The following is a 125,245-nucleotide window of genomic DNA, read 5'->3' on the forward strand; positions in this document are numbered from 1 at the left end:
CACCACCATGCCTGGCTAATTTTCTTGTGTTTTTAGTAGAGACGGGGTTTCACCATGCTGACCAGGCTGGTCTCGATCTCCTGACCCTGTGATCCACCCACCTCGGCCTCCCACAGTGTTGGGATTACAGGCGTGAGCCACTGCACATGGCCTGTATGTGTTTTATATCTCAATAAAGCTGTTAAAATATCTGTGGGAGGTTGGGCACAGTAGCTCATGCCGGTAATCCCAGCACTTTTTTTTGTTTTTGTTGTTGTTTTTTTTTTGAGATGGAGTCTCATTTTGTCACACAGGCTGGAGTTCAGTGGCGAAATCTTGGCTTACTGCAACCTCCGCCTCCTGGGTTCAAGCGATTCTCCTGCCTCAGCCTCCCAAGTAGCTGGGACTACAGGAGCATGCCACCACGCCCGGCTAATTTTTTGTATTTTTAGTAGAGATGGGGTTTCACCGTGTTAGCCAGGATGGTCTTGATCTCTTGACCTCATGATTCGCCTGCCTTGGCCTCCCAAAGTGCTGGGATTACAGGTGTGAGCCACCATGCCCAACCTAATCCCAGCACTTTGGGAGGCCGAGGGAGGAGGATCACTTAAGGCCAGGAGTTCAAAACCAGCCTGGGTAACATAGTGAGAACCCAGTCTCTACACTTTTGTAAAAAAAAAAAAAAGTAAAAAGTTAGCTGGATGTGGTGGCACATACCTGTAGCCTCAGCTACTTGAGAGGCTGAGGCAGAGAATCTCTTGAGCTCAGGAGTTTGAAGCCACATGAGCTGTCACTGCACCACTGCACTTCAGCCTGAACAACAGAACAAGACCCAGTCTCCCCCACCCTCCTCCCAACCAGAATTCTGTGGAGTAAGTGAATGAAAACAGAAGTTAAAGCAGAAATAAGAATGATATAATATTCTGACTACAAAAAAAGATATTGTATATTTACAAAACACTATCAATTCATTGCAACCATTTAAATTTGGGATTATAGCTACTTGGGAGGCTGAGGCAGTTGGATTGCTTGAGTTCAGGAGTTCAAGACTACAGTGAGCCATAATCTCCCCACTGTACTCTAGCTTGGATGAAGAGTGAGCCCCTGTCAAGTAAATAAATAATAAAATAAATAAAATAAAATAAAATATTTGAATGTCAAATCAGAAATTGCATAGAAGGGCTCAGTGAGGTGGCTCACGCCTGTAATCCTAGCACTTTGGGAGGCCCAGGCGGGCAGATCATCAGGTCAGAAGATCGAGACCAGCCTTGCCGACATGGTGAAACCCCGTCTCTACTAAAATACAAAAAATTAGTTGGGCGTGGTGGTGCACGCCTGTAGTCCCAGCTACTCAGAAGGCTGAGGCAGGGGAATTGCTTGAACCGGGGAAGTGGAGGTTGCATGAGCCGAGGTCGTGCCACTGCACTCCAGCCTGGTGACAGAGCGAGACTCTGTCTCAAAACAAACAAACAAACAAACAAAAAGAAATTGCATAGGAGTATGTAGTTTTGTTTTTGTGGGTTTTTTTGTTTTGTTTTTTGTTTTTTGAGACAGGATCTCGCTCTGGCACAGGCTGGAGAGCAGTGGCGTGATCCTGGCTCACTGTAGCCTCTGCCTCCTGGGTTCAAGTGATTCTCCCACCTCAGCCTCCTGGGTGGCTGGGACCACAGGCCTACGGCCACAAAACCACTTGCCTCGGCCTCCCAAGGTGCTGGGATTACAAGCATGAGCCACCATGCCCAGCCTGGTAGTTTTTATTTTAGGAGATTCTTAAGCAAAAAAGCCTGAAGCCCAGTGAACTGAATCTCCTAAAGAGAATGGCTAGATTAAATGAGAAAAGAGGACTAAAGAAGGAAAATTTCAGCCTAGCCAATGTGGCAAAACCCTGTCTCTACAAAAAGTGCAAAAATTAGCTGGGCATGGTGGTGTGTACCTGTAGTCTCAGGTACTCAGGAGGCTGAGGCAGGAGGATCACTTTGACCCAGTCTCATTTAAAAACAACAACAAAAACAAAAAGGAAAGACAGAAAATTAGGAATACTAGCATTGAAAGAAAATGCAGGAGAAATGGAGAAGTAGGACTGGAAACACAGAAGAACTGTTTCCAGCTAGAGGGTAGTGTCAAGCATCCCTCAGGATTGTGGAAGCTCAGGACTCAAACTCATCTGTGATTGGCAATTATGAAGTCTTTGACTCTGACACCACCCATTTCAGTGAATTAATTGCAGGCCAGTGCAGGGACTGATGGCTGGGAACAGGAGTTCAGAGAGGTTAGAGGTAAGAATCAGAGGGAGGAAGTGAAGACATCAACTGTGAACTACTTTCTTGAGAAGTTAGAACACAGAAATAATAGGGCAGTAGTTTGGTAACTTTTGGGAGAAGTGGTGTAAAGGTAGTTGTTACTACTTTGAAAATGGGATTGATTTGAACATAAACCAAAGGTAAAAAGCTGGTGAGTAAGAGAGTGAGTGAGAGAGAGGAGGGATGCTCATTTCTGTCGTATGCAAAATGTTCTGCAAATCAGCTAGCCTTGGCTGTGACCCCCGGGAAGCCAGATGGGATGCCATCCCCCTTACTTCAGAATTGTGGCCTTTCTCTTCTGGTGAGTTAGGAATTTTACTCAGTACTTCTCAGGAATTTTACAAACTCTCATCTAGGCAATGAGCCACTATCTTGATACTTAGTTTCCAAAACTGCTTGTTTCTACAGAGCTCATTTTCAATGTTGCTAATGTTTAGTGCTACAATAGGGATAGGGGTGTGGATGGACCAACAGGCTAGCTCAACGTTCTTTTGAATTTGGGTAAGTGACTGATTTAGGGTAAGAGTGGCTCCCAAATTTCTTGGGTAGGAGCAAAAAAGAGATTTTAAGGTTTTTTTTTTTTTTTTTTTTCTCACCTTAGTTCTTTAGAACTATACTGGAAGAAACCAATTCACCTCAAATACCAAGGAAATGGGTGTGATGTAGGAGGCAGAAGAGTAGCCTTTTCCGTGCTGCCGGCAGAATGGAGACAGACCTGGGCTTGCACCCACCACCCAGACCCAGGAGTGGATGGTTCAACGTGTACTGTAAGGCTAAAGAAGGTTGGCCAGGCATGGTGGCTCATGCAGGTAATCCCAACACTTTGGGAAGCCAACGCGGGCGGACCGCTCGAGCGCAGGAGTTTGAGACCAGCCTGGGCGACATGGCGAAACTCCATCTCTACAAAAATTACAGAAAAGCTGGGTGTGTTGGCATGCACCTGTAGTCCCAGCTGCTCTGGAGGTTGAGATGGGAGAATCACCTGAGCCCAGGAGGTGGAGGTCGTGTGAGCCCTGGTTGCACCACTGCCCTCCAGCCTGGGTGACAGAGACCCTGTTTCAATTAAAATAAAAGACTAAAGAAGGTCATGTGAAAGCTCACTGTGAACAGGATTTTTTTTTTCTCTGTAGGTGCTTCATTGTTACTTCAGTTTACTTGAACTCATTTCATTGTTTTCACACTCTTATGAAATGCTCTCAACAATAACTGCAACAATAAATAGAGAAGAAAGGAAGTATTTAGTAATATCAAGAGAGGGCCGTGGTTAGCATGAAACATCTTGCGTTATTCACCACTGCAATGAGAAGAAAGACTGAGTAAAGGGAATTTCATCCATTTCTCAAGGCTTTAGAGAGCTACATGCTCCATTTGAAGGTCATATTGCACATGGTGAGGTCACATTAAGGGAACTGACTTCCTCCTCTAAATCCCCCTGATCTTTATCTATTTCTTTCCTTGGTTTTATGCTAATACTTTGAAGAATTGAAGAATGTTATGAGGTGGCCAGGGAATGCTATGGTTCCAGGTAAATGTATTTTCAAGGTCTTTGGCAGTCGGTAAACCATTTTCCAGGACATACTTTGGTGTAAGCCTGCTAGTCCTAACAGCAACAAGTATTAGCAGGATAAACTATCTTAGTTTTTTGAATTTATACTTAATATTGTTATTGTTATTGCATTGTTTTGTAGCTGAGATATTAAGTTCCCTGCTGTGTGCCGAGAGCATTGAGAACCCAAAGATAAAGAGGACACAGCCCCTCTAATCAGCTGTTCTTTCTAGGGCCCTGTGGCTCCTTGTCCTTGGGTGGAATTCAGGGGCCCATGAACTTTTATAGGAAAAGATTACAGTTTCACCACCCTCTAACTGCAATACAGTATTTCCTTCAGTTATCAATGGTAATGACAAGCCACAGGAATGGTAGCTATTCCCGTTTATACAGATCACTACTTTGAAATAATGGTAGTTATTTGACCTACCACTAGATCAATAACAAGGCGCATACGGTGTGACAGCCAATAAATGTTTGAATAGTTTGATAACTGTATTTCATAATTAGTTTTCTGCATATGCCTGTATCTATTTTACCTTATTTTGAGAAGACTTTAGGAGGCACAAAAAAAAGGCTAAGAACTCCTTTCTGTTTATTGTCTCATGAGGAAGACTAGAAGCTTCAACAGATAAAATCAGTACAAAGTGGTGAGTGGCAGCTAGAAACATGCTCAGGAGCTGCGGAGCACAGGCTTGAGCTGAGATTCAGGGAAGGCTGGTGGAGAAGATTCCTGATCTGCATCTGGAATGAAGAAGAAACGGAAGCAGGAGGAGGTCATTTCCAGGGAGAGAACAGAACAGATCTTAGGACAGGAAATGGCCTGTGTGGAAGGCGGCTACTGAGAGTCAGGGCTTGCTTACTGTGCTAAGTCTTGGGGGCTCAAGAATGAATGAGGCACCTTCTAGGTGGTCAGTGTGCTCACTGTTCAGAACAATGTTTATGGGGACAGGGTGGAGAGGGGTACTGTTTGAAAAAGGAATTTTTTTTTTTTTTGGACACGGGGTCTCACTCTGTCTCCCAGGCTGGAATGCAGTGGCACGATCTCGGCTCACTGCAATGTCTGCCTCCCAGGTTCAAGTGATTCTCCTGCCTCAGCCTCTCGAGTAGCTGAGATTACAGGCATCCACCACCATGCCTGACTAATTTTTGTATTTTTAGTAAAGATGGGGTTTCACCATGTTGGCCAGGCTGGTCTTGAACCCCCAACCTTAGGTGATCCGCTTGCCTTGGCCTCCCAAAGTGCTGGGATTACAGGCATGAGCCAGCCACTGCGCCTGGCTGCCTTTCTAGAATTTTATATGAGTGGAATCATACACCATGTGCTCTTCTTTTTGGTCTGGCTTCTTTCACATGGCATAATGCATTTGAGATCTGTTCATGCTGTTGCAAATCAGTTCATTCCCATTTTTTTGCCAAGCAGTATTTATTATAGAATTATATACTTTGAAAACGGGAAAAAATCAACCTTTGTTTTCATAAAACAAAATTTTAAAAAGGAGTGAGATTTTTAATGCTTATCAAATGGGAATACGAGTTAAAAATTGTTGAGAAATGCTGCTCCAGCGTGTGGTCAGAGTGCATTCCAGCCCAAGATTTTCTTACCGTCAATGCTAAATTTGAGCACATTTGGAAGTATTTTAGACCTGAAAGAAGGCAGGACATCAAAACAACCACTAGAGCCGAGTGGGCCTTTGTAACCACAGACTCTCTGACGAAAAGATTTGTAAAGACTCTGCCTAATGAAGAGTTCAAAAAGCATTTTGTGTGTCATCTGTTTTCCTTACAGTCTCCTCACTTGGTAGATAAGGGGCAAGAATTATTTTCCATGTTGCATAAATAGGAAATGAGGTATAGCGAGTTTGAGATACTTATTACCCAAGATCCCAGGGAGTCAGAGGCAGACTGAGGACTGCAAAACGATCCCTCCCAGTCCCGAATCCTAGCCTTGCCAGGAGGCTGGGCTGAAAGCTTTAAAAAGAATACAGTAATTTCACTTTCACTTTCAGTTTTGTTCTTGTTTGAGTTGTGATAGAATCTTTAATTTGAAGGAATGAAGGGTTTTCCTTTCCTTCTTTGTTTTTAAACTTCCCCCTCTTCTTGGTAAACACCAACATGTGTGTTGACTCTATCCAGTTGAACTCAACTGTTTTGTACCAGGCTCTTTTCCAGGCACTAAGGAGGCACTGATCTGGATAAATCCTGGCGGTTACTGTGAAGCAGGTAGGACAAAATGATCAAATGAGAATTAAATTACTTTTTTGGGGTCATGGAAGATTTGAAAATCTGGAGAAGCATATGTGTCCTCTTTCCTCCCAAAACTGCACATAGTGTGTGTACACACACACACACACACACACGTGTGCGTGTGTGGGCCCACATGATTTTGCAATGATTTTAGGGTGTTTAGAGATCCCCCTGGAGCTTGTGTGTAGGATTGGCCTTTGGATGAGTATTTTTGGCATAGAATGAAATAGTAATGCCTTGAAGGCAGCACAAAGCCATAGTCACTGAATAGAGAGAAAGATTCAGAGGATCCTGTGAGATGGGTGGGGCTGTTAGAGTTAGTGTTAGTGTTTTGATAGACACATGTACTGAGTTAGGAGGGTACTAATCTCTGGAAGGCAATATTCCAGGCAGAGGGCACGTCTGAGAAAGGTAGGAGGGGAGGGAAGCAGAAAAATGCAAAGCAACCTGAGAAACCCAGTTTGGCTGGAGGACAGATTATATGAAGAGGAATCTTCAGAAACACCCATAGAAAGGTAGGCAGGGGTCATATTGTGAGCGATGCTGTAAGCAAGGTGAGTAGTCTTGTATTGTTTTTATCTAGATTCACCAGTTAACATTTTGCTGTATTAACACTGGTTCTCCCTCCCAAACCCCCTTCCTAAACCATTTGAAAGTAAGATGCAGTCACAGTGGCCTTTACAGTTAAGTAACTGAAGAATAAGAATATTTTCCTACATAATCATAATATAATTATTACATAAAGAAATTTAACCTTGGTTTTATACCATTACCTAACATACAGTCTATATTTGCTCTTCATAGCTCTTTTTTTTTTGATTCCCCGATCCAGTTCAAAATCAGGCATTGCATCCAGATGTCATGGCTTTAATCTTAACGCCTTCCCTGCACTGTTTTGGGAATATCTTGATACTGATATTTTTGAAGAGTCCACATCAGTTATTCTGCAGAATGTCTGTTGATTTGGCTTTGACTCTTTCCTCATGAGTAGATCAGATTATACATTTTTGTTGATGTTGGGTTCTTCTCAGTGAATCACGTCAGATGCTGTCAGCACAAGGCCTGCTCATTTGGTTTAGGCAGCTTTCACCAGACTTTTTCATTGTAAAGGTACCTATCCCTTTTCTAATTAATAAGTAATATGTTGGGTGATAGTTTGTGTGTGACTATCCTTTTCTCCAGTGACCTTTCACCCAATAGTTTCAGCATCTTAGATGATCCTTGCCTGAGACAGTAGTTTCAGTGGTGGCTGCAAACTTGTGGTTTTCCAATTCTATCATCACTTTTACATTTATTAATTGGCAATCTATGACTTCTTATAGCCACATAAAGATAATCCAGGAATTATCTGAACCTATGAATGTTACTTTATTTGGAAAAAGAGTTTTTGCAGATACAATTCAATTAAGAATCTTGAGATGAGGAAATTATCCTGGATTATCCAATGGGCCCTAAATCCAATGACAAATGTCCTCGGTGGAGGGAGATTTGAGACAGACAGGAGAAGAGAAGACACAAAGGAGGGAAGGAAGCAATGTGACCACAGAGGCAGAGGCTGGAGTGATGTAGTCACAAGCCGAGGAACGCCAACAGCCACTGGGAGCTGGAAGAGCCCAAGAATATATACTAATAGCTGGATTTAGGACTTCTGGTCTCTATAAATAGGAAAGAATAAATGTCTGGGTTTTTTTTTTTTCTTTTCTTTTTTTTTTTTTTTTGAGTCAAGGTCTTGCTCTGTTACCCAGGCTGAAGTGCAGGGGCGTGATCACGGCTAACTGCAACCTTGACCTCCTGGTCCCAAGCAATCCAACTTATCTCAGTCTTGAGTAGCTGGGAGACCAGCCACCACACCCGGCTAATTTTTGTATTTTTTATAGAGATGAGGTTTCACAACATGTTGCCCAGGCTGGTCTCGAACTCCTGAGCTCAAGCGATCTGCCTGCCTTGGCCTCCCAAACTGCGGTGATTACAGGCATCTGTTATTTTAAGCCACTCAGTTTTTACTATAGCCACAGGAAACCAATACAAAGGTCAAGGGAATTTTTTGTTTTTAAAATATACAGGCCAGGCTCGGTGGTTCACGCCTGTAACCCCAGCACTTTGGGAGGTCGAGGCGGGCGGACCACTTGAGGTCAGGAGTTCCAGACGAGCCCGACCAACATAGTGAAAGCCCCCTCTCTACTAAAAATACAAAAATAAACTGGGCATGGTGGTGGGAGTCTGTAATCCCAGCTACTTGTTCAAGAGAATCACTTGAACCCGGGAGGTAGAGGTTGCAATGAGCCTAGATAGCGCCACTGAACTCCAGCCTTGGTGACAGAGCAAGACTCCATCTCTCTCTCTCTCTCTATATATATATATGTGTGTGTGTGTGTGTGTGTGTGTACGTTTGTGTATGTATATATATACACACGCACACATATATATGCATATGTATATACACACACATACACACACACAAACAAAAGGTTTCCAGCACACCAGAAAGGCATTCTTTGTTTTTTCTATCTCTCTCTCTCTCTCTCTACACACACACACACACACACACATATAGAGAGAGATACACACACACATATATACATATATATGTACACACACACACACACACATATATAGAGAGATACACACACACACACACACACACACAAACAGAAGATTTCCAGCACACCAGAAAGGCATTCTTTCTGGTTTTTTTTTCCCATTTATGTATCTCAGACAGGTCCAATAATTGAACCTGGAAAGACTGGAAATCTTCCTTTTGTCCCTCCCTTTCCCCTCTCCACACTTCTCCACCCTGACCTCTCCTGGGAGAGTCTGGCCCTTATGAACCACACCAAAGGATCCTCTGGCTTCCGCTTGGGTTTGACCAGCTGGGAGCCCTAGCAGATGGAGGGAAGGTAGACAGCTTGGCTGTGTCCTCAAGTAGAAGGTCACTGGTTCTCTCAGCACATCCTCTCTACATGCATGTCAGGGTCCCCATGACCACTCCCTTGCTGCACCCTTGAGGCCTTGGAATAGATAGCACTGCTTGCCAGCCCCAGGAACCTGCACTTTTCCTTGGGGTTTTCTGTACCCTGTCTATATTTACAAATAGCCTCTTTATTAAATCCTCTTGGAATTATGCAGAGTTGAATATGCCATCTACTTCTCTGTGGGGACTCTGACTGGTGGTGATACACTTTGAAAGGACAGAAAACCTTGAGTCTCTGGACATTTCTATGGTGTTTCACATTCAGCATTGCTGGTATTATAGATAAATACCTGTCGGATAGTTGTATCATTTTCACACTCAATCATTTTTCAGTAAAAGTGCTTCGGACTACCATTAATATTCAAGGTCCTTGTGTTTTTTCTTAGACCTCCCTAAGTCTCATATCTTATGCTATTTGCTAAATGATTGTATTTTTAAAAAATATTTTAATATTTTAAATTTTTTCTTATTTTTTCATCACTCTCAGGATGTGATTACATTCTTTATTAATATATTCTTTCTTCCACTTCTTGCCCACAAGTACCATCTTGATCATGAGTAAATAATAGCATTAATTTAAAAATTTCAGCTCATAGTCATATGTTTCTTTCCTCCTAAGAACTTCAGGAAACAACATATGTTTTAACTTATTTGTATACGCATCACGGTCACTTGTTTGGTAATTAAATACTGTGTCCTTTGAATGCCTGTGGAAAGCTGTCTTCCCTGATACCTCTCTCTCAAGATAGCCATGAGCCACAATTCTGATTATCAGTGCAGAGTGGAGCTCCAACTTTTTATTTTTTATTTTTATTTTAGAGGTGGAGTTTTGTTCTGTTGCCCAGGCTGGAGTGCAGTAGCACAATCATGGCTTACTGCAGCCTTGAACTCCTGGGTTCAAGCAATCCTGCTGCAGCCTCCGAGTAGCTGGGACTAAAGGTACATGCTACCATACCAGCTAATTTTTTTTTTTTTTTGAGACAGAGTCTTGCTCTGTAGCCCAGGCTGGAACATAGTGGCATGATCTCAGCTCACTGCAACCTCCGCCTCCCAAGTTCAAGCAATTCTCCTGCGTAGCTGGGATTACAGGCATGCACCAGCATGCCTGGCTAATTTTTGTATTTTTAATAGAGATAGGGTTTCACCATGTTGGCCAGGCTGGTCTTGAACTCCTGCCCTCGTGATTCACCCATCTCAGCCTCCCAAAGTGCCAGGATTACAAGTGTGAGGCACCGCGCCTGGCTAATTTTTGTATTTTTAGTAGACATGGGATTTCACCACATTGGCCAGGCTGATCTTGAACTCCTGACCTCATGATCCGCCTGCCTCGGCCTCCCAAAGTGCTAGGATTGCAGTTATTTTTTAAAAAAGTTTTTGTAGAGACAAGATCTTGCTGTGTTGGCTAGGTGAGTCTCAAACTCCTGGCCTCAAGTGATCCTCCTGACTCAGTTTCCCAAAGTGCCGAATTACAGGTGTGAGCCCACTGTACCTGACCCAACTTTTAAAATTTAGACCAAAAAATATTGTATATAGTCTTTACTACTGCATAGCTTCCTAGTCATATCACCTTTTAGGTTTTGTTAAATATAAGATAAATATAGACAATGGTGAAACAAGAATATTATTGACATTGGGATCTTCCAGCTTTGGCCTCCTGAAGTATTGCGATTACAGGCATGAGCCACTATGCCACTATGCCCAGCCTGTTTATCATTTTCAAATGAAAATCCTGACACAAGACCATTTCCAAGCTCTAACTCTGGTGAGGCGTGGCAATCTCCAAACTTGGCTGCCTCGTTTTGTGGGTGAGGTTGACTCCTGCAGTATGAAACCTCCCCCCACAGCCTTCCATGCTTAGTTTGCAAAGCACATGCTATGAGCAACTCAGATTGATTGTAATCAAAATTAAACGTAGACAGTGCCAACTGGGGAGCCAGAATACACGATAGTTTGGGGTTGCCTTAGTCAAGGATGGCACACTGCAGGTGAAGAGGACAACTAGGATTACTTGGGAAAAAATAGAATAGATTCTAAACATTCACGGGACATCTGCTGTGTGCCAGGCACTGTTGTCTAATTTTTTCATAGGTTCTTTTATTTTTTGAGACAGAGTCTCACTCTTGTTGCCCAGGCTGGAGTGCAATGGCATGATCTTGGCTCACTGCAACCTCTGCCTCCTGGCTTCAAGCTCCTGCCTCAGCTTCCTGAATAGCTGGGACTACAGGCACCTGCCACCATGCTCAGCTAAGTTTTGTATTTTTAGTAGAGACGGGGTTTCACCATGTTGACCAGGCTGGTGTGAAACTTCTGACCTCAGGCGATCCGCCTGCGTCAGCCTCCCAAAATGCTGGGATTACAGGCGTGAGCCACTGCGCCAGCCTTTTTTATTTTTATTATTATTATTTTTTGAGACAGAGTCTTACTCTGTCACCCAGGCTGGAGTGCAGTGGTGCAATCTCAGCTTACTGCAACCTCCACCTCCCGGGTTCAAGTGATTCTCGTGCTTCAGCCTCCAGAGTAGCTGGGATTACAGGTGTATGCCACCACCACTGGCTAATTTTTTGTTGTTGTTGTATTTTTAGTAAAGACAGGATTTCGTCATGTTGGCCAGGCTGGTCTCAAACTCCTGAGCTCAGGCAATCCGCCCACTTTGGCTTCCCAAAGTGCTAGGATTATAGGCGTGAGCCACCGCTCCCAGCCCATAGGTTCTTACATAATGTTCACAACCATCCCGATTATCTTCTTTTTCCATCTTTGAAACTGAAGCTTTAAGGAGTGAAGCATGGAGTGAGGATTTGGACCTGTGACTCCTGACCCCTTACCTAGCTAATCTCTCCAGCCACCCACAGAGCACAGCACTTGCAGACAGGCCCTGGGTTTGCCGCCTGGCTTCTTTAGTGACCAGCTGCGAGGTTTCAGACATCACTTTCCCGTCTCTAAAATAGGGATGATGCTCCACAGGGTGTTTAGTAGGTTGAATGTGGTCATGTATGAGAAAGCACTGAGCCTCTTGCCTCTCTAAAATGACCTCCCCTGGTCAATTTCATTATCCTGTTTGTTTCCTCCATACCAAGCACCCAGTCTGTAATTATCTTGTTTGTAATCAGGTTGTCCTGTTTAAAACATGTGCTTCCTAAGGGAAGGGACTCAGCCTGTTTGTCTTCCCTGCTACATTCTCAGCAGCACTTAACACAGTCCTTGGCACACAGTAAATGCTCAATAAATATTTTGTTGTCTCCCTACCTCCTCATCTACTTATCATTTTCTTTCTTTTTTCTTTTCTTTTTTTTTTTTTTTGAGACAGAGTTTCACTCTTGTTGCCCAGGCTGGGGTGCAATGGCACGATCTCGGCTCACTGCAACATCTGCCTCCTGAGTTTAAGCGATTCTCCTACCTCAGCCTCCTGAGTAGCTGGGATTACAGGCATGCACCACCACACTGAGCTAATTTTGTATTTTCAGTAGAGACGGGGTATCTCCATGTTGGTCAGGCTGGTCTCGAACTCCTGACCTCAGGTGATCCACTTCCCTCGGCCTCCCAAAGTGCTGGGATTACAGGCGTGAGCCACTGCGTCCAGTCTTGCTTATTTTCTAAAGCAGGGGCCCGCAAACTGTAACTCAAGGGTCACCTCTGCCTGTCACCTGTTTTTACGTGACTTGTAAACCAAATGATTTTTACATTTTTTTTTTTTTTTTGAGACAGAGTCTCGCTCTGTCGCCCAGGCTGGAGTGCAGTGGCGCGATCTCGACTCACTGCAAGCTCCGCCTCCTGGATTCTCGCCATTCTCCCACCTCAGCCTCCCAGGCAGCTGGGACTACAGGCGCCTGCCACCACGCCCGGCTAGTTTTTTTTTGTATTTTTAGTAGAGACAGGGTTTCACCGTGTTAGCCAAGATAGTCTCAATCTCCTGACCTCGTGATCCACCCGCCTCGGCCTCCCAAAGTGGTGGGATTACAGGTGTGAGCCACCGCGCCCGGCCGATTTTTACATTCTTAAACGGGTGGGGAAAAAAAGAATTTGTGACATGAAAATTGTGCAAACTTCAGATTTCTGTGTACGTACGTAAACTTTTAATGGAACACAACCGTGTCTATTCATTGACATATTGTCTATGGCTGCTTTCAAACTATAGTGCAGAGGTGAGTAGTTGCAACAGAGATCATATGAACCACAAAGCTTAAAATATTCACTATTTGGGTGTTTACAGAAAAAGTTTGCCTATCCTTGTCCTAAAAGATAAATAGAAATTGTTTGAAAACTAATAGTCACTCTGTTTCTTTACCCTCAGTTATTCATGTGCTTACCTTATTGTCTTTCATTGAGACATTTATTTCAACAAATATTTATTGAGCATTCACTTCTTCTACCAAATAGATCAAGGGACTCAGTTCTGTTTGCCCTCCCATAGTTGGGAGGTGTGTCAGAGAATTGGGGGAATGTAGCCCTAGTGATGGTGACTGAATTTGTGTTAACCCATCAGCTCCGTACCCCTTTGTTATAGTGGCATATGGTGGCTGTTGAATAGAAAGAAGCCACATACATCCCACGGGGCTTGAACCCAAGCTTTTGGCATGATGAATATTGAAGCGCTAGGCAGGGTCTCATAAATGGAGGCCTGTTCTTTTAGATCAGGATTTTCTTTTTCAGTCTGGGACTCACCTGTTACTCTAGGCTCTGAAGCTCTGATCTCTGCTTTTGTCTCTCTGTCTTCTGCATCTCGCAGTGTAAATATAACTAAAACATCTGCAGGCGTCCTTCTTCCTCTTCCCCTATGGTTTCCATTTCCTCTGTCCTCTGTCCTGGCTGTTAAAACTACATTAGCTACGAAGGGGATCAGAGGAATGAGAAATAGTAGTTATCAATATTTGTTAAGTGCCCAGCACAAGCATTTTCATTTTTAATCTTTTCTTTAAAAGGTGGGTACTTTTATTGTTCTCCTATGTTACAGATGAAAAAACTGTGGCTCAGAGGGGCAAAGCAATTTGCCCAGTGTAACATACCTGTGAAGCAGTGAAGCCTGGAATTTGAACCCAGGCATTGTGACTCCAGAGATGGAGCTCTTAAGTATGGTGACAGATCAGGCATATCTGCATATTCTATGACAGGAAAGCAGTGTGGGTGGAAAATAGGGGTGCCTTCCTTTTTTTTTTTGTAATGGCATTTTGGCAACTCCCTCAGGTAGATATCAAAGAGAAAATTGGTAGTCAGACCAGTCGCCCTGCATCTCAGAAAAAACATTTTCTACCAAAGGCACTTGGAAGTGCTAACAGGCCAGAAAAAAACCGGATGAGGGACAAAAAAGACTGACACATGTGCTTTCTGCCGGTGTGGGGTTATCATGACTTTGCAAAATCAAACATCTTGAAAAAACATCAAAACATCTTGACATCTGACAAACCAGGCTGTTTCTCAGGATTGACTCAGACAATGATTGTCCAGAATACCAGGCCATAAATTTAACAGAACTGACCCAACCAGCAATGCCTGAAGTGCCTGTGGAATGTTAATCATGTTACTAGAAAAAAAGGAGTGGTCAAATAAGTATGGGGACGTAGAGTTAAACAAGGGTAAGCAGGATCTTGATTGTGTGAACTTCTGTGACCCTCCAAGAGGGTCAGATATGGATGGCAAGATATGGATGGCAATTATCAGACCTCGGCCATGTGTCAATGGCTATCTCAGGGGACTGGTGTTCTGAGTGTTCCAGGGAACTCCTTTTGGGCAATGCTGCTTTAAGCCTTTCCCTTTTCCTTTCAGCTTAAGAAATCCCAAACATGTTTGTGATTTCAGAGCAGTGTCTTGTGTCAATTCATTGCTGCTTCTAGGCTAGAAAGGGAAAAGGGTTGCCATGTTTCCAGTGATGAAAAAACTTTGTTAGGAAAGATGTTGAGATTAATAATACAAAATTAGATTGGAGTTTTTTGAGAGCCTTTCAGTGATTCAGCAGTGATGTCTCAGTAAAAGTGGAAGTCAACTGGGAACATGTAAACCTTTCTGAAGTGTTAATGTTTCACATAGTTTAGTTTGCTTAGTCTTTTACATATTGTTCAAACCATTAAGTTAGACCTCAGAATATAAAGCATGTTTATTTTCTAATGATAAAAGAAACACACATTTATGTGACTAAGATGTGGGAATTGTAGCCCTGGGCTCTGGTTATGTAAACATGGGAATGTGTGGAATTTACTCATAGTTTACAGGAAGTAAGGTGTCATTGTTTGGATAGTTTCCCGTCATAAAAAATTATCGAATTCGATTTTAAAATAGTAACCTTAGATGTTGTTTTTCTACTCAGAAATTCATAGGAAACCCAAAATTGTATGGTTTTTTCTTTTCCTTTTCTCTGTTTTTGTGAAAGAATTTTCTGCATTTTCTCCCGAAAAGAAATTAGAAGTTTCTGTTCCTGGCAGTGCACAATGTAATGATGTATAATATTTACCACATGCACATGTGTAGGTGACCTGACATTAAACGTAGGGAAACTCTGTGTTGATTTCAGTGATGAGCTCCACGTACACAAAACCATCCTCCTTACTTGGTCATTTCCACAACTTCCAGTCCTGAGAACTGGTCACTCCAGCAGGTTTCAAGTAATAATCTGTGGCTGTCAAACGATTTTACTTGAAGCATTTTGGCTTGTACTTCATTATAAGCTTGCATTTAAAACCAGAGGCAGGCCGGAAGCAGTGGCTTATGCCTGTAATCCCTAAATTGATTTTTGGGGATTTTGGGGAGGCCGAGGCAGGTGGATCACCTGAGGTCAGAAGTTCGAGACCAGCCGGATCAACTTGGTGAAACCTCATCTCTACTGAAAATAAAAAAAGTTAGCCGGGCACGATGGTGGGTGCCTGTAGTCCCAGCTACTCAGGAGGCTGAGACAGGAGAATCACTTGAACCCGGAGGTGGAGGCTGCAGTGAGCCAAGATCGCACCACTGCATTCCAGCCTGGGCGACAGAGTGAGACCTTGTCTCGAAACAAAATAAAACAAAAATAAATGAAAATTAAATTTTTTTTCTTTCCTCCCTCCCTCTCTCCCTCCCTCCCTCCCTTCCTTCCTTCCTTTTTTTTGCAACAGAGTCTCGCTCTGTCACCCAGACTGGAGTGTAGTGATGCGATCTTGGCTCGCTGCAACCTCTACCCCCCAGGTTCAAGTGATTCTCCTGCCTCAGCCTCCTGAGTAGCTGAAACTACAGGCACATGCCACCACGCCCAGCTAATTTTTGTATTTTTAGTAGAGAGGGGGTTTCACCATGTTGTTCAGGCTAGTCTCGAACTCCTGACTTCGTGATCTGCCCGTCTCGGCCTCCCAAAATGTTGGGATTACAGGCATGAGCCACCGCGCCTGGCCAAATTTTTTTTTTTTTTACTGTGGTACAACGTAAAACATAAAATGTACCCATTTTACCATGTTAAAGTGTACAATTGAGTGGCATTTACTACATTCACAATGCTGTACAATCATCACCACAATTTATTCCAGGGTAGTTTTATCACCCCAAAGGGAAACCTCACACCTATTGAGCAGTCTTCCCTGTTTTTCTCCTCCCTCCAGCTTTGCTCTCTCCATGGATTTGCCTATTCTGGAAGTTTCAAACGGAATTGAACAATATGTGGTCTTTTGTGGCTGGCTTCTTTCACTTAGTATACTGTTCTCACAGTTCATCCACACTGTAGCACGTATCAGCATTTCATCCTTTATATGGCTGAATAATATTCCATTTTTGGGGGGTATTACCTTTGGTTTATCCCATCATCAGTTGATGGATATTTGGGTTGTTTCCACCTTTTGGCAATTGTGAATAGTGTTACCATGAATGTTTCATGTACACGTTTTTATTTGAAAACCTGTTTCTAATTCTTTTGAGTATAGATCTAGAAGTGGAAATGGTGAGTCACATGGCTATACTGCTTACCTTAGTGAGTCAACACTGACCTGTTTTTCTCTTATCTTTTTTTTTTTTTTTTTTTTGAGATGTGGTCTTACTCCATTGCCCAGGCTGGAGTGCAGTAGCACAGTCACAGCTCACTGCATCCTCAACCTCTGAGCTCAAGCAGTCATCTCATCTCAGCCTCCTGAGTAGCTGGGAGTATAGATACACACCACCATGCCTGACTAATTTTTATTTTTAATTTTTTTTGTACAGACAATGTCTCACTTTGTTGCCCAGGCTGATCTTGAACCTCTGGACTCAAGCGCTTCTCGCATCTCGACCTCCCAAAATGTTGGTACTATAGGCCTGAGCCACCATGCCTGGCCTCTCTTATCTTTTAAATGCCTTTCTAAAAATAAAAATGCACCACAAAATATCAATCATGAGACTAGGGTTAAAGAATGTTTATATTTCTGGACTGAATATTAAAAGCCTAAGATGTTTCCTTGAGGTCAAAATTCATTCAGAATACTTTGCTAAATGAACAGACAAAGAAGGCAGAAGCCACTTATATTCATTTGCTTCTTGCCATCCTTGGCTTTTTCCTAAAACATTTGGCCTTTCACAAAATTCAGTATCTCGAAAGATGATGGTTATAAATAGATGATACCGTCACTCTCCACTTTGGTTTTGTGCTTTTTCTGGGTCAGACGGAAGCTCTCTAATCTCTTTTGTGATTTGGTTAAATGTAGAGTAATCCAGCGGCAAATCCGAGTTAGCTGCTCATCTTCCTTTTTATGTTTACTTTTGCTTAAATATCATGGTTCCCTAGGGCAGGGTAAAAGGATGACAGATAATGCTGATAATTTCCCAGCATGAAATTTGCTGGTGAGGATCCTAGTCCCAGCCAAAAATGTACAATAATGCAAAGTCTGACTGCCACAGACAGTGAGCTCCACAGAAGGGTATAAGAGCTAGTGAAAACCAAAGTGTTTTCCTATTCACACTCCCCACAGCACAGAGCTCCCCAGTCACCGAAATGTGTGGGGTTTCTTCCCCCACCAACCAGGCAATTCCCCAGCAGACACCAACGGGCTGTCCTATGATTCAATTTAATTCTGGAGTTAGAATCAGATCCTGCGGGTTAAGGGCTCCGTCCCACAGACTGCTCCTATTTCAGATGCCAATTGCAAGTCCATAGCATGTTGTCACCTGTACTTCTGGGTTTGTTTGTTTGCTTTTGTTTTTTTTTTTTGAGACAGGATCTTACTCTGTTGCCCAGGATGAGTGCAGTGTTGGCTCACTGCAGCCTCAATCTCCTGGGCTCAAGTGATCCTTCCACCTCAGCCTCCTGAGTAACTAGGACCACAGGTACGTGCCATCATGCCTGGCTAATTTTTTATTTTTTATAGAGATGGGGGTCTTACTACGTTGCCCAGGGTGGTCACAAACTCCCGGAACTCAGCACCCACCTTGGCCTCCCAAAGTGCTGGGATTACAGGTGTGAACCATTGTGCCCGGCCCACCTATGCTTCCAACCTACCGGCTATAAATCAAGTTACCAGGACCCCTTTCTCAGGTTCCATTAATTAGCTAGGATGTCTCACAACTCAGGGAAACAGTTACTCACATTTACTAGCTTGTTATATTAATAAAGGATGCAGACGAGCAGCCTGATGAGGAGATGCACAGGGCAAGGCAGGTGGAGAGGAGCACAGAGCTTCCTTCCATGTGCTCCCAGGTGCACCACCCTCCAGACACCTTCACACGTCCAGGAGCCTGGAAGCTCTGCAAGCCCTGTCCTTTGAGTTTTTACAGAGGCTTCATTACAAAGACACAATTGATTACATCATTGGCCATTAGTGAATAACTCAGCCATCAGTACTCTCTCTCCCCCTCCCTGGAGGTGAAGGTGGGGTGGAGATAAAAGTTCCAACCATCCAATCACAAGGTTGGTTCCCTTGGCAACCAGCCCCCTTTGGGAGGCTACCAGAGTCCCCAAACATCAACCATCTCATTAGCATACAAAAATACTTATCCCTGCAGAGATTCCAAGAATTTTAGGAGCTGTGTGTGCCAAGAAACTGGGACAAGGACCAAATACATAGTTCTTACATAAATCACAACATCACAAGGGTATGTAGCCCATTCATGAATATGCAGCTCCTCATCGGTTAACTGCTCTTTGGTGGCCCAACCTTCCCAACACTTTCCAGGTTTAGGGAAATAGTTTAGGAATTTTTCTCCATGAGAGGTCTGCTCTCACCTAGGACTTAGATCCCAAATATTGAACAATCAGTATGGTGCAGGCATCAACCAGTCTGCGCACAGGACCTGGGCTATGGTATAATGCAGCAGGTTCTGAATTCCGTCCCCCATCCCACCACCCCACCACCAGGCTCAATGCTGTAGTTGCTGGAACATGAAGTTTCTGGGTCCTGGGATTGGGGTTAAAGAGGCAATGACCATGGGAGGGCATGTTAGGGTATCAGCTATTTACCAACCGATACAGAAGTAGAAGTATTTTATTTTCTATTTATTTATTTAATTTTGTTTTTAAGATGAAGTTTTGCTTTTGTTGCCCAGGCTAGGGTGCAATGGTGCAATCTCAGCTCTCTGCAACCTCTGCCTCCTGGGTTCAAATGATTCTTCTGCCTCAGCCTCCCAAGTAGCTGGGATTACAGTTGCCCACCATGCCTGGCTAACTTTTTGTATTTTTAGTAGAGACGAGGTATCACCATGTTGGCCAGGCTGGTCTTGAACTCCTGGCCTCAGGTGAACCGCCTGCCTTGGCCTCCCAAAGTGCTGGGATTACAGGCGTGAGCCACCGCGCCCGGCCCAGAAGTATTTTAATGTTTACACAGCCAGTATGACTGCACTGATGTGCTATGAGGATTCTATTACTAGAACTATCTTTCCCCACCATCCTTGACCATAAATCGTCAGGATCAAGATTCTGCTATCTTACTCTACTGTCTTTCCACAAGTGGTTACCCCTTTTCCTATTCGAGAAGGCATCATTGTGCCTCCGTAAGAGATGACCCTTCTACCTACAGCAGTCTAGGAACGTTACTGTCATGACCTGTGGTTCCTCGTTCTTTCAGGAATATCTTCCTCTATCCATTTTACTTGATATCGCCATCAACTTTTTTTTCTAAAGCCTCAGTTACACTTGGTCATTGTCCTGCTTAATAGCCATCAGTGTGTGTCTGACGCCTAAAAATAAACAATCCCCCCACTTCCGGCAAGGGAAAGAAAATCACACATATAACTTTAGAATGACATTCTAGGCCTCGGTTTCATTCCCAACATCTTTTTCAGTGACAACTTCTCTTCGAATCCTTCTCCCTATGCATGGGAATGCATATTCTCCAAATACACCCTGGCAATCACCATCTCTGTCTCTCAATTCCCTCCAAGTATTCTCTTGCTAAAATCTTATCATACTTGCTGGTTATTCCTTCCGTGTCACACCCTCTCCTTTTTTTGGAAGCTGTGGAGGAAGCATGTGAGCTAAGCTGAGCAGCCAGCCTTTTTCCGGGGTTGATGTGAGCATTTGGGGAAAGACCGTGACCGTCTGTGTGAGCCTGGAGGCTGTGAGGCTGTGTGAGCCTGGAGCTGCCACGACCATTTATTCTACGGTGTGGCAAAACCTGTCGGAGAACAAACTCAACGCGGGAGCAGGGCCAAGGAGTCAAGGGATTTCAGGAATGTGCCCTGATAGGCATCAGTGAAACCCTGAGATCCCTCCTTGGATTTCTCTTCTGCTGGGGACAATACATTCCCTTTTTTTTTTTTTTTTTTTGCCTAAATTAATTTGAGTTAGCCTTTTGTAGCCTGTGAGAACGAGGTGGCCCTTCTTCCAAGACGCGTGTCATACGCCAACTCCTTCTTGTGTTCCTGCCTCATTTTTCTCTGGCCTTTATTTGCACTGTTTCGCCACTGCCTTGGGGTGCGTTGTTTTGCACATGCTTCATCCTGCTAGGATGTAAGGGACTTCGGGAGGACAGATTCCTGGAGTGTCAAGGCCAGATTACATGGTTAATTAGGGAGGAAGTGGATGGTGGGTACTATGAGTGAGTTGCTCTTTTGTGAGATTAGACAGGAAGAAAGAAAGGCTGGTAGGAAAAGGCATAAGGGACCAGGCTCAAGACTGGCTTAAGACTGACTCTAGAAGGCTCAAGAAGAAAAAAATTCAGCTCAGAGTAGATATGAGCATTCATGCTTTTAAACAAAAGGAAGTCAGGGAAGAGGGAGGAAGAAGGTATCAAAGAAAGAAAGTTCACTGCAGAAATTCCATCTCAGGATCAGCAGGAGGGCTGGGAGAAGAGCTCAGAGAGGTTGGGGTTTGGGAAAGAGAAAAGGGTATTTATTCAGACATATGAATGGAGAAAATAATGTGTTAAGATATGGTGACAATGTAACATAAAGAGGAGTTGAAGGAATACATACTTTATGATATTAATCTTGGCAAAGCAGCAAATCCTCAGTTTATTGGACATGTTAATAAAAGGGTTTATTTATTTATTTTTATTTATTTATTTTTTTTTTGAGGCCAGTCTGGCTCTGTCGCCCAGGCTGGAGTGCAAGTGTGGCAGGATCTCAGCTCACTGCAGCTCACTCGGGTTCCGCCGACCACCTGCCTCAGCCTCCCGAGGAAGTAGCTGGGACTACAGGCATGCCCGCCTAGCCAGGCTGGATTTTTGTATTTTTTTAGTAGAGGCGGGGTTTCACCCGTGTTAGCCAGGATGAATCGATTTCCTGACCTCGTGATCCAGCCCGTCTCGGCCTCCCAAAGAACTGCTGGGATTACAGGCGAGCCGCGGCGCCCGGCCTAAAGGGTTTTGGGCTAGGCTAACAGCAGAACTGCCTTAAGGATTTAACAGCTGTGTCTTTATTTTTCCTCATCACTTGTGAAGGTCACTTCTCATCAACATCCTAAAGGGTCTCCTTGTCTGTATTCTCTTTCCATATTAATCTCTTCTCTACTCAGTGTCAGGCATTCTGAAGTGTAAATCTTATCTTGTCACCTTCTCTCTTGAAACACTGCAAATCTTCTCAGAAATTCTAGAATGAAATTTTCAGTCCTTAGCTTAGCACATAGGCCCTATATTCTGGGGATACAGATGTCATAGCCTAGCATGGGGATATATGTGGCAAGCAGGCCCTGCCCACCTGTCCAGAACACCTTCAGCCACCTCTTTCCTGTCCCCTTGCTTCCCTAATCCCCACCTCACATTTCACACCTCCACAATACTGAAGTTACTTGGTATTTTCTGCCAAACCGTGTGCTTTTCCATCCCTTGAAATCTTTCTGTATGTTGCTTCAACTTAATTCAATAACATTCATTGAGCACAAAAAAGGTGTCTGTGCTGTAGTGGGAGCTATAATAATCTTACTCAAACTGATTTACTAGGTTAACTCCTAACTTAGGTTAACTGCGGTGAAGGGATTGCCCTCCCTCTGTTGGAAGCCCCCCAGCCCGTCCCAGCTGGCAGGAAGGGGGCAGCCTGCAATCCCCAAGGGCAGGTCTGGGGCTGCCAGATGCTCCAGGCAGGAGGCCTGAGGGGGCTCACCAAAGCTTGCCCTGCAGGAGATGACAGTGCTGCCCCTAGCTTGTCTGCCTGGTACAGTGGTCCTTGACCTCCTATAGACATTTGCTGGTAATTCATGCAGGATCCCTGTCAGCTTCTTCTTGATGGCATCCTTGGAGCTGCCGTAGATCATTCTACTCTTAGGGGTGCAGACTGAGGTGCTCAGAAGATAAAACACCAGGTCCTCCTCTTGGCTCTCTTTGGTCTCATAGGTTGCGTCACAGAGGACATAGTGGCAGTCCTTGTCTGGCAGCATCTTGACAATTGTGGTGTAGGAGGCGTCAACAGCCTACCCCACTTCACCTGCCAGGGTCCCCCTGCCCTCCTCAAGGATAATGATCTCGTCCCCACTCAGGCAGAGAGCACCGCCTTCTTACGTGTCTTCACCTCCTCTGCTGTTGAAGACTTGTGCTCCTTCTTGTTATCATATCATTGAACACCTTTTTTTTTTTTCTTTTTTCTTTTTCTCTTTTTTTTTTTTTTTTTTGTTTTTGAGACAGAGTCTTGCTCTGCCATCCAGGCTGGAGTGCAGTGGTGTGATCTCGGCTCACTGCAACCTCCACCTCCCAGGTTCAAGCAATTTTTATGCCTCAGCCTCCCGAGTAGCTGGGATTATAGGCACGCGCCATCACACCTGGCTAAGTTTTGTATTGTTAGTAGAGACGGGGTTTCACAATATTGGTCAGGCTTGTCTGGGACTCCTGACCTCAGGTGATCCACCTACCTCAGCCTCCCAAAATGCCAGGATTACAGGCATGAGCCACCACACCTGGCCTCATTGAGCAACTTGATGATGCCATAAGAAACAGCCACACCCGATGCCATGATCCTGGAAGTAAGAAGGAGATGGCAGGGAGAGCCCCAGAAGAGGAGAATTGCTGCAGCTGCTGCCGGGATCAGAAGGAACCAAAAATTCTTATGAAGGCGCTGGGTTGAAGCATGAAATTCAAATGCAAGAATGGTACCTTTTACCTTTTGCTCCAGCGTTGGAACAGACTGTGGCTTTTTTTTTTTTCAGTTGAGCATGAGGTGAAGTAGTTGGCTTATGTTTTGGGGCCAGGAGTCTCTTGAAATTCTCCACTTACTAATGCTCACTGTCCCAGAGGCATTTAGGAAATGCAAGGCATTTAGGAAATCACAGCCACATTCACTACAGTCCTCATTTTGTGGAATGGCCTGGGCTATTTGTTTTGTTTTATTTATGTTGTTTAAAAGAAAATTACTGAATGAGTATATTTGAATTCAATTAAGTCGGATACTGATATGATGTGACCCCACTGTACTGGTCTGAGTTCTCCAGAGAGTTCTAGTCTGGGAATGCATTTGGAAAGTAATCAGCATGTAGTTAGTAGTTAAAGCTGTGAGTGTGGATGTGTTCACTAACGGGAGTGTGTGTGAAGAGTAAGAGGTGGCAGCCTAGGGGAGAGCCTTGGTGAACATGGATGTTTATGGGGCTGGAGAAGGAGGAACCCAAAAAGGAATCTAAAAAAGGTATGAGCCTGGAAAGTAACATGGAGGCCAAGGACAAGAGTTTCAAAGAAAAGAGAGTGGTGAAAAGTGTGTAGTACTACAGAAAGAGGTATTCCCCTATCTTCTTTAATTCAGATAAGCCTGGAGGGTATCCTTTAGATTTAACAGCTTCCCCAAAGCGGCCACCATTGAGAGGCATAGTTGGGGGAGAGAGCAGATTGCAGAGGAAGGAGCTGGGAATGGGAGACTGATTATTTCAAGAGTTAGAAGTGAGCATGGAAGGTTACTAGAGAGGGGGTTGTGGAGTAAGAAAACACTTTAAACATAAATAGAGGGGGAAATTCTTGAGCCTGTTTTTATGATGAAGAGGAGAACTAGTTAAAAAGGAGAGCTTACAAATAAAAGTGCATGGTGGTGGAGATGATTAATGGAACAAGGTCCTGGAGGATTTGGGAGGGGGTGATCTGAAGGCCAGGTCCAACATTTCACCTTGGACTGGAGGAAGGAATAGGAAAAGCAAATGTTTTGCAAACCAGGAGCATGTCTTATTTGTGTCTTTGCCCCTGTGCAGCATGGTGCCTGTTTGCTGGAAGGTGAGGGAGGTACAGATGACTGTGCTGTAGGTGAGGGATGAAGGGTCAAGTGAACACTTGCCTGTTTTCAAAGAGGAGCAGTCAAGACCCTCTATTGAAGACACCTGAGAAAGTGGGGGGGATTTGGAGAGAGAGTGCAGGTTGGGAGGACCCCAGAAGGAGGTGGAGAGGAGGAGGGAGAAGTAATTGTGCTGCTGGGAAGGCTCGCTAAGATTGGGGACCATGAAGTTAGAAGCCAAATCCGTGGGACTGGGGGATCTTCTCCAGGAGTGTGCAGATGCCCATGGGTAGGAATCGAGAAGGCAGCACCTGGCTGGGCGCGGTGGCTCACGCCTCTAATCCCAGCACTTTGGGAGGCTGAGGCAGGAGGATCACCTGAGGTCAGGAGTTTGAGACCAGCCTGGCCAACATGGCGAAACCCCGTCTCTACTAAGAAAAATACAAAAATTAGTTGGGCTTGGTGGCGGGCGCCTGTAATCCCAGCTGCTCGGTAGGCTGAGGCAGGAGAATCATTTGAACCTGGGAGATGGAGGCTGCAGTGAGCTGAGATCATGCTGTTGCACTCCAGCCTGAGCGACAGAGTGAGACTCCATCTCAAATAAAGAAAGAAGTAAGAAAAGGAAGGAAGGAAGGAAGGAAGGAAGGACATGAAAGTAAGCAAGCAGGCAGCACCTATCAGAATAAGTCATCCACGTGGGAAGGGGATGAGGGGCTACTCTCTACTTTCTGGCATTAACTTTCAATTTCTCCCCCTGAAAGCTCAGCACCTGCTCTGTCCTCAGACACTGAGGTGGAGAGAGTTAAGCTCCTCCAGGCTTTCCCTTGGGGACTTGCATCCGTTTAGTGACCTGTGCTGACCATCACCAGCCCTTGAACAGCCTGGGTTGGGGGTTATGATTACTGCACTTCTGTGCTGCCCAGTTCCACCACACCCCTACTGTGTCTGTTCCTTTTTGTCACGTTCCTGTGCTCCCTACATATATCCTAGAATGGTTAAAAATGTTAAACAGTCAATACCAAGTGTTATTGAGGATGTAAAACAACTGGAACACTCAGACACAGCTTGTGGGAATGTAAATGGAAAAAAACACTTCGAAAATTCTTTGGCAGTTCTGACTGTAAATATACCCAATGACAGTAATTCTACTCTGAAATATATGCCCAAGAGTAAATGCACTAAAAAATAGATACAAGAATGTGTATAGCAGCATTATTCCTAAAAATAACCCAAGATTAGAAACAACCTAGATGTCCATCAGTGGTAGAATTGATAAATAAATTTGCTATGGTCCTGCAGTTGAATACAATTTGGTAGCGAAAATGAGCTATTGCTACACGTGAAAACATGGATGCATCTCACAAACATAATGCTGAGTGAGAGCAGGTGGATGCAACACACATGCTGCGTGTTGTAATTACAGATAAATTTCAAAAGCAGACGAAACTAATGGTTGAAGCAAGGACTGGGAGGGGACGTGAAGGAAGTTGATGGGTCACTGAGAATGTTCTCTATCTTAATCTGGGTGGTGGTTACATGAGCATTTTTACATTTAAAAGTTGTCTAATTCTTTCATAGGTTCTTTTTTTTTTTTTTTTTTTTGAGACAGAGTCTCACTCTGTCGCCCAGGCTGGAGTACAGTGGTGCAATCTTGGCTCACTGCAACCTTTGCCTCCTGGGTTCAAGCGATTCTCCTGCTTCAGCCTCCCAAGTAGCTGGGACTGCAGGCGCATGCCACCACGCCCAGCTAATTTTTGTATTTTTAGTAGAGACAGGGTTTCACCATATTGGCCAGCTGGTCTCAAACTCCTGACCTTGAGATCCGCCTGCCTCGGCCTCCTAAAGTGTTGGGATTACAGGCGTGAGCCACCACGCCTGGCCATGTAGACGTTGCTTTTGCCGTGCAGCATCTATTCCCCATTTCTGTGACAACAGCACTCTGTCTTTGCTTTTGTGGGTGCATTAGTTACCTGTTGCTGTGTAGTAATATTATCACAGACTCAACAATATATTTGTCATCTCACAGTCTATAGGTCAGGAGTCTGGGTGCAGCTTCACTGGGTTCTCTCCAAGGCTACAACATGGTGGCTGTGGCTGTGTTCTCATCTGAGGCTTCACTGGGGAAATATCTTCTTCCAAACTAACATGGTCATTGGCTGAACTCAGTTCCTTGCAGGCCACTGGAATGAGGGCCTCATTTTCTTATTGGCTATTATTATCTGGAGGCCAGCCTCAGGTCCTAGACCTCAGTCCCTTACCACACAGGCCCTCAACACAGCTGCTTGCTTAATGAAGTCAGCAAGGGAAAGAAAAAGACTTCAGCAAGACAGGTTCTACAATCTTTTGAAACAATTATATATATCCCGTCACCTTTGCTGTGTTCTGTTGGTTAGAAGCCAGACACAGGTTATGTTCATTCTTAAGTGGAAGGATTGCACAAGAGCATGAATGCCAGGAGGTGGACTCATGGCAGCCACTCGTGTGAGTATTATGAGTCTATCCACCACAGTAAGGAACAGTCTGTTTCTCATGCCATGTTTCAGGTCCAGCAGACTCCATCCCTCTCACCTTGGCTAAGCCAATCACCACATTCCATTCTCTGGCCACAGTGATTGGATCAAGGTTGGGCATACCACCAAGGTCAGGCCAACTGGGGTCCATGTGACTCAAGTGCTCAGAAAATATAATGTTGAAATGTTAGTAAAGCCGGCTCACTCTTCCACAGGAGAGGAAGGGAACCCAGGATTCAAAAACAGTGGTGCTGGAAGGTAGATTCTGGAGTTACTATCTGTGTCCCAAATCAAGCCCACTTGAGGTAGTCCCTATTTCTGGTTTTTGAGTAATGGACATGTCACACTTTGGAAATCATTGCTCCAACCAATTGAATACATACTTTGTGTGTTTGCCATACTCAAGTAGAGATTAACATGGTGTCAAGCACATAAACTTGCCTTATATTAAAAGAAAAAAAGTCAAGTGCCAAAATGAGTGGGCATAGCATGTAATATGACCAAGGTTGATATTATGAATTGCATCACAATCTAAAGAAAAAGTAGATTCTACCTGTTTGTCTGTAACTGTGTCAGGCTGAATGTCTGAGTGGATTTTCACTACATTTGGAGATCGTATTTGGCATGGCTTGACTTAAAGCATAGGTTTTGAGTAAGGTAACTATGAATTCTGATTTGCCCAGAAAAGCTCCAGTTTAGACCTGTTGTCCCAGTATAATTATCACTAGTGTTTCCTTTCCCTCTCTAAAGTGTTGAGTTTGGGCAATAAATTACATGATTGCCCCAGCTCAGCAGTGTGTTCCAGATTCACTTGGATAGCCTTAGAGAGGACCATTTCCATTTCCAAGAGACGGCCTGTTATTCCCTACAACTGCAGTCAGAGGAAGAACCCCTGGGACTGCTGATTGAGAGAGACATGCGCGGTATGTAGTTATTAAGATACTGTGTACAGAACAAGCAGGGATTCTAACTGAATATGCACCCAAATTCTTAATAAAAGAGTTATAGGTGTTGACTTGCAATTTAGATGCTTCTAACATGAGCACGATATCTTGAACTTCATGGTTAGAAGCAGCAGGGATTCATTGAATTATTAATGAAATGACTGGTTCATTCAAGGAACTCTAGTTCTGCAAGTTAAGAAATTTAAGTAAGAAATGAGTCAGAGGAATTAGAATTTGGAGACCTGCTTGGAAGCAACAGATGAAAGGAAGGATACAAATAGCAAGTGGAGATCAAGGAATCCCGTGGTAGGTCCGCAGAGGCCTCAGCACCCTTCAGACTCCTCTCTTTTTCCTTCCTTCTTCTCCTTTAGAACAAGGACTAAAAATTGCCTTCAAAGAAAAGGAAAGGAAGGTGGAGAGTTGGGGTGGGATTGAGACCATGGGAGAAGATGAGGGAGGTGGTATAATTTAGAATCTTTACAATCATAAGCTCTAGAGAGAACTACTAGGATTTGAAGATTGACTCTTACCTTGATAATTTTATGTGCTTGGACAGAGTTACTATGATCATTTCATCATCCATAAATTATTATGCTAAATTATGAGGATTAAATGAGATAATATGTGTGATACGACTAGCACAGTCCTCAGAACATAGTAAAAATCTCAGTCAAAATTAGCTTCCATGAAGAACAGTTGTTGAGCTCCATACAGAGTAATGTATCATCACTACTCATGTTACCATGAATAACATTTGTTGAACTCCATACAGAGTAATGTATCGTGTACGTTAAACACATTACCTAGGTTGGGTGCAGTGGCTTATACTTGTAATTCCAGCACTCTGGGAGGCTGAGGTGGGAGGATGGCTCGAGTCCAGGAGTTTGAGACCAGCCTGGGCAACATGGCAAGACCCCGGATCTCTACAAAAAATACAAAAGTTAGCAGGTATTCTGGCACATGCCTGTAGTCCCAGCTACTCGGGAGGCTGAGGTGGGAGGATTCATTGAGCTTGGGAGGTCAAGGCTGCAGTGAACCATAATCGTGCCACTGCACTCCAGCCTGGGCGACAGTGGGACCCTGTTTCAAATACATAAAATTAATGTGTTAGCTAATTTCATACAATGGACTAGACATTTCCCTCACAAATGGAGGAAACTGAGGCTCAGGGATTCCATAATTTACCTTGTTGGCTAGTGAGAGGTACACTAGAATTTATGTTTCCGTAAGCCTGGCTGCATTTGACGGCTCTTCCACCACCCCAGGGTGCTTTGTCTGAACCACCCCTGTATCCCCAGAGCCTAGAACGCTGCCTACCACTCAGGCGCCCACCAAGTATGTGTTGACTGACTGCATGAATACTTCCTGTCTCCTCTCACCATGACGGTTCTTTTGTTCAGTGTGTTGGGCATTTGAGTATCTGGCCCGCAGTGTAGGACACTGCACTCATTAGTATGCTGCTTCTTGTCTTTAAGCCTTTGTTTGTGTGTTGCCAATCCCCTGGCTAGACGGGGAATTCTCGGGCCAGGATTGCCTTGTATTCACTGATGCAGGGCACTAAGCTCCGGCATGTTGGAGCCCAGAAAGCATTTTCCAGAAAAATATTCTTTAGAACATCCAAGGATGGAGTATCCTGACTTTTTTTTTTCTTTTAAACACTTAGATATCAAATGCACACTTGGCTAGCTAATCTGTCTTAACTAGGATCAAATGTATGAAACTGTCTTCACATTGGCGGCTCAGCCAAAAATGAATATTTGGCATGCCTAAAACAACCGTTGCTTGCTTTTGTTTTTGAAGGCTGTGTATTTCAGCAGAAAGACTGCTGGACTTGGGGCGTGAGTCATTTAACTTCTTGGGCTCTCCTTATTTATTTATTTATTTATGTATTTATTTTTTGAGATGGAGTTTTGCTGTCGTTGCCCAGGCTGGAGTGCAATGGCGTGATCTCGGCTCGCTGCTACCTCCACCTCCCGGGTTCAAGCGATTCTCCTGCCTCAGCCTTCCAAGTCGCTGGGATTACCGGCGTGCACCGCCATGCCTGGCTAATTTTGTATTTTTAGTAGAGATGGGATTTCTCCATGTTGGTCAGGCTGGTCTCGAACTCCTGACCTCAGGTGATCCTCCCGCCTTGGCCTCCCAAAGTGCTGGGATTACAGGCATGAGCCACCATGCCTGGCCTTCCTTCCTCATTTATGAAGCCAGGATGATAATGCCTGTTCTTGTAACCCAAAGCTTGGTGAGGTCAGAAGATACAGACTATTTTAAAGGCATTTTTGGGCCGGGCGCGGTGGCTCACGCCTGTAATCCCAGCACTTTGGGAGGCCGAGGCGGACGGATCACAAGGTCAGGAGATCGAGACCACGGTGAAACCCCGTCTCTACTAAAAATACAAAAAATTAGCCGGGCGCGGTTGTGGGCGCCTGTAGTCCCAGCTACTCGGGAGGCTGAGGCAGGAGAATGGCGTGAACCCGGGAGGCGGAGCTTGCAGTGAGCCGAGATTGCGCCACTGCACTCCAGCCTGGGCGACAGAGCGAGACTCCGTCTCAAAAAAAAAAAAAAAAAAAAAAAAAATAAAGGCATTTTTGTAGTGTACCATTACATTAAAAAGGATCCTCATAGAGCTTAGTGGTGGTGAGATTATGGGTGATTTTTTCTTCTCAATTGAATGTATTTCCTAATTTTGATATTATGAACTTTTTCCCCCCCTTTGCTTGAGTTACTAAAAGTGATTAAAGATTCCCAGTAGAAAGATTGTGGGCGGGGTTCAGTGCTCATCCCTGTAATCCCAAGGCTTTGGGAGGCTGAAGCTGGAGGATCACTTGAAGTCAGGAGCTATGTTCCTTGGGCAACATAGCAAGACTCCATCTCTACAAAAAATAAAAATAAAAATTAAATTAGTCAGGCATGTTGGCATATGCCTGTAGTCCTAGCTACTTGGGAGGGTGAGGTGGGAGGATTGCTTGAGCCCATGAATTTGAGGTTGCAGGGAGCTATGATTGCACCACTGCACTCCAGCCTCGGTGACAGAGTGAGACCCTGTCTCAAATAAAGTAAAATTAAATTAAATTAAATTAAAAAGTCGTGACTTACACTTTGATATTTTAGTTGACACTTGAGGGTCATTTTGGCAAATATCTGATATTGTACAATTGATGTATCTAAGTGACAGTGTAATTAATATAAGAGAATGATTACTGCTGATTTTTAGGGATTGTAGTTTACCTGTCACAGTCTGATAAGGAAGTTTGGTTTCTCCTCCAGCCTGGCTTCTGGTATGCGGCTGGTGGTAAAACAGGCCTGGACGGTTTTGCCTGTGAAAAACTAAGGTCCTTGCGATTCTACCCCTGTCCAGACTCTTGCTAGTATCAAGAGAGATCATTATAATTAAACACAACTGTAAGTTCACTTTTAAGCATGGATAAATGCTACACAGGACTACAACAAATTCAAAAGTAGGAAGATGTGATCTGTGAGCTTTAAGGTTTTTAGGGAGTCTCTCAGGTTCTCCTCAGTTTGGCCTCTCCCAGTTTACGCTTTTTCTCCCAAAGGTGTGGCTTTAAAATTACTGAGGAATAACACCTACTCATTGTTATTTCTGCTTCTTTTAACCTGGTGATTATTCCGAGTCCCATGTTCAAGTATCACACTGGCACTGCCTTTTATGATGGCTTGGCTGCTTTCTTTGACTTCTGTGGACCTGAATCATCCTAACAGTTGAGACTGAAAAGTACAAGTCTCAGCTGAGGCCCCAGCTTCAGTGGAGGTTTCTTCTGCCCACACCACATTTGCCACCAACTATTCCTATTTAATTCCATAATCTTGGAATGTTTTTTCCCATATACACTTCTAGAGATAATTTTAGAGATTATGGGCAGCGGGCATGGTGGCTCACATCTGTAATCCCAGCACTTTGGGATATCGAGGAGGGAGGATTTCTTGAGCCTAGGAGTTTGAGACCAGCCTGGGCAACATGGTGAAACCCCATCTCTATAAAAAGTTTAAAAATTAGCTGGATGTGGTGGCACATGCTTATAGTTCCAGCTACTCGGGAGGCTGAAGTGGAGGGATTGCTTGAGCCTAGGAGGTCAACGGTGTAGTAAGCTGTGTTCGTGCCACTGCACTCCTGCCTGGGTGACAGAGAGAGACCCTGTCTCAGGAAAAATGTACTCTTTTCCACAAGTTTTAGTGGACATTTAACATTTTTCATAAATTTAAATATCAAATTTTGAAAATCGATAATAAATCTATAATATCCTTTGTTTAAGGGTTCTCAACCAGGAGTGATTTTGCTCCCCAGGGGACATTAGGCAAATTCTGGTGGTCACAGCCGTGTATGTGTGTGTGTGTGTGTGTGTGTGTGGGCGCGCACACACACACATGTGCGTGCAGAGATCAAGGATGCCGGTCAAGATCCTGTAAGGCACTAGACAGCAAACTATAACACAAATTATCCAGCCCCAAATGTCAACAGTGCGGAGGCTGGGAAACTGATTTAAGTGTGTCCAAAGGAATATGAATATCATGGGATTTTGCACTCACCAGCACCAATTTAAAAAATATATGGCTCAGGGCTGGGCATGGTGGCTCACGACTGTCACTTTGGGAGGCTGAGGCAGGCAGATCACCTGAGGTCGGGAGTTCGAGACCAGCCTGACCAACATGGAGAAACCCCGTCTCTACTAAAAATACAAAATTAGCCAGGTGTGATGGTGCATGCTTGTAATCCCAGCTACTCGGGAGGCTGAGGCAGAAGAATTGCTTGAATCCAGGAGACCGAGGTTGCAGTGACCTGAGATCGCACCATTGCACTTCAGCCTGGGTGACAAGGACAAAACTCTGTCTCAAAAAAATAAAATAAAATAAAATAAAATAAAAAAATAAAAAATAAAGAAACAATTACGCAACTCTTCCATAGCATTATTCCTTTTCTACCTTGGAATTGTATTTCCATTCTCTTTCCCTCATAGAATTTTACCTTAATGAAATACAGCCTTATGCTTCAAAGCCCTTATTAACTATCATATAATTCTCTGCTACAAAACTAGGTATGTAAATTGAAATTTCTTTTCAAATATCCTATAAGTTGCTAAATGTTAACATTTTTCTTCTGTATTGAGGTAGCACTGGAAATTGATCAAAACACCATGAATATATTACAACGTATTTGATATATTTGACAGATGAGTTTTAAACACAAAAATCTTTTGGTTGAAATGCATCTCTTAGTGGAATGAATTGGGGAGGAAACTTCAGGGACGTGGTAAATAGGCTTTGGATGAAGTGGCGGTTTATATTTTCTCAGGTGGATCAATTTTAGAAAAGGATTTTGAAATGCGTTTCCTTAAAACTATTTGTGCCCACGTACCCTCTGGAAAGTCTTCATGTACCCACAGAGATACTCACATATCAGCCTGATTTGGCTCTCTTTGGTTTCTGAGTAACTTAGCAACGCTTTGCTTTTAATGATTCAGACAGTTTTGCATGCAGCTAATGCATGTTAAAGAAAGCTAAGCCAGTATGTATTAAAAATACTTTATAACTCAAGCAAGTAGAATTTCTCACAGGAGTCATAATTATAGTGGAGGCAGCATACCATTGTAGTGAGAATTCTGGAGTCAGACACAGTATTTGTTCCTGTTCTTCATCACTACTGGCTATGTGACTTGGGGCAAATGATTACCTGCTCTGGTCTGTAGCTTTCTCGCCTATGATAAACAGGGGCCAATAACAGATTCTTCATTTAGTTATCATAAGATTTAAATGAGTCATGCATACAAAGCACTTAGTACAATAATTGCGCAACATATCCTAAGCACTCAATAAATACTAGTTGTTGTTATCTTTAGATAGTATAGGGTTTATCTCAAGAGATGAGCACTAGAAAAGCAATGGAATAGGTATTTCAGTCTTTTTTCTTATTTCATGGCTCTTTTGTGCACAATTTACTGTACCCGACTTCCCTGATGTTACGGACAGCAGTGGGTTTTTGATATTCCCATTGATCATGAGCTCTGGAAGCCCAAGGCTGTGAGGCTGCTGCAAGGCACCTGCTCCCAACAGCAATGTGCTCTCATTTTCTGGTCAGCCTCACAAGGACAAACGTAAACTTTCGAACACCTGGGAGAGTGAGCCTCTGAATGCCTGAAGTTATTTTTAATATTCTCAGAATGCTGTCTGGGAGTTGCATGATGTAGATGGACAGCACTCATTTGGGGTCTCCTATAGGGTCACTTGGACAAAACATGTAAAGGCATGACTTCAAGTAACAGGACCAAAGTACCTTAATCCTTGTATCGACAACCGTCCTATTGGGTTACACAGTTTTAATCCCAGAGGAGTTGTCTCTTGACATTAAACTGTCCAAACAGTATTTATATCTGTGGCTGCCCTGCAAGATCACTTAACCCTGCACAGCCGTTTAAAAGTAGTTAATGACAGAACCGGCATGACTTGCCCCTTATGAATGATCACATAAGTTCGACCTGTGCTGTCATGGTTTATGGAGGAAGGCAGTTTGTCCATAGCCTGCTTCAACCACAGCAGGTAATTTGAAATGAAATGAGACAGTTTCTACAAGCAGATTGATTTGGGAATCTTGCCTGTTCTTCCCTTTGACCCTTGACAAGTTGACACTACAAAGATTGTGACTTTAAAAAATGATTGGGTGCAAATACATTTAGGTAGATGATTTACTGTGTGCTGAAGCAAGGACAGTGCGTTTAGAGCGATGCTGTGAGGGAAGGTAATTGTAAACTTTAACAACTCATGTTTTATGTTTCTGTATCTTATTAATTATCCTACCAAGTGAATCTACTGATAACCCTTGATCAAGTAGTTTATATTTCTGGTAAGAGACTAGAGAACCAATTTCAGGATTAAGAGATATAGTATTTATGATAAACTTATTAAAAGTTACAGATTCAGTTTGTTATTTTGGCCGTAAATCACAGCTTATATATAAGGATAAGAAGTCACATTCTCTTTCATGGATTCTGTTCTTTTTCTTTTTCTTTTGGTTTTCCTAAATATAGTTAAACATATACAGGAGAAAACATTGTGATTAAAAAGATAATCAGCTTGATTTTTGATAACCAAAGAGTCACCAGGGATATCTGAAAAGAAAAGAAATTCCCAACTATGAATTCACACATTATTTTCTAATTTAGATTTTCATACCAAATAGTATGTAATAAGTAAACAAATATTTTCCATATTATTTCTATTCTATTCTCCTGTGCAGTTTTTCTTAGAAGTGAGGTTTTTGTCATGAATCGGTGCTACCATAAGTAGAATTTTAAAATTGACTGTCTTCCAAAACAAAAATAAAAAGACAGTAAGATAATTTTTAAAAAACGGTTTCCTTAGTTCACAGTGATACAACATTTGTGCTGAGATTGTTTTAAATGAACCCTGTGATAGAATTGTTAATTTATTAATATTTGGATTTGGGTTGATGCTCCTTTTACATTTGCTGTAGAAAACACCCATGGCGTGAGGTTTGTAAGCTATTGTGTTTTTCTCTATTCTAACCACTCTGCTTGAAATATAATTTTGAAGATGCTAGTAAAAAATATAACAAATTCCCTATTGGTCTCCGTTTAAATTATTTACTACCCTTTTGAGCCATATCTTCATTGAACTATGTTAAAAGTATTTTGCTGAAATGTTTCTTTATGTTGTCCATCGGGTTTAATAGACGTGCCGTTTAATAAGCTCTCTACCTGTAAGGATAGACTATTTGACCTCTATGCCCTGCCACTGGTAGACATAGTATAAGATTGCTTTGTGAAATAAAGCTGTCGGTAACATCAACAAAATAAAAAATGATCGTATTCCAATACTCTCTGCTGAGTACTATGACAGCACTGAAATATGGAATAAAATTGAAAGTAGATTAGTTTTGGGTCTTAAGTCATGTTTTGACAAGAAATAAGAGAGGAGAACATATCTTTGAACTTTTAGTTTTAAAGTTTTTTAATGAAAATATTTATCATTTTGTAAGGTTCCTTCTTTCTTTATCACATCTAGGCTGTATAACCTTAAAACAATTCGTTCTCTTATTGTGAAGGATATAAATACTGTTCTATCTTTATATTAAATATCATAAAGGAGACACGTACAGTGAGAGACGGCTTGACACTTACAAGTTAAAGATTGTCACACTAATAAAAAAGCTTATTGAAGAGGTTGGAAAATCAGTCATTAATAAGCTATATATTTTTAGGGTATGTAAAGCATGTAAATACTGTAGACAAGCAGGCTGCTTTTGCTGTATTTTTTGTTCACTTTTTGGAATGGTTTGAATCTGAAGAGGAAGAATAAATATGTCAGAGTGGAGAAAGCCTTGCTGGTGATTGCTTTCAACCTAAGGAATTTGAAAATTGCTGCGACGTGCAGATTGTGAAATTATTTCTTTTGCCTCTGTGGTTACATATTAATCAGCTGAAATCATGACAAATAAATGGCATTGATGGCCCACAGGAGAATGGGTTGAGTACAGTAACCCTTCCCTCCAGGAGTTTGCAAACATCCTGTGTCACCAAATGGGAGATTGTGGAGCTCTTAAAAATGCAGTGCCTACTTCCCTTCATTGCATATGCGGAGTGATTACACAGGAGGCAGGTTAAGCCGCACACCTTGTTCATCTCAGAATGAACTTTTCTTTCTTCATGTTCTTTCCCTTTAAAACACAGGATACGAATTCTCTACACAGGTCACTGGGCTGCCCTTGCTTTCTCCAGTGTGTTCAGGGACCCTCAGCCCATTGGGGCAAAGCTCACTGATGGGAGCCTTGTAACCCTTGCGTCATTTTAAAAAATTGAAATTGACCCCCCTGCTCCCCACCAGTAAATGTGAATTACATGATAGCATGGGGCTATAATTTTGGTCAGACCCTTATGAAATACTTTTTTTAGTCATGAAAAGAGCCATTGTCTTAATCTTAAAGTTTCCATATTAAGAAATTTAAAAAATAAATGGAAAAAGCTAAGGTTGTATTGGCTAAAGTTTCTGGAAAAAAAGTTTTCTTGCAAGGTTTCAAACAACCTCTCCTATGATATTTTAAAATGTACAAAGGGGAAAAAATTAGAGGAATATGAAATATAGCTATGTTTCTTAGTTGAGGTGTATACTAAAAGTGTGGTGGAGGTCCTGAAATATCAGCCCTTAATTTGTTCCATTACGTGGTTTTAACCTTGACTTTGCTAAATAATATCTTTAAACAGGACAATGAATTACTGTGGTCATTAGGTTGGTGTCATTTGTCATGATCGGTGTAGGCTTGACTCCTGAGTATAGAAGGTTGTTAAATAACTATATAGTTATCAATGATCCAGACCAAATTCACATGTGTGTTTTATTCATTTTTTTTTTTTTTTTGGTCAAATGTCAAGCTCTAGGAAGGGCCCTGAACATCTTGAGAAGGTCAAAGAGTGTGCTGCAGACTTTTAGAGGACTGGGGGTGGCCATGTCCTAAGAAACAGGTCCTTGGCCTGTGGAGATTTCTGAGAAGAGATCAAGGCTAGGCAAGGAAGGAACTGTGCATAAGGGTAGGGAATGGTAACAAAATTGGAGGTGAGATAAAATTTTAGTATTCTAGAAGAGAAGAGAGAAGGGAAGTATTGGTAGAAAGTTAACAGTAATTATAACATAGGGAAGGGACTTGGAAGGCATTGCATTGTGAAGTAGGTGAGGGGTTAGTTTTCACAGTGGTATTCTGTATGTCAGCCTGGGGTTCAAGGATCAGGTCTGCCAGATAATAGCTGTGATACTTTTGGCAAAAGATGCAAACCTTCTTAGTGTCAGGGTTTTAATTTGTAAAATGGAGATAAAACTGAGGTGGCTGCCCTGTGTGTGAATTCAATAACCTACTTGATAGTGCCTAGCATGGTTGCCAACACACAGCAACTATCCAATCAGTACTGGTGGCCTTTTCTCCCCTCTTCTCCATTCTGAAATGAGGATGTCAACCTCTTCCTTCTTTCAGATTTTATGAACCTGAAGATGTCCATTCTATTATTGTGAAAGGGAGTATTCTAGAATTTTTTTCACCCTTACTAAACCAAAAATTCTTATTCTAATTTCAATTACTCCAGTTATTTAGTTTAAGAAATCCAGACTAGAACTTAGTGTCAATGAGGTTTAGAGATAATTTGCATTGTGGCTTTGTAGTTCACATTGATTAATATTACAAGAGAATATGGGAGATGAGGTGAATAAGTTTCTCACTTGGGCTCTTGTTTATTTATTCATTTATCTATTTGTTTATGCATTTGGTCATTCTTGAAAGATTCAATTTGGTAGAAAAAGAAGGTTTCCTGAAGCAATGCATTGCAATAAGATCTTTGCTCTCAAGCAATTTAAAATCTAGTAAAGAAGAAAAAGATGCCTACAAAAAGTTTAACTAAGCCTGGTAGTAAATGGAAAACAATATGGTCAGGAGGGTTTTGCAGAAACATTGAAGTGACCATTGAGAAGTTGCCATCTTTGAGATGCAGGATGGAGATGAGCATTCTGGGGCAGGAACGAGGACCAGGAGAGCTGTGAAGGATGTTCCAATTATTGTGGGGAGCACCTGTCCTGAGAGGCACCCTCCAGGGCAAGAGTGCCAATACATCATGCCAGCAACAGATGGAATTACAGGGTGCATGGAGTTAATCTCAGCCATAGCCTATGGGATGTTTGCCGTGCTGTGACTTACTTTTCAGATGTCATTTGGACATTACTAACCTCATGATGATCTCTAAGTTCAGAAACAGTGAGAGGATTAAAAGTTCTAGTAAGAGAAGGCAGATGACACCAATGAAAATAAAAGTAGCATATTTTTCTAAAATGATGAGCAAGGACATGCGCCACACATGGTTAAGGGATGAGTCCTCACTTGGGCCATAAGCTCAATGCAGCACAAGGTTCAGGATAAGAACTCGAGATTTAACATCATCATGATTTTTAGAAGCTTTTAATTTCTTTCCCTCCCTTCCTTCTTTTCTTTTCTCCTTTCCTTTTTTTTTGAGATGGAGTCTTGTTCTGTCGCTCAGGCTGGAGTGGCGCAATCTCGCTCTCACTGCAAGTTCCGCCTCCCCGAAGTTCACGCCCATTCTCCTGCCTCAGCTCCTCCCGAGTAGCTGGGACTACAGGCTTCCCACCACCACGCCTCACTCAAATTTTTGTATTTTAGAGACAGGGTTTCACCTGTGTTAGCCAGGATGGTCTTGATCTCCTGACCTCAGGATCCACCCTCTTCAGCCTCCCAAAGTGTTGGGATTGTATGAGCCACTGGGCAACAAGCCTTTCTCCTTTTCTTTCTTTTTCTTTCTTCAGGGTCTTACTGTGTTGCCCAGGCTGGAGTGCAGTGGTGCGATCTCAGCTCACCACAATCTCTGCCTCCCAGACTCAAGCAATTCTCCTGCCTCAGCCTTCCGAGTAGCTGGGATTACAGGTGCACGCCATCATGCCCAGCTAGTTTTTGTATTTTTAGTAGAGACAAGGTTTCACCATGTGAGCCAAGCTGATCTCAAACTCTTGACCTCAGGTGATACACCTGCTTTGGCCTCCCAAAGTCCTGGGATTACAGGTGTGAGCCACCATGCCCGGCCAAAGCCTTTAATTTCTTAGAGAATCTTCTTTATCACTGTTAAAGTCAGAGGACAATAAAAATAATTGTAACACTACATATACGTGTTCACTATGTGCCAGGCACTGTTTGATGTAATTTATATATATAAACTCATTTAAACTTCATAACAACTCTATAAAGTAAGATATTATTACCCATATTATAGATGAGAAAACAGAGGCACAGAGAACTTGTGCAACATGTCTGTGGTCATCTAGTAAGTGAACTAAGATTCTAAACCAGGAAGTCTGATGTAAGAGCCCACGACTCTTATCAAGCCTGGAATGAAGCATTGTTTTGTAATTTACTCATTTATTCATTCACTCAACCAACCAACCAACCAATCAACTAACCAACCAACACATTTATTGAGTATGTACTACATGCTAGTTACTCAGCAAGACATCAGAGCTAGACTGGGGGCCCAAAGCAGATGCTACCTTCATGAAACTTATAGATAAATCAGAGAGATAGATATTATTCAAATAATAACATCAGTAACCATAAAATTTCAGCATGAGCAAGAAGTGCAAGGTGCTAAGAAAGCTCACAATAGGGAAACTGAACCTAGTAAGGGAAAACTTCCTTGAAAAAATAGTACCTGAAGCTGGGATCTGAAAGATGAGTAAGAGTTAACCAACTAAATAAGAGCAGAATTTGTTCTTCAAGCCCCTGTGACAAGAGGCTGAGGAACTGAAAGAAGGTCATTTTGATACTAGGAAGAGATGAATCCTACATGAAGTCAAACCACGTAGGAAGAGTTTGTGGGCTATGGAAAGGAATTTATTGTTTGTCTTAAGATCAGCAGAAAGCAATTGAAATATTTTCAATGCGGGGAGGGTGGCGTGGTGTGGGTTTCACATCACTCCTCTTGCTGCAACATGGAAAATGGATTTGAGATAGACCTGAGGTGGATGCAGAGAATTAGGCTATAGCCAACTGCATGAATTCCAGTGAGATATGATGGAGTTCAAACCAGAGGGTGACAGTGGAGGTGGGGAGAAATAGACAGATCCAAGGGATATGTGGCAGGCAAAATCCACAAAGCTCATTGTTGGGTTAGATGTGGGGAGATGCAGATAACCTCTGGATTGGTTTCTGAGGCTGGATGATGGTGGTGCCATCCCCTGTGATGGGGACACTGGCAAAAGACCTTGGTGGTTTTTATTCTGATTCTGGACAAGTAGGGTTTGGAGGCTTTTTTTTTTTTTTTTTTTTTTTTTTTGACGGAGTCTTGCTCTGTCATCTAGGCTGGCGTGCAGTGGTGCGATCTTGGCTTGCTGCAACCTCCACCTCCCGGGTTCAAGCCATTCTCCTTCCTCATGCTCCTGAGTAGCTGGGATTACAGGTGCCCGACACCACCCCTGGTTAATTTTTTTGTATTTTTAGTAGAGACAGGGTTTCACCATGTGGGTCAGGCTGGTCTCAAACTCCTGACTCAGGTGATCCGTCTGCCTTGGCCTCCCAAAGTGCTGGGATTACAGGTGTGAGCCACCATGCCTGGCAATTTTTGTATTTTTAGTAGAGACAGGGTTTTGTCATATTGGCCAGGCTGGTCTCAAACTCCTGACCTCAGGTGATCTGCCCACCTTGGCCCCCCAAAGTGCTGGGATTACAGGCGTGAGACACCATGCCTGGCCCCATCGCAGTCTCTTAAGTAACCAGGACTATAGGTGTGTGTTACCACGCCTGATGAATTTTTGTGGAGACCAGGGTCTCGCCATGTTGCCCAGTCTGGCCTCAAGTGATCCTACTGCCTCGGCCTCCCAAAGTGCTAGGATCACAGGTGTGAGCCACCATGCCCGGCCCATTTTATTACTTGTATAGTACCACTTTATGTTTATGAACAAATGCACTTAAAATCATCTTTTGGAACAAAACCTGTCACTAAAGAAACGACTCCTCTACTGTGAGTATAATTGCTTCTAAAATACCAATTTATAGACAGACTTGAGTAAGCCATCATTAATTCTTTGTATGATTAATGCATAAAATGCAGAGTTTCTATTAATGGAAAAGTAAACTCAAGCATCACGCAGATAATATCAATAATATGCATTTGTAATTACATACTGTAGATAACTGTAGAAGCTACATTTTATTACGCTAATAAAACGTAAAAACTCCTGAAGCAACCCAGACTAGGCAGCAGCAGCACTATTAGGGCTCGCTGCTTCATCAGTTAGGAGTCTGTTCAATTGTTCTTAGCTGGTAGTAACACTCGCAGGGCACTGGGAAACCTTTTTTCGCCCATAAAATAATGATGATCTATTTTCCAAGATAAAATATTGCATGTTGATGGAATAATACAATATGAGAGTTATGAGAGTAGCGCAAAGATAAAAATGAAACTTAACGAGGACAAAAAGGAAGATGGGAGAACTGCTTGTTCCTCTAGGTAGACCAAGTGACCAGGTTCTGTCACTGTACATGTTAAAAATGGTTTATTCCGTTAACATGCAGCAGATATTTGGGAGAACTCATAAAGAGAGTGCTAATTTTATGAAGGGGAAGTGTAAAGGGTTTCAAGTGTTACTGGGTTAATACCTTGGTCACACTGACAGGCAAAAGGAACAGTGTGTTGGATGAACTGGACCAATCGATATCTCTTTAGGTATCTGCCAATCATGCCATTAGAGTGGAAGACTGCGTGGATTAGTTCAAGCAGTTTCTCAGATGCTCCAACGACTCAGCCAGACACTTTTCCCTAGGTAGGAAATGAGGAAGAATGACTTCATTTTGGGGAGGATGAGGAGGCCTCCAGAATTGGAGAGCACTGGGATATGCTCTCCCATTGATACCTTTTAAAAAACCTAGCCAGTTCAAATATAAGCATTTTAAGTAGAGATATTAAGATTCTGAGTTTTGGCCAGGGGCGGTGGCTCATGTCTGTAATCCCAGCACTTTGGGAGGCTGAAGCGGGCAGCTCACAAGGTCAGGAGTTCAAGACCAGCCTGGCCAACATGGTGAAACCCCGTCTCTACTGAAAATACAAAAATTAGCTGGGCATGATGGTACATGCCTGTAATCACAGCTACTCAAGAAGCTGAGGCAGGAGAATTGCTTGAACCAGGACCCCAGAGGCAGAGGTTGCAGTGAGCCGAGATCACACCACTGCACTCCAGCCTGGGCTATAGAGTGAGACTCTGTCTCAAAAAATGAAAACAAAAACAAAAACCAAAACAAAAAGATGATGGGTCTTAATATGGCTGATGGCAATAAAATGTCTCAAGATAGACGTGTTTGTTTAATGGTATATATTATGTGCCATTAGTAATTCTTAGTGATGAAATGAAGCCTGTGTTTAAATCTTGAACAAGTCAAGCATCAGTCCTTAAAACACTTGCAGGCAGCTGACAGCTCTGTGTAACCTGTGCTGCAAAAATATTCATAGAAACACAGAAGACATTTCTATAAGCTAAACAAATAAACAGACCCACCGAGTTACTTGATCCAAAACCCAACTGCCAGAGGATTTAAGATATCAACAATAGAGGTGTCAAAAGCATAATGTTTCTGTTGGAAATACCACCCAGAATTCCCAGAGAGCCTTTCCCGTTGATTAACTTTGAAACAAAATCCAAACATTTTTGGCTGCAGGGAAAAGTTTATGGGTTTTTTTTTTTCCCCCAACACACTACCAATTTTGAACTAAAAATCATTTGATGTCAAAATTTTTCTTCTGAATAAGATACTATTGGTATCTTATATTCTAATCATCCTCCCAGAATATCCAGTTTCTTCCATGTTACAGAATTTTTGTCACGACACGAAAAATGAGGTTGCTCTGCTGAATTTGTAGTCTAGAAAGGGGTACATGGATGGGCTTCAAGACGTCCAAATTTATCTACAAAAAACTGTTATGTATGTTTTTTTTTTTTTTTCTGGAGAGAGGATTCAGAGCTCTCATAATATTCTCCAGACTGTGAGCTCCTCTTTCCCCATTTAACAAGCTTTCATGGTTCCTAACATAATTACTATAGGAATACAATTTGCAACAAGAGTTCCCCTTTCCTCTCCCTGAGATGTATTTCCTTATAAGGCCGAGAGGTGGCAGCATAAACACCAGCCTGTAGCAGCCCCATTTTCCTGACGGTGGAAAACTTTTAAAGGTAAAATTTATCTATGTGAGATCCTGTCAATAACCTTGATTTGGCTTGGATAAATTGTGGACATAATGTCCCATCAAACTGCCCTAAAATATTCGTAGAGGAGTAGCGTGAGATTGAATGAGCAATCCTGGACTTCAAGGTCACAAAAATTGAAAGACAACGTTTTGTTAGGAGTTGAGCACCGCGGAGAGAAAAGCACAGAGCAAGATTATTGGTTCACTCAGAGGCATATAAAATCAAATATAATTTCCTGAGTGGCGATTAGTATTTTATTTTACTACGTAGTGTCATTGTTTAAATACTATATAAGTTACCCTAAGAAATTACTTATTCTGAACAGGAAAATACTTTCGTTTCTTGGAACTAACAGCCAAAAGATCTCTTTCAGTTCTCGCACTCCTTAGGTGACTGAGAATAACGGAAAGAGGAAGTTGTTTTGCACGTGTAGATTCTGTGGATTTTTATTTTGATAATTAAGTATCACTTTCATTTTCTGTGAAAGTATGAGAAGCATGGATGCAGAGGCATGCTATAATTTTTATGCATACTGGATACTTTTTTTCTTCTTTAAACACATTTAGCCAGTTCAAATATAAGAATTTTATGTATCTGGCCAGGCACGATGGCTCACACCTGTAATCCCAGCACTTTGGGGATTGAGGTGGGCAGATCACTTGAGGTCAGGAGTTGGAGACCAGCCTGGCCAACAAAATTACAAAAATTAGCCAGGCATGGTGGTGCGTGCCTGTAGTCTTAGCTACTTGGGAGGCTGAGGCAGGAGAATCGCTTGAACCTGGGAGGCGGAGGTTGTAGTGAGCCAAGATCGTACCACTGCACTCCAACCTGGGTGACAGAGCAAGACTCTGTCTCAAAAAAAAAAAAAAAAAAAAAAAAAAGAATTTTCAGTAGCAGACTCTAGGACTTAATACGGTTTATGATTATAAATGTCTCAGGATAGACTCATTTGTTTAATGGGGTATATGATGTGATACTAGTAATTCTTAGTGATGAAATTAAGCCTGTGTTTAAATCTTAAAGAAGTCAAACATCCAACTTTAAAATAAACAATCACAGCTGGGCATCATGGCTGTATCCCAGCACTCTGGGAGGCCAAGGCAGGTGGATCACGAGGTCAGGGGATCGAGACCATCCTGGCTAACATGGTGAAACCATGTCTGTACTGAAAATACAAAAAATTAGCAGGGTGTGGTGGCACGCACCTGTACTCCTAGCTACTTGGGAGGCTGAGGCAGGAGAATCGCTTGAACCCAGGAGCCAGAGGTTGCAAGGAGTTGAGATCATACCACTGCACTTTAGCCTGGGTGACAGAGCGAAACTCTGTCTCAAAAACAAAACAAAACAATCACTCAATGGGCTTAGATGAGACAGATTTTTCCTATTATTTCGATTCCTTGAGAAAGTTTCCATAAAATTCATAATTATTAAGTAACAGAAAGCATGAATGCACACACAGCTTCACAGTTTCAAGCTATTCTGTGTGGGAGAAGATGATAGATATGAAGGGCCTGGTGGCATTTGACAAATAGAAGCAATGCAAATTTTGTGGGTGGAATAGAATTTGAGAACTATTCGCCAGCTTGTTTTGGTTCATTTTTCACAGTCCAGTTCAAACTGTGAGGTTCCCTTGAAATGTAAGATAATCTCCTGGGGTGAAATAGGAACAAAGTGTTGCATTATGAGTCCAGCTTCCCTCAGATAATTAGTAACTATTGAAGGGCCATCAGTTGATCAATTAATTAATCAATCAATTATTACTTATTTGGACATCTATTTATTACCTAGTCATCTGCTAAGTGTTGTGAGGAATATGAGGGAAATTTAATGCATAATCCCATACTTGCATCCATGTTACCTTCTGTGCCTTCATGTGTGGCGCAGGGAGAAGGAAGTGTGCTATAGGGAGCCATGGATAGGCAGGGATGTCAAAGGGCAATTTTTTAGGTGTTTTAACATAAACACTTCTGCTAGGTGCAGTGACTCATGCCTGTAACCACAGCACTTTGGAAGACTGAGGTGGGCAGATCTCTTAAGGCCAGGAGTTCAAGACCAGCCTGGCCAATATGGTGAAACCCCGTCTCTAGTAAAAATACACAAATTAGCCTGGCGTGGTGGCACGTGCCTGTAATCCCAGCTACTTGGGAGGCTAAGGCAGGAGAATCACTTGAACCCGGGAGGTGGAGGCTGCAGCGAGCCGAGATTGCACCACTATACTCCAGCCTGGGTGACAGAGTGAGACTCCATCTCAAAACAAACAAACAAACATCAACACTCTGTCTGACTTTCTGAGGAACCTCTCCGATTGAGAAAGACTAAAGGCAGCCCTTTTCATTTGCCTACTCCCCTCTTCCTATTAGTCCAGGTGCCTGACACACCTGGAGTTCCTTTTATCAAATGTTTTCATTAAATAAAAATTAGTCCAGATGGGTCACAGTTTGAACAGCCCTTAGACTGCTAGCTTGACCGTCTTGTCTCAAGGGTGATGTTTGTGTGTACTTTTTCTCCGTAGCTCTGCCTCAAGGGAAAGAAAGCACATATAAGGCTTGTCAAACATGCAGGCCTTCTGGCAGCTTAGAGCCTGCTGGGGTGCGTGGTTGTTTTGGGAGGGCAAGAGTGGGGCTCAAGTAATAATAGAATAGGTTCGGACTGGGTGGCCCTTGCTCCTGAGCCTTGAATCCACTTCCAACACTGCAGGAATCTATACCTAGGGGACTATTTTTAAATACTCCAGGTGTGTTGGGGCTAACGGGGAGACTGACTCAACCAAGATAAACTGTACCACACTTTGGGTTATAGCTCCCATGGGGGAAAAAGGGATATTTCTGGAACCTTCTTATTCAGTATAGTTTCAGAATTCTGACACGATGTCTACTCTTCCAGTTATTTAAAGCATTTTTATTTTTATTTTAGCACAATGGCTTTATAAAATTCACAAATAGCAGTTAGAGCCAACTTCTTCTTAATTCTCTTAAAAAAATTCTTATGCTGGATCTTGACATCTCAGTTTTATTTGACGTAAAGTTATTCCGTATATTAGATGGTTTAAATCACCAATTCCTAAAGTGTAATCCTGGAAATACAAATTCCACAGTGTATTAATAAATCTTGCTTGGAAAAGGGTTCCACATCCAAATAAATTTGGAAAATGCTGGGCTGAGCCAAGTTCAGCAAGTTTCTTGACTGAGAGCCTTAATGTGAGATGTAACCCTTAGAGAGAGAATGGGCAGGGTTTCCCAAATACACTGGCCAGCTTCTTTCCCAGGGAGGAACTTGCAGAACTGGTGTTCTAAGAACCACATCTTGGGAAAACACTTGTTTATAGATTCATTTATGTCTGAAAAGATTTAGTACAGAGGAAAAGTGAACATAGGGAAGGCAAAAGACTGTAAAGGGGTTTATTTTGAAGGGCGAATGGCATGAATTGGCATATCATTTGAAAAACCTCTTTTTTTTTTTTTGAGACAGGATCTCAATCTGTTGCCCAGGCTGGAGTGCAGTGGCTCATTGCAGCCTCAACCTCCTAGGCTCAAGCCATCCTCCCATCTCAACCTGCCAACCTCCTCAGCACTCCCAACTCCCTTCCCCCCACCCCAGTAGCTGGGACTACAGACATGCACACCACCATGCCTGGCTAATTGTTTTTTGAATTTTTTGTAGAGACAAAGGTGTTCTCCATGTTGCCCAGGACTTAGGGAGACACAGGACCACTGACCCCCTCTTGCATTCTCTCACCATTTAGTGTCTGCTGTGAGCTAGGCAATCTATAGTGTGTCTGTGCATGTGTGCATGGATGGGACAGGGATCTAGACATTGTAAAGAAGCTGCATTGTAAAGAACTCTTGGGCTCAGGCAATCTGCCCTCCTTGGCCTTTCAAAGTGCTGGGATTACTGGCATGAATCACTGCACCCAGCCTGGAAAACCTCTTTTAATTACATATTTTATTTTCTGGTCACCAAAAAGTAACCTAAGACCAAAAAGGCAACAGACAGACCTAGAACACATTATAAGAAAATGCACTTTACGACTTTTTTTTTTAAAAAAAAAATGCATTTAGGACAACAAATTGGTGAAAATATAAGGAAGCATTGAAAACAATGCATATTTTCAGGCACAATTTAAAATAATGATCTCATTAAGATTCATGTCCCAAGAACATTTTTGTTTCTAAAAAATAGGCTTGGTACAGCTTAGGCCTTTTATGTATAATTTAACAACGGAAACCATAACGACAATAATGTATGGTAGGAAGAGTTTATTCTCTTGAATGAACAAATTAGGTCATCATCAAGTCGTTTTATTTAATGGGAATCCCCCGTGAGATATTCACATAGTGAGAAATAGTTCTTCTCCCTTTAGAGAAGAATGCTGAAAAGAACATTCCCCTCCATTTCACACAAGAGTTCAGTGAAAATTGGGAACGTGTTAATTCCTGACAGTGATGCTGGAGTGCGTCCGCCGATCCAGCTGTCAGCGCCGTTAGGAGCAAGGCAGAGCCTGCAGCCACTACGTTCTGTACTTGTGCTAGGTCCGAGCGTTTGAAGAAAAGATAGCAATTTCTCCCTTGCTCCCTGCTCCGTGGTTCCAGAGCAGGTCTCTGATTTGGAGCTTATTAATAGACCTCCATAATAAGATCATCGATAAAATTCTGAGCACCCAGTGCATCTACAGTGTAAGAATTCTTACCAGTAGGGGTGACAGCACAAAGGAAACTGAGGTTCTAATTTTGACTCCCCACGGGCGATAGGCATCTCCTGTTAAAAATCTGCGTGGTGCAGAAGGCTGGACTGGCAGTGCTGGGGATGACCTCGGAAACATCTCCAGCACCTTTCTCAGCAAGCCTAGACCTGAAACTGGGAGGGGAGGATTTGCCGTTGATGGTGTGTGCAGCACCGGGGGAGGGAGATCCTGAGTTGAACTTCCTTCGGAGAGAGTGTAACCTTTCTACCAGGTCCCATGCTCGGGACAGGTGTTCTTTGAATGTGTAAACTGAAGTAGTACTAAAAGTAACAATGCCGACCGGAGTGTGTACCTAATGGGATTTTGCAGTATGGACGAGGTTCTTTTAGGTAAGACTGTCAGGAGAGCGAATGCTCATTTTCGGTTTTCTTTTGCAAAGGCTTTCCCTGCATGGGGAGCTAACCCGCTCTGCCGGGGGTGCGGGGCCGGGCGCAGCCGCTCCGGGGCTCCCTACTCCCGGGTCGCGGCAGCCGGGGGCGCGCGGAGCTGCGCCGCGGTGAGGTTGCACCCCCTGTTAATTGCTTTAACCTCTGGTGGTTTCAGCGGTTGTTGGCAGAAAGATTCGGGCTAGAGCGCGTTGTGAGATAAGGCTTCGGGTCGTGCTCACGGGGGAAACAATGGGATGGATTTTGAGGAAACCGACCCAAGACGTTCATTAGCCGCTTAGACAGTCAGGGCCCTTTGCAAATATTAACATAGCCTGGGTATAAACTCCCAAGGGCAGGAACTTCGTTGTTTGGTACTGTTTTTTGTTTTTTGGTTTTTTTTAAATTAAAATAACGTAGTGCAGCGCCATGTTGAGTATTTAATAATTCCTTGAGAAAGAGTTTGGGGGGAAAGGCTGATCAATAAAGAAAAGAGAATTTCTGCCTCACCTCCCCCTGCTCCCGCATGCTTTTCTTCTGCATTTTACACTTACATGTATCTTGGAGAAAGCCATATATAATATTTTAAAGAGGAATAAGGTGATCACCATAAGTGATCAGAAACATGGCATTAGACTGAAAGCGGGGAGAGTTACCTCTAATAATAGCTCTCACTGAGTGCTTACTGCCTGTCAGGTACTCTGCACTGTCTTCTTTATTTAAATTAATTCTTTCCACTGCCTGGTGTGACAGGTGGTGTTACCCCCACGTTGTAGGTGAGGGACTGTTTTCTCTGCTTGCTGGCAGCAGAGGATTCAGACCCTGTCTCTGTGGTCGGACTCCTCCTCTCACCCGCTACAGGGCCTCAGATTGAGCCTGTGGCCAGCAGTAGCCTGAAGTATGGATCATAACATCAGCAGCCTGCCTTTAAAACCAGCACCCCCCACACCTGAGCTGTGTGACTTTGACCAAGCTATTTAACCAGGGTTTCAGTTCATACATAGCTCCTGGGTTTGCTAGGAGATATAGAGCAATGTACACAGAGCCAGGTGATAGTAAGGGCTCAGTGAGTATTAGAAATGCACAATTTTTTTTGAGATGGGGTCTGGCTATATTGCCCAAGCTGGTCTCAAACATCTGGGCTCACACATTTTCCTGCCTCAGCTTCCTAAAGTGCTGTGATTACAGGTGTGAGCCGTGGTGCCCAGTCAGAAATGTACAATTAGTAGGAGTATTACTTCTTTATCTCTAAGTAGCTGGTGGCTTATGCCCACAACCTGCAAATATGTTGTAAAAACAATACAATGAAGAGGCAGGAGAATTTAGGAGTTGAGCTTGAATCTGAAAAAGGTACTCTGGGATACAAATCCTAGCTCTGCCCTGCTGGTTGCACAATGGAGCAGATTAATTAACCGCTCGGTACCTCAGTTTCCTCCTATGTAACATAGAGACAATAATAGGGTTGTTATGAGACTAGGATGAGGGGATGATTAGGAAGTACTGTACATGGGGCATGGAACCTAGTTAGGGAAAAATAATTGTGTCTGTTATTATCTTCTGCAGGTGTAAAATGGTGCATTTTCTTTTCTGTATTTAAATGCTAATGGTTCCAGAAGAGAACCATTGTCTTCCCGTCTTAATATTCTCCTGTTCACACTTTTATTTATATTCTCATGGTATTTTGCTTAGGTATTGACACTATTTCACCTTTTTTCTTTCTTTCTTTTCTTTTCTTTTCTTTTTTTTTTTTTTTTGAGACAGTGTCTTGCTCTGTCGCCCAGGCTGGAGTGCAGTGGTGCGATCTCGGCTCACTGCAAGCTCCACCTCCTGGGTTCATGCCATTCTCCTGCCTCAGCCTCCTGAGTAGCTGAGACTACAGGCGCCCGCCACCACACCTGGCTAATTTTTTGTATTTTTAGTAGAGATGGGGTTTAACCATGTTAGCCAGGATGGTCTTGATCTCCTGACCTAGTGATGCGCCTACCTTGGCCTCCCAAAGTGTTGGGATTACAGGTGTGAGCCACCGCGGCCAGCCACCTTTTTTCTTAATGGGTTACAAATATTGTCCTGTAATATTCTTATGTCTCCTTTTGGACTTAGGGAGACACAGGACCCTCTTGCATTCTCTCACCATTTAGTGTCTGCTGTGAGCTGGGCGCTCTGTAGTGTGTCTGTGCATGTGTGCGTGGATGGGACAGGGATCTAGACATTGTAAAGAAGCTGCACTCTCCCTCAAGAACTCCAGAAGGAAAGAAAGCAAGACACGAAGTAAGTTTTAGTAATCCAAGGCAGAACGAGGCGAGAGCATCTAGACAAGGCACCAGGCAGGCAGGCTGCACGAGGAGGTGTCAGGTCAGGAGCGAGGTGGAAGCTGAGATGGGCTTTGCATGCGTAGAATTCCTAAAAGTATAGAGTGGAGAGAGGCCTGGGAGAGGGAACGAGAACCTGAGCAAAACTGTGGAGATGGACATGAAAGAAGGGCATGGGAATGCATGTCTTGTGGAAATGTGTGAAATAAAGCATAAGGAAGGGGAGCAGTGAAGGATGCGGCCAAGTGAAGTCCGGTGGGAGCCTGAGGATGGGAGACCAAGGAGAGGTGAGGTTTCCCAGGGTCTGAGGCGGGCGAGGAGCAGTATCATGTGTGTTTTTGGTAAAGGGTGAAAGGTGAAAGGAAATTCTAGCTGCCTGGGCTCTGTGATGGGGGACACAGTTGCAAATGGCACTGAGGGGGATGGGGAGACAGGGAATGAAGTATCTCCACAGTGCCTTGGGCTTCATTTCTCATGCTGGGCTGCCGCTGGGGCAGGCTTGGCTGAAGGTGAAGGGGTGGAGAAGGAGATGGTGGATGGAGACTTGGGTTTTCATTGCTTCAGGGCTTCCTGTGCCCTGGCACTGATTTTCTCACAAAAACCATGTTGGAAAATGGCCCCAGGTTCTAAAGTGAACTCAGAAAGCCCATTAATCCACAGCATACCGCATAATATAGCATACCACAGTACAATTGGTATGAACTCCTAAGACTACGTCGTGGGATAGGATGTCTGTGGGTAATTCACTGCAAATTCCAAATATGTAATCAGCTAGGAACATGATGGTCAGCTGGGATTCTTTTACATGAAATGGTTCCACTATATACCTGGCCTGGAGAGCATCTGTTGTATCATGAATGGCGTGATAAAATTTGAACTGGTAATTTTTTTAGAGATGGGGTCTCGATATGTTGACCAGGCTAGCCTCGAAATCCTAGGCTGAAGTGATCGTGTTACCTCAGGCTCCCAAGTAGCTGGGACTACAGATGCGTACCACTTCTTGTGGCTAGTTTGTGTATTTTTTATGGTTTAGATTTTAAAAGACACATCAAATATGGTTCTTCTATTGCATTTTCAGATAATACATTTTTATCCTATACTTAAGGAGAAAACATACTTAGTCAATAGCATTTGTTGTCATTGTCAATTCTTTTTTTTTTTTTCTGGAGACAGAATCTCACTCTGTCACTCAGGCTGGAGTGCAGTGGTGCCATCTTGGCTCACTGCAACTTCCGCCTCCCAGGTTTAAGTGATTCTTCTGCCTCAGCCTCCTCAGTAGTTGGAATTACAGGTGTGTGCCACTATGCCCGACTAATTTTTTGTATTTTTAGCAGAGATGGGGTTTTGCCATGTTGCCCAGGCTGGTCTTCAACTCCTGACCTCTGGTGATCCACCTGCCTCAACCTCCCAAAGTGTAGGATTATAGGTGTGAGCTTCCATGCCCAGCCCCCTCATTGTCAATTCTTGATCATCAGCCTTTTAAACTGACTCTAGTACTGTTTTCCTGTCCTGGGATTTTAGAATCCTAATGGTTAGTATGATTATGAGAGATCACTCTTAGACACTTGTGTGGATAAAAACTATATAGAGCTCAATTGTGGGGTATATTTAAAAGTTAATCCTGTTAAAGGAGAAAGTATTCTAATACCTGTTAAAACTGGTATCAGAATAATTAGCTGGGCATGATGGCATGAACCTGTAGTCCTAGCTACCCTGGAGGCTGAAGTGGGAGGATTGTATGAGCCCAGGAGTTTGAGACTGCAGCCTAGGCGACAGAGCAAGGCCTCATTTCAAAATAAATAAATAAATAAATAAAACCCAAACCCCACAAAACCCAAAAACAAAACACACACACACACACTCACCCACTATGGAGCACCCTACATGTATATGTACCAGATACTGTGCTAGACACAAGTGAATCTGTTCTGATTAAAATCAATCCCAGTGTCATAGAACTTCAAGTTGGAAAGACACACAATTAAGTAAATAATTAAGCAAATCATTCCAGGGGTGCCAAGTGCTGTGCAGGCAAAGTACAGAGTGCGATGGGAGCAAGTAGTAGGGACCACACCTGTTCTTAGGAGAGAGTGGCCAGGGCCAGCTTTGACAGGCAAGATGGACAAGGTGGACAGGTAGGAGTTAGCCAGGTGAAGAGAGAGGATGAGTTAGCAGAGAAAGTCGAGTGTATGGCCGTTGAGATGTATGAAGAACTCAGGAGGGGATCAGACATGGTTGGAGGTGAGAGGTTGACTGAGAAGCTGCTGAAAGATGAGATGACAGAAGTCAGATCACTCATGGTCTTACAGGCTCTCTTGAGGAGTTAGATCTTCCTGCCAAGAGCAATTGGAAGCCACTGAAGACTTTGAAGCCAACAATGACCAGACTCATATTGTATGATAAGATTTGTGTTATAAAAATTGTGATTTTGGCAGTGGAATGGAGAATGGGTTGGAGGGGTCATGAGTAAAGGAGACTAGTTAGCAGTCCGTGGTTACTGAGGTCCAGGTGAGATATGAAGGGGGCCTGGACCAGGGTGGTGACATTGGATGAGAAAGACTTAAGAGTCAAGATATACCATATTACCTTGATCCTGAAATGTAAGTATGTTTCATGTTTTTGTCTCTAAAATTGGGATAAGGCTTAGATTTGGTGATACTGATTCTTTCTTAGAGATACGAGTGACAATGGTGCATCTAACAATCCATGGCCTGTTGTTAGATGAAATTTGGTGTTTGGGAGAGAAAAGCTGCAGGACTTGCCATTGTCATGGAGCTCAGTGGGTAGGGGGCTTGAGCAACTGACTGAATGGTAGAACTGTAGGTTCTGACAGAGAAAAGACATTATGGAACACTTATAGTCTTTAGCTTTAAAAAAAAACATGGCAGGCCGGGCTCAGTGGCTCACGCCTGTAGTCCCAACACTCGAGAGGCCAAGGCAGGCGGATCACAAGGTCTGGAGATTGAGACCATCCTGGCTAACACGGTGAAACCCCGTCTCTACTAAAAATACAAAAAATTAGCCAGGTGTGGTGGCACGCATCTGTAGTCCCAGCTACTTGGGAGGCTGAGGCAGGAGAATTGTTTGAACCCAGGAGGTGGAGGTTGCAGTGAACCGAGATCGCACCACTGCACTCCAGCCTGGGCGACAGAGCGAGACTCTATCTCAAAAAACAAAAACAAAAACAAAGCAAAAAACCATGGCAAAGTTCAAACTAGAAAAGTTATTAGTTAATACGTGCCAGAAGTTGAGTTACCATTTTTTTTAAGAGATGGGGTCTCAGGATGCTCCCCAGGCTGGTCTCGAACTCCTGGGCTCAAGCAACGCTCTCACTTCAGCTGGGGCTACAGGCTCATGCCCCTGCTCTCAGCTTGAGTTGCCAATTTTAAAGGTTGTAAAATAGGATATCTGGGTTTTAATTGTTGATACTAATTGTTGATACTAAACTGTTGTGTTCGTTTTATGAAATACTGTTTTGTTAATTGCTGAAATTAAACTGGCTTTAGGGACAGATGCACCACCTCCCAGTTTGATCTCTTGGTCCTTGGTCGGCAGAGCTCACCCTTTTAAGGTGGCATATTTACATTCCCTGCCATCTTTTAGCATCCCTTTAGCTTCAGTTTTCCTGTCTCTTGAGGACACAATAGCTTTACTTTGTAAATGACTGACCTCATGATGATACTAAATATTTGTTATGCTGGTGTCTTCCTGGCTCAAATGTTCTGGAATGTTCTTTTTTTTTTTTTTCTTTTTTTAAAGATACTGGGTCTCACTATGTTGTCCAGCTGGTCTCTGAACTTCTGGGTTCAAAGCATCCTCCTGCCTCAGCCTCTTGAATAGCTGAGTTTACAGGTATGAGCCGCCTCACTGGCGTCCTATTTTTTACTGCCTCTTGACAAAGCAACCAAGTTCCACACAGTATTTATAAGGCAAAAGGAGTCATTCGTGGTGGGTAAATATTTATTTTTCTTCCAGCTTACCCAATGTGGAGGATATTTTTAGCTCAAGGCCTGTAGGGAATGGTTATTAGTAACCGGAGTAAGGAGGTTAGAAATTCCAAAGGTTCTGTCCTGAACTTGCTTATGGCAAAATTTAAAGCATTACTGTCTGCTATGGACTGAATGTTTGTGTCCTCTCAAAATGCATAGGTGGAAGCCTTCATTCCCCGTGTGGTAGTATTTGAGGTCAGGCCTTTGGGAGATAATTAGGTCATAAGGGAGGGAAGCCTCATGGATGGGATTAGTGTTCATATGAGAAGAGACAGAGAGAGATGATTTCTCTTTCCTCCATGTGAGGACGCAGGAAGAAGCTGTCTATAAACCAGGAAGAGGGTTTTCATCAAGAACTCAACCATGCTGGCATTCTGATCTTAAAATTCCAGCCTCCAGAACTAGGATAAATACATTTTTGTTTAAACCACTCAGTCTGTGGTATTTGTTATCATAGCCCAAACTAAAGACACCATCTAGCGTATTCTCTTCAGCTTGCAAATACAAAGATTATAATAAAATGCTTTTAGGCTGGGCACGGTGGCTCACGCCTGCAATTCCAGGACTTTGGGAGGCCGAGGCGGGGGGATCACCTGAGGTGAGAAGTTCAAGGCCAGCCTGGCCAACATGGTGAAACCTGGTCTCTGCTAAAAATACAAAAATTAGCTGGGCATGGTGGCATGCCCCTGTAGTCCCAGGTACTCAGGAGGCTGAGGCAGGAGAATTGCTTGAATCTGGGAGGTGGAGGTTGCAGTGAGCCGAGATTGGGCCACTGCATTCCAGCCTGGGTGACAGACTGAAACTCCGTCCCAAGAAAAAAAAAAAAAAAAGCTTGTAATTTTTTTATTGATTAGTTAATAATAAATATGAATCACCAGCTATGGGATAAGTATTCTCAAGAAACAGCCAGTGTTTTAGATGCCTTATACTGTACCTCCGACCAAATAATTTTAATTTAGTGGTCAAATTACTACATTTCTAATATTGTTATTTTTAAGATGATTTTATTTACTTATTTATATAATTTCAACTTTTATATTAGATTCAAGGGGTACACGTGCAGGCTTGTTCCGTGGGTATATTGTGTGATGCTGAGGTTTGAAGTATGGATCCTCTCACCCAGGTAGTGAGCATAGGGCCCCATAGGTGGCTTTTCAACCGATACCCTTCCACCCCTCCCACCTCTAGTAGTCTGCAGTGTCTATTGTTCCCATCTTTATGTCCATGTGTACTCAATGTTCAGCTCCCACTTAGAAGTGAGAACACATGGTATTTGATTTTTTGTTCCCACATCAATTCCCTTAGGATAATGGCCTCCAGCTGCATCCATGTTGCTGCAAAGCACATGATTTTGGTTTTTTCATGGCTGCGTAGTATTTCAAGGTGTATATGTACGTTTTCTTTATCTAATTCACCATGGATGGACATCTAGGTCTTTGCTGTTGTGGATACTGCTGTGATGAGCATGCAAGTACATGTGTCTTTTTGGGAGAATGATTTATTTTCCTTTGGGTATATATACCCAGAAATGCGATTGCTGGGTTTAATGGTAGCGGTATTTTAAGTTCTTCGAGAAATCTCCAAACTGCAGAATGGCTGAACTAAGCATTTTAAACAGTTTCTAAGTGTTTTCCTTTGCTGTGGAATTGGTCTTATGGCACAGCCGGGGTGTAAACTGATAACTACTGCAGGCATCCTTGAAAGCAGAGTCTTAAGATCTGTGACTTTTATTTTGGGGGATCATTAGAGGATGCCCTTACACAGCCACTTACTTTTGGGAATTGGAACTTTGGAATTGCTGTTGCACATTTCCTGGTCTTGTCTTGTTCAGGAGGTGAAGGAGTCCATGTAATAGAATAGAGCAAAGGGAGCTAAGCTTGGAAGAAATGGTTCAACTTCCTGCACTTCAACTGCATAGGATGAAGAGGATTCATTTGTCTTATTCGGCTGGAAGTACAGAAAGTGGTGCCTGACAGCTCATCCAGGTCTACAGTTGGAGCTCTCTGCCAACCAGAGTACAGAAACCAGATATTTTGACAGCTAAAACAGTATGAGCTCCTGATCGTGGTAAAAGTTTGGGATATGCCTGCTTCTGATATGACTCTTTTGCCCACAGGCATTAATAATAATTTAGCAAATCTTGTTTCTGTTTATACCCACACCAGCATATGTTATTGAGGGGAACAAGCAAGATTAATTTATTTAGAATGTGAGAAGTCTTTTTATGAGTCAGATAGTAATGTGGACCTCATGAAGCAAAATGAAGGTCGATCAGTTCCTAGATGCCCTGGAGAGGATTACAGCACGGCACTGCATGTCACTCTTTTTATCTATAGCTTTAAAGCAGAATATTATTGCACTAGCAATTTTCCTATGCTGAGATATGCAGAATGCCAAGGGAACAAGGCCCCTCCTGTGAGTTCTGCTCTGGCACCTGCTTTTAGGATCTAGAAGAATAAGAGCTATAGGCCTACAGGACATTATCAAGCTTTCTGATTGTGAACATTAATAATAATAATGAACATCTTACATTTTTATTGGGTGATTAAAAAATGTGTAAATACTTGAATACCAAGTCTGTATCTTGGCTGTTTCTTGAGAATACTTATCTCATTGTTGGTGATTCATATTTATTATTAACTAAGCAATAAAAAAGCATTTTATAATAATGAATAAATTACTTTCAATGAATATATAAAAGACATTGATATTTTCACTATGCAAAGAACTATGGCTTGGTGTGTTATACTGGTGAGGAAACATAGTCCCAGGACAAATGAAATTAGGCTGCCAGGAGTTCCGTTCTATTTCTGTTGAAGGTTTTTTGGTAACTCTTTTCAAAATGATCCTCTCATTAACACTGTTCTAGCCTCTAGTTCCGTCAGTCAAAAAACAGTTGCTGAGCCCCTTTGGTGGAGAAATAAAGCCTTTTCTAGTGCAGGAAGGCAGGCATAAGGAAATCATGCAAGTAGGACTATGATCCCTGTTTAAAAAGGGACAACAGGGCCTCTGCTACAAATATGGTACCTTTGGGTGATGCTGAAAAAGGTGCTGCCCCCTCTGGGTACCTATAGCCTTTCAGGGTTGGGTTTGATGGACAGGCTTATACTGTGCTAATTAGGAATATGAGCACTTTGCACTGACTAAGCTCGTATCAGGTCACACAACGGGTTGCATAGAACTTGAGCTGCATTTCAGCCCCCATTTTCCTTTTGCTCCCCTATACTTTGTGGCTTTACCTACACGTAGTTTCAAGTTGACGAATTTTTTTCCAGTTATGTCTTACTGTTCACAGTAAGAGTTAGACAGAGAATGTAGACGGGCATGCAAGTTTCTCATTTTTCCTGATGAACACACACGTGATGAGGACTCTACTGAGGCTGCTACAACAGGACTTAATACATGAGGAAGAGAAAGCCCAGAACAATTGATATGCTTTTCTAGGCAATTGAGTAGTAATCCAGGATCATGATTTCTAAATGTCTGCTCAATGCTTGCAATCACATTCTTGACAGTAGTGACATGTAACATTGTTAAAACAAACACCTAGGAAGGTTTAATGCATGTGCTTTGCCATCAGAATTAAACCCAAATTTCTTAAACTGACATTCAAGTCCCTTTGTGCTTTGGTCTCAATTTACCTTCCTAGACTTTTTCTCTGCTGCTCCATCATAGGATGTATGCCACAGTCTCATCAAAATGCACCATTCAAGGTTCTCTAAACCCTAAACTTTGTGTTCAAATAGTACAAAGTGCATCTATCTACTCCGTATCCATCTGTTGAAGTCTCTCCCATTCTAAATGGCTCAGCTGGGGTATTGATTACTTTCTTTACAAAGCATCTGATGCTTTCCACCTACTGTGATTTCTGTCTCCTGAATCTGGATAGGGTTTTAATTGTTATGGTGTGTTTAGTTTACTGTCTTAAAGTTACTTATGTTATTTCTTTTTTTAATGCTCATTGAGGATAATAATGATTCTTTATTTATCTTTCTGTTTTCTACAGCACCGTGTTTCTTAATTAGGGGAGGCGAACAATGTATGCTGTGTTTTTTAAAAAGTTATTTATTTCTGTAAGGGCTTAAATTCAGTGGTAAGAATATGCTGTATGAATAAGTGAATTCCATGATTGATTTATGTAGGAATTAAATTTGGAACATATTGGGTTTTCTCTTAGTAAAATAGTATGATTCCAGTGTCCTTAATTACATTAAAATATGCACTTTTGTCTTTACTTTGATATTTCTATTTATATTTTAAAAAATATATGCTATACACACAAGCATTGTGATACCATTACAGTTGATCTGATAACCCAGATTTCTACTAAGAGATTTCATCATGCCACTCAGAAGGGCACACAAAATTAAAAACTTATAAATTATATTTTGGATTTTTCTTTTAATATTTTTGGACTGCGGGTGACTGACTGCAGGTAGGTGAAACTGTGGAAAGCAAAACTGCAGATAAGGGAGAACTACTCTAACATGATAAAGAAATGAACTTTTGTGGTTGTAAGTCATTGGATTTGGGTTTTTTGTTACTGTTGTTATTGCAACATAACTTAGTGAAAACTGTCTGATGTGTGGGCTTTCTATCTGAAAAACTACCAGGACTGAAAGATAAATAGGAGTTTACCTGCTTAGAAGAAACACAGGGTCTTGGGGCATTCCAGGCAAAGAGAGGAGCCGCTTGAGGGAAACATTTTCTGGACTCATCGAGTTCTGAATGTCGGAATCCAGTTCCAAAATTCCCTGCTTTTTCCGTGACTTCTGAATTAGAAGTATTCAAGAATTTGCATCTGTGCCACCTGAAGTTGTGGCCTACCTATTTTGGATTTGAAAGGGACAGGAGGGAGACTCAAGATACTGAGAAGCCTGTGCCAATTCTTGAGCTGAGGGCTTTCTGCATCCTGCTGTCATTTGCACCTCTTGGGCTCCTAATGAAATGTTTAAGCATCCCTTTTCTCCTGTTTCATCAGGAAATTGTAACACTTCTGCTTAATCCACAAACGATCTCAATTATTCTCCCTTCCTTAGCAAATAGGGAAACTATCTGCTGTTTGCCTCTATAAATAATTTTTGGTTCATCGCTCATTGTGTACTTCACAAATTTGAACCAGTAAAACACAGTCCAGGAATGTGTTTTGGTGGTAAAAGTTGCAATTACAGAAGAAGATGTGAAAGTGATTCCCTGGATCCTGGACAATAAGACTCCAACCAGAAGCCACAGGAGCAGAATAAAGTCCCTGGAGTCAGGAATGGATCTTTAAAAGAATTTTATTTTGTTGTATTTTTCCCCACATTATTTCAATGCTATGTGCACATTGTAGGAAACACAGAAAAGGAATAAAGAGGTGCATTTTATTAAAAATAGTTCCCTTTCAGGATTATACATATCATAGACATAGTTTTCAGTTCTCATTTTAGAAGATATATTATCTTTGATTTTTAAAAAGATAAATGCTTTTTGAAGACAATATGAAAAATACGAAGGTGAAAATAAAAACCATCCATAATGTCACCACTCAGAAATAATCATTTTGGGCTTTTTGAAATTTGGAAACATTTTGAGACCTATGTATGACTATTCAGTAAAAATCTGTAAGGTGATTTTTGATTGGCTCTTATTCTGAAACCAGGACAAACTAGAGGTTACCATCCTGACTCCAGTGATTTCCCTTGGAGGTATTCTATACAAGAGTTGCTTATGTATTTGTCCTGCATCTTTCTTTGTTCTTCTACCCTCCTCCCCAGCCCATGATTCTAGTAATCATGGCACATATTCCAGACTTCACGCCACTCAGGCTGGCTACTCAGAGAGACTTCATTCTCCTGTTCACAGAAGGTGACCAGAGTCGGGCCACCCAGAGGCCTTTTGACGGGATTGCTATGGGGGTGAAAGAGCTATGCTTTTTTCTCTGTGAGAGTTGTGAGGGTGGCATCCCCTGGGACTGTTGGTGCCATCTTTCTGCCTGTGGAGAGAACTGATGTAAATGAATCCAAGCAGGAGCATGCAGAACTGAGCAACAGGGAGACAGAGGTACAGTCCCACTGACACTATTTGCACCCCTGGACCTAGCGTGCGAGCCAGTAAACTCTCCTTTATGCCAATGCCAGTGTGAAATGAGGTTTTGTCCCTTGTGATGGAAGCAGGTCTGACTGATAGAGATTCCCAGAACTGAGCTCATCACTGGATCAACGGGTCGAAGAGCATCTGAAGGCTCGTGATACACTGCGTTACCAGATTGTGTGGCGGAAAGATTGTACCAAGTTACTCCCTTAAACCAACGTTGAGAATTTCTGTCTTCTCAGACCCAAGTGATGACTTGGGCATCATCATTTCAAATTATTTATTTTTGCTAATTTTATCAATTAAAATTGAAACTTTAAATTTTGTATTCTTTAAGTTACTAATGAGGCGACATGTATTCATGGAACTATATTTGTCTCCTGTGAATTTTCTGTTTTCTGCTGTTACTCCCTGACCTATTTTTCTGCTAGTGTCTTAGTTTTATTTTCCATGTTTTTCAAGTATAGAGTTTAACAGCATTAGGTACATTCCCACTGCTGTGCTTACTGGTTTTTTTTTTTTTTTTTTTTTTTTTTTTTGAGGCAGGGTCTCACTCTGTCACCCAGACTGAAGTGCAGTGGCGCAATCACAGCTCACTGCAGCCTTAACCTCCCAGGCTTACTCTAGGTCTTGCTATGTTGCCCAGACTGGTCTGTAACTCCTGAACTCTCAGACTGGTCTCTAACACCTGAGCTCAAGTGATCCTCCCGTCTCACCCTCCCTAAGTGCTGGGATTACAGGCATAAGCCACCACACCCAGCCACATTATTGTACTTCTTTTCCTTTTAATCAATTTGCAAAATTCCTCTCTATATAAGGCACATTAAGAATATTTATAACAAATATTTTTTATTGATTTTTCTTTTTATTTTAAAAACCTGTGTTGTAGTTAATTCATTTCCTGCGTGATTTCTGAGTTTTGGGTTTCAAAAGGATTCCCCACCTGACATTAGATAAATATTCTCATACACTTTTTTTCTAAAATTTTAGTTTCACTTTTGGCTGGGTGCGGTAGCTCACGTCTGTTATCACAGCACTTTGGGAGGCTGAGACAGGCAGATCATGTGAGGTCAGGAGTTCGAGACCAGCCTGGCCAACATGGTGGGACCCTGTCTGTACTAAAAATACAAAAATTAGCCAGTCGTGGTGGCGGGTGCCTGTAGTCCAAGCTACTCAGGAGGCTGAGACAGGAGAATCACTTGAACTCAGGAGGCGGAGGTTGCAGTGAGCCGAGATTACACCATTGCATTCCAACATGGGCGACAGAGTGTCTTGATCTCAAATAAATAAATAAATAAACAAATAAATAAATAAAAAACATATCTATATAAAATACAATTTTAGTTTCACTTTTAATTTACTTTTATTTTTACATTTAACATTTCTCTTTATTTTGGCATGCAGCGTGTCTAGTAAGAGTCTAACTAGAGTTTTTTCCTGGTCCAACACAGGTGCTCACTATCTCCTGTGGAAGCTTGAATGAATTAGATAAGGGAGGGTTCCAAAAAGGGGCTTTTTGGAAATTTGTGGGCACATTTTTTGGTTGTCACAGAGATGAGGATCTGCTGGCATTTAGTGGGCAGGGACAGAGGAAGCTAGACATCTTGGCCTTTGTGGGACAGATCAATACAAGGTAGCGTTGTCCAGCATCCTGCTTTACTTTTGAATATCCCAGTGAATTAAATGTGTCATTAAATATAAGCCAGCAGTAATTTAATACATAATAATACTGAATAATTATAGAAAATTATTATAGCAATACCCAACAATATAGGATGGTGTTATGGAGAGGAAAGGTGAAATGAAATAAAGACATTTCCTCAACATTATTGCTCAATGTAGTCTAACATGTCCAACTGCATTTTTAGTTGAAAATAGTTTCATCATAAGCAAGGAAAACTCACTGCAAATGTGTACCTGAGATTCCTTTAAAGATTCTTAGAACCAGGCAGGGTGCGGTGGCTCACACCTGTGATCCCAGCACTTTGGGAGGCAAAGTGGGTGGATTGCTTGAGCTCAGGAGTTTAAAACCAGCCTGGGCAACATGATGAAACCTCGTTTCTACAAAAAATTTAAAAAATTAGCTGAGTGTGGTGGAATGTGCCTGTGATCCTGGCTACTCAGGAGACTAAGGTGGGAGGATCGCTTGAGCAGGGAAGGCAGAGGTTGCAGTGAGCGAAGATCACACCACTGCACTCCAGCCTGGGCGACAGAGCAAGACTGTCTTAAAAAAAAAAAAAAGATTTTCAGAACCAAATGATTAACTATTGGGGGCACATTAATTTCAAGGATTTTGTTGAATTTTAAGAATAGCTCGGTTTTAGAATATTTCATTTTATTGCCATGCACAATCATGGCTCACTGCAGCCTTGATCTCCTGGGCTCGAGCAATCCTCCCACCTCAGCCTCCTGAGTAACTGGGACTACAGGTGTGTGCCTAAAACGTGTTTTTGGTTGCCAGACGTCAAAAAGAAATCTGTATGGTGAAAATATCACAGTGAAATTATTTCTAATTATAGGAGTTGGTTCTCCTTTTTTTTCAGTCTTTCCCTGATGCTGTTTCTGGAAGTCTCCTGTATAACCTTTTTCTAGCCTCTCTTACTAATTTTCTCTTTTCATTCCCTTCTCTAGTCCCTGGAGGATTCTTAAGTTCCAGATGCTGACTGTAAGTTTATTACTTTTTTTTAGACGGAGTTTTGCTCTTGCTGCCCAGGCTGGAGTGCAATGGTGCAATCTTGGCTCACTGCAACCTCTGCCTCCCAGGTTCAAGAGATTCTCCTACACCAGCCTCCCAAGTAGCTGGGATTACAGGCATGCGCCACCATGTCTGGCTAGTTTTTTGTAATTTTAGTAGAGACGGGGTTTCTCCATGTTGGTCAGGCTGGTCTCAGGTGATTCACTTGCCTCGGCCTCCCAAAGTGTTGGGATCACAGGCGTGAGCCACTGCGCCTGGCCAGACTGTAAGTTTTAACATGCAGTGGGATTTCCTGAGAAGAGACATGTTGGCTATGAGACTTTGTCTCCACCTTGCTTCCAGTCATAACAGGGGTAATCATTCGATGCCTCCCTGTAAACTAGGCCCTATTTGTTGGCAAGAATGTCAGTACTAACTCATTTTCTCCACTTTGAGGGCCTGTAATTTGCCTTGGCATGCTTTTTCTCCTCTAATTAGGGTAATTTCTTTCTTTTCTTTTAGAATATGCACATAAGCCTTGTCTGTTACCATTTTTTAAACACTAGATGTTATTCTAGCATCCACCTGTACCTCTGCTGTTTCATCATCCTGTACTTCCTGTGTGGACTGCCTTCTTGTCTTCTGTTAAATCCAAACTTAGTTTAAGTAGGGGCAAGCATCTGACTTCTTAATTATGTCTTCTAATTTAGTTGTGTTCAAGCATTTAGATATAAAAAGATATATATATTTAATTATAAATCCTTTTGATATGATGAGCGCATTGTATATATTTTTGACATTATATATATAGGTAGGTTATTTTGTCTGAGGTTATATCTCAGGATGGTATGGTAAGACTAAAAATATTTGTTATTTAAAGAAGTTGTTAGGTTTGATATTGCTGAGAATTGCTGGGAAAAGTGAATGGATATTTTTTGATAAGTGCATGGAGAAAAAGAAGGGAAATAATAGCCATCACTTTTAAGATGCTTACTACGAGCCAGGCAACTTACCTCATTTATATCTCATAACAACCTTGTGAAGTGGGCACTGTTGTCATCCACGTTACACAGGTGAGAAAAGCGAGGCACAGAGAAGGTAAACAAGTCCCCAAGGCCACAGCTGCTAAGAGGCAGAGACTCAATGTGCTGAGGAATTACTATGTGCTGAGTACTTCCAGGAACTGTTACATGATTTAATCTATTAACCTTCACAATCTCTATGAGATAGGTACCGTTATTGTCTCCATTATACAAATGTAAGAAGTGAGGCACAGTGTGATCACGCAATTTGCCCAAAGTTAAACAGTTTGGTAGATCCTGGATTCAAACCCAGAGTCTGTGCTCTCAGTTGCCATATTACCTGGCCTCTAGCAGAGACCATCTCTACTTTATGATTTTTTGCCATCAAGCTACGCTAACTCCTGCAAAAAAAATTAAAATTAAAAATCTTCCATTTATTTTCTTTCTTTCTTCCATTCTTCTTTCTCCCCCTCCCCTCCCCTCCCCTCCCCTTCCCTTCCTTGAGACAGGATCTTGCCCAGGGTGGTCTCAAACTTCTGGCCTCAAGCAGTACCCCCACCCTGACCTCCCTTACAGGTACGAACCACCACACCCAGCTTGCCCTTCCTTCCTTTCTTTCCTTTTTCCTTCCTTCCTTCCTTCCTTCCTTCCTTCCTTCCTTCCTTCCTTCCTTCCTTCTTTCCTTCCTTCCTTCCTCTCTTCTCTCTCTCTCCTTCCTTCCTTTTCCCTCCCTCCCTCCCTCCCTCCCTCCCTCCCTTCCTTCCTTCCTTCCTTCCTTTGATGGAATCTTGCTCTGTCACCCATGCTGGAATGCAATGGCGCAATCTCAGCTTACTGCAACCTCCACCTCCCGGGTTCAAGTGATTCTCCTGCCTCAGCCTCCAGAGTAGCTAGGATTACAGGCACATGCTACCGCGCCCGGCTAATTTTTGTATTTTTAGTAGAGACAGAGTTTCACTATATCGGGCAGGCTGGTGTCGAACTTCTGGCCTCAGGTGATCCATCTGCCTTGGCCTCCCAAAGTGCTGGGATCACAGGTGTGAGCCACCGCACGTGGCCTTCTTTCTTTTTAAAAAACATATATTATTGCCACTGAGCCATTTTGAAGTCTCCTTCCTTCCTTCCTTCCTTCCTTCCTTCCTTCTTTTCTTCCTTCTCTTCTTTCTCTCTTTTTGAAACAGAGTTTTGCTCTGTCATTCAGGCTGGAAAGCAATGGTGCCATCTCAGCTCACTGCAACCTCAGCTTCCTGGGTTCAAGCGATTCTCCTGCCTCAGCCTCCTGAGTAGCTAGGATTACAAGTGTGCACCACCATGCTTGGCTAATTTATGTATTTTTATTAGAGAAGGGGTTTCACCATGTTGGCCAGGCTGGTCTTGAATTCCTGACCTCATGTGATCCACACACTTCTGCTTCCCAAAGTGCTGGGATTACAGGCCTGAGCCACCATGTCCAGCCTCTTTTTGTCTTTTTAAATGTGGAGTCTTGCTGTGTCACCCATGCTGGAACGCAGTAGCATGATCATAATTCACTGTAGCCTCAAGCTCCTGGGCTCAAGCAATCCTCCTGCCTCAGCCTTTGAAGTAGCTGGGACTACAGGTGTGCACCACCATGCCTGGTTTATTAAAAAAAATTTTGGCCAGGCGCAGTGGCTCACACCTGTAATCCCAGCACCTTGGGAGGCCGAGGCAGGTGAATCACGAGGTGAAGAGATCGAGACCATCCTGGCCAACATGGTGAAACCTTGTCTCTACTAAAAATACAAAAATGATCTGGGCTTGGTGGTTCATGCCTGTAGTCCCAGCTACTTGGGAGGCTGAGGCAGGAGAATTGCTTGAACCTGGGAGGCGGAGGTTACAGTGAGCTGAGATCATGCCACTGCACTCCAGCCTGGTGACAGAGTGAGACTCAGTCTCAAAAAAAAAAAAAAAATTTTTTTTTGGAGACAGGGTGTTGCTGTGTTACCCAGGCTGATCTTAAACTCCTGGTCTCAAGAGATCTTTGTGCATCTCCCAAGTAGCTGGGATTACAGGTGTGAGCCACCACGCCCAGTTCATTTTGAAGTTTCTAGAATATCTGGGCACTTTTGGTAGTGTAGGAACTGTGGTATCAGCTTAAAAGATGCTGCTATGTCTTGAAATTTGACAGCAAAAATTGGAGAGAGAGCTGGGAAGTTGTAGGACACAGAAACTGCAGAAACCCCAGAAACTGCAGGCCTGGGGCCCTGAACCAGTGCTCTGCTCTCTCTTCTCTTCAGCTGGCTGTTCCCTGAAGGTGACCTGTAGCCACAGCAGAAGCTGCAGAAAGCCAGGAGGAAGGGTAGGCTGCCATTCATCGCAAGTTCCCCCTCTTGGTTGTCATCAATAGCACCCAATATCAAGAGGCCTGGGACACTGGCCTCACTCTCAGAGATGTGTCCCTGACACAGCAAATAAGGAGACTGAAAGTTTTGCTTAGAATTTTCCACATTTTGCTTTTCTCTACTTTTATTTTATTTCATTATTGATTATTGCTATTCTTGAGATGGAGTCTCACTCTATCGCCCAGGCTGGAGTGCAGGGGTGTGATCTCTGCTCACTGCAGCCTCCGCCTTCCAGGTTCAAGCAATTCTCTGCCTTAACCTCCCACGTAGCTGAGATTACAGGCATGCCTCATGACGCCTGGCTAATTTTTTGTATTTTTAGCAGAGATGGGGTTTTGTCATGTTGGCCAGGCTGGTCTTGAACGCCTGGCCTCAAGTGATCTGCCCGCCTCGGCCTCCCAAAGTGCTGGGATTACAGGCATGAGCCACCGTGCCTGGCCTTCTCTCTACTCTTAAAGCCACTGCCCCCTCCATTCCTGCGTGTAACTTGGGAGCCTGGGCTCAGTGGCTACTTGGTGACCATTGGTATTCTTTTCAAGCCTCCAGGTTAGCTCTGCCCCCACCCCCCATGGTAGCTCTCCTCTACTTGTTCCTCTCCTCAAGCCCACAGTGCTATCTGCACCCTCCCTGCAGGTGACCTCGCCTGGAGTGGCGCTGAGACAGCGAAAGCACACCAGGTATGGAGAGTTCCTCAACTTCCCTTCTTTCCTCTTGCAAGCAGATCTATTTTCATCCATTCATAGATCTCTGTTTCCTCCCTCCTGCTGCTGAGAAAGCAGTGGCCCTGGACCCTTCTGAGACACATTACTCCTCTCTGCCTTGTGTGAGTCAGCATTTGCTGCTGTAACAAACAACCCAAAACCTTAGCGTTTGCAATTAACAGCTTTTGTTTTGCTTTCAAGGTCCTGGGCTTGGCAGGGCTGGGCTGGGCTGGGCTCCAGGCTGCAGGTGTGGTTCAGGTCTGAACCATAGCTCTCCTTCAGCATCCCGGCAGACTGTCAACAGCTACCTGGCCTATTATTCTTAGGGCAGAGGTATAGTAGGGGACACAAGGCCACACCAGGCCTCTCAAGGCCTCTGTTTGGAGCTGGTACATTGGCACTTTCTCCTGTATCCCTCCAGTCAAAGCAAATAATGACCCAGAGTCAACAGGGCAGGAAAATCCACTCCACCTGTGGCGTGGGTTTTTTACTGAATGATAGATAATACACTCTACCATATGCCTTTTCTAAAATCTTCACACACCCCCACTGCAGTTATATTTATTCTCATTCATTTTTTGGTCCATTTGTTTCTCTCATTCTGCTTGCTTTCCTTTTTAGCTCTTCTTCATTGGTTTCCACCCTGACAAATAGATAAATATTTTCTTGTCCTCAAGGAAAAAATTTCTCTCTCTTAATTGACTTCCCTCCAACTATTCTTTACTTCTTTCCCTTCACCCTTACTGAGAGTGCTTTCTGCCACCTCATCATCTCCCACTTCTTCCTTAGCTCATTAGCATCTCCTGTCCCTAGTGCCGTTTCTTGTCCCACTATAATCTCCCATCCTCAGGACCCCATGTAAATAAGCCTTGTGAAGGTGTGTAGACTCCATATTCCTAACTCCAATGGCCTCTTCTTGTTCTGTTTCACTTTGTTGCAGCATTTTACATGGTTCATTCCCTCTTTTTGGAATTTTCTCCTCTTGGATTCCGTACATCTCTTTTCTGGCTCTACTCCTTGCACTCATAGCTCCTTCTCTGTCTTCTTCACAGATCTTTGATTTTTTAATTCACTAGTTTGGCAAATGTTTATAATGTGCCTTGCATATGCTGCATAGAGATAATGGGTAACATCCTTGCCTCAAACTCCAATAAGATGACAGATGATTACAGAATTGCAACACAGTGTGATCACTGATGTGATGTGCGGTGCTGTGGGAAACCTAACTCAGCTTGGAGGTTAGCAGGTGATACGATTTGGCTGTGTCCCCATCCAAATCTCAACTTGAATTGCATTTCCCAGAATTCCCACATGTTGTGGGAGGGACCCAGCGGGGAGGTAATTGAATCATGGAGGACAGTCTTTCCCGTGTTCTTCTTGCGATAGTGAATAAGTCTCATGACATCTGATGGGTTTATCAGGGATTTCTGTTTTTGCTTCTCCCTCATTTTTCTTTTGCCACTGCCATGAAAGAAGTGCATTTTGACTCCTGCCATGATTCTGAGGCTTCCCCAGCCATGTGGAACTGTAAGTCCAGTTAAACTTCTTTTTGTTCCCAGTTTCAGGTATATCTTTATCAGCAGTGTGAAAATGAACTACTATATCAGGCTTTTGCTGAAAGAGGTGTCATTGAACTGGATCTTGAGAGATCCAGACTCAGAGAGCAGGAATGGCATTCCAGAAAGAGCACATAGCGAACACAATGGCTCAGAACCATGCTCTCCTCTTAGATTGGATTTCCCAGCATTTCAGCCTCATCTCTTAGCTCTGCACACCCTTTCCTTCCTGGCAGGTCCAACGCAGCATGCTCTCCTAAGTGGGAGTGCTGAATGCATGTTGGATATCTGATGAAGCAGCCAGTGGTACTCCAAACTCAGTTCTAAACTCACTATCTAAACTCCAGTCTTGTTTTTCCTCACCCCATGACTGCATCATCACCACACTGGCAAGGGTTGACACTATAGAGTCCTCTTGGATGCCTCTTTCTTCCTCGCCTGCCATCTGTTTGCCACATCACGTTGAATGCATGGCTCATCTTGCCAATTCTACCTCTAAATGCTGTCTCAAATTGTTCCACTTTTCTCAGACTCTCATTGCTGGTTCTAGATATTGTTCATATTGTTCACCAATTTGGTCTCATTCACTCTTAATTCTTTCCTGTCTTTCTTAAGCCTAGATAAGCTTAAAAACTCATATGATACACACAAATGTTCATAGTAGCACTATTTCTAATAGATAAAAGGTAGAAATACTCAAATGTCCACAACAGGTGAATGGATAAACAACTTGTGGTATATCTATAAAATGGAATATTATTTGGCCATAAAAAGGAATGCAGTACTGATATGTGCTACAACATGAACTTGAAAGCATTATGATAAGTGAAAGAAGACCAGCATGAAAGTCCAGACTGTATGATTCCATTATATGAAATGTCCAGACTAGGTAAATCCTTACAGACAAAACTCAGATTGGTGGATGCCAAGGGCTGGGGAGGGAGCAAAGAAGAGTAACTTATTAATGGGTACTGCACAGGGTTTTATTTTGGGATGATGAAAATGTTTTGTAACTAGAGGCAGTGGTCGCACAACTCTGTGAATGTGTTAAATGCCACTGAATTGTTCACTTTAAAATAGTTAATTTTATAGTATGTGAATTTCACCTCAATTGCAATCAAGACAAAAACCTTATGATGCTCTTAGAAAGAGAAGATCATGCTTCTGAGCTCGGTGTCCCCTTCCTTCCACTCCTGGCTCCAGGCTCTTTTCAGACTCACTGTAGCCTCCTCTCCCATATTCCATCCCCATTTCCTCCCTTCTTTTCCCTTCTCTACCACCCCCTAGTGGCCTCCATTGAAAGTCCGGGCACCTTCTTGCTGCCAAAGCTTTTTAAAAAGCCGTCTTCTCTGTAAGCCCTCTTTCCTTACTCCTTTTTTGGAAGAGAAGTTGGAGGGAGTACTGAACATAGGGAGTACAGGGATCCTGGGATTTGGGGAGTAAAAAAGACCTAAGTTCAATTTCCTATTCTACTACTTACTTAGCTGTATGACCTTGAGAAAGTTAATTACCTCTCTGAGCCTCATTTCTCGCATCTATAGTACCTGCCTCATAACATTATTGCGAAGAGTAAATTAAATCATACACACAAAGCTCTTAGAGAATACTGGTCACCTACCAAGCTTGCAGTAAGCGTTGGCTATTAAGATGTCTATTAGTTCATCCTTCAAGGCCCAGATCAAATGAGAGGTCTTCCTCATCTGTGAGGTCTTGCTTATCTCCCCCAGGCAGAATCAATTCTGTATTGATTTTTATTGTACAGCTTGTGTACCTCTGTCCCTGTTGTATGGTGTGTTGTACTTGCCTTTTCCTATAGGGGCTGTGAGATCTTTCCGATGGAGATTCTCCATGATATAGTTTGGCTGTGTCCCCACCCAAATCTCATCTTTATTCATTTATTTTTGAGACGGAATCTCACTCCGTTGCCCAGGCTGGAGTGCAGTGGCTCAATTTCGGCTCACTGCAAACTCCGTCTCCCGGGTTCAAGCAATTCTCCTGCCCCAGCTTCCTGAGTAGCTGGGATTACAGGCGTGCAACACCATGCCTGGTTAATTTTTTTGTATTATTAGTAGAGACGGAGTTTCGCCATGTTGGCCAGGCTGGTCTTGAACTCCTGACCTCAAGTGATCTGCCCGCCTTGGCCTCCCAAAGTGCTGGGATTACAGGCATGAGCTACTGTGCCCAGCCCCAAATCTCATCTGGAATTGTGGTTCCCATAATCCCCACATGTCATGGGAGGGGCCAGGTGGAGATAACTGAATCATAGGGTCGGTTTTCCCTATCCTGTTCTCGTGATAATTAGTTCTCAGGAGATGTGATGGTTTTATAAAGGGCTTCCCCCTTCACTGGGCACTCATTCTTTTTCTTGCCACCCTGTGAAGAGGCTCCTTCTGCCATGATTGTAAGTTTCCTGAGCCTCCCAGCCATGCAGAACTGTGAGTCAATTAAACCTCTTTCCTTTATAAATTACCCAGCCTTGGGTAGGTCTTTATTAGTTGTGTGAGAATGGACTAATACACTCCGTTGGTGAAACGATTTGAATTTCTTGCACCCCTCCCTCTCTCTGCCTCTACTCTTTTCCTCAAGGACCCAAGCTGGTTTGGAGGCTGCTTAGTGGTGTGGAAGAGGACTGGGCAGCTAACCTTGCCTCTTGTTGTGCCTTTGAACCTGACTGTCACCAGAGTGACCCAGCAACCTGAGCTGGTAAGGTGCTGGGTCTCAGTTCACTTTAACATTTCTAAGTGCATCAAGCCTTGGTTTTGCTTCTGGATTCCAGGACAAAAAATTAGCAAACAGTCAATATCCTTAATTTATCATTTCATCTTCCCCTTTTGTGCTTTACCCATGGCCTGGTATACATGCCTAGTAACTATTGCTGGCTGGATTATGATGGTTTCTAGATCCTTCCACACAACTGACCACAGCAGGTTACCATGGCAAGTCCCTTGTATTTAGAAAGAGGAAGTCCAGTGCCAAACAAGAACCCTGTGACAGTCCCAGGACGCTGGGCAGAACTCTGCTGTTGTTCCAGAGCATTCATTTCACAGTCCTTCCATGTGCAGCAGCATCATTAATGATCTGACCGCACTGCACATGGTTCCCTGAGGCCTTTCCTTTGCGAGCAAGGCCTGGCCTCTTCCCCGAACCGGGAAAACTCTGAATGTAACCCATAATCATGCTGTTCTTGGTAACGCCAGCAGCTTCCCACAAAAGCTCTAGAAATTGGTCAGACTTTCAAGCTTTTTAGAACATTAAGTCCATTAATTTTCATTGAGAAGAATATCAATCTTCAGTGTTCTCAGAATCCTGGGATGAAATTTTAGATCGAAAATCTTGTGATACTCATGTACTTTCCCCACCCATCCTCCATGCCCCTTAAGAGACTTTTCCTAAAAAAGTGAGACATTAGTTTGGGTTGCAGTTCACAAGGAGTAGTGGGACGGGCCAAGAAGACCTGGCTTTGCATCCCAGTCCCACCATGAGTACGAGGAATGCATTTGATCTTTCTGGCCCTTGGTTTCCTCATCTGGTCAGTGAGTAAACTATTGCCTCCAAACTTTACATTGAGAATCAAATAAGATTTTTGTAAGGTGCTTGACACAGATTTTCAACAAATGCAAGTACCCCCATTCCTGTGATCTCCTTTCTCTTGTGCCCTGTTTGCTCATGACAGTTTTCCAAAATCAAGTCTATTGAGAGTTTGAAAAAGCTGGAATTATGTGTTTTCTATTTGATACTTAATTTATTTATTTATAGAGATGAGGTCTTGCTGTGTTGTCCTGGCTGGCCTCAAACTCTTGGGCTGAAGTGACCCTCCTGCCTCAACCCGTGTAGTAGGTGGGACTACAGGTGTGAGCCACCCTACCTGGCTTGGTGCTTTATTTTTAAGCACATTAACCTTTCAGTAGTATTTTAAAAGTACCTTGCCACTGTGCTGCTATTATATACAGGCATCTGGAGACTGATAGGTTAAGTGAACCGGGATCTCACTATGGAGTATTGTGCAGTGGTTAGAACCAACATATTAGGTCTGCAAATTATAACATGGAGAGGTCTTAAAAGCACAGTGCATAGTGAAGAAATAAGAAATACAAAGTGGAATTTAACTTAATACCATTTATATAAGTAAAAAATATATGCACACTCCTGGAAATCTACCCTATAGATGTAAAAGCACCAGTATTTATGGATTCATGTGCATAAATATGCAGCTTTGTTTGTAGTGATAAAAAACTGAGTGCAACCTAAATGCCCGTCAGTAGGGGAATGGTTGGGTGAACTGCTGAACATCCATCTATTCCATGAATTACTAGACAGCTATTAAACAAGAATGCCAAAGATCTGGATCTACTGCCCTGGAAGGATAATCATGACATATTCTTAGATGAGAATAGCAAACCACAGAGATATGGATTACGAATCCAGTTCATTAAACCAAATCTATCTCCTCTCTCTCTGTCTCTCTCTCTGTCTCTCTCTCTGTCTCTCTCTCTCTCTCTCTCACACACACACACACACACACACATTTGTGTAACCACTAGTTTAAAGGATTGAGTGATCCTGGAGACATGTGTGGAGAGATAGACCCTGCCCATGCTGTTAGCAGTGGTCACCTGCTGGGGGTGCAGGGAGATAAGAAAAAAAAGACTATCAAAGACTAAAGAAAAGAAAAGCTCTTTATAGAAATGTTAAAAATCAGGCACAAATATTCTATCATGGATATTACTTACAATGCATAAACAATGAAAACACAGATGGACAAGGACCAGATATAACATGAATAAAAGTAATACTTGGGTAAGAGGATTATGAGCAAAAGGAAAAATACATGAACACGAAACAGAGATATCCAAACAAACAAAATAAACATTAAACACCTTAAGATAGCAGCCTATGTGTGGGAGGAGAGAGGATGGGAGTGAATAGGAAGATTAAAAGGAAATTTTAAAAATATTAAAGAGAAGGCACGCATGTAGCCCAGTGACAATGAATGGAGGTGGGAGTATGATGAACTCAACACTCTGCACCTAAGGTTAAAAAAAGTTAAAGAAGTTTCCCCTAGAGTAGCTTATGTAAAGAACAACAATACTAGTACTTACACAGAGCAAGATGTACCCTCGTCTTTAGGATCCACTTTTTTACAGAGCGTAATTCAAGGATGACTGCGGTTAGCCACATCCCCAGAGGCAGAGTAACTAAAATTTAGCAAGGGTCTGAGTAAGGACTAGCAAGTGTCATTACTATTCCATGCATGGGAATTCCCAGACCTGTCCTCCACAGACCCAGGCTAGCCTTACCTGTAATGATCAATGAGAGAAGGAACGTTCAGCCCATCAATGCCTTTGCTCTTGTAAACCAGACTAGATCACTCTGGGGAGAATATTAGCTATTAATTAGTTCCTTTAAATTGTGGCTTTGAACTTTTGGAATTAAAATTAATTGATGGTCTAAAGGAATGCCACGTAATTTTTATGGCATTGAGACATTTCCCCCCTCCGGGGATTAATCTGACTTTGTCTTTCCCCGCTCATTTTCCCAAGCTTGGATCTTTTTAGTAGCCGATCGCACTTATCTTTTGAGCTTTGAACCCTGCCCCAGTGGATAAGTAATTTCATTTAGGTAAACAGTCTCCAGAAATAGATTCAAACTGTGAGCAAACAGCTTGTTTGTGATAACAGGCCCTGCCTTGCAGCCTGATGTGTGAGGCTAACGGTCTCACGTCTGCTGATGGCGGTAGCTGACTTCCCCTCTTTGTAAACTGTCCCCCAGATGTGTCACATTCTCTCAAGGTGCAAAGCAGGTCCTGCAAATAAACTGGGTTTCTCCAGGACTGATGCAGGGACCAGAAGAGTCACAGACAACGGCAGAGTGGTTGGTCCTGTCGGGAAGATCTCACTGTCTGGTGTCGACCATCCTTGTCATGAGCCCGGGGGTTGCTCAAAGACCGAGATAACGCAGTTGCCTTCCCTCCGCTGGAATGCGTCCTATAAGATGACACTCATTATAGTTAATGGGCTGTTAGCTTTTCCATTAAGGGATTCTTTTAAGGGTTTATAACCTGGTAATAACAATAATTTGCTTCAGGCAGAAACTCTTGTAACAGGTATGAACAGCCCAACTCTTATCAATGTTGCTTGGGCTGGGGGAGTTGGGTCTGCTCCATACAGCATGCAAAAGGAAACTTGTCCAGGAACTAGAATTTTTTCCCTTATTTATTTTCTTGTACAATCACAATTTGTAATAGCTGTATTTGGTATAAAATATTTCCAGAGAGGACAGTGTCATTGAGAGTCCTAAATGGGGCCAGCACATCTGACATGAGAGCTCTGGGAATGTTGTGTGATTGGTGGTTTTGAGAAGCCAGATGCAGAGAAGTCAACCAGGAAACCTGAATGCTGATTCCAGCTCCACAGTATGTTAGCCTGGCTACCTGAATAGCAGAGAGAACCCTAGCCCCCTTCTTAGCACAACTCACAAAGGCCTGAGTGGTCAGGCAGCCCACACAAAATCCGTGAAGGATTCACATTTACCCAAATACTGAAAGCTCCGGGCTTTGAGGAAGGCCATCCAGCATCCTATAGATCATGGGCAAGGTTCTTGAGTGGTTTGGCCTGAGACACCTAGTAACATAGGTCTAGGCTTCATGCTTGAAAAGGTTACATGGTATACTATTATGATATAATAAGAAATATATACGTTTGGTTTCTGCTTCTGGTTCCTGGCACACAGCTCCTAAAATCCTTGGAATCTCCAAAGTGATGTGTATTAGTATGCCATCATGATGAACTGGTTTATGTGTGTGTTAGGGTGGTGGTGGGACCTGGATAGCCTCAGGGTGGAAGCTGATTGCCAGAGGAACCAACCATGTGATTAGAGGGTTGGAACTTACAGTCTTCTGTCCTCAACCCCCACCCTCGACTGCTGCCCCAAAGGAGGAGACACGGACTGAAGGTTGAGTTGATCATCAGTGTTCAATGGTGTAATCAATCATTCCTACGTAATGAAGCTGCTATAAAGACCCAAAAGGACAGGGTTCAAGAGCTTCTGGATTGCTGAACACATGGAGGTTCTCGGAGGGTGGCCCATTAGGAGGGGCCGTGGAAGCTCCATGCCCCTTCCCAGGTACCTTGCCCTATATTACTTCATCTGGCTGCTTATCCGTGTCCTTTGCAATACCCTTTCTAATGAATAGGTAACTGTAAGTAAAATATTTATTTTAGTTTTTTTTAGAATATGAAGAAAAAAACATATATATAGAAAAGAGTTTTTCTTTCTTTTTTCTTTTCTCATTGTTCTGAGAGCTGAGAAGCATGGTGCCAGCTTCTGGTGAGGTGTTACGTGCTGCGTCATGATGTGGTGGTAGAAGTCACGCGGGGAAGCAGACATGTACGAAGAAGGAAAAACCTGACAGACACCCTTGTTTCCCTGAGTTCTGTGAACTGTCCTAGCAAATTAATCCAAAGTGAAGAAGGGGTCTTGGGAACCCTCAAGTTCTGCTGATTGGTCAGAAGCACAGGTAATACAACACAAGGCTTGTAACTGGCATCTGGAGAGGGAGACAGTCTTGTGGAACTGAGCTCTTAACCTGTAGGATCTGACTCTATCTCCAGGTAAAGAGTGTCAGAGTTGAGTTAAATTGTAGGACACTCGGTGTCTTCTGGAGAACTGCTTGATGTGTGGGAAAACCCCACATACATTTTGTTTATCAGAGGTGAAATATCTTGTGTTGAGTGTATGAGAGTGGGAAAAACAGTTTGGTTTTTCTTATCTCTTACACAAGGCATTAGGAGAGCCTTGTGCCTTATGAATATGAACAGTCCCTAAACTGAGTGGAAGAAGTGGTTAAAGAAGGCAGACAGGGAGATGAGTTCATCCTGGATAAGAGATTGACAGGATGAAGGATGTGAGGAAGGAAGTTCTATCTATGGAGGAAGTGAATGACTCAGAGTCCCACATGGCCCAGAACAACATCAATAGTGCTGTCAGGAATGAGGGATCTTGGGACAGCCCTGAAGAGAAGAGGCTGAGTTGGGAGAAGCACTGATTTCATGTTCTAAGGTGTGCAGATGTAAGTTACCCTGTGTGTGGGCTTCCAAGAGGGTGTGACAAGAGGAAGGAGGTGGTGCCAGGACCTGGCGGACCCAGTCCTCACACTTTCTGCTGACTATTGGGGTAATGCCTGCTGGAGTCAGAAAGAAGCCTGGAGTGTCTGGGGATCCAAATCCTGGACAGATTTTGGAAGGATTGGTAGGTCAGGTTGCCCTTTCACCTCTACATCCATGTTTTCCTGTGGAAGAGCTGGTCTGGCCCTGGGCAGACTGGCTCCCATCCCAGTGAGGTGAGCTCCCAGTGACCTGGAAGACATGCTTAGCAGGAGAGTCTCTGACCTAATTAAGAGGCTTTAAAATTTAAATCTGAGTCTTGAACTGTTTAGTATGTAAGAAGAGGCGTTCCAAGATAGAAAAAAGCAGTAAATGGAAGAGGCACGCATTTTTCCAGAGAAAAGTCTGCTCTAGGGGCCATTGCCAAGACAATGCTTATGTTCTCAGATGTCTATGTGTTAATTGCACTTTTAAACAGGCTTCACCTTCCAGTTTTAAAATAATACACGTTCACTATGGAAAATTTAGGAAAACATAGGTAAGGGTAAGAATGAAGCTCAAAGAGCTCATTATCTCCCCTTCCCCGCTTTAGCTGTAACTACTGATAGTCACTTGCTAGATTTATTTTTCATATTGTGTTTCAAAATGACATTTTATATCACTAAAAATTGTGATATTTTAGATAATGGGAAAAGCACAAAGAAGAAAAATACACTCACTTACAATGCCACCTCCATGTTAATATGGTTTTTAACTTTTTATTTTGGAAAACTTCAAACATATATAACCTTTTAACATTTTTTTTTTTTTTTGAGACCGGTCTCCCTCTGTCAGCCAAGTTGGAGTGCAGTGGTGCAATCATGACTCACTGCAGCCTCGACCTCCCTAGGCTTAGGTGATCCTTCCCCACAAGCCTCTCAAGTAGCTGGGGCTACAGGTGTGCACCACCACACCCAGTTAATTTTTGTATATTGTGTAGAGACAGGGTTTTGCCCAGACTGGTCCTGAACTCTTGGGCTTAGGCAATCCTCCTGCCTTGGCCTCCCAAAGTGCTGGGTTATAGGCATGGTTAACATTTTGATATATTTTATTTCTGTCTTGAGTGTGTGTGTATTATCTATATATGTATATGTATATACAGGCACATATCCATATAGATATACACACAGACATATAGACAAAATTAGGATTATATCACATATTAAAGAGTCTTATTTATTTTTTTTGAGATAAAATCTTGCTCTGTCATCTGGGCTGGAGTGCAGTGGTGTGGTCTTGGGTCACTGCAACCTCTGCCTCCCAGGTTCAAGTGATTATCATGCCTCAGCCTTCCAAGTAAGTGGGATTACAGGCTTCCACCACCATATCCGGCTATTTTATTTTATTTCATTTTTTGTATTTTTAGTAGAGACAGGGTTTCATCATGTTGGTCAGGCAGGTCTTGAACTCCTGACCTCAAATGATCCTCCTGCCTCAGCCTCTCAAAATGCTGGGATTACAGACGTGAGCCAGTGTGCCTGGCCAGATACTAAACAGTTTTGTATGCTACTTATGCTGCTTGAAACGACATTGTGACATATCTCTAAATATTCTTGGAAACATTTGAACGGGGAAGCAAAACCGTTTCTCAGATTACCCTAGTCTTGGTGGGAAAAGACTCATAATGACACTCAGCAGTAGTAAGGGGTGGGTATTCTGACTCTAGAACGTAGAAGGCACGCAATCCATGTTGTTGAGTGAATACATTATTTGCTTAAGAGAAGTAGATTTAATATAAGGAGTGGGGAGGCCAAGGCAGGCGGATCACGAGGTCAGGAGATCGAGACCATCCTGGCTAACATGGTGAATCTCTGTCTCTACTAAAAATACAAAAAAATTAGCCAGGCGTGGTGGTGGGCGCCTATAGTCCCAGCTACTCAGGAGGCTGATGCAGCAGAATGGCATGAACCCAGGAGGCAGAGCTTGTAGTGAGCTGAGATCACGCCACTGCACTACAGCCTGGGCAACAAGAGCAAGACTCCGTCTCAAAAAAAAAAAAAAAGTGTGTGTGTGTGTATATATATATACACACACACACACACATATATACACACACACACACACACATATATATGGACTGAGGAAGTAGCATTGTAAGTAAAGACGTACAATACGATAAACCTTATGTCTCATGGAACTTGAATTTTTAGGTCATGGATTTTATATTTTCAGCCTAGGAAAGAGATAGAAGAAAAAGACCTCCAACTTCTTGGCTACAATGTTGATTTCTGGTGGTGGGGAATAGTCTATTTCCCATCTGCAGACCTTTCTTCAGGGCCTGTTATTCACGTTTCTTTGTGCAAAAGGCAACCTCAGTCCATGGCTGTAGTAGGTCATTCTGGGCTGCTGGAACCCTGGGAGAAAATGGTCACATCAGGAAGGCAGTGAGGAATGCGTAGTTACCTTTGGAAGGGTATTCTGGATGGAGCGGTCTAAAATAGCAGCATAAGGAAATTTTCCTCTGAGCAGAGTGTGGCCCCGTAATTATGACAATGGGTAGAGTGGGGTTGCTGTTTTGTTCACTCATTTTCCATCCAACACGTATTGAGCACTTACTATGTGCCAGGGTTAAGGGATGCAAGGATGGAAAAGACAAATCCCTTCTCAGGCAGCACAGAGTAAAGTATAGGTAATTGCAAAACACAAGAAAGTGCTCTGAAAGAATTGTGTGAATACACACTGGGGCATACAGGAGAGAGTGTCCAACTCTGGCTGGGTTGGATGAGAGGAGGTGATGCTTCAGCTACCTATGAGCTGGCTGGAGGAAGTGCCTGTGTGGTAGCAGCTGAAGAAATACCAAGAACACAGCGTGGTGCTTAGTTGGGGCCAGAGACCATGGATCAGTGTGTGGTCGATCTGTATCCTACATCCTGATTAGTAGCTTCATGGTGTATCCAGACAACCATCAGAAATCTGAGCATCTTCCTGGATTCCTATTCCTCATGCCCCTGGTATTGATGGATGATATTGTGGCATTGGATTGGATGGATGGATGATACCCCTCCCATCAGGTATCAAGCCCTGGTGCTCCCAAATCTCCGGAGAGCCCTTGAGGCAGCCTCGTTCTCTTCACCTCCACTGCCTCTGTCCTTGTTGAGGTCTTCATGCCTTTTTAACTAGAATACTGTGCCTTGAAACTGGCCATCCTACCTCCCATCTCATATTGTTTTCATTAGTTATCTATTGTAAGGTAACAAATCATTTCAAAATGCAGCAGCTTAGAACAACAGGCATTTATGATCGCACAGTCTCTGAGGGTCCGTAATCTGGCTTTGGCTTAGTGGAGAGGAATAATTTAGCTGGGTGACTCTGTTTCTCATGAGGTTGCAGTCAAGCAGCCGGCTGGAGCTGCAGCCTCTGAACTCTTGACTAGGACTAAAGGATCTATTTTGATGTTCATTCATTCATGTGGCAAATAGCAAGAGGTTTCATTTCCTTGCCACTGGGCCTTTCTGTAGGGCTGGTTGTGACATGGCAGCCAGCTTTCTCTGGAGTGAGTGAGGCAGAGGGTGGGGGCTGAGGGACAAAGATTGACCAAGATGGAAGTGGCAGTCTTTAGAGCCTAGTCTTGGAGGTGACATATCATCCCTTCTATTGGTCACACAGACCAGTCCTGGCACAGAGTCCGAGGAGAACCAGACATGGCTGTGAAGGCCGGGAAGGGGGTGCGTTTGGTACCATTTTGGAGGTCCCTTTAACCCATCTTTTTCATGATTTGCCCTTGCCCTTTGGATCCAGTCCAGACTCCTTATCACAGCACTTAGGGCTCTTCATGCCTGACCGCTGGTGAAAATGTCCCCTTTAATTTATTCATTCAGAAACAACATGGCCGGGATTGCTGGCTCACGCCTGTAATCCCAGCACTTTCGGATGCCAAGGCAGGAGGATTGCTTGAGACCAGGAGTTTGAGACCAACCTGGGCAACATAGCGAGACCCTGTCTTTACAAAAGTTAAAAAAAGTAGCCAGGTGGCCCATGCCTGTAGTCCCAGCTACTGTGGAGACCACAGTGGGAGGATAGCAGGAACCCAGGAGTTCAAGGCTGCAGTGAGGTATGATTGTGCCATTGCCCTCCAGCCTGGCGACAGAGTGAGACTGTCTCTAAAAAAAAAAAAACCAGAAACTCAACAAATGTTTTTTGAATATGACCATATTTTAGACACTGGAAACAAAATTAAAATCTTCCTTCTTGGGGGATTTTACAATCTCACGTGGGAACACAGGAAACACAATAAACAAATATATAAGTGATATATTTTTATGAAACCCCGTCTCTACTAAAAAATACAAAAAACTAGCTGGGAGAGGTGGCGGGCACCTGTAGTCTCAGCTACTCAGGAGGCTGAGGCAGGAGAATGGCGTGAACCCGGGAGGCGGAGCTTGCAGTGAGCTGAGATCCGGCCACTGCACTCCAGCCTGGGTGACAGAGCGAGACTCCGTCTCAAAAAAAAAAAAAGGTATATAATATAGTAGACATTAACATTCTTGGCCATCAGAAAATGATAATTACCATCTAGGGAAAAAATAGATTGGGATAAGAAGGATCAGGGTGTTCTTGGGTAGAAGTCTTGCTGGCAATATCTTTTTTTTTAGATGGAGTCTTGCTCTGTTGCTCAGGCTGGAGTACAGTGGCACAATCTTGGCTCACTGTAACCTCTGCCTCCTGGGTTCAAGCAATTCTCCTGCCTCAGCCTCCCAAGTAGCTGGGACTACAGGCATGTGCCACCACGCCGGGCTAATTTTTTGTAATTTTTTAGTAGAGACGGGGTTTCACCGTGTTTGCCAGGATAGTCTCTATCTCCTGACCTTGTGATCTGCCCTCCTTGGCCTCCCAAAGTGGTGGGATTACAGGCGTGAGCCACCGCGTCCGGCCTGGTTTGCAATTTTTAAAGACAGGGTAGGCCACTAAGTGGGAGACGGTTAAATACAAATTGGAAGTGGTGAGGGCATGTGCCATATGGATGTCTGGGGAAGAAGCTCTGCAAAGGCTCTGAGGTGGGTGTGTGGCTGGTGAGTTCACAGACCAGCCAGGAGGTCAGTGTGGCTGGAGTGAAGTGAATGATGGGCAGAGTAATAGGGTGTGAGGTCAGAGCAGTTGTGGCGAGGGGGAGTATCAGGTTCAGGGACCTTAAAGGTCATGGGGGAGTCTGAGTGAAGTGCAGAGAAGAGTCATGATCTGACTTCACATTTGTAGAGGCCCATTCTGATGCTATGCATCAGCTAAGGGGTCAGAGATTGAAACAGAGTACCCTGTTAGGAGGTTATTGCAAGAATCCAGGTGAGATAGGGCAGTGGTTTGGATCAGATGGTTGGCCAAGGAGGCCTGAGAAAGGAAATGGTACCCTGGTACTGCAATTATTACCTAAAATCCTATTTCTTTTCAAAGTGGTGCTACTTTTTGATGGCATAGTGTGGCTCCGATGTTACTGAATATCACACCCTAAGAAGAAGATCCATTTGGCTAGTACTGATTGATCAATAAAGGATTCTTTATACCTTAGGGTTAAATTGCTTGTTAGTTAAAACTTCTGTAGCTAAAGGCTCCTTCTTTGGAAAACGTTAGTTTTTTGAGGGCCTGAAATCGCACAATCAGTTTTTAACTTCCCTTGTCCCTTCGAACGAGAGAGAAATACAAATGTTACTTGTGTATGCAGTTGTGGTACCTGGTATTAGAAGCTGCTTGGGGGAGGCTGCGAGTGTTGATCATAACTCACTGGCTTTGTAATTAAACTCTCTTTTTATTAAAGCTGAAATTCTTAAAGGCTCCTGCCTGTGTGGGACTGGAAATTATTTATCATAGGAATTGTCTGCTTTGCTATAAAAATGTTGATATATTATTCTGTTCATAAGATCTAGACACTGTTTTTAAAAAAATGTCTCTAGCTGTAGATGTGCAGACTTCACATGAGCTTTCTTACTAATGTCAAATTTATTGAGCTCTGTATGTGTGTGAGAGACTAATGTCTCAACCTTTCTTTTAAAATTTTTACTTGTTACAATGTTAGCTGTGGCCTTGTAAAAAATAAAATAAAATAAAATGTTTACATATCTGAAGCACCGAGTGGGTGTTTCAAACTCACAAGAGTGGTTGGGGATCAAAAAAGTATACAAGATAACGTATCCCTTTGCCAAGTCCAGTCCATTTCATTCTGTGTCCCTAGTACTCATGTGAAGGCAGCAGCCATCAGTTAAATAAACAAGCATTTCTACTGATGGCAGCAGCCTTAGTATGTTTACATCCACCATGTTACTCTCTATTGAGGGTCTTTTGCTGACGGAGCCTTAGTTGAGATTATCTAGAGAGGTTTTTCTTCTGTGTGGAGCCAATTACCATGTAACACATATGAAACTGCAACAAACAGGCATTGAAATATATTAACAAAGATCTATTTTAAATAAAAGGATGGGAAATGGTGGACAATGTCCTTGTTACTGATGCCTTTCTCACAATTTTTTTTACCACCACTTTAATTAGAGTGTTTAATATGGATGGATGCAAGTCCATCACGTATGTTTTGTATTTGTTCCAGCTTCTTTGTTTCTTTCTTCCTCCTTTCTTGCCTTCTTTTGAGTAAATTGAACATTTCTTAATATTCCATTTTATCTCTTCTATTGAGTTTTTAGCTATACACACTCACTGTGTGTGCGTTCAAATTGTTGCTCTAGACATTACAATATGCATCTTTAACTTATTACAAGCCACCTTCAAATAATAATATGTTACTTCTTTACCATTACTGTAGATAGTTAATTTTACATATGATCACAAGGGAAAAAAATCAATACTATACCTATGATATTTATGTGAAGATTAGCTGTATTCAGATTTGCATTTTACAATCAATGTGGGTGCAGAGCTCTCCTCTGCCTAATCACAGAATTGATTATGCAATTCACAGACATTTGTGTGGTTGTTGGTTGCCCGCTTACCTGAGTATTTCATTTCTTCAGAGATAATTACTCTTTTGTTTTTCTCTTTTGAAATAACTAGTGCAAATACGAAGAAGAAAATGAGAAATGTTAAGGAGAAATCTTTTCTTTTTTTAAAGGGAAGTTGAATCAGGGCTGGTGAAGTAGCAGCCACGGTTCAATGGCCCTTTTTACAATGAAGGTGATGAGAGATTTTTACCTTTAAGTCACTGGTACCATTTTATTGAGGTTTGAGTTGACTTAACTCATAGTCTGAGCATGTGAATGGAGTTGAGAGGCTCAGCTTAGGGGTTGACTTCCCTTGGCATAGATCTGCGTGTCTTCTGCAAATAAATCCCTTCTTGCCGTCCTACATGACACATGTGCTATGTCCTATTTAGTCCCTGTGTGTCTATCACAGAAGTCAATGTTGTATGGATCAGGGGGCATAGGTGACTACTGGCCCAGTGTCATGTAGCTAACTGATTAGTACATATTAGTAATCAAAGGTGGATCTTAATGAATCCACTATTTTATTTGGATATATTGAATGCTGTCTTTGCAGACCGGTTCTCTATGGAAACCAGTTCTCTTGAGTACCAAAGGAACAAATTTAAAAAAAAAAACAAACTTTTGGTACCTATACAAACAGAATGGTGAAATACTGCCCTTGCTCATAAAAGGCTTGTTTGGAACCTCATGTTGAATCTTGTAAAATTCCATTTATTATCATTTTACAATGCACAGGAGTTCATGTTACATATCACTGTGTGTGCATTTCATTTTCAAAGTTGCATTTTAGTGGCCTGTCATATCTTATGGGAGGTTAGACATGAGTAGTTATTTTAGCTGATTAGCAGAACTAAAGGTAGGAAAAGCTGTAATTGGGATGACTAAGAAAGGAAAGAAGGGTATGCCTTATGATTCAGAACTGACTTTTAAAGCACTTTTGCCTGTTTAACACATGTACACATTCAGGGTCCTAATGTCATCTGATTACTGTTTTGCTTTTAACTGGCTACCTGGTATAGTTGCTTTCCAGGTTCTTATCAGGAAATACAATCTCACACTCACTGCCATTAATACCTTTCAAAAGCTCTGCAGAGAGAAACAATATTTACAGAGGATTGCCTGAAGTATTTGTTGTCCATCCATTTTTTAGATAAGTCATCATCAACCTGTTGTCTTATAGACCGCTGGGAGAATGCGGAGTTACTGCCAGGTCGTCTGCAAATCCTCTACTGAAAGCCTTATTATTTCTGTCATAGTTATCTTTAAGGACACAACAGTGACATTGAATATTTTGTTTAAGGGAACAGAGTCTTTTCCAACACCCAGGTCTTTACTTAAAAGGAGAAAATCATGTGATAAATGCATAAATAATGGGATCTGGAACGGGAGTTGCCAGGCTTTGAACTTAACTACTTGTGCTTTGAGCCTCACGTTAGCATCATAGGACCATGGAACATTAAGTGCTGGAAAGGACCCCATGGGGTCTGTTAGGCCACTGATGGCACGTCTGCATTGTGAGTGTGGGCAGTGTGGCATTGCCTACTGGTGGTGGTGCATTTTCTGGGATGCTCAAAGCTGTTCTTTGTAGTTGACAACAATAGTGATGGCAAAAACATTTGCTTTAAGCGTCGATTTTTACAACATCAGTAAGGAAAGTAATTTTGTTATTTTATTTTGCTTTGTGTTTTGAAATGGGGCCTCACTCTGTTGCCCGTGCTGGGGCTCACTTCCTCCTGTTCAGTGCCACTCACATTGGGTCCTGATGATCATCATTGCCACCAGCTAATCTAGAATTCAAGATCTTAGAATCCAAGATTGGATTATTGTTCTGTCTTCCAGCTATTCATCCTGCCTCCAGATTCTTTCCTCACTAGTTCACTCTACACTCATCTTCCAGAATAATCTTCTTTCTCTTTTTCTTTCTTGCTTTTCTTTTTTTTTTGAGACGGAATTTCACTCTTCTTGCCCAGGCTGGAGTACAATAGCGTGATCTCGGCTCACCGCAACCTCCGCCTCCTGGCTTCAAGCAATTCCCCTGCCTCAGCCTCCCATGTAGCTGGGATTACAGGCAAGCACCACCATGCCCGGCTAAGAATAATCTTCTCAAACACATCTTTGTATGTGTTCTTTCCCATCTTGCCATCCCCTGTATGAGATAAATTCAATACCAAGATATCTGTTTTTTACCGTTTTCAAAATTGTACACTAACCTTTCCACTTTATCCCTACATGTGTGCATTCCAACTCATTCCCCTGTTTTGAAGAACTGACCTTTTAGTTATTGGTTGTTGAATATGCCAATTGCATTTCAGCTGCTTAGGCTTTGCAAACGCCATTGCCCTGATGTAAATTTTTTACTCCACGTGACTGCTTACTTGCAACCTGTTCTTTCTGTATGAATCATGTCAAATTCTAAATACTCCAAAAACCATTGTTGAAATGAAACTTTCTCCTCTGAACACTTGTACCATTTTTAGGCATATATCGTCTTATGGGTCTTATATATTTCCACTCTCACATCGAGGTCAGTATGTGCCATGGTGCCCTAATGAAAGCCTTAACTTCTTGGGGCCAGGGATGGTAGATATTTGGCAAATACTTCTTGCTGATGACCAGAGCGTGATGTACTTTAGAGTGGGGCACTCCCTGATGGGGTTGTGTTGTTTGACCAATTAGTTTCAATACATTTCTTTCCCTTACTGTTTATTTCTTCATCCTTAGCTTCTCTTTGTAATGGATGGAAATATGAGGCTTCTTTGCACATCGCCCTTTGTATCAGTCTACTTGGGCTGCCCTAACAAGATACCATGGACTGGGTGGCTTAAACAACAGACATTTATTTTCTCACAGTTCCAGAGGCTGGAAGTCCAAGGTCAGGGTGTTGATGGAGTTGGTATCTGGTAAGGGCTCTCTTACTGGCTTGCAGACAGCTACCTTCTCACTTTGTCCTCGCATGGCCTTTCTTCTGTATTTGTGAAGAGACAGAAGTCCCTGGTGTCTTTCCCCCTATTTTCTTTGTTGTTGTTCATTTTTTCCTGTTTTTTCTCTCTCTCAGCAGAATCAACTTCCTCTTCTTATAAGGACACCCATCCTATCAACTTAGGCCTACTCTTTTGACCTCATTTAAACCTAACTACCTCCTTAAAGTCCCTGTCTCCAAATACAGTCACATTGGAGGCTAGGGCTTCAACATACGCATTTTAGGGGGGTATTATTTAGTCCATAACACCTTTAAAATTGAGTTTGTATTTTTTCAAAATAGCATTTTATTTCCCTTTGATTATAAAATGATACTATATCTTCCTCTCTTCTACCCTCGAAACATAAACCAAACAACTGAGTGAATTTATTATTAAAATCAAGAACAGAAAGGCCCTGGTTGTGGGGGCAGCTGCTGTGCACCAGTAGCAGCAGGGAGGCAGTCACATGGTGGTTTGGAGCACAGGCCTCCAAACCGCACTGCTGTGGTTTCAACCTGACTTTGCCATTTGGCAGCTGTGTGACTTGGAGCATGTTACTTAACCTCTTTGTTTCTGTTTCCTTATGTCCAAAATGGGAATGATAACAATGGTTCTACCTCATAGAAAAGTGTTGAGTGTTGTAGGGGAGATTAAATGAGTTAATATGCGTAAAGCCCCTGCAACATTAGCTATTGTTATATTTACCTTAGATCTCTCTTCATTTAAAATGCCTGTAGAAGTATGTGTCTCTATAGCAACCCAGTCAGGCAAGCAATAGTAAGCGAACATCAATGAATGCTTGTGTTGATTCAAGGGTACCATATTGCTTTCAAAAAAGAGCCAGTCTAAATCAGTAGAAGCCCTATGAAGAGGATTCTGGCCAAGGTCACACAGGCTTCGCCTGCCACGTGTGCCCAATTCCCCTGAGTCCAACAACTGTTTATTTATAACTAACATGACAGACTATGGCCAGTGCAAAAAAAAAAAAAAAAAAAAAAAGGGTATGTACAGTTATTGCTGTGAGCACAAAAGAGGGGCTCTTGGGCTTAGGTTGAAGATGCTGGTGGCATCTGGAAGGACTTTCTGGAAGTGGTGGTGTCTGAGCTGAAGTTTGAAGAATGAGTAGAAATTGGGATTAAAGTATCCATTACCAATAATATGCTGAGTTGATACTATTTTCAGAAAAAAATTCAACAGTAAAAAATTCAACAGTATTTCTTTGCAGTGAAAATTCTTATATTAGAATTAGCAGTTGTTTAGAAGTAGACAGCAGAAGATCCCAGCAAAAATAGCAGACACCATGACTTTAAAAATATTCCTAATTTTGGCTGGGCATGGTGGCTCACGCCTGTAACCCCAGTACTTTGGGAGGCTGAGGTGGGCGGATCATGAGGTCAGGAGTTTGAGACCAGCCTGGCCAATATGGTGAAACCCTGTCTCTACTAAAAATACAAAAATTAGCTGGGCGTGGTGACGCGTGCCTGTAATCCCAGCTACTTGGGAGGCTGAGGCAGAAGAATCGCTTGAACTCGGGAGGTGGAGGTTGCAGTGAGCCAAGATCATGCCACTGAACTCAATCCTGGGCAACAGAGCAAGACTCCATCTCAAAAAAAAAAAAAATCCTAATTTTAAAATTGATTTATTAAAAATGAGTCAAAATCCTATTTTTACAGGACAAACAGGAGAAAGTAATCCATTATTTAGTTGGTAATTTTAGATGTCATCCAACTATGAATTTCATTTATTCATTCCATGAATATTTTTGGCCACCTACTGTGTGCCAAGGGACTGAGGATAGAGTGGGGACTGCATCAGACTTGTGATCTTTGCCTTCATGAGTATATAGGAACTAGAAGAAGACAGATTTAAAAAAAAAAAAAAGTATGACAGGAGAAGCAGAGGACATAGCAGAAGAAGGTCCTGGAAGCCTTCAAAACATATAAAAATGACTCATAATTCTGTTGCTCTAACTACACTTAATTTCTTCTCTATCTCTTCTTTTTTGCATTTTTTTTCCTCTTTGCATGCTCACTTTTTACACTCTTCCAGTAATGGTGTAAGGCTTCCTTGGCATTCATTACTGTGGTTTCATTACTATGGCTAAATAAATCCCAGCTGTTACTCACCCTGGAGCATGTTACAGAGTTGCCAAAGTGAGAAGCATCTCCACTGTACATCAATTTTCAGTGGTGGCTCTTATTTGTGACTTTGAATTTGGGGCTTACATTTGATACCATTGTTTGTTGCCTCTGTTCACAGTGACTACATAATTGCCACTTGTCTCCCCAAGCTGGCAGTGGCTCTGGCATCTCATTTTGCCTCAGATTCAATTGCTTTGGAGCATGACCGTCTGTGATCATTTAAATTATTGTTCAGCAAATAATCCCTCCTATCCCCTCCCACCACAGGCAGTGTATACTTCTCTGTCTTGTTGACTTTGGACTTGGCCATGTGACTTGCCTTGGCCAAAAGACTGATAGCAGATGTACCATAAGCTGATGCCGTAAATGTGCTTGCACATTGCTCTTGGATCTTGGGCTCTGGGGATCCAACCTGGGAAGCGATTGTCCCAGGTAGCCATTGGTCTAGGGAGGTTGAGAGACATGTGGAACAGGTCTCTACTCAACCCATACGCAAGTCCAGTTGATCTTACCCAGAGTGGAGTCACTTAGGGGAGCTCAACTCAGTCAGTGTTTTGCTGTAGAACACTGAGTTTGGACAGTTTGTTCTGCAGCACTGTGTTGGCAAGAGCTGACTAAATTCAGTATCTCTTTGATGCCCCTCTCCGGGGCACCTCTCAGTGAATTTTGTATATACCATAAGGTCTGCATATTAACACTATATTTTAAATGAGTCTAACCATTTTTATATTATGTAGTACTATGAATTTATTCAATAATCATCATTTTAAACCTTTACTAGAGACAGGCACCATGGAAACAAGAGAGATGAAGAGTACAGCCCCTGATCTCTTGGACTTTAAAGTCCAGTAAGGGAGATGGGCTTAAGGGACCACAAACATAAATACATAATTACAAAGTGAGATCAACCCCCTGAACACTGTTCTGTGCGTTAACAAGGAAACCTGACCTAGACTAGAGAGTCTGAAGGTTTGCTATGGAAATCTATGGGACTAAGTTTCATATTTATCCATATGGATGAGGAATAATACTAATATTAGTAATAATAATTAATTTTAAAAATACCTTAGTTGTTGCTAGATGCTGCTCTAAGGGCTTTAAAAATATTGACTTGCTTAGTCCTCAGAACTCCTTTGTTACTGGCAATTAGTCCAGCAAAGAGCAAGGGTGGTGTCTGAGGCTACATCCTGGGCCTGAAGAAATCACAAAAGGAAAGGCCTTGGAATATGTGGGACCTCTGCACATTTGGGGCACTGAAAGATACTCAGTGTTGCTGAGGGCAGAGCCTGAGGGAGAAGATGAAATGGTGAGGATGGCAGGGTTAGCCTTGGAGAGCCTTTGTTTGCCTTAGCAAGGATTTTGATCTTCCTCAGAACAAGGAGAAACCACTGCAGGGTTTTAAGTAGGACTCGGAATAAGTGGTGTGATAAGATTAACATTTAGTACAGATAGTTTAGGCTGTTCATTGGAGAATGAATCAGAGAAACTCAAGGAGGGATGAAGGGAGATCAGTAAAGGGGATCTTGCAATAAACCAGGTGTGAAATAATGATACATTAGGGTGATGGACATGGAAATGAAGACAAGACAAATTTGAGTGGTATTAGGAGATGACGTTTGCAAATTTAATTATCATCATCATCATCATCATCATTATTCTCACTCTGTTGCCCAGGCTGGAGTGCAGTGATGTGATCATAGCTCACGTATTCTAAAACTCCTGAGCTCAAGTGATCCTTCCACCTCAGCCTCCTGAGTAGTTCAGACTACGAGTGCATGCCACCATACCCAGCTAATTTTTAATTTAGTCTATTTATTTATTTTTTGTAGAGACAGGGTCTCACTTTGTTGACCAGGCTGGTTTCAAACTCCTGGCTTCAAGTGATCCTACTGCCTTGGCCTTGCAATGTCCTGGGATTACAAGCATGAACCATTGTGCCCAGCCAGAGTTTAATTATTTACTGGAAAGTCTCAGTATTATTTGTTAGATTCTCTGTTGAATGTCAACATTTTGCACATATCTGTGTAATCTCCATGTTAGACTTCCCATGGGAGGCACAGAGCTTGGAGAAAGAAGTGGTTTTCTGGTTGCTCTTCAGAGGATGGAGAGGAGACCTGCCTGCAGTGAAGGTCGATGCTGGTGGCATTGAAGGTAGTGAATCTCTGACTGGAGAGAACATGTTCTGTGTTTGCCCCTAGTGGTCACCACTTGGAAATGATACAAACCAGACATACAGAAGTGCATAAAATTTCCACAATTCAGTATTGAAAGCCCCATCTGTGGTTTTTTTTTTTTTTTTTTTTTTTTTTTTGAGACAGAGTCTCGTGCTGTCACCCAGGCTGGAGTGCAAAGGCTCAATCTCGGCTCACTGCAACCTCTGCCTCCCGGGTTCATGCGATTCTCCTGTTTCAGCCTCCCAAGTAGCTGACATTACAGACGCCCGCCACTACGCTCAGCTAATTTTTGTATTTTTAGTAGAGATGGGGGTTTCATCATGTTGCCCAGGCTGGTCTCAAACTCCTGACCTCAAGTGATCCACCTGCCTCGGCCTCTCAGAGTGCTGGGATTACAGGTGTGAGCCACCGTACCTGGCCTGTTCTTGAAATATTATCATTTTAGATTTTGGTGAAGGAATCAAAGGCTTAAGTGAAGAATACTGAATAATCTTGAAGGATGTTTTCAGCGCTGAGGCTTCCCACAGTGATTTAGGATGGACTTCACGTTGCTTTTCCAAGGTTTGGGAGGGTATTCAGCTTTTCTCTGGGAGCTAAGTGTTTGTCCACTTCATGTTCCCTAGTCTTAAAAGTGTTCTTACCTGAGTGTAAGCGCTAAACCTAAAATAAATGCAAATTTAAGGGCATTTAACTCCATTCTGTTTGCCTTCTCCATCTAAAAGGAAATCTGATTTTGGATTAAAAGGCATTTTGGAGTATATTAGAATATTTTAGGTGATACATAGGTTATGAATAGCTTGCTTCTGGTAGGTTTTTCCTGAGCATTTAAAAATTGAACTTCCAAGTAGAGTTATTTGATTATAATTCCGAGATACCAATACCATGTCATATAACACCTTTAATACAAAGCTTTCTAAGAAAAAAATGGGAATGTACCTAATATACTAGGCATTTTGTATCAAAAACATAGTTTTAATACTGAAATATGATATTTGTTCTATAAATAGATGAGCATCATGTATGTATTAGTTTCCTGCTTCTACGACAACACATTCCTGCACGTTTGGTGGCTTAAAACTAATACACACTTGTTCTTTTACAGTTCTGGAGGTCGTAAGTCTGAAGTCAGTTTCCCTGGGCCAAGATCAAGGTGTCGGCAGGGCTGCACTGGCTCCGGAGGCTAAGGGGAAGCATCCATTTCTTGCCTTTTCCGGCTTCTAGACCCACATTCCTTGCATTCCCTGGCACTGTCCCCGTTCTCCATCTTCAAAGCCAGCAGCGTGGCACCCATTCTCTCTGACTGCACTTCTGCTGGCTGGCATGTCACAGCTTTCTTCTCTTCTGTGTCAAATCTCCTGCCACCTCTCTCTTATAAGGACACTTGGATTGCAATTAGGTCCCAGCGAGATTATGCAGGCCATTACTCAGCCTGCTGCAAGGTCTGAAGGCAGTGCTGTCCGATTCCATTGGCTAGTTCTGACTCTGTGCACTGAGGCAGACTCGACAACTAGATACCTTTTTATAAAAATGTGGTAACATGCACACAAAATTTCCTATTTTTATTGTTTTTAGGTGTAAATTCAGTGGCATTAAGTGCTTTCACATTGTCGTGTAACCATCGCCACCATCCACCTCCACAACTTTCTCACCATCTCAGACTGACACTCTGTACCGATTAAACAGCCATTCTCCATTCTCCCCTCCTCCAGCCGCTGGCAACCACCATTCTACTTTCTGTTTCCATGAATTTGCCTATTCTAGGTACCACATATAAGAGGAATCACACAGTATTTAGCCTCTTGTAGACACATTTTTAAAAGATTTTTTTGAACTTTGTTCCCTAGTCTTAGAAGTGTTCTTACCTGAGTGTAGGTGTTAAACCTAAAATCTATATGTAGATCTATACTACAAATATTCTCAAAATATTTCATTTGTGACATGCCTGTGGGTCAGGGCAACATCTAATGTAAAAGTTAGATGCAACTGAAAAGAGCCACCAACATTCCTGCCTATTGGAATTTCCAAGGATAGGCAGGGTGTGGTGGCTCAAGTCTGTAATCCCAACACTTTGGGAGGCCGAGGCAGGCAGATTACCTGAGGTCAGGAGTTCGAGACCAGCCTGGCCAACATGGTGAAACCCCCGTTTCTACTAAAAATACAAAAATTAGCCGAGTGTGGTGGCATGTGTCTGTAGTCCCAGCTACATGGGAGGCTGAAGCAAGAGAATTGCTTGAATCCAGGAGGTGGAGGCTGCAGTGAGCAGAGATCGCACCACTGCATTCCAGCCTGGGTGACACAGCAAGACTCCGTCTAAAAAAAAAAAAAGAATTTCCAAGGATAATTTCTGGAATCCACAGGAGGCCCTGACTTTTATTATCCAAAAAAAGAGAAGGAATGTCAAAATTTCCTTTCCTTTTATTTTATTTTTTGAGAGTCTTGCTCTGTCACCCAGGCTGGAGTACAGTGGTGTGATATCGGCTCACTGCTACCTCCATCTCCTGGGTTCAAGTGATTCTCCTGCCTCAGCCTCCCAGTAGCTGGGATTACAGGCACTCACAGCCATTCCTAGCTAATTTTCCTATTTCTAGTTAAAGCTAGGGTTTCGCCATGTTGGCCAGGCTGGTCTCGAACTCCTGACCTCAAATGATCTACCCACCTCGGCCTCCCAAAGTGTTGGGATACAGGCGTGAGCCAACATGCCAGGCCCAAATTTCCTTTTAAAGACAGGATTGATAACAATGGCAAATACTATTTGTGAAAACATTCCCAGGTTTCCCACAATCTACTTTTGCTTTCTCTGTTAAAAGAATTGGATGAGGATGGGATTGGCCTACAGCACAGGTGCAAAACAAGTAGCTCCAAAATAAACACAAACTATCTCAGTATTCCTCACGCTCAGTAGAAGTGTGGAATAATGATGTAAGCATAGGTGGTAATGAAAACCCTTGACAACTGTTTTTCTGGTGAAAGGAGAGATAGGCAAAATTTCCTCACCTTTTGACTACACGATTTACACAACTAGAGAGAACACGTTCCATCTACCCTCACCAATAAAAAGTTATTAGTGGTGAATTTGTTGAACTAGAACGTCACATTGTAGGTTATTTAAAAATAAAAAGTGGGTATCAATAGATTGATTGGCTGCTCATCCATTCATTGATTCTTTTATCACACATGTATTGAGAGTCCACTCTGCCAGGCTTTCTGTTCTAGCTCTGAGGATTCAGCAGTAGAGAGACAGGCAAGGTCATGGCCCTCATGGAGCTTACATCCTTTTAAGGTAGAGAAAGATAGATAAATAAGTAGGCAATAATTGAACATATTATGCCAGACTGAGATAAGAGCGGTGAAGGAAGTAGGGTAGAATACCAGGAACCGTGTGGGTTGAGAGGTGAGGGATTCTGTTATAAAAAGAACAGTCCCACATCATCCAAGGGAACCAGCCAAGCATGAGGAGAAACAGCAACCCCAATGGCCATGAAATGGGAGGAGCTTGGTGTGTTGGAAGAACCAGGCCAGCGTGTCTGGAGCAGTGAGAAAAGAGTGGCATAAGACAAGTTGGAGAGGTTGGCTGCAGTCAGATCCATCTATTCATCTGTCCATCTGCCTATATTTAGCCCCCGTCCATTTATTTATCTAATCCCCCCATCAAAAATCATTTGGGACAACTTATAAAAATACACAAGATAGAACAGACAAATGAGAGAAGGGGAGGCCAACTGGAAAAATAAAGTTCGGAGAAGATTAACATGTAAACACGTCATGATACTTGTAGTTACGAAAAGTAGTCTGAAAATTCAGTTCTGAGTTTCTCAGCGGTCAAAACAAAAGAAAAATGCCATCAGATATGTGAGTCACAGTGTTCATGAGATAAAAATAAACTATTTTCTTAGAAGAAACATTTCACCCCGTCCTGAGAGTTGAGAGAAACTTCTTTACGGCATCCGTGGTGGTTTTGTATTGTGTCAGCTTGGCTAAGTGGAACCACTGTTCCCAGGACCCCGTTCCCTCTGTGGCTCTGGGCAGAATTGGCTGAAAGAGAAAATGGTGGAAGACTGAGAAGGCAGAAGTGAATCAACAGTGATTTTCTGTAGGTTAACAGAGATAGATGTAGTTGAGAAAGAGACACAGAGATGCCAGTAGGTTCCAACTTATTTTTGCTCTCCTCTCTCTCTGCATCTGGCTCTTCGTGCCTGAAGACAAGAACAAACCCATCTTACCACCAGGTGCAGCAGCAACAGCCTTCTGTAGTGTCTCCATGCCAGCCTCTAGCATCTAGATGTTCCCAGCTTTCTACAGTGCCCTGTAAGCTCCCACTCTCCCCCTCTGCCAGTGTCACAGGAGGGTCGGTTAGTGACACGTCCCTGATCTTTCAACCTCCTGCCTCCCTCAACCGTGTAATGTCCAAATCCTATAATAGATCCCTCAATCTATGATGCTTATCATGGCTCTGCTTCCCATTTCAAACCCTGACTAAGACGTGGTCTCATGAGGGGACATTGCGTGGTACGGTGAAAGTCACCCCACAATATCCCCACGGTAAACATAAAATAGCTGTGAATTTCTCTTAGAGAGCCGAGGACACGAGCAAAACTAGATTGTCTGCCAGGCTGAAGAGACCCCAAGGTGAACAGAAAAGGATGGAAGCTGCTCTCTGGCCTGCCAGCCTTTTACATATTCCTTTAGGACTACCTACCATGACAGTTCCGAACTCAGCCGTAGGCACTTATGAAGTAGCTGTCATGACTAGGGAACTGAATTTTAAATTTTAATTAATTTTAAATGTAAAAACTGATAACTTGAGTCTGTTATTGAAAAACCTTTAGGTATGGTTCAGAACAACTTGGGTATATTTTCAACTTGCAATTTTATGAAACCTAAATCGGCTGGGTGTGGCGGCTCACGCCTGTAATCCCAGCACTCTGGGAGGCCGAGGCAGGCGGATCACTTGAGGTCGGGAGTTCAAGACCAGTCTGGGCAACATGGCGAAACCCCATCTCCACCAAAAAATAAAAAAATTAGCCAGGCAGGGTGGTGCGTGCCTGTATTCTCAGCTACTCAGGAGGCTGAGGCAGGAGAATTGCTTGAACCCGGGAGGCAGAGGTTGCAGTGAGCTGAGATCATGCCACTGTACTCCAGCCTAGGCAACAGAGTGAGACTCCGTCTCAAAAAAAAAGAAAGAAACCTAAATTGATATCAACTATTTCTGATGAAAAAGTTGAGATGGCCTGTGAGTGTAAAATAAATTCTGTATTTTGAAAACTTTGCATGAAAAAATATTATAAAATATCTAATTCATAATTTTGTATATACATATTTTTAATTAAATAAAATATATTCGTAAAAATTCAACAGTTTCTTTTTACCTTTTTACAAGAAAACTTACATTATGTATGTGGCTGGCATTGTATTTCTACCAGACAGAGCTACTGTGGAACTCAAGGCACCCTGGGTGAGATGACACATTATTTGTACATCTTTCTGTCATCTGTGGGGACTGACTCGCCTCCTGGAAATATGGCTGGAATGAGTCTGACACCGTAAAGAGGTACTGTAACTATGGGCTATCCAGTTTGGGTCAGACCTTATCTGCACACCGTGGGTAATATTTTTGCTGAACCTAAGACATGAGTGAGAGACAAAAATACAAGCTAATAGACACATTCACAATGGAGGCAAAAAAAAAAAAAAAAGATATCTCACTTTTTTTTTCCTTGGAAAATTTTTTTGGGGAATTTAAATCTCTGTATTCATTGCTATTTGAGAGTGATCAGGCCTCTATGGGGACATCTCAAAATTCTGGTATAAAAAGCCCTTCTTTGTTGAAAAGGAGACAGAGGACATTTTTATAATTGCTGATGTTAAGTAAGCACAAATTATATGCAAATAGAATTCCTTCGGGTATGTAATATTGAGTCTAGAGTTGAAATAGCTTTGGTAATGTGGCTACATTAATTGGTGCTTGTGAGGGGCAAACTAAGGTACTTTTGGATAACAACACAGCTGATGTGACTTTTAAAACTTTCTGCATTCATCAACAGACTTTTCTGGTCCATTAGGCCCAGGTCCCGGCAGGGTGGTTGGAGGAGGGGCTTAGGGGAAACCACCCTGATCATTGATTGCTCTGATTTTTTACCATACTTACCTGTGAGCTCTTTTTTTGTTTTTTCTTTTTGGGATGGACTCTTGCTCTGTGGCCCAGGCTGGAGTGCAATGGCCTGATCTTGGCTCACTGCAATCTCTACTTTTCAGGTTCATGTGATTCTCCTGCCTCAGCCTCCCAAGTAGCTGGGATTACAGGTGCCCGCCACCATGCCCGGCTAATTTTTGTATTTTTAGTGGAGACAGGGTTTCCTCATGTTGGCTAGGCTGGTCTCGAACGCATGACCTCATGATCTGCCCGCCTCGGCCTCCCAAAGTGCTGGGAGCCACCACACTCGACTTCTCCTCTTTCTTCCCAATTATCTGTGCGAGTGTACCTATAAAGGCATTGCACACCCCTAAGGAGTTACGGGGTGGCAGGGCTGGCTTGGGTCTTGGCTCTTAACTGTAGATAATTTGTAGTTTTGTGTTTTCTGTAAGAGGAGAGAAGGGTACTATGAAGTCTGATTCTGTGTCTGACCCAAACTGGATGGCCCATAGTTACGGGATAGGAATGAGTGAGGAGGGGTGGGTGGTCAGGGCATCTGTTCTGCTTGGGTTTCTGGCATTGTCACTGGGAGAGCAATCAATGATCAGAAAAGCACCACCCTTCTCTTTTACGTGAGCCAAAATAAATATAAGCCAAAGGAAAAATTTAGAGAAAAGGAAATTATAACACTTAGGAATAGTCTAGGTGTTCCCTGACATCATTAATCATTTATTTGGCTTCCTTACGGTTCTTCTCACTTTAAAAAAACAAGTGAGTGAGAGTGAACAAGGAACTGGCCATCGGGGTTGAAGGAAGAGCCACTTATGATGAATGGTGGCTCCTTGTGGAAAGTGCTTTATGTTACAATTTTAAACTTATTTCACTGAAGATTTCAAGCAAAAAATACAGCCTTTATCAATGTGCTTCAGCCTCTTTTGCTTCTTTATTCACCTGGCTCCTTGGGGGTAACAGAGGTCACTCTGGGAAATAGATTATTGACTTGTACTAAAATGTTACTACCAGAAATGGTAAGGCTGGGTCAATTCTAGTGAATGCTGGTCACTTGGAAGAGTTTTTAACAAACACAAAATGTAAACTTTGTGAGCATAGTCCCCTAGGTGATTCATCAACAATCAGTTTGGCAAAGGAATTGTTTTCTTCAATTCGTCATATTTACCTGCAAGTCATGATATCCTCTTCTCTTTCTTCCCAAGTATGGGTGTGAGTCTACTTATAAAGGCATTGCACACCCTAAGGAGTTAGGGGGCTGGCAGGGCTGCCTTGGGTATTGGCTCTTCACTGTAGACAATTTGCAGTTTTGTGTTTTCTGTAAGAGGAGGAAGGGGAACTATAAAGTCTGGCTCTGTGGCACTGCCTCCTGAATGGCACTGCTCATTCTGCTCGAGGCAGATTTAAACTGTGCTTACACCTCTTGTAGCCTTGCTTAGGAATTAGCGTGGAGTAGTTTCTGAAATACACAGTGTGTGCACTGTGGGCATACAAGAGGAAAATGTTAGAATTTCCTTTTCTATTTTTATCTCATTCCCCTTTATTTTTTTTTAGCAAATGTTTTATGCTGTACCTAATCTAGTAGAGTACAGGTTCACAATCCCTTATCCACAATCCCGGTGTTTAAAAAGCTCTGAAAATCTGAAGCTATTTTGTAATTCATTTGGCCATTCAGCCTGAACTGACCTGAACTGAAGTGTGGCAATAGTCTTTATTTAATGCAATTGGTAGGAATAATTAGAATAATCATGCATTTCTTTGTAGAACTCTTAATGTGTTTCATTATGTGACGCTGCCCTGGATCCCCACTGGGGTGTTACATAATGTGTGGTATTTGCACCCTATTATCTTGCTAAAATTGGAAAAATCTGAAGAATATTTTGTTCTAAGGATTTTGGGTAATTATTATGGACATGCAGTTGAATATAACTTATAGATGAAAAAATAGACATACGTTGTGGATGCAAGCTCAAGTGTTTTTTGTTTGTTTGTTTGTTTTTTACTAACACGGCATGTGAATCCTGGAGCCCACTGCACCAGACCACGGTGACTCTGACATTAACCTCATCAGGACCCAGGTCTCCTAACTCATCCAGCAGGCCAGGCCAGGCAGTGACTCTTACTGCGCGCTCTTTGCTTACCCACTTTGGTTAAAGACGGGTGGGAGAAGGACAGATGTGAGGTGCAAACCAAAGACAAAAAGAATAAAAGGTTCTATGTGTCTTTATCAGAAGAGTCTCATGGACTAGAGCCTGACAAGACATTTCTTAGGATGGGGAACTCATGGCTGAATTCTAGAAATTAAGATTTATTTTCTGCCCATATAAAATATTGTGATACTTTTGGACAATTAATGGAAGCAATTGTTAATATTTTGAATGAGAGAGAGAAAGAGACAGAGAGTGAGAGAACAAGAATATAGATTTGTAAATTATGAATATAAATTAGAAATTTCCAGTTTCTTAACTCTCATGATGTAATGATGAAATCATAGTAACAAGAGGAATCAAATGATTTAAAGCAATGTGAACAATTGCTACAGCATCTCAAAAATGTTTTTGTCGTTGTTGCTGTTTTTTTTCTTTTTTTTTTTTTTTTTGAGACGGAGTCTTGCTCTGTCACTCAGGCTGGAGTGCAGGGGCACCATTTCGGCTCACTGCAAGCTCTGCCTCCCGGGTTCACACCATTCTCCTGTCTCAGCCTCCCAAGTAGCTAGGACTACAAGCACCTGCCACCATGCCCGGCTAATTTTTTTGTGTTTTTTTCTTTTCTTTTTTTTTAGTAGAGACGGGATTTCACCGTGTTAGCCAGGATGGTCTCGATCTCCTGACCTCGTGATCTGCCTGCCTTAGCCTCCCACAGTGCTGGGATTACAGGGGTGAGCCACCATGCCTGGTCTCAAAAGTGTTTTTAAGGAGACTTCGTCAGTTTTTTCATAAATCATCAGAATGTTTATTTTATATTAAGTGCCTAACAAAAGAAACTTGGTACAATTCTGAAGGATTTTGCCTACAAACTTTTGCATTTGCCCTTGTGGCCAGGATGCAAAATCCTTTCTGCTAAGGGGCTTGGACATTTGTCATGGTATTTACTCCATAGTAGCAGAATGCCTGGTGTAGTGTTTGCTCCTGGAGTTTTTTGGTTGACTCTGGGGACACCGAGTGTCACTCTGACTCCAGTAAGTAATGCCAATGGCACAGGTAGATGGATCTGACAGGCCTGAGGACTAACAGCATCTCAGCCGCCCTTCTCCAATGAAGGCTATACATCAGCACTTGGAATCTGCTGGAGCCGAAGAGGGTGACAAGGGAATAACATCCCTTTCTCTTCCATCGACAGGGGTAATAACTCCTCACTCCCTAGGGACAGATTGTAAAAGCCAATAGCCAGGAGCTGTGAAGCAGGGAGGGTAGAAGAATTGAAAATTAAAGAGGGAGTGGAAATTTTGCGTAAGGCTTTAGTGAGATGGAATAAACCATCAAACGTCAATCTTTTAATTGCCTTGTTGACACAGGGGTTTGCAAATGTTCCTTTTGATTGCTTATTTTAAGCCGATTGTTAAAAGTCATGTATATTACATAAAGGTGGGTTTATGCCTTATTGTGTATGTTTTACTAGTGAATGTTATAATATCCTGATATTTAATATCTAAATTTCTTCAAGTCATCGTTTTAAAGTCCTTATTGACAATATATTTTAAAATATCTTTCTGAAGTAAGATGCACCAAATGCATTAGACTGCTTAATTATTTAATCTGATGTCTTTATTTCCTCTTGCATACCTGTGTATTTATTACAGCTGAACATGAGGGTATTCGGTGTATGCATATTACATACAGTATTTCCTGAAGGTTAATAAGAATTTCTATTTTCAAGTAACCATCACAATGACTTAAATGCCCTGTGGACATCAGTCTTCTGGTGGCAACCAATAGCAAACAGATAGTTCTTAAGGTCTGTAGTGCTAAGGAGAGTTTCACATTCATGGCACCACATGAATAAGTGAGTTTCAGGACCCAAATGTTGCTTTGAATTAAATGTGGTGCAAAGAAAAATTTGACTTTTTAGAATATCATACTGTTTGGAAACAGATGCCTTTGGACACCGCCTGCTTTACAGGAAACACACTTATTTAGTTTTTAAACTAGGACTGGTGTTTAGTTAAATCTCCTGCGGACTCAGTTCACTGAAGGTGACAGAAGTACTCACTCGAGCTCAATGAGAAGTCGACGCGACTGTAAATTTTTCAGGCAGCGACAGGAGATCTTGTTATAGGAGTCAGAACGGGGGTCAGGGCAGAGCCTGTTGATGATTGAGGAAAAGAGAAGTAAATTCATTCTGCTTCAGGCACTTTGTCAAGTGCCAGTAGCTTACCATTGAGAGCTAGTCACCCGTTCTAGTCTTCCAGCCCTAGAGGTCACTCATTTGATATAAATCATAGCACCGCATAGGTGCGGCAACCTATTGCCACTCGGGATGAAATAAAAAAGAGGAATGCTGCTTTCAGAATGGAAATGACTACGAATATCCCACCACATGTTGCTGTTTAATGCAATATGTGGTTAGATATTGATCTCCCGAATCAAGTCATTAAAATGTGCAGTTTTTGTTTATTGGAATGAAGCAATTAAATGGTTCAGTTATGCCAGACCTTACCTTTTCTGATGAAAACTATTGATTTCTTGCCACAGCTTTATAAGCGACAATGTTTTTGATTACTCTTGACAAACCTCCTTGGAGTGTTAATTAAAATCGTACCAGATGAGCAGGTGTGGGAGATCATTAGATCGCCCGGATCACACATCTCCACTTCATATTCTGCAGCCTTGCATAATGAATAGGGCACAAGAGGGGAAAAACAATATCTTCATCAGCAGAATTAGCATCTTCACTTTTTAAAAAACTAGGTGACATTCCATGTTATAGTACAGATGCTGTTGAATCATTGGCTCATTCCTACCACTACATTTGATCAAAATTTGCTTTTTATGTTTTGCTTTAATTTTTTTAAGTATCTAATGAGTTGCTGTTGTTGGTTCTGAGGTAGAAAATATTTAAACACTTATTTATACAGAAAATTGAGGAATCAAATAAAGCTCTTTCATTGCTTATGCAGATAAGGTCATGAATATTAATGCGGTTCATTTAACACTTAAAAAAATCCCCTCAGTAAGATAGCCTAGATGTGATTTTTGAAAATCTTTTACTACTTATTTTTGGGACCTGTATAAAATATGATTATATAGAAATATGCTCTCTTGAAGACTGCAGTCTGTTGATTTATAATAGAGCTTTTTTTTGTGTGGCTATTAAAAGATTGTTACATTTGAAAAATCAAAAATACTTAAATGATAATTTATAAAATCAGAAGCAAATGATATTCAGTTTTTGAGAAATGAATAATCTTTACATTGATGCCGTTTATTATGGAAGATGATTTAATTATTACTTCATTAATATGGGCATTGAAATGGACTTTTTTTCGTTTTTGTATAATGCAAAGAATTTAGATAATTAGAATTAGATTTAAAATCCTCTCTGAACTGGTGTCTATAGATAGCAAGACAGCTTGTATTTCTCAGATTCATAGGACCTGAAGAGAACTTTAAGAGGTCATCTAATCCAATCCCCTGCTGCCAAAGTAGCTGTTTAAAAATGCACTATTTTTCATTAGTCTGGAATTTTAAAAAGGATTAATGAATTTATAAATGTATTATTTACAATGTTCTGATCATGTACGTCTAACTGGAGCTGTTAGATGTTGAAATAATAAGTTGTATGTGTGTGTTTTAAAATATTGACTTCTAGCAGAATGATTTATGGTTTATAAAGTGTTTTTCCATTTATATTCTTTCATTTGATTAATAACCAAGTTTTACATCTCAGGAAATGTCTCATAATTTTTAAAATGAAACTCTGGCTCAGTTTACCCAACTGACTTAGAAATATTTATATAATCAAGTTATTTGATGCTATATTGTTGTTTCATAGCTGCTGTTATGGATAGCTCTAGAAAGCATAAAGAAACCCTAAATTGTTATTTCTATCTTATAGGTGAAGGTTATTTATGTTTTGTAGGTGAAATGTAAAGTTCAGATAAAGCTTCAATCCAATTTTTTAGCACTAAAATCTCATTTACTATTTCTAACAAGTCCCACAAATAGTAATTGTGCTCTACCAACCACTTAAGCAAAATATTACAACTAATATACATATATAACTTTGTAGAATCTCAGAATTCTAAGCTTAGAAACTATGTGTGCTTTGTATTTCTACATAAAAAGCCACCACAAAACATAGCAGTCTATAAGAAAGAAATTGTTTATTTTGCTCATGAATCTTCAGCTTGGAGCTCATCTCTGCCCCATGTGGCATTGGTGGGTCAGCTGACTTGGGGCTAGAGAATCCGTTTTCAAGATGGCTCACTCTGATGGTTGGTGAGTTGGTGCTGAATGTCATCTAGGAACCAAACCAGAGCTGGGGCCAGGGACTTTCCATGTGGGCCTATCTCTGAGGCAGCTTACGTCTCCTCCCAGCCTGATGGCCGGATTCCAACAGAACAAAGCAAAAGTACATGGCATTTAAAAAAATATACCCTTAGAAGGTGCATAGCGTCATTCTCACTATATTGTTGGCTGAGATCATCGTAAATGTCTTCTCAGGTTCAAAGAAAGGGGGCATAGACCCCAGCACTTGAAGAGAGGAGCACCAAGATCAGAGAGTCAGAAGAGCTTCTGGAATGGGAGATGTTATGGCCGTGTTTTGAAGACACAATTTGCCACAGAAACTATTTGTTCACTCCTTTCATATTACATATATTATCTTGGATATGGCTTAATTTGAGAGAAGTAAAAGTAAATGAAAAAAAACCAAACATGATTCTAATAATTCAACTATAGTTATTCTTTAAAACTATATGCTTTAAGTTGTGTTTTATTTCAGAGAAAAGGCATAAAGATAGGTCGTTTTAAATAAGTTTTGAGTATAAAAACACTTTGAAATCTACTATGTTAGATACAATGGGCAATAAAGACTATAAATTTTTTTAAAAATCATAATAATTATTTAATCCACATCTACTTCACCATCCTTTGGAAAATCAGTTAAGTTCTGATGAACATTTCTGTTTCAGAAAATTTTAACTATTTTGTCACTTGTTATTGTTGTTGTTTATTGTTATATTAGAAACTCATCGTGGTTTTTTTGTTGTGACAATTGTGTTTGATGTTTGCTAAGACTCAAGATTGCTGTATCGTAGAATTACAGATGCGGAACCCTTATGGGTTTTTTCATTCATTTAGTGAACATTTATTGTGCTTCTATGATGTACTGTTCTAGGTACTTCAAAAGTTATCCTGAGAGTGGTGCACAATACATGCAATGATACATATATATATTTTATTTACCAGATGTAATAGAGAATACACTTCCAGTAATCTTCTCTGTTCCCTTTTTGTTTTGAACTGTCGAATAGGGTTTTTTGCTTAATTTGTAATCATGAAAAAATTAGCAGAGAAACGCAATCTTTAGAAACTCTTGGAAAACTTATCTTGCTCTTGATACGTAATTAATCCATAAATGGAACTAAGAATCTTTGGTATAATTTGTTCAATACAACATAGAGATCTCTCTCAAAAATAACTTATCTGTTTATTAATGTATCTTAAAAATATAGGGTCATAGATCCTTATTTGCCTATATAATGACTTTATATAATTAAATTTTCAGTAGATTTTTGTCTAGTGACCAATTTTGTTCAACAACCATTTGTTGAAACATTTCACTGTAGCAGGCATCTTTGCATGCACTATCTCGTTTAATCCTTAGATGAAATCTATGATGGAATATTAGTATCCCCATTTCATAGATTAGTCTATCTGGTTCTCAAAATTTCCCCTTTTCCTACAGGCTTTTCCTTACCTGTTTTGTGCCACCTAAGATAAAGAAGGAAAGGGTGACGATTATGGTACTTGTTAGAACCACATGTTATCTAAATCATGTGCCCAGAGTTAAATCACGTGCCCAGAGTTGTATCAATCATAGATTTCACCTATACATAAAATTTCTGCCCTTCATTTCGACTTTTCATTCAGATCCGGCAGGACACCAAACACAAGAGGTATCGTTATGTTTCCAGCATGAACAAGAATCTGAGATCAAGTTGTTAAGGTTGAGCATTCTGAATCTGAAAACCTGAAATTCAAAATCCTCCAAAATCTGAAACTTTTTGAGCACTGACCTGATGTTGCAACTAGGAAATTTCACACCTGACCTCATGTGACAGGTTGCAATCAAAACTTTTGTTTTATGCACAAAAGTATTAAAAATATTGTATAAAATTGCCTTCAGGCTATCTGTATAAAGTGTATGTGAAACATAAATGAAGTGTGTGTTTAGACTTGGGTCCCATCCCCAAGATATCTCATTATGTATATGAAATATTCCAAAATCCAAAAGAATCTGAAATCCTAAACACCTCTGGTCCCAAATATTTCACATAAGGGATACTCGACTTGGACATTATCTAGTTTCTATGTTTTCTGTAGCGAAGTAAAATGCATTTATTAAATCATTTTTAAATGATGTAGTAAAGAAAAGAAGCCAGGAATATATTTGTTTCTCAAGTGATCCCAGCTCCATCATGCCTCATCTGTGTTTCACCAGGCAGCAGCAACAGCAGTGGATTCGAAGAGCTCCAGAAGTGCAAATTTAGCATTTCGCAGATGTTCCAATAAAGGCAAACTGGCTGGTAAGTGAGTCAGGGCAGATTTTTAAGCCCTTTCTTTGCTCTGCAGGGCACCAACTGTGCCTGTGTAATCTTTATACAAAGTAATGTTGATCTGTTTCGTTCTCTGTCTTTTTTGCAGTGGCATTTTTCACTTGAATGATTCTGCTTCATGCAACATCAGGATGAGCACGCGGAGGCTGCTTTGCATTAGAAAGTAAACATACGTATGCACAATTGCACACCACACAGTGGTTTGTGCGGGTGGAGGAGAATGTGCTTTTAAGGAATAATCTCTCCTCTTCAGAAAACCAACCGCTTTATGTGTTTATTGGCCAGATTTTCTTTGGTGGTGTTTTAATGGCTTGTTTGTCAGACATGTCGCATATTAAACTAGCAAAGCCTGGATTCTCTTAGGATCCAAGGTCCTCTTTATTCTCTCCTCCATATTGGAAATCATTCCTGTCAGCTCGTGCTCTCCAAGCTGCCTGGAAGAACTTTGGCATAGTTTTCCTAACCTTTCAAACAGTAAAAGCAAAACTCTCCTTTGATAAAAAAGCCGGAGGACTTTGGCATGTAGCCATAAAGGATGCAGGCGACTCGGCTGCGATCTGACAGAATAATCCACAAAACACTGAAAAGTTCTCGTTAAGGTCCCCAGAGTGGGCTGAGGCACTTTGCTTGTACTTAACATATATCAACTGTCACCCGGCGGCAGTCAGTGTTGAACTGAACACAATGGAACATCCAGATGGTCTAAACAAAGCGAACAAATGTTCACTGCTATTAAAAGCTGTTTACATCAACTTCCAGGATTTCATGTAGTGAAGTTTATATTGTGTCACTACTGAGGTGCTTAGCTCTGTCTGCATCGAAGACCGGCCTTTTAAAAACTCCTGTTGCTTGTATGCTCATGCTCTCAGCACCTAGTGGAAAGCGAAGTTGAATAATAAATTAGGAAATTCATAATGTCAACTAGTCATGCAATTTCAGACATTTTAAGTGATTTGCCCCCATTCTGTTATATTGATTGTCTATTGCAGCCTCAGCTCCAGACCCAATAAACACAAAGCAGACCCTCTTCTCTGATGGGGGTGTGTCACGGATGGATGGATAGATGGGTGACCGCTATCTGCCTCTGCAGGCAGGGCCTCTGAGTCTTGTTGGCTCCGCACTGGGGATGTTTACGCAGTAATGGTTTTGTTTTCTTCCTCCAAGATGCGGCGATATCAGGTCCTGTCTTTTTGGGGATTAATATACATGAGCGATAAACCCACACTTTTTCTGTCTTCTTCCTTTGACCTCTTTATGGCATCTCTTTTACAAATTCCAGACACACTGCCTACATTGTTAAAGATTTGTTGTTGCCATTAATAACAATACTCATATAAAAGGTGTCCAGCTTATTTATTGTTAAAGAAAAACCTACAAAAGCTGTCCTTCTTTATTAATCACTACCAATTCCTCTTGGCATAACATAGCTAAACAAATAAGTAAATACTAAGAGAATACTATTTATTAATTTGCTCTACAATTCATAGTATAACAAAATAGAAAAGACCCTCATACATGCAAGTTCATTACTTAATGAAAATAATTATTTTCTATATAAACATCATTTTAACTCAATTTTATATTACATTTGTGTTAAATTTTACACACACGGCCGGACGCGGTGGCTCACGCCTGTAATCCCACCACTTTGGGAGGCCGAGGCGGGCGGATCACTAGGTCAGGAGATCGAGACCATCCTGGCGAACACGGTGAAACCCCGTCTCTACTAAAAATACAAAAAAATTAGCCGGGCATGGTGGCGGGCGCCTGTAGTCCCAGCTACTGGGGAGGCTGAGGCAGGAGAATGGCGTGAATCCAGGAGGCGGAGCTTGCAGTGAGCTGAGATGGCGCCACTGTACTCCAGCCTGGGCAACAGAGTGAGACTCCATCTCAAAAAAAAAAAAAAAAAAATTTTACACCCCCCCCCAAAATAATTGTATATCATTTGTTGTGTCATTTTTGTTGTTACCATACTTTTTTGTTACCAAGAAGTCTTTTTAAAGAGAGGAGATCTCATAAATGATTAAACTCAAATGTTTAAGAAAATATGATTTGTTGGCCTTATTTTCTCCAGAAATGAACTTTTGTTTTAAGATCAAGTTGGATATTGAATAACGCCATATGCCATGACACAGAGCTGAATTTTAGTGATGATATGTATGTCCTCAAAGAAAGATTGATGTGGGCCTTATGAGCCCAGTAAAAGTGGGTTGATCTCTAATGCATGGGGAAACTTCTGTCTTCACAGTTGTTCTGGGAAATGGGATCATTTCAATACATTTGGTAAGGAACAGGTTTGGATCTATATTTTTTATAGGGTTATAAGCCTTCTTCCTTGCATACTCACATGAGATTCAAAGTTACAGTTCCCTTGCTTAAGTTTAGAGAAAAATACATTGTCTACAAAAAGCCAACCTAGCTGCATGTACACAATGATACTAATACACAAGGAACAGCACAGCCCTCTCTAAGAAGCTTTTAAGAGTTGGGAACTTTTCGCTGACAGTAATTTTGTTAAATACTGTGTCAAGAGGCAACATGAAAGCTAGGAAAACATCATGTGCACCTCTATAATTTGGATTAGGGAGATACTTTTATTGGTTGTTGGTATGTGTGGTATTTTTCACAGATGTCTCAGAGCAATTGGATAGGATTTTGGAAATATGGATCGTACAGATGTGAAAATAAAATACAACAAAACAAGAGCTTCAACTTTTGCCAGGGGTCAAGCACTATGCCCACTTCAGACGAGCCCTTCCAAGCCTGTCTGTCAGTCCCAACGCAAGCTGCTCCATTTCCTGTTTATGCCTGTGCAGAGTTCCACATCCGGGCGAGCTTGCCTTCAGCGGCAGGTTTTTCCGCACACCCCAGGAGAGCTCTTCCTTAAAATGGTTCATTATTTATCATCTAAGTAAGCCATTGGAATTTTGTTAATTCCTGTTTTACTTAGCACATGCAAAATGCTATCATTATCTAGGAGAAGATAATGTTAACTTAAAATTGTTACCCAGAGTACTAATTAAGTGACCTTTGCAAAACAAATCTGGTCAGGGAGTCTATGAAGTAGAGAAGATGGATGCCAAGTTTATTGCCTTCCAGGCCTTTGGTTATATAACCTAGGGGTAACAGCAATTAAAACCTGACTAGTTATTTGACGGAATGCTAACACTTTATCTTTACTAAATTGCTTAAAATGTAGAAATCTCTTTGGCTTTGGCCAAATACTGAATTAGCTGAAATTTACCTGGCATCCTCCTGGTTCATCTCGTCTCTTTCTAACTCATAGGTATCCAGGTTCTTCATTACTTTTGTGCCATCAACACGGGGGGAAGAGATTAAGATAAACTAGTTCACACCCCGGTGTAAATGACGCTTGGCTTAATAGCCCTTCCTAGAGATATTTGTATTTTAAAAGAAAGACAAAGGTCTAAGCTAAGAAAATAAAATTCTCAAATTTTAGGCTTTAGCTGGCTTGGTAGGAGAGGTATTTCTGAGGGTAAGTAGAAACTTCCTAGCATCCCCTGTATATCAGTCCCCCTGTAGATCAGCCCCTGAAATTAATCCTTAAAGCCAGATCTATATTGTATTGCCTTCCATTCATTAGATGGTATGGCACACTTAAAAAAAAAAATCAGATTTAGAATTTAGTACTTATTTATGTAGTGAGAAGCTACACACTTGAGGTTTCTGCTTTTTTCTCCCCTGAAAATCTTCTGATAACGTAATTTCTTATCTCTTTATTTAATTTTTTTAGAGATGAGGTCTCCCTATGCTGCCCAGGCTAACTTGAACTCCTAGCCTCAAGCAGTCCTTCTGCGTAGCTGGAACTAGTAGAGGGCACCACCTCACCTGGCTTATTTCTTAATTCTATCCCAACAGAAGGAATACCTTGTTTGCCTTTTTTTTCTTATTCTTTCTAAAACATACTACTTATTTTCAAATAGTTTTTGAATTACATAAAATCATTTTTATGAATGTTACATTTTATTTTAAATTTTATTGACTCTTTTAAAAAAGTACCACAAGAAGCTGAATTATCACCCCAGTTTCCAATTTTTCTCTTTTCACTGATTCCTGTGAGCCAACCATGGGTGTTTTGGGCAACATGTGGCATTCAAAAATTTGGGGAATGAAAAAGTATGAAGTATGTAAAATATTTGCTGATAGGCTATTATTGAAAAGCAGACCAAATGAACATTCTGATTGAAGATTATTGCTTATTAATGATTTTGATTCTATGACATTTGCAATATTTATTTATAGCTTCTGCCTTAATTATTACACTAAGAAACATTTCTGCTTTGTGGTAATTGATGGAGAAATCTTTCAACACATTGCACTCTGATTTATAAAAGAGCACAAGATTAAAGTTGGGAAGATTGTATTAATCTGACACTAGGTCTCCCTGTAACATACCTGATATATGGTGCGATCACAGTAAACATGTAATAAAAAGTCAAGGGAGTATATCCCAATATAGTTGGAAAAAAAAAAAAAAAACACCAAAGATTTAGTGGCTTTGCAAAGAATTAAAAATGCAATCCTTACTTATCTTTTTTCTCTTTCTTTCTTAATTTTTTGTTTGTTTTACTTTGCCTTTTTCCACACATTCTAACACTTACTTATTTTATTAGGGCTGAAACACATCGAAGTCCAAATATAAGATTTGATGGAATTAAAAAGCTTGTAGCTAGAATATTATGGTACCTGTTTTTACTGGGCCTTGAGAATGTATTTAGTAATCAAAGGCTTGTGGTCTGTAAGGGGTCTTCTAGTTCTAATACTGTATGATTTGGCCACTTCCCCCATTACTTCCCCGCTCATCTGTAGACCTTTTTTCTGACAGTCCTTATTGTACCAACGTTGCCCCATTATCTACAGCTCAGAACTATTTACACTTAGAATACTGGGCAATATTGCTTACTGTAATATTACTTACTGAGTAATATTGCTTACAATATTACTCTCTGTTTCTTTCAAAAAAATTGTTCATGAATTGTCATGATTCTGTGTTATATGGCTAATTGATTAGAAGGCAGTAAAAATTCAGTATCTCAATGAGTACTCCACAATCAGCCATACTTATAAACATAGTTTCATAAAAATAGCGTAGGAGACTCTGTTGGCCATAGAATGACTAAACACTGAAATCTTTTGAGCATCACACTCATGTTGCGTGACGCATCAGCACACATGTTTTATCTATCATCAAAAGGGCATCCCATTTAAGGCTTTTCCCCATGGTAATCAAGGTTAAAGTCAGAGAAAAATTGTATTCCCTTCAGAGGGTACATCAAGATGAGCTGAATAGTTTCAGAAGACTGGCCTACTGGGCCAATTCCTTTTTATGATAATATCATTTTAACTAAATTTGACTTTCCCAACTCACTGCCAAGACGTTTGTTGACTCTTTTTTTTGGAGAAAGCCTTGATTTCTAGTAACTTCAGCATGGAGGCAGGAGTATAATAAATATTTCTCTTATTATTACAATTTCTTTTTTCAATTGCTTGTTAAAAAGATTATCATAAGATTTATTTGGTTCATCGCTCACAGTTTCAACAGATTTTTAGTATTTTAAAATCATTGTAATCAATTCATTCTTTAAATGTTAGAAACTGTAAAATAAGTTGTGATATTCACAGGTCAATTCTTAGAAATGGCCAATTCTCCTAATTTTGCTTCTGACACTTCACACTTCTTGTCCTTTGGAAAGCCATGAACATTTGTTCAGTCCACAAATAGTTATTTAGACCTATTATGTGTCATTCACTGGGGACACAGTGCACAGTGGAGTAAGTCACAGTTTGGGAGGCTAATGTTTAATTAGGGGAGGCAACAACATCCACATTACAGTGTGGAGTGCAGAGGAGCAAGTAGGTGCTAGGTGCTGGTTTTTAGAGCAGGTTGAGTAGCCCTAATCAGAAAATCCCAAGTCTAAGACACTCCATAACTATTTGATCTCCAACATGATCCTCAAAGGAAATGCTCATTGGAGTATAATGAAAACATTCCAGGGGCCGGGCGCGGTGGCTCACTCCTGTAATCCCAGCACTTTGGGAGGTCGAGGCAGGCAGGTCACCTGAGGTCAGGAGTTCGAGACCAGCCTGGCTAACATGGCGAAACCCCGTCTCTTCTAAAAGTACAAAAATTAGCCAGGTGTGGTGGTGGGTGCCTGTAATCCCAGCTACTCGGGAGGATAAGGCAGGAGAATCGCTTGAACCCAGGAGGCAGAGATTGTAGTGAGCTGAGATGGCACCACTGCATGCCAACCTGGATGACAGAGTAATAAGACTCTGGTCTCAAAAAAAAAAAAAAAAAAAAAAGATCCTGAAATCAGAATTCTGAAGCACTTCTGATCCCAGGCATTTCAGGTAAGGGATACTCAGCCTGTACCTGGAAGAATCGAGGAGGAAGTGAAACCTGATCAAGTCAGTAAAAATTAGTCATATGAGTGTGCACAATATGCAATAAAATTTTCTGGCAGAAGGAGCAGCCTGTACAAAAGCAAGAAGGTAGAGTGCAATGTAAAGAACTAACTGTGGTGCATGCGGGAGAAGAGGGAGAAAGGGCTTCAGTCAGCAAGTCAGGGCTTTAATTGTGAAGCCTCTTTCAGCAAAATAAGGAGCCCCTGAAGGATTTTAGGTGATCAAGTGATGTGATTAGACAGAGGAAGGTTGTAGTTAAGAATTACACCATGTGGGTTTGAATCCTATCCCTGCCTATCACGCTAAATACTTTTGTTTTCCTACTTGTATACAGGGTATAACACTGACTCGAAGGGCTGGTGTGGGGATTAAATGAGTTAATACATGTAAAATACTTTAATAGTGCCTGACACACATGTTCAAGAATTCTATTGTTATTGTTATAACTCTGGATTGGGTGGCGAGAAGCTAGGGTGGGGAAATGGACTACCCTTTTGTATTAATCCAGGGGAGAAACGATGAGGATATTACTAAGGCAATGGCAGTGAGGATGGGAAGAGATGTTAATGATGGATTAGTGATGTAGGAGGCACAAGCAGCAGGATCTGGTGATCCACTGGACATGGTGGGGGCTGGCAGGGAGAAGATCTACTGCAAGAGAAGAAGGGGTCGCAGATGGTGCCTAGGATTCTGGCTAGGGTTTCTGGGTGGGTGGTGGTGTTAATTGACTGAGATCGAGAACATAGGAGCAGGAGCAGGTTTTTGAAGAAAGATACTGAACTCAGTTTCTCTTTGACATGTTGGTACTTTGTCACTTAGTATCTGGTATACAGGATTGAAGCTTAGGAAAAAGGTTCTTGCTGGAGATGTAAATTTGAACTCATCAGCTGTAGGTGGCAATTGAAGCCCTGTGCATCAGTCAGAGTACTTTGGACCTCAAGTAATTGCAGAAATACAACTCAAAAAACGGAAGAGATTTATCAACTCAGAAAAGTTAAAGGGCCCAGAGGTAAGGTGCTGGTCAGTCTTATTTCACTGGGGGCTCCAGCCTTGCTTTTCTCATGTCCTCTTGCCTCTGCATGCCTTCTCTGTGTTGCCTTCTCCTCTGGCTGGGGGCTGATCATTCCATTAGCTCCAAGCCTCATCCATGGGTGCATTCAACAATGCCCCACAGAAAAGAGACCATATTTTGAAATGTCTCTCTTAAAAGAACAAAGCACAGAAGCCTTTTCCAGGACACGCCTATTTATGGGTCCCATGCCTATTTCTGAATCAATTCCCTGGATCCTAAACCTGTCACTGGCAAAGAAGACAAATTAGCCTAAGGCCAGGCCCACCTCCCAAGCTCTGGGTGGGCCCACTGTTCTAGGTACATGAGGGAGAGACGAATGGTTGAATGAGAACTGGCATTCTGTCAGGAAAAGGAACAAGATAGCTAACTCACAAGGCACACCATACTGTGGAAGTGGATGAGTTTCCCAAAGACACCGTGAAGCATGAGAAGAAAAGAAGGGCTAAGACTGAATCCATAAAAGAGTCAAGCTTCAGGGGTGTTTGGAGAAAGAATCTTGGGTCATTTGGAAAACACACCTTAACTTTTGTTTGACTCTCTGGTTATCAAGCAGGGTTATCTTGCATACTACAGAGTGGATTGAGAAAATTCACACAGGGGCTGGGCGGGGTGGCTTATGTCCATAATCCTAGCACTTTGGGAGGCTGAAGCGGGAAGATTTCTTGAGCCCAGGAGTTGGAGACCAGCCTGGGCAACCTAGGGAGACCGCTTTTCTATGGAAAATTAAAAAAAATTAGCTGGGTGTGGTGGCACATGCCTGTGGTCCCATCTACATGGGAGGCTGAGGTGAGAGGATTCCTTGAGCCCAAGAGTTTGAGGCTCCAGTGAGCCACTGTACTCTAGCATGGGTGACAAAGCAAAATCCTGTCTCAGAAAAAAAAAAAGAAGAATGAAAGAAAAGAAAAGTAACATAAGAAATAGGTCATTGAGAAGAAAGGGTACTATTGAGTACAGCGAATCATGATAACTGCTAGGAAATCTTGTTAGGTCGTGTGCTAGTATATAAGTAATAACTGCATTTATTGAACTTATGTGTTTACAATATTAGTGATACCTGCATTTGTTGAGCTCTCTTTGCTAGGTTTGATGTCAAGTCCTTATTTAGTCTTTCCAGTAACCTTTGTGAATTTTGCACTCTTGGGAACACCGTCATTTACAAGTGACAAGACTAAGACTCACAGATTAAGTAGGTAGCTCAAGGCCTCATACTTAGTAGATGGCAGAGGAGGTCTTGAACCCAGGTCTGACTGCCACCAGTATGTGTTCCTAAGCACTGCTCTTCTGCATTTTGGTAGGAGGAAATTAGCTCGTTATTTAGGATCTGCTGTGTCTTCCTAACTCTTTCATCTCCTTGGAGCGTTTGCCTTGGTCACCTGTAGGGTCTTTACGTTGATGCTTAGATGTTGGTGGAGTTTCTAGGCATTCTGCTTCTTCCTCTGATAGGTCACTACAGTTCTTAAAGTCAAAGGGGAGGCAGAGACTATTGGCAAAGGAAAGATAGTGTGTGGGTTTCAGAGTTCCTTGCCATTTGTTATATTTTCAATCTGAACTGAAACCAAACTGAAGTCTCCAAATCCCAGGATTCGAGAGGGAGGCATTTTTGCAAGGGGTGTGTGATTCCCTATGTTTGCCAAGCATTTTATGTGGAAAACCAAAAACCCATGGCCTGGTGTATACAGAGCTTTCAGGAAATGGCAGCTATAGGCCCATGACTGAGAAGTTTGACTTCCCACAAAAGCTAGGCCTTGCCCTGAATGTGACTGATACTGACGGAGTTTCGGAAGGATTGCAGTGGAGAGGAGTGTATGGTCAGAATTACATTTTTTAGCCAGATCATCAGAGTTTATTATGCATTTATATGGCCAGGAAGGGAGGCAGAAAGAACAGTTGGGAAGCAATTTGTGATAGTGTAGGAGAGATTCTGGGGGCTATTGTGTTGATTGTCAAGATGGAATTGGTGATCAGGAGTAGGGTGGGGGGAGAGGGTACAGATTCATGCAACATTTGGGAGGTAAGAGGATTCTAGGCTGGCTTTCAGATTTCTGGCCCAAGTTACCAGGGGAATGGCAGTAATAACACTGAACTATCTGTAGAGAGAGGCTGAGGAGACGACGCCGAGGTCAGGTTTGGACAAACTGAGTGTGAGGAACCCATAGGGCAGCCATGTGTAGGGGTCCGGGCGGAGGTGGTCTCGTGCACAGATCCTGGGCTCAGGGGAGCAGGTGAAAAACAGGGCTGTGCGGAGTGTTTGCCATTCAGTGAATCTGGGCAGGATGAGAAGCTGGGCCTCTAAAACTAGTTCTTGACTCAGTTATTGAATTGACCTGAATTTTCTGTTTAAAAATTTTTGGAAGCCAATCCAGTACCATTCGGAGAGGAAGCAGAGGAAGAGAAGCGTTTACGTTGTTGACAGGCAAAGTGATAAGAGACAGTCTGTCATTTCTTCTTTAAAAATGCGAACCTTTGGCCGGGCGCGGTGGCTCAAGCCTGTAATCCCAGCACTTTGGGAGGCCGAGGCGGGTGGATCACGAGGTCAGGAGATCGAGACCATCCTGGCTAACATGGTGAAACCCCGTCTCTACTAAAAATACAAAAAACTAGCCGGGCGTGGTGGTGGGCGCCTGTAGTCCCAGCTACTCGGAGGCTGAGGCGGGAGAATGGCGTGAACCTGGGAGGCGGAGCTTGCAGTGAGCCGTGCCACTGCACTCCAGCCTGGGTGACACAGCGCGAGACTCCGTCTCAAAAAAAAAAAAAAAAAAAATGCGAACCTTTAAAAAAGCCCTCCAGAGGAAGTGGTGGGTAAGGTGGGGAGGTATGTGTCTGAGCTCCTCAGCATGGTGTGTCCCTTAGGCTCCAGGACAGTTTCTTTCTCTTCTTGAAGCAGATCAGCAGGTCTCTCTCTTTTTCTCGAGTGACTCAGCTGTCTCGGCATGTCGGCTTCCTGAGTTCTCTGTGGTCCAGAGAGTACTGCGTTATGCTGGAGAGAGCCCGTGAGCACATTAAAGAAAGACAGAAGATTGAAAACTGGCTGTTTTTGTTTTCCCTTCAGGCCCATTTTTACAAGGTTGCAATTCTTTAAAATGCTATATTTTAGAAAAATAAAATAATTTCCTACGTAGTGGAGCCTAGCTTGTAAATAAGTACCTCTCCTCCAGATTTGGGGATAAATAGACTTCTCCACTCACACCGACAACTGTGTGAGGAAGAGCCTCGTGAGATGATGGAACTCCATTGATTTTTCATAAAAGTTTAATAAGATGAGACAGGTCAAAAGCTTTGTAAAGTTTGCTATAAATTGTAGTGAGGAATTGAGCAAGATGTAATTGGATAAGAAAATGCAAATGTAACTTGTACAAGTGTGGCAGGGTTGATGGAGAATAATGAGAACAAGGCCCCTCTTGACAATCTCAGTGGTATTTTTCTAAGCAGGTGTCTGACCCTTAAGTGTGGGAGCTTTGACTCCAGTCAGCCCCTTGTCACTGATGGGTTAATATATTGTTACCCATGGGTTTTTTGAATGTCATTGAAATTCATCAGATACAGTTTATGGGTGCAGATCAGATAGGACAGTCAGTGTGTTTGTTTCTGACTCAATTTTCAGGTCGTGCTTGTGGTGATGCTGTTCAATGCCATGTTAAAGAATAGTGTAAATGCTCTTTTGTTAACCAGTTACTGCTCAATTTCCAGTACCTGTAATTGATGTAGTATTGATTTACTTTAGATTCTCTGAATAAATGCAAATATGTTTCATTTTTATATGATACTATTTCTTTTTTAAATGATTGCTATGCTTTTTGCTTTCATAATGTATGTTTTTAAGATTTTCAAAAGTCTATTTCTTGCAATGGCATTGAGAGTGATATCAATCCTAGCATTCCTTTTTTTCTTCTTATTAAAAAGTGATGCTGCTCTCTTTAAAGATTGTTGGATAGTGTCTGTCATTGATTTAAATTGTATTGCTCAACTGTGTACACTGTACCTAATCAATGTCTTTATAATCAATTTAACATGAAATGTCATGCACCAACTAATGATATTTCTTACACACACAAACTAATGATATTTCTTACAACTGTGTTTCTGAGGAGGTATGAAAAAGACTTGTTAGAGTCAATTCCATGTGAATTTGTTTGCCATACTCTTTCTCGATTGTCACATAAACTTTCTCTTTCCCTTGTTGGTGAAATTTAGGATATCGTAATATGGATGATTTCAGAATCTGTTCTCTGATCTGTAAAAGGCAGCTAGTTCATATTCTAGTTTAAGAGACCCAGACTTAAGTGAGACTGAGAGGGAAAAATGACTCAGGCAAAAACATTTTCAAATAGCAGCCTTATAATTTAGGCTACCAGTAAATTACTAGGAAGTTGTGCAACTGCTATTTAATGGACATGAACTAATTATAGCCCAAGAGTGGTGAGTCTCATCCTGCGGATATACAATATAATTCCTTTTAGAGAAGCAATAACATATTGTTCATAACATGCCATATTAGCTTATATACCCAAAATTTCAAAGAGATTTCTCAAAAAGGGGTATGGCAAAGAATTAGCATGTAGCAATCTGAGCTTTGGACTTTGAACTATTCATTGGTAGCTCTTTTGTAAATGGGTTCACATAACTAAAAGTTCTGAGCCACAGTTCTCTAGTCTCTAATATTTGTATCTCTATAACAACCACTTTTATTAATAAATGACAGCAATAATTACAATAGTCACCAATGATTAAGCCTTTTCCCTTTGCAAAGGGCCTGATACACCTTGGTTCACTTAGCCCTGCCAATAACAATGAAAGAGTATTATTCCATTATTTTATAACCGATGGAAAAAATAGTAGCTCTGAGAGGTTAAGGAACTTGCCCAAGTTCACACAGTAAGTGGAGGAGTCTGGATTCAAACCCAGGTCAGTCCATGCAATATCACTCATTTCAGCCTGCGATGGGTAATTGTACCATTACCAGTTCGGGGGTGTGACAGTGACTTTTCCTGTGCCTTGTAACTTTCAAGGGTTTTGGATGATTTCGGAGGGATAGAGGAAGGTTTCCTCTGAAGCTCCAAAAGTGATGTGCTCTATAATCTTGATCAAAGATTGTCCTCAGAGCAGGAGTTTCATGCCATTGTGTCTCCTGGGTGCTGCTCTAGGTCTTGGAACCTGCAGACAGGTTGCAAGAGGAGAAAGGTTTCCAATGTCTCCCTAGTGGAAGGCGTATGTGTCCAGCCATTGCATTTATGTCTCACAAAATCCAGGAAATACGTAGGAGTACAAGTTTCTGAACCTGTTGGTTGATTTGAGATATTCTGGTAAAACTCAAGTCCTTTTGGCTCTTCTAAGAACTCAACTTCTCCATCGTTCTTCTTGCTAAAAAACTTGTCCATTCTAGACATCAGTCCTTTGCAGAAATTGAGATTCTTTTTTGCTGCTTTAGGTAGACCCTCAGTTCTTTATGTGCTCAGGTACAGGTAGAAGATCCTTTCTCCAAGGAGTGCTCCCCTCTATACCAGGTCAGCTCCTCAGCCATCACCTGGACAGCTGCTGAATGTCCCCTAGAGTTTATTCCTTCCTTTCAGGGTGTAACGGCCTTAGTATACTCCAGGGTGACTTGGATATAAAAGAATGCAAAGTGAATAATGTTATTATCAATAGCTATCATGTAAACCTAGTGGTTTTTCTAGCTGATTTTTAAGCGTGTCCGGAATTTTTCATGACTTTATATATTTATTATTTTTATTTTTGTAGGAATGGGGTCTTGCTTCACTGTCCTGGTTGGTCTCAAACTCCTGGCCTGAAGTGATCCTCCTGCCTTGGCCTCTCAGACTGCTGGGATTATAGGCAAGAGCCACCACAGCTGGTCTCATGTTTTGTTTTTTTTTTTTTTTTTTGAGACAGGATGTTACTCTGTCACCCAGACTGGAGTGCAGTGGCATAGTCATAGCTTACTGCAGTCTTGAACTTGGGCTCAGGCAAATCTCCCACCTCGGCCTCCAAGTAGTTGGGACTACGGGCACATGCCACCACGCCCGGGGGATTTTTTTTTTTTTTTTTTTTTTGTATTTTTAATAGAGATGAGGTTCCTCCGTGTTGCCCACAATGGTCTCAAATTCCTGAGCTCAAGTGATCCACCTGCCTCGGCCTCCCACAGTGCTGGGTCATGATTTTAATTGTTTACATGTTTAAATATTTTAATCCTTCATTCATTCATTCATCTATTCAGCATCTACTATGTGCCAATGAAGTTTTAGGCTCTGTGGACATGGCTGTGAATAAGAGAAGCCTCCACCCTCATTGAGCTAACATTTGAATGATGGTGGAGTGACACAATAAATGTAGAAATAAAGATCAGGTAGTAATATGAGCCATGCAGAGAAGTGTGACAGGCGAAACAACACCCAATACTTAGGAAGCGCATTTAGACTGAAAGGCCGGGCGAGGCCTCACTGACCTTTAAGCTGAGATATGAATGGCAAGAAACATCCAGCCATATGAAGACCTGGATGTTGAAATTTTAGGCAAGAAAGAGCCATGTCTCTCTTTTTCTTTTTCTTTTTTTCTTTTTTTCTTTGAGATGGAGTCTTGCTCTGTCGCCCAGGCTGGAGTGCAGTGGCATGATCTCTGCCTCCCGGGTTCAAGAGATTCTTCTGCCTCAGCCTCCCGAGTAGCTGGGACTACAGGTGCGTGTGACCATGCCCGGCTAATTTTTGTATTTTTAGTAGGGACAGGGTTTTATCGTATTGTCCAGGCTGGTCTCGAACTCCTGATCTCAGGTGATCTGCCCGCCTTGGCCTCCCAAAGTGCCGGGATGACAGGCGTGAGCCTCCGCACCCGGCCACCCATGTCTCTTTCAGGAATGGAGAGAGGACGGGGAAATGGAACATGCTGGATGACAGGGAGCAGAATTTAATAGAGGTTCAGCTATTTGTGTAGGAATAATTCCCCACTCCTTTAATTGTATGTACCAAAAATTTAGTACATCATGTTCACTTATTCCACAAAAATGCAATGAGTGTGTCTGCTATGTGCCAAGCACTGTTAAGTGCTGAGTGTATAGTGGTAAGAAAGATGGAGTCCCTGTCCCCAAGAAACCTCAGTCTTGGAAGGGGGCTTGAGAAGGAAGCAGATATTTACAATGAAGGGTGATAGATAGTATGATAAGGAAAAGTGCAGTGGGCTGTAGGAAAAGCATCTACCCTCGTCAAGTGCTGGGCTATCGAGAGAGACTTCCTGGGGTAAGCAAAGCCTAATCTGAGACTTGAGGTACAAGTAATAGTTGGCCAGGCAAAGGATAGAAAGAGAGTATTTTGGTGAGCAATCACCTAAGCCAGGGTCAGGATTAGAATGAGAACAGAACTTATTTTGGGGATTGCATAGTGCAGTGTGAATGGAGCAAAGTAGGTGGGTTTTACAAGATGTGTTAATTGCACTTAATAATGTAATATATGGATTTATTTTTTTTTCTTTTTGAGGCAGAGCCTCACTCAGTCAGCCAGCTGGAGTGCAGTGGCATCATCTTGGCTCACTGCAACATCCACCTCCTGGGTTCAAGTGATTCTGGTGCCTCAGCCTCTTGAGTAGCTGGGACTGCAGGCATGCGCCACCATACCTTGTTAATTTTTGTATTTTTAGTAGAGACAAGGTTTCACCATGTTGGCCAGGCTGGTCTCAAACTCCTGACCTCAAGTGATCTTGGCCTCCCAAAGTCCCAGGATTATAGGCATGAGCCACCGTGCCCAGCCCATGAATCCATTTTTAAATTCCAGAAACAGTGTGACATCACAAGAGATTACAGAGCTTAAAAGGAGGAAAGAAATTTAAAATATTTGTAGTTTTCATAGCAAAACTTTTACTCTGGGGTAATTCTTGTATCCTAGTGACAGTTCTATAGGCTCAAATTTTCTTCATGATAGAAGTCAATGTTCAGAAAGGAGAGTCTTCTTTAGCTTCTTGCTCGATCCTGGCATTTACTTTTGTAATACACCCCAGGTAAATCATGTGTCACTTGTTTTCAGTAACTGATACAAGCACTTTTATAAACAAGTTATCTTGGTAACAAAGGATATAGCACCAGCAGGAAGGAAGGTCAAGAAGAGACGAGGGTAACTGGGGAAACATATAATGCCTGACCACGTTTTTTTTTTTCCTGGGGAGAAGTGTTTTGCCTCAGAAAAGCATCACGTGGGCATCACTTTGTTTCATTTAATGTATGCACTGATGCTAAGATTTCGGAAGTACAGAGTTCTATTGTTTGTATCTGCCTGACACACACAATCATTGGAAAGTGAAAAAGGAAAGGAATCTGTTCACTGCATGTGAAGCAAAAATGCAACATCCTGACCCTGACGGGAAACTCAATTTTCGTGTTGTTCTTGTCAAGCATTTGAGTGCATTGGAATACTCCAAGGGCTGAAGGCACACATTCGGTGTGGTGAATGGAATTAGGTTTAGTGAAACCGATTCATTGTGCAGTCTTGCTAGATTGAAAAACCATGGTATTTAGTCTTCTGTTAATATATGCAATACATTAAGAGAGTAGCTGGCAGATCCTTTTTTAAAATGTCATCTCACAAGGACATGTTTTACAAATTTAAAGATGAATGCTTTGCAATGAATATGCCTTTTCTTATATCATGAAAATTCAGTTGACTCTGAATGATTATCTGAATGGTTTGCAGGAAAAGTTGGAATTAAGGTAGAGTCTTCTGTTGATGAGTGTGAACTTGTGTTTACTAGAAGTAATTATTAGTTTATGTGTGTACAAAAGGACAAGTCTCCTTAGGAGACTGCATATAGAAATATCTGTTTCCTTATAAGAGTTCCAGGCCAGGCGCGGTGGCTCATGCCTGTAATCCCAGCACTATGGGAGGCCGAGACGGGCGGATCATGAGGTCAGGAGATCGAGACCATCCTGGCTAACACGGTGAAACCCCATTTCTACTAAAAATACCAAAACAAATTAGCCAGGTGTGGTGGCAGGCTCCTGTAATCCCAGCTACTCAGGAGGCTGAGGCAGGAGAATGGCGTGAACCTGGCAATCGGAGCTTGCAGTGAGCCGAGATCATGCCACTGCACTCCAGCCTGGGTGACTGAGTGAGACTCCATCTCAAAAAAAAAAAAAAAAAAAAGAGTTCCAGAAAAATCCATTGGTTCTTAATTTTCTATGAAGAGTCCAGACAAACATTACCAAGTATTTTGTAGTCTTTATTTTAGTGTGTATTTTAAACTATTATTTATGGAAGATAAAACTGCAGTTTTGTATATATCTCTATATATCTAACTATAACTACATATATCTGACTATATAAAAAGGTGATACAGTACCAATTCAACCTAGAACTTTAGAAAGAAATGATTATAGTAGCATGATGAAAAGAAGAGCCAGAAGTTCTGGGACACAAACGTTTTCTTTTGCACTCTGATTTCAGGGACTTATGTCAGAGCTTCCTTCATTTGTACAAATAACTAACATAGTCAGGTGGTCCATAAAGTCTGGACCCAGGCAAAAATACAGGATGGCATTAGGAACATCTTCAGTCCTTACTAAGAATTATATTATATGATTTGTTTCCTGACTTTATGAACACCCTGTATTAAACAGCTGCTTTGTGAAGGTGCTTTGCAAGGGAAGCACACAGCATGCTGCAGGCCTGCTCCTCCAACCCAAAGGCTGTGCCTTCACCCGCTCCCACCACTCTTCTCCCTGCCCGGGGCAGGTGCATGTGCCCTTTCCAAAGTTTCTGAAGTTGAAATTATCAGGCAAATACATCTTAGAAAGGGAAAATGATAATACAAAGTAGCAGATAATGAAAACGAAGGGACAGTCAACTATAGGGGATCAGAGGCAGGGGGAAGTCATTACAGGCTTGGGGGAGTCAGGAAGGCTTCCTGGAAAAGGTGTGACTTAGATTGAGCATTTTGGGCCAAGGGAAGATGATGAGGATGGGGTGGCCCTTCTGGGCAGAGAAAAATGTATGCTCCTGTTTGATCACCACTGAATGTAATTTGTGAACTTCTCTAAAGGTGCTCCAGGAATCGCAAGTGCTACCCAGCACTTCCTGTGCCTCATTTGTAAAATCAGGGATCGAGTCTAATCTCAGAGGCCCCTTGTAGCTCTGTGGTTAATTGTGATTTATAAGCAGCAAAGCTTCCTGCCTCTGGTTACCTTCAAGAACAAAAACCATTTGACACATTTTTTCTTCAGTCTCATCTTATTGCAAACCTCACATTTCTGATGTGAAGATCTTTGTCATTCTTCCCTTTTCCAGGGCGAATCTTCTTGTCCCTTCCCTGGGCCTTTTCTTTATCTGCTGATTGAGACTAAACTGATCATTTAGCACATGGCAGGAAGCCGTGGGTGCTGAATCATCATTTCTCGCCTAATCTATTCTCATGCAGCTGGCTCCCTTGCAGTCCTTCAGCCTAGATGAAGAGAGAAAAGAGGGTGAGAGAATTCAATTCCCAAGTCAGGCACTCGAAATGAGAAAAGGCTTTCCTGCCTGAGAGGTGTTCAGAGGAATCTGGGATGATAGATTTGAGCCAAAGCTGTGAAAAGAATGAACAACACCATGATAGAGAAATCGGGGTGTTGCAGAGTGGTTGATGGGGCGCTTCTAAATTTCACAACGTGAAAAACACTGAGAGTATAAAGCTATGTCTTAGAAATTTCAGAAGTAGACTCTCACCTCTGTCTAGAACTGCATTACCCCTCCCTAAATAACACGAATTCTGAATTTTCTGAAGAATTAAACCTTTTTTTTTTTTGGACAAGGTCTCACTCTGTCACCCAGGCTGGAGTGCAGTGGTGCAATCTTGGCTCACTGCAGCCTCGACCTCCTCAGGTGATCCTCCCACCTTAGCCTCCCAAGTAGCTGGGACTATAGGCAAGTGCCACCATGCCTGGCTAATCTTTGTATTTTTTGTACAGATGAGGTTTTGCCATGGTGC

The 125,245-nt window shown here is 42.1% G+C and overlaps 2 long non-coding RNA genes and 1 pseudogene across 3 annotated transcripts in view; 2 read left to right on the top strand and 1 right to left on the bottom strand.

The window, feature by feature from the left end:
* Window positions 1-3,159, top strand: part of LOC103878837 — a 23,633-nt gene extending 20,474 nt beyond the window's left edge. For both annotated transcript variants that reach the window (XR_002518055.2, XR_002518054.2), the window contains exon 3: window positions 2,881-3,159. This is a non-coding gene — a long non-coding RNA (uncharacterized LOC103878837). The remainder of the gene's footprint in view (window positions 1-2,880) is intronic.
* Window positions 3,160-22,340: 19,181 nt separating this feature from the next.
* LOC110743523 lies at window positions 22,341-37,295 on the bottom strand (annotated as a pseudogene).
* Window positions 37,296-45,967: 8,672 nt separating this feature from the next.
* Window positions 45,968-108,519, top strand: LOC103878835. The gene is made up of 3 exons (XR_639200.4): window positions 45,968-48,839; window positions 106,698-106,782; window positions 106,901-108,519. It is a non-coding gene; the product is annotated as an uncharacterized LOC103878835 (long non-coding RNA).
* The last annotated feature ends 16,726 nt before the right edge of the window (window positions 108,520-125,245 follow it).

Source organism: Papio anubis, chromosome 1, assembly GCF_008728515.1.
Source record: "Papio anubis isolate 15944 chromosome 1, Panubis1.0, whole genome shotgun sequence".
NCBI lineage: Eukaryota > Metazoa > Chordata > Mammalia > Primates > Cercopithecidae > Papio > Papio anubis.